The 104,155-nt window shown below is 44.3% G+C and overlaps 1 protein-coding gene and 1 long non-coding RNA gene across 3 annotated transcripts; one reads left to right on the top strand and one right to left on the bottom strand.

Moving 5' to 3' along the window:
- The first annotated feature begins 6,461 nt into the window (after window positions 1-6,461).
- LOC118395161 (V-type proton ATPase subunit H-like) lies at window positions 6,462-83,207 on the top strand. Of its 2 annotated transcripts, XM_052462701.1 has the most exons (14): window positions 6,462-6,628; window positions 7,113-7,259; window positions 21,077-21,176; window positions 28,483-28,572; window positions 34,567-34,680; window positions 35,093-35,197; window positions 36,303-36,359; window positions 44,314-44,411; window positions 60,139-60,331; window positions 70,551-70,729; window positions 71,477-71,602; window positions 73,530-73,631; window positions 77,960-78,073; window positions 82,744-83,207. In XM_052462701.1, exons 2-14 carry the CDS (start codon window positions 7,156-7,158, stop codon window positions 82,811-82,813), a joined length of 1,452 nt encoding a protein of 483 aa, XP_052318661.1. In that variant the 5' UTR covers window positions 6,462-6,628; window positions 7,113-7,155; the 3' UTR covers window positions 82,814-83,207. The 2 variants fall into 2 exon arrangements, with proteins under 2 accessions (XP_052318661.1, XP_052318660.1); XM_052462700.1 differs by lacking the exons at window positions 73,530-73,631; window positions 77,960-78,073; window positions 82,744-83,207 and having other exon boundaries at window positions 6,485-6,628; window positions 7,117-7,259; window positions 71,477-71,638.
- On the bottom strand, window positions 59,161-60,129 carry LOC127907469 (uncharacterized). Its single transcript, XR_008064452.1, has 3 exons — window positions 59,685-60,129; window positions 59,486-59,522; window positions 59,161-59,235 (listed from the first exon to the last, which is right to left on the bottom strand). It is a non-coding gene; the product is annotated as an uncharacterized LOC127907469 (long non-coding RNA).
- Window positions 83,208-104,155: the final 20,948 nt, after the last annotated feature.

Below are 104,155 nucleotides of genomic sequence, written 5' to 3'. Positions count from 1 at the left end.
TCAGACCGACCACAGCATCAGACCGACCACAGCGTCAGACCGACCACAGCGTCAGACCGACCACAGCGTCAGACCGACCACAGCGTCAGACCGACCACAGCGTCAGACCGACCACAGCGTCAGACCGACCACAGCGTCAGACCGACCACAGCGTCAGACCGACCACAGCGTCAGACCGACCACAGCGTCAGACCGACCACAGCGTCAGACCGACCACAGCGTCAGACCGACCACAGCGTCAGACCGACCACAGCGTCAGACCGACCACAGCATCAGACCGACCACAGCATCAGACCGACCACAGCATCAGACCGACCACAGCATCAGACCGACCACAGCATCAGACCGACCACATTTTACAGTGCAATGAAGCGTGCATGTGCGCAGATACAGATATACTTTGCGAGTGTTGCATTGCACCCGTCTGCATTATCCTAGGCTGATCTTGCTGCCGGTGTCATATCCGTGAGTCTCAGATGAAGCCGGCTCCATTGATACTAGAGGTCGACCGATTATGATTTTCAACGCCGATACCGGTTATTGGAGGACCAAAAAAAAACGATACCTGTTTCAGTTCCTCGCTCAGAACACGAGAACATATGAAAGCTGGTGGTTCCTTTTAACATGAGTCTCCAATATTCCCAGGTAAGAAGTTTTAGGTTGTAGTTATAGGAATTTTTTTTATTTAATTGTACCTTTATTTTACTAGGCAAGTCAGTTAAGAACAAATTCTTATTTTCAATGACGGCCTAGGAACAGTGGTTGAACTGCCTGTTCAGGGGCAGAACGACAGATTTGTACCTTGTCAGCTCGGGGGTTTGAATTTGCAACCTTTTGGTTACTAGTCCACCGCTCTAACCACTAGGCTACCCTGTTGGTTACAGTTTGAAGTAACCTTTTGGTTACTAGTCCACCGCTCTAACCACTAGGCTACCCTGTTGGTTACAGTTTGAAGTAACCTTTTGGTTACTAGTCCACCGCTCTAACCACTAGGCTACCCTGTTGGTTACAGTTTGAAGTAACCTTTCGGTTACTAGTCCACCGCTCTAACCACTAGGCTACGCTGCCCTAATTATGACACGGCGGCTATTTTCCTCTATACCATTTGTATTTCGTATACCTTTGACTATTAGATGTTCTTATAGGCACTTTTGTATTGCCACCCTAATCTCGGGAGTTGGTAGGCTTGAATTCATAAAGAGCTGCTGGCAAACGCAGGAAAGTGCTGTTTGAATGAATGCTTACGAGCCTGCTGCTGCCTATCACCCCTCAGACGGCTCTATCCAATATCAAATCATAGACTTAATTATAATATAATAACACACAGGAATACGAGCCGTAGGTCATTAATATGGTCAAATCCGGAAACTATCATTTAGAAAACAAAATGTTTATTCTTTCAGTGAAATACTGAACTGTTATGTATTTTATCGAACAGGTGGCATCCCTAACTCTCAGTATTGCTGTTACATTGCACAACCTTCATGTTATGTCAGAATAATGTAAAATTCTGGCAAATTAGTTCACAGTCCGCAACGAGCCAGGCAGCCCAAACTGTTGCATATACCCTGACTCTGCGTGCACTGAACACAAGAGAAGTGACACAATTTCCCTAGTTAATATTGCCTGCTACAATGAATTTATTTATTTTGAACTAAATATGCAGGTTTAAAAAAAAATGTTCTTCTGTGTATTGATTTAAGAAAGGCATTGCTGTTTGTGGTTAGGTATCTTTGTGCTTTTTTCACAAATGCGTGTTAAAGCATCACCCGTTTGGCTAAGTTGAAGTAGGCTGTGATTCGATAACAGGCACCGCATTTCAAGAACAATGTTGTCTTTGCTTTACTAACCACAGTAAGACATCTATGTCTCAAAATGTCTGAGTGACCTGCCTTTTTAAATGATACATTTTTTCCCTTTTCAGATTACACCGGCCCACTTTGGGTTGTTTGAAAGGAAATAATCTCCAAAATATCTTTATTTTTAAACAAGCCTCAGAAAGTTGGTTGAAATTTCAGTTTAATCCACCTGAAAAGACAGAACAAATAATACAACACATATTGTGGTAAAACTCAAATATACTAATTGATAAAAAAAAAAATGTATTTTTCAAATAAATTTATAAAAAGGGTATAATTTTTGTGAATGATATCATAAATAGGACTGGTGGAGTTATGTCACACATGCAGCTAACACAGACATATGGAGATATCTGCTCTACCCAAAATTACAACCAACTAATTGCAGCGTTACCACAAAAATGGAAGAGGCAAGTAGAAGGGGGAAAGTAAGGAACTTGTATGTCGGCAATGTTTTAAAGAACATAAATGGTGAAAGAAAAGTGTCATAAATAAAAACATATACCAATTTCATTTAAGGACTAAAAGACTGACAGCTGTGCCATATAAATTGCAAAATAGTTGGGAAGAGATTTTCGATGTACCCATTCCATGACACTTGGTTTATGAATTGATACGCAAAACAACACCGGATTCAAAACTTCACATTTCTATTTAAATTATTATACAAAATTATTGCAACCAATAGAATGTTATATACATGGGGGATACAATCTTCCCAGGTCTGCAGATTCTGCTGTGAGGAGGCAGAGTCATTAGATCATTTATTTTGGTATTGTTCATATGTAGCTCGTTTTCGGTCACAGGTCCAGGAATGGCTGAAGAATTGCAACATGTGCCTAGAACTAACAATACAGATACTGGGTGATCTGAAAAGCCATAGTCAGTCAATCAATAATATAATAATTATTTTAGCAAAATTTTTTATTTTTAATTTACAATCTGTAGAAGCTATGAGAATAGAAAGGTTCAGTACTTTTGTGAAGCATCACAGCACAGTTGAAAAATATATGGCAAGTAGAAATCCAAAATGGATGATGTTGAGAGATAGATGGGAGGGGTTGAATGGAGCTGAAGGGACTGGATGGTGTTGAGAGATAAATGGGAGGGGTTGAATGGAGCTGAAGGGACTGGATGGTGTTGAGAGACAGATGGGAGGGGTTGAATGGAGCTGAAGGGACTGGATGGTGTTGAGAGATAGATGGGAGGGGTTGAATGGAGCTGAAGGGTGGGACTGGATGGTGTTGAGAGATAGATGGGAGGGGTTGAATGGAGCTGAAGGGACTGGATGGTGTTGAGAGATAGATGGGAGGGGTTGAATGGAGCTGAAGGGTGGGACTGGATGGTGTTGAGAGATAGATGGGAGGGGTTGAGTGGAGCTGAAGGGACTGGATGGTGTTGAGAGATAGATGGGAGGGGTTGAGTGGAGCTGAAGGGACTGGATGGTGTTAAGAGATAGATGGGAGGGGTTGAATGGAGCTGAAGGGACTGGATGGTGTTGAGAGAGATGGGAGGGGTTGAATGGAGCTGAAGGGACTGGATGGTGTTAAGAGATAGATGGGAGGGGTTGAATGGAGCTGAAGGGACTGGATGGTGTTGAGAGAGATGGGAGGGGTTGAATGGAGCTGAAGGGACTGGATGGTGTTAAGAGATAGATGGGAGGGGTTGAATGGAGCTGAAGGGTGGGACTGGATGGTGTTAAGAGAGATGGGAGGGGTTGAATGGAGCTGAAGGGTGCGACTGGATGGTGTTAAGAGAGATGGGAGGGGTTGAATGGAGCTGAAGGGTGGGACTGGATGGTGTTAAGAGAGATGGGAGGGGTTGAATGGAGCTGAAGGGTGGGACTAATAACAAGATAACCAATGTAAAACATATGGGTCTGTAACATGTATATAGGTTCAGAAATGTTGCGAAATAGCATCAGAAATAGAGGAAGGACTAAGAACAAACAAGAGAGAACTATTGTAAAATTGATTGTCTGTAAAATGTGTATATAGGTATGTGTATGTACAGTATATATGTGTATGTGTATATACAGTGGGGCAAAAAGTATTTAGTCAGTATGTATAAACAGTGGGGAGAACAAGTATTTGATACAGTGCTGATCTTGCAGGTTTTCCTTCTTACAAAGCATGTAGAGGTCTGTAATTTTTATCATAGGTACACTTCAACTATGAGAGACGGAATCTAAAACAAGGCTGGCCCTTGGATCTTCACCCAGAGCTAACATTAATGATATGCATGTCAATCTCTCATGGCTCAAAGTGGAGGAGAGATTGACTTCACCATTTGTATTCAGGCCTCTTTAACTCAACAATGAGTGGTTTGCAATGAATCAGTGTTGAATGCACCAAGCTACTGGCACACAGCTCGGACACAAAAAGACATGCCACAAGAGGTCTCTTCACAATCCAAAAGTCCAGAACAGACTATGGGAGGCACACAGTACTACATAGAGCCATGACTACATGGAGCTCTATTCCACAGTACTACATAGAGCCATGACTACATGGAACTCTATTCCACAGTACTACATAGAGCCATGACTACATGGAACTCTATTCCACAGTACTACATAGAGCCATGACTACATGGAACTCTATTCCACAGTACTACATAGAGCCATGACTACATGGAACTCTATTCCACAGTACTACATAGAGCCATGACTACATGGAACTCTATTCCCCATCAGGTAACTGATGCGGCAGTAGAATCAGATTTAAAAACCAGATGAAAATACACCTTAAGGAACAGCGGGGACTGTGAACACACAGGTACAGACACACAAACGCTTGCATTCTACACACATACATTGAAATAGTGTTGTATGGTGGCATTATACATTTTGTATTGTAGATATGTAGTGGTGTAATAATGTTATGATGTACTGTTTTATCTGTAATGTAAGTGCCTTAATGTGTCTGGACCCCAGGAAGTGTAGCTGCTGCCTTGGCAGGAACTAATGGAGATTCATAATAAATACAAATGTACACATTTATGATTGCAATGTTGAGCATCCCCCAAAACGGAGACACCTGAAACCCCACCTCTTTAAGGAATACCTAGAAGTAATCCTTCTCACCCCCCTTAAAAGATTTAGATGCACTATTGTAAAGTGACTGTTCCACATTGTTGAGCATCCCCCAAAACACATACTTCCACCATCTTCTGCCTGCCTGTATCCAACATTTAATAGCTCCCCGCCCATTTTCTTGTTGTAAACAGGCAGTGTAGCTGCTTTTGCAGCAGCTTATGGGGATCCAACTAAAATACCACACCATTTTTTAAAAATAAAACGTATCGGTGCTCATCGGCCATTGGACATAAACATTACACAACAAGTTGAAAGGTGTGGAAGGAATCAGTGGTTAACTGCAAGCATTGCAAAGCATCACCAGCCTGCTATTCAGTGGAGAGGCTGTGTGGTCCCAAGTCTGGGTTTAAGGGTCTCTTTTCCAAGCTTAAAATTATAAACATTCAACATTGGCCATGCTGTCAATCCAGCATGATTTCTGCCGACCTGAAGATCACTGACGCCATCATGATTCAAAACAACTGGACACTTGGAACTAGGAAATCTGACTTCAAGACAACTGGGAACTCTAACAAAAAAAAACGAGCTCCACTGGGAAAATACGTTTTGAACAGTCATCCAATGTGCAATTACAAGCTGAAGATCTCTGACGTCAGAGTTCCCAGTTGTCTTGAAAGCACCATGAATCCAGAGAATGACAGACCACACCACCAGCTATTTGGAACTGTAGCTAGCTACATTAGCTTGATAGGTACAGTAATTAACATTTTTAAGCTCAACTTTAAGATTTTCACCGAGGACGTTGCCTCTCGAATCATCACTCTCTTCTTATTCTTCTCCTTATATTTTTTTTTATAACTGACAAGACTTCACTTTTCCACCATTAACCACACGATTCATCGACATGCTTCAATCACGACATGCTTCAATCACAACATGCTTCAATCACGACATGCTTCATCTCTTCAATATCACCCCTGTTGAGGGCTGCCCTGTTCCGAAGAGACACACATGACACTTCAAACTTATGAAATCGGTTAAGACACAACGCACGTTCCTTCTGATCCGCAGAGGCACACCAACAAAAAAGCCTGAATCTCGTGATCCTCACAGCCTTCACTTTACCCAGCACTCTCTCTACCAGTTTGGATAACTCATGGTTTCTTCCAGATTGGTAGTCTGCCCAGCTGCTCCTCATTTACAAACAGTACTACTAGATACGAAGGGTATCTCATCACTGTAAACTACTTTGCTCCGTTTTCCATTCTTTTTGACAATATTCCAATTCTCCTTGGTTCTATCGCCATTGTATTCAGAATACACTTCCATAATCCGCTTCTTTCTTTTCTTTCTTTTCTTTCTTTCTTTCTTTCTTTCTTTCTTTCTTTCTTTCTTTCTTTCTTTCTTTCTTTCTTTCTTTCTTTCTTTCTTTCTTTCTTTCTTTCTTTCTTTCTTTCTTTCTTACTCCTCATCACTCCCTTGCTTGGGGAAGGGACATTTATTACTCCCTACAATAGGTACACTGGGATGTGACGACGTAAAGCGTAATTGAAGCGACGTAAAGCGTCATTGAAGCGACGTAAAGCGTCATTGAAGGGCAGAGGACAGCTGACTGGATTTCAGAGCTTCCTGCTGACAGCATCACGTTGTAGTTGTTAGCGGAGAGATACTGATGGCCTTTTGATTTTAAAGCACAGAAATTAATGCTCTATTTGGCTTGTGTGTTTTAACGGTAGGAAAATTGTATTGGAATGTTTCTTTGAGATAGGTTCTGTATTGTGTGTGTTATCGTTAGAATATCTTGGCATTGATGCTAAATTAAGCTATCGTTAGCTTGCACCAGGGTATTGACATTAGCCAGTTAGCTGGCGAGACGACTCAAACGCATTCAGTAACAACACTCATTTCAGGATTTGTTGACAAGTGCTGTCGTTGTAACTAAATAATACACATGTGTGGTCAATAACGTTACTGCACCAACATGACATTGCATTACATTAGCCAAGTTAGCTACTGGGTAATGTTGCGTTAGCTAAAGCAGCTGATCTGGTTACAGAGTTGGTCACGAGCTCTCACCTGCAGAATTAGGTTATTATGAAAAATGAATGATGCAAAATCTCCTTATGTTTGTATGTATATATGTGTATCCCAATGACGTGTTGATGTATGACTGAGTATTATTTATCAATCAAACCCACCTGTCTCCTTCCTTCCAGGTAGTTATTCATTCTTGTCCAGGTATCCTACAGGTGTATCAGGATGGATATCCGCGGGGCGGTGGATGCTGCAGTGCCCACCAACATCATCGCTGCCAAGGCAGCTGAAGTCCGAGCCAACAAGGTCAACTGGCAGTCATACCTGCAGTAAGAACACCTTCGCCTTACTCCTCTTCCTCCACCCCTCTTCATGGCATTTTTTGAGCTCCCTCATATATTTGTTCATAGGGCACTATGCCTGTTCGCCCTTTAAAGCTGCAATGTGTAACGTTTTGGGTGACCTGACCTAAATTCACATAGAAATGTTTGTTATCGATCTGTCATTCTTATTGAAAGGAAGTCTCTAAGAAGCGGTAGATCTGTTCTGTGCGCTGTTTATATGCTTCCCGGTCTTAAGTTTAGTTTTTGCGTCTTTCGGTTTTGTACACCAGTTTCAAACACTTAAATCCAATATTTGGGGTTTTGGAAAATCTTTTTTTTTTTAGATGGTACAATGATTCTCTTCTCTAAAGTGCACCTTTAATTTTGTCATTTTCATGCTGGGCACTAGGCTTATTACTAGTCGAAAGGTTATTTTGGTATTTCTCTGGGCTGTGAGTCACAGTCTTGTGGATATGAGATATTCATGGCTGTCCATTCATAGCACTACACTGATTCTTCTAATCATGGTCTTTTAATAAGATGTTGAATCAGCTTGTATAGTGCTGGGACAAAAGGCCACTTCACTCTGCTCTTGTAGTATTTCCAGGGGTAATGCCAGTGTTGTCAGCTACTGTAAGCTGCTTCTGTAATTAGGAAGTACTGTTAGTGTTAAACAGAAGTCAAAAAGACAGACAGAAGTGAATCCCAGTGTCTTTATCTAAAGCAGAGCTAGGCCCATAACCCTGGGATTCACTGCTCCATCTAAAGCAGAGCTAGGCCCATAACACTGGGGTTCACTGCTCCATCTAAAGCAGAGCTAGGCCCATAACCCTGGGGTTCACTGCTCCATCTAAAGCAGAGCTAGGCCCATAACACTGGGGTTCACTGCTCCATCTAAAGCAGAGCTAGGCCCATAACCCTGGGGTTCACTGCTCCATCTAAAGCAGAGCTAGGCCCATAACCCTGGGGTTCACTGCTCCATCTAAAGCAGAGCTAGGCCCATAACCCTGGGATTCACTGCTCCATCTAAAGCAGAGCTAGGCCCATAACCCTGGGATTCACTGCTCCATCTAAAGCAGAGCTAGGCCCATAACACTGGGATTCACTGCTCCATCTAAAGCAGAGCTAGGCCCATAACACTGGGATTCACTGCTCAATCTAAAGCAGAGCTAGGCCCATAACCCTGGGATTCACTGCTCCATCTAAAGCAGAGCTAGGCCCATAACCCTGGGGCTCCATCTTCTGGGGTTCACTGCTCCATCTAAAGCAGAGCTAGGCCCATAACACTGGGGTTCACTGCTCCATCTGGGATTCACTGCTCCATCTAAAGCAGAGCTAGGCCCATAACACTGGGGTTCACTGCTCCATCTAAAGCAGAGCTAGGCCCATAACACTGGGATTCTAGTCTAATTATGTGTACCCCAGTAGATTATGCTTTTGCAGTGGCTAATGGGATCCTAATAAATACCAAATTAGATTTTTATTTGAATGTTCTCATTGTATGTCTAATGTGTATTTTAATAGTCATCAATCATACTGTGTATATCTTGTCTCAAAGGGGTCAAATGATTTCAGCAGAGGTCGGGGAAAAACTATGAATATCTATTATGTATATAATACAGGCCTATCAATTTGCATGTGTCTCAAGGTCATATGATTGGGGTCAGGTGACTTCAGGAGTGGATTACTGAATGAACATTTGTCGTTCAATAATCATGCTGTGTAGCCTATGTCTTATGGGCCAATCATTTAGCCAGATATTATGAGGATTATAAATATGTGAAGGAGTAAACTGTGAGCGTTGTCTGCGTAATCAAATATCATACAGCTCAGAACTCAAGGTACGACTCCAACACCGTCATTAAGTTTGCTGACGACACGACAGTGGTAGGCCTGATCACCGACAACGATGAGACCGCCTATAGGGAGGAGGTCAGAGACCTGGTGATAGGCCTGATCATTTGTAGTTCAATAAACTGTGTAGATGAGACAGTCAGATATTATGAGGGAGGAGGTCAGAGACCTGGCCGCTCAGTGGTGCCAGGACAACAACCTCTCCCTCAACGATGAGAGCCTATAGGGAGGAGGTCAGAGACCTGGCAGTGTGGTGCCAGGACAAGACCTCTAGGCCCTCAACGATGAGAGCCTATAGGGAGGAGGTCAGAGACCTGGTGATAGGCCTGATCACCGACAACGATGAGACCGCCTATAGGGAGGAGGTCAGAGACCTGGCCGTGTGGTGCCAGGACCACATCCTCTCCCTCGACGTGATAAAGACAAAGGAGATGATTATGGACTACAGAAAAAGGAGGGCAGAGCACGCCCCCATGCGGTAGTAGAGAGAACAGTCTATGACTGGGGTGACTGGAGTCTTTGACAATTTTCAGGGCCTTCCTCTGACACCTGCTGGTGTCGAGGTCCTCGATGGCAGGCATCTTAGCCCCAGTGATGTACTGGGCCGTACCCACTACCCTCTGAAGTGCCTTGCGGTCGTAGCCCAAGCAGTTGCCATACCAGGCAGTGATGCAACCAGTCAGAATGCTCTCAATGATGCAGCTGTAGAACCTTTTGTGGATCTGAGGACCCATGCCAAATCTTTTCAGTCTCCTGAGGGGGAATAGGTTTTGTCGTGCCGTCTTCACGACTGTCTTGGTGTGTTTGGACCATGATAGTTCATTTGTGATGTGGACACCAAGGAACTTGAAGCTCTCAACCTGCTCCACTACAGCCCCTGGGGTCTACTCAGGACTGATTTCTTCATCCCTCTCCCTCTGCCTGTCATCCCTCTGCCTGTCATCCCTCTGCCTGTCATCCCTCTGCCTGTCATCCCTCTGCCTGTCATCCCTCTGCCTGTCATCCCTCTGCCTGTCATCCCTCTGCCTGTCATCCCTCTGCCTGTCATCCCTCTGCCTGTCATCCCTCTCCCTCTGCCTGTCATCCCTCTGCCTGTCATCCCTCTGCCTGTCATCCCTCTGCCTGTCATCCCTCTCCCTCTGCCTGTCATCCCTCTCCCTCTGCCTGTCATCCCTCTCCCTCTGCCTGTCATCCCTCTGCCTTTCATCCCTCTGCCTGTCATCCCTCTCCCTCTGCCTGTCATCCCTCTCCCTCTGCCTTTCATCCCTCTGCCTGTCATCCCTCTGCCTTTCATCCCTCTGCCTGTCATCCCTCTCCCTCTGCATGTCATCCCTCTCCCTCTGCCTGTCATCCCTCTCCCTCTGCCTGTCATCCCTCTGCCTGTCATCCTCTCTCCCTCTGCCTGTCATCCCTCTCCCTCTGCCTGTCATCCCTCTCCCTCTGCCTGTCATCCCTCTCCCTCTGCCTTTCATCCCTCTCCCACTGCCTTTCGTCCCTCTCCCACTGCCTTTCGTCCCTCTCCCTCTGCCTTTCGTCCCTCTCCCTCTGCCTTTCATCCCTCTCCCTCTGCCTTTCATCCCTCTCCCTCTGCCTTTCATCCCTCTCCCTCTGCCTTTCATCCCTCTCCCTCTGCCTTTCATCCCTCTCCCTCTGCCTTTCATCCCTCTCCCTCTGCCTGTCATCCCTCTCCCTCTGCCTTCATCATCCCTCTGCCTTCATCCCATCCCTCTGCCTGTCATCCCTCTCCCTCTGCCTTTCATCCCTCTGCCTGTCATGCCTTTCTCCCTCTGCCTGTCATCCCTCTCCCTCTGCATGTCATCCCTCTCCCTCTGCCTGTCATCCCTCTCCCTCTGCCTGTCATCCCTCTGCCTGTCATCCCTCTCCCTCTGCCTGTCATCCCTCTCCCTCTGCCTGTCATCCCTCTCCCACTGCCTGTCATCCCTCTCCCACTGCCTTTCGTCCCTCTCCCACTGCCTTTCGTCCCTCTCCCACTGCCTTTCGTCCCTCTCCCACTGCCTTTCGTCCCTCTCCCTCTGCCTTTCGTCCCTCTCCCTCTGCCTTTCATCCCTCTCCCTCTGCCTTTCATCCCTCTCCCTCTGCCTTTCATCCCTCTCCCTCTGCCTTTCATCCCTCTCCCTCTGCCTGTCATCCCTCTCCCTCTGCCTGTCATCCCTCTCCCTCTGCCTTTCATCCCTCTCCCTCTGCCTTTCATCCCTCTGCCTTTCATCCCTCTGCCTTTCATCCCTCTGCCTTTCATCCCTCTGCCTTTCATCCCTCTGCCTTTCATCCCTCTGCCTTTCATCCCTCTGCCTTTCATCCCTCTGCCTTTCATCCCTCTGCCTTTCATCCCTCTGCCTGTCATCCCTCTGCCTGTCATCCCTCTGCCTGTCATCCCTCTCCCGCTCCCTTTCATCCCTCTCCCTCTGCCTGTCATCCCTCTCCCTCTGCCTGTCATCCCTCTCCCTCTGCCTGTCATCCCTCTCCCTCTGCCTGTCATCTCCCTCTGCCTGTCATCCCTCTGCCTGTCATCCCTCTGCCTGTCATCCCTCTGCCTTTCATCCCTCTGCCTGTCATCCCTCTGCCTTTCATCCCACTGGCTTTCATCCCACTGCCTTTCATCCCTCTCCCTCTGCCTGTCATCCCTCTCCCTTCCATCCCTCCCCCACTGCCTTTCATCCCTCTCCCTCTGCCTGTCATCCCTCTCCCTCTGCCTGTCATCCCTCTCCCTCTGCCTGTCATCCCTCTCCCTCTGCCTGTCATCCCTCTCCCTCTGCCTTTCATCCCTCTCCCTCTGCCTGTCATCCCTCTGCCTTTCATCCCTCTCCCTCTGCCTGTCATCCCTCTGCCTTTCATCCCTCTCCCTCTGCCTGTCACCCCTCTGCCTGTCACCCCTCTGCCTGTCACCCCTCTGCCTGTCACCCCTCTGCCTGTCACCCCTCTGCCTGTCACCCCTCTGCCTGTCACCCCTCTGCCTGTCACCCCTCTGCCTGTCACCCCTCTGCCTGTCACCCCTCTGCCTGTCACCCCTCTGCCTGTCACCCCTCTGCCTGTCACCCCTCTGCCTGTCACCCCTCTGCCTGTCACCCCTCTCCCTTTCACCCCTCTCCCTTTCATCCCTCTCCCTTTCATCCCTCTGCCTGTCATCCCTCTCCCTCTGCCTTTCATCCTCTCCCTCTGCCTTTCATCCCTCTCCCTCTGCCTTTCATCCCTCTCCCTCTGCCTTTCATCCCTCTCCCTCTGCCTTTCATCCCTCTCCCTCTGCCTTTCATCCCTCTCCCTCTGCCTGTCATCCCTCTGCCTGTCATCCCTCTGCCTGTCATCCCTCTGCCTGTCATCCTCTCCCTCTGCCTTTCATCCCTCTCCCACTGCCTGTCATCCCTCTCCCTCTGCCTTTCATCCCTCTCCCTCTGCCTTTCATCCCTCTCCCACTGCCTGTCATCCCTCTGCCTGTACACCCTCTCCCTCTGCCTTTCATCCCACTGCCTGTCATCCCTCTCCCTCTGCCTTTCATCCCACTGCCTGTCATCCCTCTCCCTCTGCCTTTCATCCCACTGCCTGTCATCCCTCTCCCTCTGCCTTTCATCGCACTGCCTGTCATCCCTCTCCCTCTGCCTGTCATCCCTCTCCCTCTGCCTGTCATCCCTCTCCCGCAAGAACTGGTCCCAAACCCGACTGCAGCCCTTCAGTGTTATTTTAGGCTTATGTGACGCAGCTCACTTTGCAGCCCCAACCCCAGCTATTTATCCAGCCTAGTCAGGAACAAAATGCACAAAAATATCCTAAGAAATAGGTAAAAAATAACAGATTCTCACCTGGCTCATTTATATTAGGCTACATTCAATTGTTTGGACATGATTTGAAAGGCACACACCTATCTACAGTATATAAGGTCCCACAGTGGACAGTGCATGTCAGAGCAAAAAACAAAACATGAGGTTGAAAGAAATTATCTTAGAGCACAGAGACAGGATTGTGTCGAAGCAGCAGATCTGGAGAAGGATACCAAAAAATGTCTGCAGCATTGAAGGTCCCAAAGAACACAGTGGTCTCCATCATTCTGCAGCATTGAAGGTCCCAAAGAACACAGTGGTCTCCATCATTCTGCAGCATTGAAGGTCCCCAAGAACACAGTGGCCTCCATCATTCTGCAGCATTGAAGGTCCCCAAGAACACAGTGGCCTCCATCATTCTGCAGCATTGAAGGTCCCCAAGAACACAGTGGCCTCCATCATTCTGCAGCATTGAAGGTCCCCAAGAACACAGTGGTCTCCATCATTCTGCAGCATTGAAGGTCCCCAAGAACACAGTGGCCTCCATCATTCTGCAGCATTGAAGGTCCCCAAGAACACAGTGGCCTCCATCATTCTGCAGCATTGAAGGTCCCCAAGAACACAGTGGCCTCCATCGTTCTGCAGCATTGAAGGTCCCCAAGAACACAGTGGCCTCCATCGTTCTGCAGCATTGAAGGTCCCTAAGAACACAGTGGCCTCCATCATTCTGCAGCATTGAAGGTCCCCAAGAACACAGTGGCCTCCATCATTCTGCAGCATTGAAGGTCCCCAAGAACACAGTGGCCTCCATCGTTCTGCAGCATTGAAGGTCCCCAAGAACACAGTGGCCTCCATCATTCTGCAACATTGAAGGTCCCCAAGAACACAGTGGCCTCCATCATTCTGCAGCATTGAAGGTCCCCAAGAACACAGTGGCCTCCATCATTCTGCAGCATTGAAGGTCCCTAAGAACACAGTGGCCTCCATCATTCTGCTTTTTGCCTACTTGAAACGCTCTAACCGCTAGGCTACCTGCGGCCATTTAATGGGCCTGCTTCTCCACCCATATAACCTAGTCTACAGGCCATTTAATGGGCCTGCTTCTCCACCCATATAACCTAGTCTGACAGGCCATTTAATGGGCCTGCTTCTCCACCCATAACCAGTCTACAGGCCATTTAATGGGCCTGCTTCTCCACCCGTATAACCTAGTCTACAGGCCATTTAATGGGCCTGCTTCTCCACCCGTATAACCAGTCTACAGGCCATTTAATGGGCCTGCTTCTCCACCCGTATAACCCAGTCTACAGGCCATTTAATGGGCCTCCCCACCCGTATAACTGGTCTACAGGCCATTTAATGGGCCTGCTTCTCCACCAGTATAACCAGTCTACAGGCCATTTAATGGGCCTGCTTCTCCACCCGTATAACCTAGTCTACAGGCCATTTAATGGGCCTGCTTCTCCACCCGTATAACCAGTCTACAGGCCATTTAATGGGCCTGCTTCTCCACCCGTATAACCTAGTCTACAGGCCATTTAATGGGCCTGCTTCTCCACCCGTATAACCTAGTCTACAGGCCATTTAATGGGCCTGCTTCTCCACCCGTAACTGCAGTCTACAGGCCATTTAATGGGCCTGCTTCTCCATCGTATAACCTAGTCTACAGGCCATTTAATGGGCCTGCTTCAAGAACCCGTATAACTCCAGTCTACAGGCCATTTAATGGGCCCCTCCACCCGTATAACCTAGTCTACAGGCCATTTAATGGGCCTGCTTCTCCACCCGTATCTAGTCTACAGGCCATTTAATGGGCCTGCTTCTCCACCCGTATAACCATCAGTCTACAGGCCATTTAATGGGCCCCAAGAACACAGTGGCCTCCATCAGTCTACAGGCCATTTAATGGGCCTGCTTCTCCACCCGTATAACCTAGTCTACAGGCCATTTAATGGGCCTGCTTCTCCACCCGTATAACCTAGTCTACAGGCCATTTAATGGGCCTGCTTCCCACCCGTATAACCTAGTCTACAGGCCATTTAATGGGCCTGCTTCTCCACCCGTATAACCTAGTCTACAGGCCATTTAATGGGCCTGCTTCTCCACCCAGCATAACCTAGTCTACAGGCCATTTAATGGGCCTCCTTCACCCGTATAACCTAGTCTACAGGCCATTTAATGGGCCTGCTTCTCCACCCGTATAACCTAGTCTACAGGCCATTTAATGGCCTCTTCTCCACCCGTATAATCTACAGGCCATTTAATGGGCCTGCTTCCCACCAAGAACAGTCTACAGGCCATTTAATGGGCCTGCTTCTCCACCCGATAACCAGTCTACAGGCCATTTAATGGGCCTGCATTTCTCCCCCGTATAACCTAGTCTACAGGCCATTTAATGGGCCTGCTTCTCCACCCGTATAATGCCTGCTTCTCCAGTCTACAGGCCATTTAATGGGCCTGCTTCTCCACCCGTATAAGAACAGGCCATTTAATGGGCCTGCTTCTCCACCCGTATAACCTAGTCTACAGGCCATTTAATGGGCCTGCTTCTCCACCCGTATAACCTCCATCAGTCTACAGGCCATTTAATGGGCCTCCCCACCCGAACCTAGTCTACAGGCCATTTAATGGGCCTCTTCTCCACCCGTATAACCTAGTCTACAGGCCATTTAATGGGCCTCCCCCGTATAACCTAGTCTACAGGCCATTTAATGGGCCTGCTTCTCCCCGTAGAACCTAGTCTACAGGCCATTTAATGGGCCTGCTTCTCACAGTCTACAGGCCATTTAATGGGCCTGCCCCGTATAACCTAGAACAGGCCATTTAATGGGCCTGCTTCTCCACCCGTATAACCAGTCTACAGGCCATTTAATGGGCCTGCTTCTCCACCCGAACCAGTCTACAGGCCATTTAATGGGGCTTCTGCCACCCGTATAACCAGTCTACAGGCCATTTAATGGGCCTGCTTCTCCACCCGTATAACCTAGTCTACAGGCCATTTAATGGGCCTGCTTCTCCACCCGTATAACCTAGTCTACAGGCCATTTAATGGGCCTGCTTCTCCACCAGAACTACAGGCCATTTAATGGGCCTGCTCTCCACCCGTATTCTGCAGTCTACAGGCCATTTAATGGGCCTGCTTCTCCACCCGTATTAACCTAGTCTACAGGCCATTTAAGTGGGCCTCTCCATCATAACTGCAGTCTACAGGCCATTTAATGGGCCTGCTTCTCCACCCGTATAAGAGTCTACAGGCCATTTAATGGGCCTGCTTCTCCATCCGTATAACCTAGTCTACAGGCCATTTAATGGGCCTGCTTCTCCACCCGTAAGAACAGGCCATTTAATGGGCCTGCCATCATTCTAGTCTACAGGCCATTTAATGGGCCTGCTTCTCCACCCGACAGGCCATTTAATGGGCCTGCTTCTCCACCCGTATCCAGTCTACAGGCCATTTAATGGGTCCACCCGTATAACCTAGTCTACAGGCCATTTAATGGGCCTGCCATCATATAACCTAGTCTACAGGCCATTTAATGGGCCTGCTTCTCCACCCGTATAACCTAGTCTACAGGCCATTTAATGGGCCTGCTTCTCCATCATATAACCTAGTCTACAGGCCATTTTGAAGCCTGCTTCTCCACCCGTATAAAGTCTACAGGCCATTTAATGGGCCTGCTTCTCCACCCGTATCAGTCTACAGGCCATTTAATGGGTCCTCCACCCGTAGAAGTCACAGGCCATTTAATGGGCCTGCTTCTCCACCCGTATAACCAGTCTGCAGCCATTTAATGGGCCTGCCCTCCACCCGTATAACCTAGTCTACAGGCCATTTAATGGGCCTGCTTCTCCACCCGTATAACCAGTCTACAGGCCATTTAATGGGCCTGCTTCTCCACCCGTATAACCTAGTCTACAGGCCATTTAATGGGCCTGCTTCTCCACCATTAACCTAGTCTACAGGCCATTTAATGGGCCTGCTTCTCCACCCGTATAAAGTCTACAGGCCATTTAATGGGCCTGCTTCTCCATCATTCTAGTCTACAGGCCATTTAATGGGCCTGCTTCTCCAAGTATAACCAGTCTACAGGCCATTTAATGGGCCTGCTTCTCCACCATATAACCTAGTCTACAGGCCATTTAATGGGCCTGCTTCTCCACCCATATAACCTAGTCTACAGGCCATGTAATGGGCCTGCTTCTCCATAACCTAGTCTGCAGGCCATGTAATGGGCCTCCCACCCGTATAACCTAGTCTACAGGCCATTTAATGGGCCTGCTTCTCCACCCGTATAACCTAGTCTACAGGCCATTTAATGGGCCTGCTTCTCCACCCGTATAACCTAGTCTACAGGCCATTTAATGGGCCTGCTTCTCCACCCGTATAACCTCAGTCTACAGGCCATTTAATGGGCCTGCTTCTCCACCCGTAAGTCTACAGGCCATTTAATGGGCCTGCTTCTCCACCCGTATAACCAGTCTACAGGCCATTTAATGGGCCTGCTTCTCCCACCCGTATAACCTAGTCTACAGGCCATTTAATGGACCTGCTTCTCCACCCATATAACCTAGTCTACAGGCCATTTAATGGGCCTGCTTCTCCACCCGTAAGTCTACAGGCCATTTAATGGGCCTGCTTCTCCACCCGTATAACCTAGTCTACCGGCCATTTAATGGGCCTGCTTCCCACCCGTATAACCTAGTCTACCGGCCATTTAATGGGCCTGCTTCTCCACCCGTATCAGTCTACAGGCCATTTAATGGGCCTGCTTCTCCACCCGTATAACCTAGTCTACAGGCCATTTAATGGGCCTGCTTCTCCACCCGTATAACCTAGTCTACAGGCCATTTAATGGGCCTGCTTCTCCACCCGTATAACCTAGTCTACAGGCCATTTAATGGGCCTGCTTCTCCACCCGTATAACCAGTCTACAGGCCATTTAATGGGCCTGCTTCTCCAAGAAGTCACAGGCCATTTAATGGGCCTGCTTCTCCACCCGTATAACCAGTCTACAGGCCATTTAATGGGCCTTCTTCTCCACCCGTATAACCTAGTCTACAGGCTATTGAAATGGACCACACATAGGCGCACTTGATCTGGCCCAACAGAGACGGAAGGAAGCCTACTCAATGTAAATCAGCAAGAATTAGGATTAATTAAATAATTTGTGAATATTGTGACTGAAGTGCTATTAATACAATGAGGAATAAGCTACAAAACGGAAATGATTTGAAAACCAACTTTGATAGGTCGGGACAATTTGCAGAACACAAATATTTTATCAATATTTCCAGTCAATGTCAGAGACTAGATTAGCCAATAATATTTAGGAAGTACATTTCCATGGAAAGACAACTACTTCTCTACCCATATGCCTGCAGGCTCCAGCATACAGCCTTTGAGACATTTGATCTGACACGCCCAACACGAGAGGAGCGATAGACTACTGAAGCTTTACTTCCCTATTAGACTTTGTGAATAGTGTAACTGACTGTTGTATAATTATCATGCTGTGTGTCTCAGACTGTTGTATAATTATCATGCTGTGTCTCTCAGACTGTTGTATAATTATCATGGTGTGTGTCTCATACTGTTGTATAATTATCATGCTGTGTGTCTCATAGACTGTTGTATAATTATCATGCTGTGTGTCTCATAGACTGTTGTATAATTATCATGCTGTGTCTCTGACTGTTGTATAATTATCATGCTGTGTGTCAGACTGTTGTATAATTATCATGCTGTGTGTCTCTGACTGTTGTATAATTATCATGCTGTGTGTCTCTGACTGTTGTATAATTATCATGCTGTGTGTCTCAGACTGTTGTATAATTATCATGCTGTGTGTCTCTGACTGTTGTATAATTATCATGCTGTGTGTCTCTGACTGTTGTATAATTATCATGCTGTGTGTCTCTGACTGTTGTATAATTATCATGCTGTGTGTCTCATAGACTGTTGTATAATTATCATGCTGTGTGTCTCATAGACTGTTGTATAATTATCATGCTGTGTGTCTCTGCTGTTGTATAATTATCATGCTGTGTGTCTCAGACTGTTGTATAATTATCATGCTGTGTGTCTCTGACTGTTGTATAATTATCATGCTGTGTGTCTCTGACTGTTGTATAATTATCATGCTGTGTGTCTCAGACTGTTGTGTAATTATCATGCTGTGTCTCATATACTGTTGTATAATTATCATGTTGTGTGTCTCTGACTGTTGTATAATTATCATGTTGTGTGTCTCTGACTGTTGTATAATTATCATGCTGTGTGTCTCAGACTGTTGTATAATTATCATGATGTGTGTCTCACAGACTGTTGTATAATTATCATGCTGTGTGTCTCTGACTGTTGTATAATTATCATGCTGTGTGTCTCAGACTGTTGTATAATTATCATGCTGTGTGTCTCTGACTGTTGTATAATTATCATGCTGTGTGTCTCAGACTGTTGTATAATTATCATGCTGTGTGTCTCTGACTGTTGTATAATTATCATGCTGTGTGTCTCATAGACTGTTGTATAATTATCATGCTGTGTGTCTCTGACTGTTGTATAATTATCATGCTGTGTGTCTCAGACTGTTGTATAATTATCATGCTGTGTGTCTCAGACTGTTGTGTAATTATCATGCTGTGTCTCATATACTGTTGTATAATTATCATGTTGTGTGTCTCTGACTGTTGTATAATTATCATGCTGTGTGTCTCTGACTGTTGTATAATTATCATGCTGTGTGTCTCACAGACTGTTGTATAATTATCATGCTGTGTGTCTCTGACTGTTGTATAATTATCATGCTGTGTGTCTCAGACTGTTGTATAATTATCATGCTGTGTGTCTCAGACTGTTGTATAATTATCATGCTGTGTGTCTCATAGACTGTTGTATAATTATCATGCTGTGTGTCTCATAGACTGTTGTATAATTATCATGCTGTGTGTCTCTGACTGTTGTATAATTATCATGCTGTGTGTCTCATAGACTGTTGTATAATTATCATGCTGTGTGTCTCATAGACTGTTGTATAATTATCATGCTGTGTGTCTCATAGACTGTTGTATAATTATCATGCTGTGTGTCTCTGACTGTTGTATAATTATCATGCTGTTTGTCTCATAGACTGTTGTATAATTATCATGCTGTGTGTCTCATAGACTGTTGTATAATTATCATGCTGTGTGTCTCATAGACTGTTGTATAATTATCATGCTGTGTGTCTCTGACTGTTGTATAATTATCATGCTGTGTGTCTCTGACTGTTGTATAATTATCATGCTGTGTGTCTCATAGACTGTTGTATAATTATCATGCTGTGTGTCTCATAGACTGTTGTATTTATCATGCTGTGTGTCTCTGACTGTTGTATAATTATCATGCTGTGTGTCTCTGACTGTTGTATAATTATCATGCTGTGTGTCTCATAGACTGTTGTATAATTATCATGCTGTGTGTCTCTGACTGTTGTATAATTATCATGCTGTGTGTCCTGACTGTTGTATAATTATCATGCTGTGTGTCTCTGACTGATGTATAATTATCATGCTGTGTGTCTCAGACTGTTGTATAATTATCATGCTGTGTGTCTCAGACTGTTGTATAATTATCATGCTGTGTGTCTCATAGACTGTTGTATAATTATCATGCTGTGTGTCTCTGACTGTTGTATAATTATCATGCTGTGTGTCTCTGACTGTTGTATAATTATCATGCTGTGTGTCTCTGACTGTTGTATAATTATCATGCTGTGTGTCTCATAGACTGTTGTATAATTATCATGCTGTGTGTCTCTGACTATTGTATAATTATCATGCTGTGGTCTCTGACTATTGTATAATTATCATGCTGTGTGTCTCTGACTGTTGTATAATTATCATGCTGTGTGTCTCATAGGTTGTATAATTATCATGCTGTGTGTCTCTGACTGTTGTATAATTATCATGCTGTGTGTCTCATACTGTTGTATAATTATCATGCTGTGTGTCTCAGACTGTTGTATAATTATCATGCTGTGTGTCTCAGACTGTTGTATAATTATCATGCTGTGTGTCTCATACTGTTGTTTAATTATCATGCTGTGTGTCTCTGACTGTTGTATAATTATCATGCTGTGTGTCTCATAGACTGTTGTGTAATTATCATGCTGTGTGTCTCATAGACTGTTGTTAATTATCATGCTGTGTGTCTCATAGGGGTCAGATGATCTCTGCCGAGGACTGTGAGTTCATTAAGAAGTTTGAAGTGGCTCATTCTGAGGAGAAACAGATCATCCTCACCAACGAAGGACAGCAGGTACAACACACACAATAAACCAGCTAGCTGTTACTGCACAGCTGCATTTACTGTAGCTTCAGATGAGGTTCTCCATGACTAGGGTTGGGCATTATCCAGATTTTCATACAGTCATATCTTTTATCGTCAAGTTGTGAATGATGTTTGCTACGACAAACAGTACCTGTAATGGAGAATTACATCTGTAGCTGTATGCATATCCTCCAAGATGGCTTTTCACATTAGCCGGTCTTCATTTAATGCATGACGTTTTCACAAGTATTCCTTGTGTGCTGTCTTCATGTGTACTGACCATCCTACCGATCCTCGACTTCGCGACGTCATTTACAAAATAGCCTCCAACACTCTACTCAGCGAACTGGATGCAGTCTATCACAGTGCCCTCCGTTTTGTCACCAAAGCCCCATATACACACACCACTGCGACCTGTATGATCTCGTCGGCTGGCCCTCCAGGTCATCTTCAAGTCTTTGCTAGGTAAAGCCCCGCCTTATCTCAGCTCGCTGGTTACCATGGCAACGCCCACCCGTAGCACGTGCTCCAGCAGGTATATTTACATTTACATTTAAGTCATTTAGCAGACGCTCTTATCCAGAGCGACTTACAAATTGGTGCATTCACCTTATGACATCCAGTGGAACAGCCACTTTACAATAGTGCATCTAAATCTTTTAAGGGGGGAGAGAAGGATTACTTATCCTATCCTAGGTATTCCTTAAAGAGGTGGGGTTTCAGGTGTCTCCGGAAGGTGGGATTGACTCCGCTGTCCTGGCGTCGTGAGGGAGTTTGTTCCACCATTGTGGGGCCAGTGCAGCGAACAGTTTTGACTGGGCTGAGCGGAACTGTACTTCCTCAGTGGTAGGGAGGCGAGCAGGCCAGAGGTGGATGAACGCAGTGCCCTTGTTTGGGTGTAGGGCCTGATCAGAGCCTGGAGGTACTGAGGTGCCGTTCCCTCACAGCTCCGTAGGCAAGCACCATGGTCTTGTAGCGGATGCAAGCTTCAACTGGAAGCCAGTGGAGAGAGCGGAGGAGCGGGGTGACGTGAGAGAACTTGGGAAGGTTGAACACCAGACGGGCTGCGGCGTTCTGGATAAGTTGTAGGGTTTAATGGCACAGGCAGGGAGCCCAGCCAACAGCGAGTCTGCAGTAATCCAGACGGGAGATGACAAGTGCCTGGATTAGGACCTGCGCCCGCTTCCTGTGTGAGGCAACTCAGCGGATGTTGTAGAGCATGAACCTACAGGAACGGGCCACCGCCTTGATGTTAGTTGAGAACGACAGGGTGTTGTCCAGATCACGCCAAGGTTCTTAGCGCTCTGGGAGGAGGACACAATGGAGTTGTCAACCGTGATGGCGAGATCATGGAACGGGCAGTTTCCCCCGGGAGGAAGACCAGCTCCGTCTTGAGGTTCAGCTTGAGGTGGTGATCCGTCATCCACACTGATATGTCTGCCAGACATGCAGAGATGCGATTCGCCACCTGGTCATCAGAAGGGGGAAAGGAGAAGATTAATTGTGTTTCTGCATAGCAATGATAGGAGAGACCATGTGAGGTTATGACAGACCCAAGTGACTTATGTTAGCGAGAATAGGAGAGGGCCTAGAACAGAGCCCTGGGGGACACCAGTGGTGAGAGCGCGTGGTGAGGAGACAGATTCTCGCCACGCCACCTGGTAGGAGCGACCTGTCAGGTAGGACGCAATAGCGTGCCGGAGATGCCCAACTCGGAGAGGGTGGAGAGGAGGATCTGATGGTTCACAGTATCGAAGGCAGCCGATAGGTCTAGAAGGATGAGAGCAGAGGAGAGAGAGTTAGCTTTAGCGGTGCGGAGCGCCCTCCGTGATGCAGAGAAGAGCAGTCTCAGTTGAATGACTAGTCTTGAAACCTGACTGATTTGGACCAAGAAGGTCATTCTGAGAGAGATAGTGGTAGAGCTGGCCAAGGACGGCACGTTCAAGAGTTTTGGAGAGAAAAGAAAGAAGGGATACTGGTCTGTAGTTGTTGACATCTGAGGGATCGAGTGTAGGTTTTTTTCAGAAGGGTGCAACTCTCGCTCTCTTGAGGAGCCAGCGGTCAGGGATGAGTTGATGAGCGAGGTGAGGTAAGGGAGAAGGTCTCCGGAAATGGTCTGGAGAAGAGAGGAGGGGATAGGTCAAGCGGGCAGGTTGTTGGGCGGCCGGCCGTACAAGACGCGAGATTTCATCTGGAGAGAGAGGGGAGAAAGAGGTCAGAGCACAGGGTAGGGCAGTGTGAGCAGAACCAGCGGTGTCGTTTGACTTAGCAAACGAGGATCGGATGTCGTCGACCTTCTTTTCAAAATGGTTGACGAAGTCATCTGCAGAGAGGGGGGAGGATTCAGGAGGGAGGAGAAGGTGGCAAAGAGCTTCCTAGGTTAGAGGCAGATGCTTGGAATTTGTCAACTGTGATGGCGAGATCATGGAACGGGAGGAAGAGCAGCTCCGTCTTCACTGGTCATCCCCAAAGCCAACTCCTCTTGGCCGCCTTTCCTTCCAGTTCTCTGCTGCCAATGACTGGAATGAATTGCAAAATCACTGAAGCTGGAGACTCATATCTCCCTCACTAACTTTAAGCATCAGCTGTCAGAGCAGCTTACAGATCACTGCACCTGTACACAGCCCATCTGTAAACAGCCCATCCAACTACCTCATCCCCATATTGTTTTTATTTACTTTTTTGCTCTTTTGCACACCGGTGTCTCTACTTGCACATCATCATCTGCTCATCTATCACTCCAGTGTTAATCTGCTCAATTGTAATTACTTCGCTACTATGGCCTATTTATTGCCTCACCTCAAGCCATTTTCACACACTGTACATATATTTTTCTATTGTGTTATTGAATGTACGTTTGTTTAAGTGTAACTCTGTGTCGTTTTGTCGCACTGCTATGCTTTATCTTGACCAGGTCGCAGTTGGAAATGACTGGCTTGCCTGGTTAAATAAAGGTGAAATAAATAGCATATTTAAAACCCAGCTTCTTCTTATATAATGTGTGTATAGTGTGTCTGTGGTGGTTTTTTGTTTCAGTGAATTCAGAAATTATTCAGAGCCATCAACTTTTTCCACGTTTTGTTACGTTATGTCCTCATTCTAAAATGGATAAAATTCATGTTTTTCCTCATTAATCTACACACCCCATAATGACAAAGCAGAAACAGGTTTTTAGACATTTTTGCAAATGTATTATAATAAAAAGCACACCAGAAGTATAAGACCCTTTGCTATGACACTCAAAATTGTGCTCAGGTGCATCCTGTTTCCATTAATCATCATTTAGATGTTTCTACGGCCATATTTCATGAACATGTCTAGACAATAGGGACCCATCCACTTAGCTAGATGTGGCTGGGGGTGATTACGGCATTTCCTTCACATGACCCATCAATTTAGAGTGTGTCAGGTAAGCTTTGTCTAATAATTATAATTGACACGTTCTGCTACTATGCAAGCAACCATTTCACTGTACTGTTGTCACCTTCACAGGACACAGGTGTTGTTTTATTTGATACAGTGTGTGTTTACCAGAGACGGTAATGTTGTGTGTTTACCAGAGACGGTAATGTTGTGTGTTTACCAGAGACGGTAATGTTGTGTGTTTACCAGAGACGGTAATGTTGTGTGTTTACCAGAGACGGTAATGTTGTGTGTGTTTACCAGAGACGGTAATGTTGTGTGTTTACCAGAGACGGTAATGTGTGTTTACCAGAGACGGTAATGTGTGTTTACCAGAGACGGTAATGTGTGTTTACCAGAGACGGTAATGTGTGTTTACCAGAGACGGTAATGTTGTGTGTTTACCAGAGACGGTAATGTTGTGTGTTTACCAGAGACGGTAATGTTGTGTGTTTACCAGAGACGGTAATGTTGTGTGTTTACCAGAGACGGTCATGTTGTGTGTTTACCAGAGACGGTCATGTTGTGTGTTTACCAGAGACGGTCATGTTGTGTGTTTACCAGAGACGGTCATGTTGTGTGTTTACCAGAGACGGTCATGTTGTGTGTTTACAGAGACGGTCATGTTGTGTGTTTACCAGAGACGGTCATGTTGTGTGTTTACCAGAGACGGTCATGTTGTGTGTTTACCAGAGACGGTCATGTTGTGTGTTTACCAGAGACGGTCATGTTGTGTGTTTACCAGAGACGGTAATGTTGTGTGTTTCTGAGACGGTAATGTTGTGTGTTTACCAGAGACGGTAATGTTGTGTGTTTACCAGAGACGGTAATGTTGTGTGTTTACCAGAGACGGTAATGTTGTGTGTTTACCAGAGACGGTAATGTTGTGTGTTTACCAGAGACGGTAATGTTGTGTGTTTACCAGAGACGGTAATGTTGTGTGTTTACCAGAGACGGTAATGTTGTGTGTTTACCAGAGACGGTAATGTTGTGTGTTTACCAGAGACGGTAATGTTGTGTGTTTACCAGAGACGGTAATGTTGTGTGTTTACCAGAGACGGTAATGTTGTGTGTTTACCAGAGACGGTAATGTTGTGTGTTTACCAGAGACGGTAATGTTGTGTGTTTACCAGAGACGGTAATGTTGTGTGTTTACCAGAGACGGTAATGTTGTGTGTTTACCAGAGACGGTAATGTTGTGTGTTTACCAGAGACGGTAATGTTGTGTGTTTACCAGAGACGGTAATGTTGTGTGTTTACCAGAGACTGTAATGTTGTGTGTTTACCAGAGACGGTAATGTGTGTTTACCAGAGACGGTAATGTGTGTTTACCAGAGACGGTAATGTGTGTTTACCAGAGACGGTCATGTTGTGTGTTTACCAGAGACGGTCATGTTGTGTGTTTACCAGAGACGGTCATGTTGTGTGTTTACCAGAGACGGTCATGTTGTGTGTTTACCAGAGACGGTAATGTTGTGTGACAGAGACGGTAATGTTGTGTGTTTACCAGAGACGGTCATGTTGTGTGTTTACCAGAGACGGTCATGTTGTGTGTTTACCAGAGACGGTCATGTTGTGTGTTTACCAGAGACGGTCATGTTGTGTGTTTACCAGAGACGGTCATGTTGTGTGTTTACCAGAGACGGTCATGTTGTGTGTTTACCAGAGACTGTCATGTTGTGTGTTTACCAGAGACTGTCATGTTGTGTGTTTACCAGAGACTGTAATGTTGTGTGTTTACCAGAGACTGTAATGTTGTGTGTTTACCAGAGACGGTAATGTTGTGTGTTTACCAGAGACGGTAATGTTGTGTGTTTACCAGAGACGGTAATGTTGTGTGTTTACCAGAGACGGTAATGTTGTGTGTTTACCAGAGACGGTAATGTTGTGTGTTTACCAGAGACGGTAATGTTTGTGTGTTTACCAGAGACGGTAATGTTGTGTGTTTACCAGAGACGGTAATGTTGTGTGTTTACCAGAGACGGTAATGTTGTGTGTTTACCAGAGACGGTAATGTTGTGTGTTTACCAGAGACGGTAATGTTGTGTGTTTACCAGAGACGGTAATGTTGTGTGTTTCAGAGACGGTAATGTTGTGTGTTTACCAGAGACGGTAATGTTGTGTGTTTACCAGAGACGGTAATGTTGTGTGTTTACCAGAGACGGTAATGTTGTGTGTTTACCAGAGACGGTAATGTTGTGTGTTTACCAGAGACGGTAATGTTGTGTGTTTACCAGAGACGGTAATGTGAAGAACAACATGACCAAAGTCAGTTTTTCCTTATTGTAGGCTACTACTTTTACCACTTTTAGTCTTGAAGTCTTTGGTTGTTTACTACACTACTCACTCTGTTTAGCACATGGTCTCACATGTGAATCCTCAGAGATGGGCGGTGCTAAGGCTTAAGAGGGTGTGAACGATGCTGAATGGGTGGGGCTAAAGCTTAAGAGGGTGTGAACGATGCTGAATGGGTGGGGCTAAAGCTTAAGAGGGTGTGAACGATGCTGAATGGGTGGGGCTAAAGCTTAAGAGGGTGTGAACGATGCTGAATGGGTGGGGCTAAAGCTTAAGAGGGTGTGAACGATGCTGAATGGGTGGGGCTAAAGCTTAAGAGGGTGTGAACGATGCTGAATGGGTGGGGCTAAAGCTTAAGAGGGTGGAACGATGCTGAATGGGTGGGGCTAGAATGCTGAATGGGTGGGGCTAAAGCTTAAGAGGGTGTGAACGATGCTGAATGGGTGGGGCTAAAGCTTAAGAGGGTGTGAATGATGCTGAATGGGTGGGGCTAAAGCTAAGAGGTGTGAATGATGCTGAATGGGTGGGGCTAAAGCTTAAGAGGGTGTGAATGATGCTGAATGGGTGGGCTAAAGCTAAAGCTAAGAGGGTGTGAATGATGCTGAATGGGTGGGGCTAAAGCTTAAGAGGGTGTGAATGATGCTGAATGGGTGGGGCTAAAGCTTAAGAGGGTGTGAATGATGCTGAATGGGTGGGGCTAAAGCTTAAGAGGGTGTGAATGATGCTGAATGGGTATAGACAAAGAGCTCTCCAGTAGGTACCAAAACATTCAAGGGCCATTTTATCAAATGGCATTACAAGTTTCTCAAATTTCAAAGCATAATTACATTCCCTTTTTTCTTAAACTGCATACCATTTTCTAGCTCATTTCATATTTGGCTACATAACATCGAGGCGGTCGGTCACATTTTGAGGGGCATGTCACCAGCGAAGTCATTTGTATCACTTCGCGTGTGAGATCCATTTAGCACAGGCAAGGCTGATTAGGCTTAGCCAGTCATTTATTTCTTAACCCAATGAGTCCCACCATAATGCCGGATCCCGACGGGTCCCTCGGCCGGGTCTTTTTACAAAAACGTCTGAGCTACAAACCTATTAAAAGCTATATATGAAAAGTGGAGACTCACGCACATGTACACGTTTTGCTCTATGAATCAAAATAAATATTTAACCTTTTATTTAACCAGATGGGCTAGTTGAGAACAAGTTCTCATTTACAACTGCGACCTGGCCAAGATAAAGCAGTTGTCACTGACTGGTTGGATATTAATTTCCCACTGAGAGAACAATGTCTGTACTTACAGCATATAAATAAATACAAAATGTATTTTGACATTTGGCAATAAAATAAAACATTGAACTATTTTGTGTTCTACTTGTTGGTTTTCCTGAAAAGAAAATGGTAAAATCCTTAATATAAGGATTTTACCATGGTGAGCGACTTCTTCAACCACATGTTTTGAGGGGGGTGGAAATAGTGAGCGATTAGCATCGTATATCACTGTTTTAATCACTTCATAATCAACGTAGAATGACGGTTGACATCTCCCAACCCTAGTATTTCTTTACGTAACGTGTATATATTGTGTATTTCCAGTGTGCCAAGACGTTCCTGAACCTGATGGCTCACATCTCTAAGGAGCAGACTGTCCAGTACATCCTCACTCTGATAGATGATACCCTGCAGGTAACACACGTGTTCACGCTTAGAGATACAAAGATACCGTAGAGACCTTTTCTGAATCATCCGTTTTTACTTCCTCCCTGAATCATCTGTTTTTACTTCCTCCCTGAATCATCCTGCGGTGGACAGATGTTACTGTTAGTTCTTCACTTTGGTCTGGGGATGTGAATGTAGAAGAACGGGTCCAAGAAGTTAATATAGAGACCAGTTCCGAATGGACCCGATAGACAACTAGACCCATTCCGTATAACCTGGTTGGGTCCAGACCCGGTCTGACTGAGGGAATCAGCAGAAAAGTAATTTAAGCTACTTTGTCAGCTCCGGTTAATAAAGTGCGAGAGGGAGAGTGGTGCCGCTCTAGGAGGGGGGGAGGGGCTATACTCTGAGGGAGAGTGGAGCCGCTCTAGGAGGGGGAGGGGCTATACTCTGAGGGAGAGTGGAGCCGCTCTAGGAGGGGGGGGAGGGGCTATACTCTGAGGGAGAGTGGAGCCGCTCTAGGGAGGGGGAGGGGCCATACTCTGAGGGGAGGGAGGGGGGGCATACTCTGAGGGAGAGTGGTGCCGCTCTAGGAGGGGGGAGGGGCCATACTCTGAGGGAGAGTGGAGCCGCTCTAGGAGGGGGGGAGTGGCCATACTCTGAGCTAGTGACATGGGGAGCCGCTCTAGGAGGGGGGGAGGGGCCATACTCTGAGCTAGTGACATGGGGAGCAGGGTGGAGCGAGACCGTAACCAACCAAGCAAACTCACACTGCAGTGGAGAAATGGCTTCCATAGCGAGTTTATTTATTATCAAATATGATTACGAAGTACTTGTCTTGACTGCATCAAACCGGGAGAAGCTAGTTAAGCTAGCTACCGTTAGCTAGCTAGGCTAACAGAGGCTGCAGTGCATGTTTTCTAATCCTACAGTTCCAGACAACAACAACAACAACTCCATTCAGAATATAAGGAGCAGCCTGCCTGTTGGCTCTTGGTTGTAGCCCATCCTTCTCCTTTAACTTTTAATTCCATCTTCCATTGATTAGATATCTCCTAACTTTTACCACACGGAGGCTCTATCACTGTCGCCTACTGCAGCTCTGACTCATGATTGGCCAACACCAAGCTACATGTGCCACTCCACTGTCATGAAAAGCAAGAGCTGCAGCATAAACATTTCTCTCTACTGCAGCAGTAGAGACCCATACCGAGACCTGTGACAATCATATCAGACCCATACCCGAGACCTGTGACAATCATATCAGACCCATACCAGAGACCTGTGACAATCATATCAGACCCCTACCAGAGACCTGTGACAATCATATCAGACCCATACCCGAGACCTGTGACAATCATATCAGACCCATACCAGAGACCTGTGACAATCATATCAGACCCATACCAGAGACCTGTGACAATCATATCAGACCCATACCTGAGACCTGTGACAATCATATCAGACCCATACCTGAGACCTGTGACAATCATATCAGACCCATACCAGAGACCTGTGACAATCATATCAGACCCATACCAGAGACCTGTGACAATCATATCAGACCCATACCAGAGACCTGTGACAATCTGAGATGACAATCAGACCCATACCAGACCTGTGACCTGTGACAGATCAATCATCAGACCCATACCAGAGACCTGTGACAATCATATCAGACCCATACCAGAGACCTGACAATCATCAGACCCAATGAGACCTGTGACAATCATCAGACCCATACCGAGACCTGTGACTCATATCAGACCCATACCAGAGACCTGTGACAATCATATCAGACCCATACCAGAGACCTGTGACAATCATATCAGACCCATACCCGAGACCTGTGACTCATATCAGACCCATACCAGAGACCTGTGACAATCATATCAGACCCATACCAGAGACCTGTGACAATCATATCAGACCCATACCCGAGACCTGTGACAATCATCAGACCCATACCAGAGACCTGTGACAATCATCAGACCCATACCAGAGACCTGTGACAATCATCAAACCCATACCAGAGACCTGTGACAATCATCAGACCCATACCAGAGACCTGTGACAATCATATCAGACCCATACCAGAGACCTGTGACAATCATATCAGACCCATACCGAGACCTGTGACAATCCTATCAGACCCATACCTGAGACCTGTGACAATCATATTAGACCCATACCAGAGACCTGTGACAATCATCAGACCCATACCAGAGACCTGTGACAATCATCAAACCCATACCTGAGACCTGTGACAATCATATTAGACCCATACCAGAGACCTCTGTGACAATCATATCAGACCCATACCAGAGACCTGTGACAATCATATCAGACCCATACCCGAGACCTGTGACAATCATATCAGACCCATACCAGAGACCTGTGACAATCATATCAGACCCATACCAGAGACCTGTGACAATCATATCAGACCCATACCAGAGACCTGTGACAATCATATCAGACCCATACCAGAGACCTGTGACAATCATATCAGACCCATACCAGAGACCTGTGACAATCATATCAGACCCAAACCTGAGACCTGTGACAATCATATCAGACCCAACTCAGACCTGTGACATCATTTAGTCGGGTCATGGATCTCATTTTGGGTGTTCTGGCGCAGGTGGATCTGTGATTTTTATTTTATTTTTTAAACTTTTTATTTATTTAACCTTTTATTTAACTGGTCAAGTCAGTTAAGAACAAATTCTTATTTACAATGACGGCCTAGGAACAGTGGGTTAATTTCCTTGTTCAGGGACAGAATGACTGAGTCTTACCTTGTCAGCTTGGGGATTCGATCTAGCAACATTTTGTTCACTGGCCCAATGCTCTAACCACTAGGCTACCTGCCTCTAACCACGAGGCTACCTGCCTAGTGAGGACCTCAATGTAGGGAAACAGACTTCTGTTAACCCTTTATACTCCTGGGAATTGCCCTATATGAATAAGGCTAAATGTAAATGTTGCTTACAAAAGAAATATGGAAAGCATATTCATGACCAGTTTGGAGATAATGGGAAAATTATTAGACTTTAGTTGAGGTCACAAGACTGAATCTCAACATTACACTAATTTTATGTTCATAGTACATTTACTGTACTTTCCATCACATTTGTTGATAACGAAATCTCAAAATACTCCAAATTTGAGGTAGGTGAAACATAAGACAAGGGTTTGAGTGAGAGGTCTCAAAGTGGCCACACCTTCAGTGTGCCCAGTTCATAAGTCATTTCAATGCATTATGACTCAAAGAAGAGTGTTCAAAACGTACCAGAGGGACAACTAGAGCTCATACCTAGCTGGGGGCCATACCAGAGGGAACTAGAGCTCCAACTCAGACCTGGGACCATTTAGGGGATGGACTATTTTGGGAGCTCTGGCGCTAGCTGGGGCCTTTTATTTAACTGGTCAACAGTTAAGAACTCTACAATAGCTTGGGGCCTTGTTGGGGAACTAGAGCTCTACCTCAGCTTGGGGGACTGCTGACTGGGGAACTAGGCTAGCTCTAACCACGAGGCTAGCTTGGGACCGTTGTAGGGAACAGAGCTCTAACCCTAGCTGGGGCCGTTGAATAAGGCTAAATGTAAAGTAGCTCTCCTAGCTGGGGACCTGTTTGGGAAACTCCTAGCTGGCTCTACTAGCTTGAGGTGCCGTTGGGGAACTAGAGCTCTCCTAGCTTTGGGTCCGTTGGGGAACTAGAGCTCTGAAACCTAGCTGGGGCCGTTGGGGAACTAGAGCTCTCAATGCTAGCTCAAAGGGTGTTCCGTTGGGGAACTAGAGCTCTCCTAGCTGGGGCCGTTGGGGAACTAGAGCTCTCCTAGCTTGGGGCCGTTGGGGAACTAGAGCTCTCCTAGCTTGGGGCCGTTGGGGAACTAGAGCTCTCCTAGCTTGGGATCGTTGGGGAACTAGAGCTCTCCTAGCTTGGGATCGTTGGGGAACTAGAGCTCTCCTAGCTTGGGACCGTTGGGGAACTAGAGCTCTCCTAGCTGGGACCGTTGGGGAACTAGAGCTCTCCTAGCTGGGACCGTTGGGGAACTAGAGCTCTCCTAGCTTGGGACCGTTGGGGAACTAGAGCTCTCCTAGCTTGGGACCGTTGGGGAACTAGAGCTCTCCTAGCTTGGGACCGTTGGGGAACTAGAGCTCTCCTAGCTTGGGACCGTTGGGGAACTAGAGCTCTCCTAGCTTGGGACCGTTGGGGAACTAGAGCTCTCCTAGCTTGGGACCGTTGGGGAACTAGAGCTCTCCTAGCTTGGGACCGTTGGGGAACTAGAGCTCTCCTAGCTGGGACCGTTGGGGAACTAGAGCTCTCCTAGCTGGGACCGTTGGGGAACTAGAGCTCTCCTAGCTTGGGACCGTTGGGGAACTAGAGCTCTCCTAGCTTGGGACCGTTGGGGAACTAGAGCTCTCCTAGCTTGGGACCGTTGGGGAACTAGAGCTCTCCTAGCTTGGGACCGTTGGGGAACTAGAGCTCTCCTAGCTTGGGACCGTTGGGGAACTAGAGCTCTCCTAGCTTGGGACCGTTGGGGAACTAGAGCTCTCCTAGCTTGGGACCGTTGGGGAACTAGAGCTCTCCTAGCTTGGGACCGTTGGGGAACTAGAGCTCTCCTAGCTTGGGACCGTTGGGGAACTAGAGCTCTCCTAGCTTGGGACCGTTGGGGAATAATAATAATAATAATATATGGCATTTAGCTGACGCTTTTATCCAAAGCGACTTACAGTCATGTGTGCATACATTCTACGTGTGGGTGGTCCCGGGAATCGAACCCACTACCCTGGCGTTACAAGCGCCATGCTCTACCAACTGAGCCACAGAAGGACTAGAGCTCTCCTAGCTTGGGACCGTTGGGGAACTAGAGCTCTCCTAGCTTGGGACCGTTGGGGAACTAGAGCTCTCCTAGCTTGGGACCGTTGGGGAACTAGAGCTCTCCTAGCTTGGGGCCGTTGGGGAACTAGAGCTCTCCTAGCTTGGGGCCGTTGGGGAACTAGAGCTCTCCTAGCTTGGGGCCGTTGGGGAACTAGAGCTCTCCTAGCTTGGGGCCGTTGGGGAACTAGAGCTCTCCTAGCTGGGGCCGTTGGGGAACTAGAGCTCTCCTAGCTGGGGCCGTTGGAACTAGAGCTCTCCTAGCTGGGGCCGTTGGGGAACTAGAGCTCTCCTAGCTTGGGGCCGTTGGGGAACTAGAGCTCTCCTAGCTTGGGGCCGTTGGGGAACTAGAGCTCTCCTAGCTTGGGGCCGTTGGGGAACTAGAGCTCTCCTAGCTTGGGACCGTTGGGGAACTAGAGCTCTCCTAGCTTGGGACCGTTGGGGAACTAGAGCTCTCCTAGCTTGGGACCGTTGGGGAACTAGAGCTCTCCTAGCTTGGGACCGTTGGGGAACTAGAGCTCTCCTAGCTTGGGACCGTTGGGGAACTAGAGCTCTCCTAGCTTGGGACCGTTGGGGAACTAGAGCTCTCCTAGCTTGGGACCGTTGGGGAACTAGAGCTCTCCTAGCTTGGGACCGTTGGGGAACTAGAGCTCTCCTAGCTTGGGGCCGTTGGGGAACTAGAGCTCTCCTAGCTTGGGACCGTTGGGGAACTAGAGCTCTCCTAGCTTGGGACCGTTGGGGAACTAGAGCTCTCCTAGCTTGGGACCGTTGGGGAACTAGAGCTCTCCTAGCTTGGGACCGTTGGGGAACTAGAGCTCTCCTAGCTTGGGACCGTTGGGGAACTAGAGCTCTCCTAGCTTGGGACCGTTGGGGAACTAGAGCTCTCCTAGCTTGGGACCGTTGGGGAACTAGAGCTCTCCTAGCTTGGGACCGTTGGGGAACTAGAGCTCTCCTAGCTTGGGGCCGTTGGGGAACTAGAGCTCTCCTAGCTGGGGCCGTTGGGGAACTATAGCTCTCCTAGCTTGGGACCGTTGGGGAACTAGAGCTCTCCTAGCTTGGGGCCGTTGGGGAACTGTTCTGTCGTGTTCCTTTAGAACCATCGGAGGTTACAACACTGTATTGTTATATTTCTGTAGGAGAATCACCAGAGGGTGAACATCTTCTTCGACTACTCCAAAAAGACCAAGAACACCGCCTGGTCCTACTTTCTGCCCATGCTCAATCGCCAGGACCTGTTCACCGTCCACATGGTTAGTATCACTACGCCACACACTACCCTACAGTTAGCACTGAGGGAGAGCTGGAGGAGAATAAGAGATGGAGTGGAGGGAGAAAGAGAGATGGCAGAGAGAAGCAAGAAAAGAAGAGGACAGAAAATTCTAATGCAGATTTATCATGTCTTCAGACCAGCAGGTTATTTCCATGTTGATTGGATTTCCATCTTGTGGCCTTTTTGTTATAAAATATTATAAATGGAAGGATAGTTTTGGTCTCTCTCTGGGAGAGATGCATTTATATATAGTGGAATGTCTAATGCATTAACATGACTGTGGAAATGGAATTTGAACAATAAGCCATACCATTAGCATTGAATAGTGAGTGACTTTAATACTGAGCCTGGCGCAGGCTGGGCTTTAGGGTCTGACTTGTAGTCTCTCCCAGGCGGCCAGGATCATCGCTAAGCTAGCAGCCTGGGGTCGTGACCTGATGGAGGGAAGTGACCTCAACTACTACTTCAACTGGATCAAGACCCAGCTCAGCTCCCAGGTATATGACCCTTCAACCCTCTGAACTAAAACCACATGTGCAGTGCCTTTGAAGTATTCAGACCACCCACAGGAGGTTGGTGGCACCTTCATTTGGGAGGATGGGCTCGTGGTTAAGGCTGGAGCAGAATTTGTGGGATGGTATCAATGACATAAAACATGGTTTCCATGCGTTTGATGCCTTTCCAGCTATTATGAGCTGTCTCAAATTACAGGCCTCTCTCATCTTTTTAAGTGGGAGAACTTGCACAATTGGTAGCTGACTAAATACTTTTTTGCCCCCTGTGTATATACACACACACACACACACACACACACACACACACACACACACACACACACAGTTGATGTTTCCATACACTTAGGTTGGAGTCATTAACTTGTTTTTCACGCCCCATCGTCACATGCCAGATATGTGTGGCATGTGTGTGAAAGATGGTGTGCATGCATGAGTACAGTCTAGTTCAAGTTTGAACATTCCAAAACAAGACCCCCCCCCCACACACACACACACACACACACACACACACACACACACACACACACACACACACACACACACACACACACACACACAGTTGATGTTTCCATACACTTAGGTTGGAGTCATTAACTTGTTTTTTCCCGGTTAGGACAATTGTAATTTTCCCAACAGACACATTACATTCACTTACAGTGCCTTTGCGAAAGTATTCGGCCCCCTTGAACTTTGCGACCTTTTGCCACATTTCAGGCTTCAAACATAAAGATATAAAACTCTATTTTTTTTGTGAAGAATCAACAACAAGTGGGACACAATCATGAAGTGGAACGACATTTATTGGATATTTCAAACTTTTTTTAACAAATCAAAAACTGGGCGTGCAAAATTATCCCGTTTTTGATTTGTTGAAAAAGTTTGAAATGTGTTCACGGAGTCCATGTGAGAGTCCGGGCCGATCTGAAATGGTCCACCCACACAGACCGTGTGGTGAAGAAGACACACACACACACACGCGCACGTGCACACGCGCACGCACACACGCACACACACACAGTACTTCATCCAGAGCCCAGTCATCTAAGCCAGCCACATGGCTCCTTGTCTGTGTTTTTTCTTCCATTAGAAGCTTCATGGTACAGGTCCAGATTCCTCAGGACAAGGCACTATATCCCCCAGTGAAGTGAGTATGACAGAGTGATGAAGACGATGATGATTCATCCTAACGCTGCTCTCTCTCTAATCCACTCTCTATTGGGCTCTTTGCTGTCTCTCTCTGCTGCTTGTGTTCTGTTATAATACTGTTACAATGGAGGTGTGGAGACAGCGAGGCGTATGTCGTCACTAATTCACAGGAGAGAATTATTATAATATATATTTTAATGCTTTTTTTATGCCTTCTGGAGCATGTGAACTTTTCATGTGCCTTACATTTACATTTAAGTCATTTAGCAGACGCTCTTATCCAGAGCGACTTACAAATTGGTGCATTCACCTTATGACATCCAGTAGAACAGTCACTTTACAATAGTGCATCTAAATCTTAAAGGGGGGTGAGAAGGATTACTTATCCTATCCTAGGTATTCCTTAAAGAGGTGGGGTTTCAGGTGTCTCCGGAAGGTGGTGATTGACTCCGCTGTCCTGGCGTCGTGAGGGAGTTTGTTCCACGATGTAGGGGGGCCAGAGCAGCGAACATTTTTGACTGGGCTGAGCGGGAACTGTACTTCCTCAGTGGTAGGGAGGCGAGCAGGCCAGAGGTGGATGAACGCAGTGCCCTTGTTTGGGTGTAGGGCCTGATCAGAGCCTGGAGGTACTGAGGTGCCGTTCCCCTCACAGCTCCGTAGGCAAGCACCATGGTCTTGTAGCGGATGCGAGCTTCAACTGGAAGCCAGTGGAGAGAGCGGAGGAGCGGGGTGACGTGAGAGAACTTGGGAAGGTTGAACACCAGACGGGCTGCGGCGTTCTGGATGAGTTGTAGGGGTTTAATGGCACAGGCAGGAGCCCAGCCAACAGCGAGTTGCAGTAATCCAGACGGGAGATGACAAGTGCCTGGATTAGGACCTGCGCCGCTTCCTGTGTGAGGCAGGGTCGTACTCTGCGGATGTTGTAGAGCATGAACCTACAGGAACGGGCCACCGCCTTGATGTTAGTTGAGAACGACAGGGTGTTGTCCAGGATCACGCCAAGGTTCTTAGCGCTCTGGGAGGAGGACACAATGGAGTTGTCAACCGTGATGGCGAGATCATGGAACGGGCAGTCCTTCCCCGGGAGGAAGAGCAGCTCCGTCTTGCCGAGGTTCAGCTCGAGGTGGTGATCCGTCATCCACATTGATATGTCTGCCAGACATGCAGAGATGCGATTCGCCACCTGGTCATCAGAAGGGGGAAAGGAGATTAATTGTGTGTCATCTGCATAGCAATGATAGGAGAGACCATGTGAGGTTATGACAGAGCCAAGTGACTTGGTGTATAGCGAGAATAGGAGAGGGCCTAGAACAGAGCCCTGGGGGACACCAGTGGTGAGAGCGCGTGGTGAGGAGACAGATTCTCGCCACGCCACCTGGTAGGAGCGACCTGTCAGGTAGGACGCAATCCAAGCGTGGGCCGTGCCGGAGATGCCCAACTCGGAGAGGGTGGAGAGGAGGATCTGATGGTTCACAGTATCGAAGGCAGCCGATAGGTCTAGAAGGATGAGAGCAGAAGAGCGAGAGTTAGCTTTAGCAGTGCGGAGCGCCTCCGTGATACAGAGAAGAGCAGTCTCAGTTGAATGACTAGTCTTGAAACCTGACTGATTTGGATCAAGAAGGTCATTCAGAGAGAGATAGCGGGAGAGCTGGCCAAGGACGGCACGTTCAAGAGTTTTGAAGAGAAAAGAAAGAAGGGATACTGGTCTGTAGTTGTTGACATCGGAGGGATCGAGTGTAGGTTTTTTCAGAAGGGGTGCAACTCTCGCTCTCTTGAAGACGGAAGGGACGTAGCCAGCGGTCAGGGATGAGTTGATGAGCGAGGTGAGGTAAGGGAGAAGGTTTCCGGAAATGGTCTGGAGAAGAGAGGAGGGGATAGGGTCAAGCGGGCAGGTTGTTGGGCGGCCGGCCGTCACAAGACGCGAGATTTCATCTGGAGAGAGAGGGGAGAAAGAGGTCAGAGCACAGGGTAGGGCAGTGTGAGCAGAACCAGCGGTGCCGTTTGACTTAGCAAACGAGGATCGGATGTCGTCGACCTTCTTTTCAAAATGGTTGACGAAGTCATCTGCAGAGAGGGAGGAGGGGGGAAGGGGAGGAGGATTCAGGAGGGAGGAGAAGGTGGCAAAGAGCTTCCTAGGGTTAGAGGCAGATGCTTGGAATTTAGAGTGGTAGAAAATGGCTTTAGCAGCAGAGACAGAGGAGGAAAATGTAGAGAGGAGGGAGTGAAAGGATGCCAGGTCCGCAGGGAGGCGAGTTTTCCTCCATTTCCGCTCGGCTGCCCGGAGCCCTGTTCTGTGAGCTCGCAATGAGTCGCCGAGCCACGGGGAGGACCGAGCCGGCCTGGAGGATAGGGGACATAGAGAGTCAAAGGATGCAGAAAGGGAGGAGAGGAGGGTTGAGGAGGCAGAATCAGGAGATAGGTTGGAGAAGGTTTGAGCAGAGGGAAGAGATGATAGGATGGAAGAGGAGAGAGTAGCGGGGGAGAGAGAGCGAAGGTTGGGACGGCGCGATACCATCCGAGTAGGGGCAGTGTTGGAGGTGTTGGATGAGAGCGAGAGGGAAAAGGATACAAGGTAGTGGTCGGAGACTTGGAGGGGAGTTGCAATGAGGTTAGTGGAAGAACAGCATCTAGTAAAGATGAGGTCGAGCGTATTGCCTGCCTTGTGAGTAGGGGGGGAAGGTGAGAGGGTGAGGTCAAAAGAGGAGAGGAGTGGAAAGAATGAGGCAGAGAGGAATGAGTCAAAGGTAGACGTGGGGAGGTTAAAGTCGCCCAGCACTGTGAGAGGTGAGCCGTCCTCAGGAAAGGAGCTTATCAAGGTATCAAGCTCATTGATGAACTCTCTGAGGGAACCTGGAGGGCGATAAATGATAAGGATGTTAAGCTTGAAAGGGCTGGTAACTGTGACAGCATGGAATTCAAAGGAGGCGATAGACAGATGGGTAAGGGGAGAAAGAGAGAATGACCACTTGGGAGAGATGAGGATCCCGGTGCCACCACCCCGCTGACCAGAAGCTCTCGGGGTGTGCGAGAACACGTGGGCGGACGAAGAGAGAGCAGTAGGAGTAGCAGTGTTGTCTGTGGTTATCCATGTTTCCGTCAGTGCCAAGAAGTCGAGGGACTGGAGGGAGGCATAGGCTGAGATGAACTCTGCCTTGTTGGCCGCAGATCGGCAGTTCCAGAGGCTACCGGAGACCTGGAACTCCACGTGGGTCGTGCGCGCTGGGACCACCAGATTAGGGTGGCCGCGGCCACGCGGTGTGGAGCGTTTGTATGGTCTGTGCAGAGAGGAGAGAACAGGGATAGACAGACACATAGTTGACAGGCTACAGAAGAGGCTACGCTAATGCAAAGGAGATTGGAATGACAAGTGGACTACACGTCTCGAATGTTCAGAAAGTTAAGCTTACGTAGCAAGAATCTTATTGACTAAAATGATTAAAATGATACAGTACTGCTGAAGTAGGCTAGCTGGCAGTGGCTGCGTTGTTGACACTACACTAATCAAGTCGTTCCGTTGAGTGTAATAGTTTCTGCAGTGCTGCTATTCGGGGGCTAGCTGGCTAGCTAGCAGTGTTGTTTACGTTACGTTGCGTTAAAAGAACGACAATAGCTGGCTAGCTAACCTAGAAAATCGCTCTAGACTACACAATTATCTTTGATACAAAGACGGCTATGTAGCTAGCTGTGTAGCTAGCTACGATCAAACAAGTCAAACCGTTGTACTGTAATGAAATGAAATGAAAATGTGATACTACCTTTGAATGCGACCGGGTTGTTGAGTCCTATTCGGTAGACGTTGGCTAGCTGTCGGCTTGCTGTTGGCTAGCTGTCGGCTTGCTGTTGGCTAGCTGTCGGCTTGCTGTTGGCTAGCTGTCGGCTTGCTGTTGGCTAGCTGTCGGCTTGCTGTTGGCTAGCTGTCGGCTTGCTGTTGGCTAGCTGTCGGCTTGCTGTCGGCTTGCTGTCGGCTTGCTGTCGGCTTGCTGTCGGCTAGCTGTCGGCTAGCTGTCGGCTAGCTGTCGGCTAGCTGTCGGCTAGCTGTTGGGTAGCTGTTGGCTAGCTAGCAGAGTCTCCTACGTTAAGGACGACAAACAGCTGGCTAGCTAACCTCGGTAAGTTAAGATAATCACTCTAAGACTACACACTCTAAACTACACAATTATCTTGGATACGAAGACAGCAAGACAGCTATGTAGCTAGCTAACACTAACACAAGTAACCATTTCACTGTAACGTTTACACCTTCTGTATCCTCTGCATATGACGAACAAACTTTGATTTTATTTTATATAGTGTGTTTACCAGAGACTGACATGGGAAGAACAACATGACGTGCACCAAAGTCAGATTTGGACATATCGGTAGGCCAACAAGACAGTGTCCAAGTTCTACAATTCTCTGGTAGAATGCCCTGTTTTTTATTTTGTCTCACTCACATTCGTAAGCTATTTTCTCTAATTAGCTCGCCATTAACTTGTGAACATTGATCTTGTTGAGTTTCTTTTCCAGTAATAATGTAATGAATACAAATTAGCTAAGACATTATTATTATATTACATTGTCAGCTATATGATGTGGTCATTATTTGAACTGGTTAGCCAGCTAATGTAAGGTTAGCTACCCATCTAACAAGCTAGAAACAAACCAAAACATTGTTGAGAAAGTTGCTTTTAGTTGCCTGGTTTGACATATACTAAATACATTTTAACCTGATGGGTTTATTGCTGTTAAAATACACCAGTTAAGCTATTGTGGACCACCAGGCTGCTGATGTCATGCAGCATGTCGCTTTTGTGTTTAAACGTTTTCATATTGACAACGACAAGTTTGATGGCCAATATCTAAATTGCACCTAACCTGGAATAGTACAGTATGGCCTTTCTCTTGCATTTCAAAGATGATAAAAAAAAAAAATCTTTGTTTTCTTCTACCAATTCTAATGTGTTATATTCTCTTGAATTTCACATTTCCAATAACTTCAATGTATTTCTTTTCAAATGGTATCAAGAATATGCATATCCTTGCTTCAGGTTATGAGCTACTGAAAATGGGGGGGAGGGAGGGTCAGTTCTTGAAGAGGTTTTAAAGAGATGTGTGGGGAAAAGGCTCAACACCCTGACCTTGCCTTACCCTTATCCTACTCCTCCTCTGTTCCTCTGGTGATGTAGAGGTTATTCCGGGCCCTGCAGTGCCTAGCTCCACTCCCATTCCTCAGGCGCTCTCATTTGTTGACTTCTGTAATCGTAAAAGCCTTGGTTTCTTGCATGTTAACATTAGAAGCCTCCTCCCTAAGTTTGTTTTATTCACTGCCTTGGCACACTCTGCCAACCCGGATGGCCTAGCTGTGTCTGAATCCTGGCTTAGGAAGATCACCAAAAACCCTGACATTTCCATCCCTAACTATAACATTTTCTGACAAGATAGAACTGCCAAAGGGGGTGGAGTTGCAATCTACTGCAGAGAGAGCCTACTACTGCTACTACTATTATTATTACTACTGCTGCTACTACTACTGCTACTACTATTATTATTATTACTACTTCTACATCTACTATTATTACTGCTATTATTACTACTAATAATTCTACTACTAAATCTGCAATTATTATTATTGTTACTACTACTACTATTATTTGTACTACTACATCTACTATTATTGCTGCTATTATTACTACTATTAATAATTCTACTACTAAATCTGCTACTACTATTATTATTATTATTATTATTACTACTACTAGTATTTGTACTACTACATCTACAATTATTGCTGCTATTAGTGCTGCTGCTATTATTACTACTATTAATAATTATACTACTTCTAAATCTGCTACTACTATTATTATTATTATTATTATTATTATTATTATTATTATTATTATTACTACTACTAGTACTTGTACTACTACATCTATTAGTGCTGCTGCTATTATTACTACTATTGCTGCTATTTCTACTGCTTCTGTTGCTCTCAGGATGTCTCCTCAGTTTCTCACTCCTTCCTGATCCTTTTTTAAAAACTTTTATGAAACGCCAATTAACAGATTAATTGGATCTATTTTCTCCTCAGCTTTCTTTGCACAGGTCCTTGAGGGGACACGTCCCTGTCTGTTCTGTAATGATACTCTCTTTGTCTAGCATGGTTCTGCATGGTGTTCGTGGTTGCAGATGCAGGTTACTGTTGAGCAGTTACTGTCAAGCACTGTGGCTGTTTTTGTTAAATGGGCTTATAAATAAAGATGGATTTGATTGGTGATGTTGAACATACCTGTTTCAGAATGGAAGAGCAGGTACAGTGGGGCAAAAAAGTATTTAGTCAGCCACCAACTGTGCAAGTTCTCCCACTTAAAAAGATGAGAGGCCTGTAATTTTCATCATAGGTACACTTCAACTATGACAGACAAATTGAGGGGGAAAAAAATCCAGAAAATCACATTGTAGGATTTTTTATGAATTTATTTGCAAATTATGGTGGAAAATAAGTATTTGGTCACCTACAAACAAGCAAGATTTCTGGATCTCACAGACCTGTAACTTCTTCTTTAAGAGGCTCCTCTGTCCTCCACTCGTTACCTGTATTAATGGCATCTGTTTTGAACTTGTTATCAGTATAAAAGACACCTGTCCACAACCTCAAACAGTCACACTCCAAACTTTACTATGGCCAAGACCAAAGAGCTGTCAAAGGACACCAGAAACAAAAATGTAGACCTGCACCAGGCTGGGAAGACTGAATCTGCAATAGGTAAGCAGCTTGGTTTGAAGAAATCAACTGTGGGAGCAATTATTAGGAAGTGGAAGACATACAAGACCACTGATAATCTCCCTCGATCTGGGGCTCCCACCCCGTGGGGTCAAAATGATCACAAGAACGGTGAGCAAAAATCCCAGAACCACACGTGAGGGACCTAGTGAATGACCTGCAGAGAGCTGGGACCAAAGTAACAAAGCCTACCATCAGTAACACACTACGCTACCAGGGACTCAAATCCTGCAGTGCCAGACGTGTTCCCCTGCTTAAGCCAGTACATGTCCAGGCCTGTCTGAAGTTTGCTAGAGAGCATTTGGATGATCCAGAAGAAGATTGGGAGAATGTCATATGGTCAGATGGAACCAAAATATAACTTTTTGGTAAACACTCAACTCGTCGTGTTTGGAGGACAAAGAAAGCTGAGTTGCATCCAAAGAACACCATACCTACTGTGAAGCATGGGGGTGGAAACATCATGCTTTGGGGCTGTTTTTCTGCAAAGGGACCAGGATGACTGATCCGTGTAAAGGAAAGAATGAATGGGGCCATGTATTGTGAGATTTTGAGTGAAAACCTCCTTCCATCAGCAAGGGCATTGAAGATGAAATGTGGCTGGCTCTTTCAGCATGACAATGATCCCAAACACACCGCCTGGGCAACAAAGGAGTGGCTTCGTAAGAAGCATTTCAATGTCCTGGAGTGGCCTAGCCAGTCTCCAGATCTCAACCCCATAGAAAATCTTTGGAGGGAGTTGAAAGTCCGTGTTGCCCAGCAACAACCCCAAAACATCACTATTCTAGAGGAGATCTGCATGGAGGAATGGGCCAAAATACCAGCAACAGTGTGTGAAAACCTTGTGAAGACTTACAGAAAACGTTTGACCTCTGTCATTGCCAACAAAGGGTATATAACAAAGTATTGAGAAACTTTTGTAGGTGACCAAATACTTATTTTCCACCATAATTTGCAAATAAATTCATTAAAAATCCTACAATGTGATTTTCTGGATTTTCTTTCTATTTTTTTCTGTCATAGTTGAAGTGTACCTATGATGAAAATTACAGGCCTCATCTTTTTAAGTGGGAGAACTTGCACAATTGGTGGCTGACTAATAATTTTTTTGCCCCACTGTATCTCCAAATCCCTGCCTGTGTTTCCCTGATCAGTCTTAATAAAAGTTTGTGTCTGTGTTCTCCCCCTGCAGAGCTCTCAGTATGTGCAGTGTGTAGCAGGCTGTCTCCAGCTGATGTTGAGGGTGAATGAGTACAGGTTTGCCTGGGTGGAGGCTGACGGGGTCAACTGGTGAGTCTCTGCATACTATTACCACATCTAATACTACTGGTCTCTGGATACTATTACTACATCTAATACTACTAGTCTCTGGATACTATTACTACATCTAATACTACTAGTCTCTGGATACTATTACTACATCTAATACTACTAGTCTCTGGATACTATTACCACATCTAATACTACTAGTCTCTGGATACTATTACTACATCTAATACTACTAGTCTCTGGATACTATTACTACATCTAATACTACTAGTCTCTGGATACTATTACCACATCTAATACTACTAGTCTCTGGATACTATTACTACATCTAATACTACTGGTCTCTGGATACTATTACTACATCTAATACTACTAGTCTCTGGATACTATTACTACATCTAATACTACTGGTCTCTGGATACTATTACTACATCTAATACTACTAGTCTCTGGATACTATTACTACATCTAATACTACTAGTCTCTGGATACTATTACTACATCTAATACTACTAGTCTCTGGATACTATTACACATCTAATACTACTAGTCTCTGGATACTATTACTACATCTAATACTACTAGTCTCTGGATACTATTACTACATCTAATACTACTAGTCTCTGGATACTATTACTACATCTAATACTACTAGTCTCTGGATACTATTACTACATCTAATACTACTAGTCTCTGGATACTATTACTACATCTAATACTACTAGTCTCTGGATACTATTACTACATCTAATACTACTAGTCTCTGGATACTATTACTACATCTAATACTACTAGTCTCTGGATACTATTACTACATCTAATACTACTAGTCTCTGGATACTATTACTACATCTAATACTACTAGTCTCTGGATACTATTACTACATCTAATACTACTACTATACTACTACATCTAATACTACTAGTCTCTGGATACTATTACTACATCTAATACTACTAGTCTCTGGATACTATTACTACATCTAATACTACTAGTCTCTGGATACTATTACTACATCTAATACTACTAGTCTCTGGATACTATTACCACATCTAATACTACTAGTCTCTGGATACTATTACTACATCTAATACTACTAGTCTCTGGATACTATTACTACATCTAATACTACTAGTCTCTGGATACTATTACCACATCTAATACTACTAGTCTCTGGATACTATTACTACATCTAATACTACTAGTCTCTGGATACTATTACCACATCTAATACTACTAGTCTCTGGATACTATTACCACATCTAATACTACTAGTCTCTGGATACTATTACCACATCTAATACTACTAGTCTCTGGATACTATTACTACATCTAATACTACTAGTCTCTGGATACTATTACTACATCTAATACTACTAGTCTCTGGATACTATTACTACATCTAATACTACTAGTCTCTGGATACTATTACTACATCTAATACTACTAGTCTCTGGATACTATTACTACATCTAATACTACTAGTCTCTGGATACTATTACTACATCTAATACTACTAGTCTCTGGATACTATTACCACATCTAATACTACTAGTCTCTGGATACTATTACTACATCTAATACTACTAGTCTCTGGATACTATACTATTAGTCTCTGGATACTATTACTACATCTAATACTACTGGTCTCTGGATACTATTACTACATCTAATACTACTAGTCTCTGGATACTATTACTACATCTAATACTACTAGTCTCTGGATACTATTACCACATCTAATACTACTAGTCTCTGGATACTATTACCTACATCTAATACTACTAGTCTCTGGATACTATACATCTAATACTACTAGTCTCTGGATACTATTACTATCTAATACTACTAGTCTCTGGATACTATTACTACATCTAATACCATCTAATACTACTAGTCTCTGGATACTATTACTACACATCTAATACTACTAGTCTCTGGATACTATTACTACATCTAATACTACTAGTCTCTGGATACTATTACTACATCTAATACTACTGGTCTCTGGATACTATTACTACATCTAATACTACTAGTCTCTGGATACTATTACTACATCTAATACTACTAGTCTCTGGATACTATTACCACATCTAATACTACTAGTCTCTGGATACTATTACTACATCTAATACTACTATCTACTACATCTAATACTACTAGTCTCTGGATACTATTACCACATCTAATACTACTAGTCTCTGGATACTATTACCACATCTAATACTACTAGTCTCTGGATACTATTACTACATCTAATACTACTAGTCTCTGGATACTATTACTACATCTAATACTACTAGTCTCTGGATACTATTACCACATCTAATACTACTAGTCTCTGGATACTATTACTACTAGTCTCTGGATACTATTACTACATCTAATACTACTAGTCTCTGGATACTATTACTACATCTAATACTACTAGTCTCTGGATACTATTACCACATCTAATACTACTAGTCTCTGGATACTATTACTACTAGTCTCATCTAATACTACTAGTCTCTGGATACTATTACCACATCTAATACTACTAGTCTCTGGATACTATTACTACATCTAATACTACTAGTCTCTGGATACTATTACCACATCTAATACTACTAGTCTCTGGATACTATTACTACATCTAATACTACTAGTCTCTGGATACTATTACCACATCTAATACTACTGGTCTCTGGATACTATTACTACATCTAATACTACTGGTCTCTGGATACTATTACTACATCTAATACTACTAGTCTCTGGATACTATTACTACATCTAATATACTAGTCTCTGGATACTACATCTAATACTACTAGTCTCTGGATACTATTACTACATCTAATACTACTAGTCTCTGGATACTATTACCACATCTAATACTACTAGTCTCTGGATACTATTACTACTACTAGTCTCTGGATACTATCTAATACTACTAGTCTCTGGATACTATTACTACATCTAATACTACTAGTCTCTGGATACTATTACTACATCTAATACTACTAGTCTCTGGATACTATTACTACATCTAATACTACTAGTCTCTGGATACTATTACTACATCTAATACTACTAGTCTCTGGATACTATTACTACATCTAATACTAGTCTCTGGATACTATTACTACATCTAATACTACTAGTCTCTGGATACTATTACTACATCTAATACTACTAGTCTCTGGATACTAATCTAATACTAGTCTCTGGATACTATTACTAATAGTCTCTGGATACTATTACTACATCTAATACTACTAGTCTCTGGATACTATTACTACATCTAATACTACTAGTCTCTGGATACTATTACTACATCTAATACTACTAGTCTCTGGATACTATTACTACATCTAATACTACTAGTCTCTGGATACTATTCTAATACTACTAGTCTCTAATACTACATCTACTAGTCTCTGGATACTATTACTACATCTAATACTACTAGTCTCTGGATACTATTACCACATCTAATACTACTAGTCTCTGGATACTATTACTACATCTAATACTACTAGTCTCTGGATACTATTACTACATCTAATACTACTAGTCTCTGGATACTATTACTACATCTAATACTACTAGTCTCTGGATACTATTACTACATCTAATACTACTAGTCTCTGATACTATACTATACTAGTCTCTGGATACTATTATACATCTAATACTACTAGTCTCTGGATACTATTACTACATCTAATACTACTAGTCTCTGGATACTATTACTACATCTAATACTACTAGTCTCTGGATACTATTACTACATCTAATACTACTAGTCTCTGGATACTATTACTACATCTAATACTACTAGTCTCTGGATACTATTACTACATCTAATACTACTAGTCTCTGGATACTATTACTACATCTAATACTACTAGTCTCTGGATACTATTACTACATCTAATACTAGTCTCTGGATACTACTACATCTAATACTACTAGTCTCTGGATACTATTACTACATCTAATACTACTAGTCTCTGGATACTATTACTACTATTACTACATCTATCTAATACTACTAGTCTCTGGATACTATTACTACATCTAATACTACTAGTCTCTGGATACTATTACTACATCTAATACTACTAGTCTCTGGATACTATTACTACATCTAATACTACTAGTCTCTGGATACTATTACTACATCTAATACTACTAGTCTCTGGATACTATTACTACATCTAATACTACTAGTCTCTGGATACTATTACTACATCTAATACTACTAGTCTCTGGATACTATTACTACATCTAATACTACTACTAGTCTCTGGATACTATTACTACATCTAATACTACTAGTCTCTGGATACTATTACTACATCTAATACTACTAGTCTCTGGATACTATTACTACATCTAATTACTAGTCTCTGGATACTATACATCTAATACTACTAGTCTCTGGATACTATTACTACATCTAATACTACTAGTCTCTGGATACTATTACTACATCTAATACTACTAGTCTCTGGATACTATTACTATCTAATACTACTAGTCTCTGGATACTATTATACTACTAGTCTCTGGATACTATTACCACATCTAATACTACTAGTCTCTGGATACTATTACTACATCTAATACTACTAGTCTCTGGATACTATTACTACATCTATACTACTAGTCTCTGGATCTACTACATCTAATACTACTAGTCTCTGGATACTATTACTACATCTAATACTACTAGTCTCTGGATACTATTACCACATCTAATACTACTAGTCTCTGGATACTATTACTACATCTAATACTACTAGTCTCTGGATACTATTACCACATCTAATACTACTAGTCTCTGGATACTATTACTACATCTAATACTACTAGTCTCTGGATACTATTACTACATCTAATATCTACTACTAGTCTCTGGATACTATTACTACATCTAATACTACTAGTCTCTGGATACTACTTAGTCTCTGGATACTATTACATCTAATACTACTAGTCTCTGGATACTATTACTACATCTAATACTACTAGTCTCTGGATACTATTACTACATCTAATACTACTAGTCTCTGGATACTATTACTACATCTAATACTACTAGTCTCTGGATACTATTACTACATCTTACTACTAGTCTCTGGATACTACATCTAATACTACTAGTCTCTGGATACTATTACTACATCTAATACTACTAGTCTCTGGATACTATTACTACATCTAATACTACTAGTCTCTGGATACTATTACTACATCTAATACTACTAGTCTCTGGATACTATTACTACATCTAATACTACTAGTCTCTGGATACTATTACCACATCTAATACTACTAGTCTCTGGATACTATTACTACATCTAATACTACTAGTCTCTGGATACCACATCTAATACTACTAGTCTCTGGATACTATTACCACATCTAATACTACTAGTCTCTGGATACTATTACTACATCTAATACTACTAGTCTCTGGATACTATTACTACATCTAATACTAGTCTCTGGATACTATTACTACATCTAATACTACTAGTCTCTGGATACTATTACTACATCTAATACTACTAGTCTCTGATACTATTACTACATCTAATATACTATTACTATTACTACATCTAATACTACTAGTCTCTGGATACTATTACTACATCTAATACTACTAGTCTCTGGATACTATTACTACATCTAATACTACTAGTCTCTGGATACTATTACTACATCTAATACTACTAGTCTCTGGATACTATTACTACATCTAATACTACTAGTCTCTGGATACTATTACTACATCTAATACTAGTCTCTGGATACTATTACCACATCTAATACTACTAGTCTCTGGATACTATTACTACATCTAATACTACTAGTCTCTGGATACTATTACTACATCTAATACTACTAGTCTCTGGATACTATTACTACATCTAATACTACTAGTCTCTGGATACTATTACCACATCTAATACTACTAGTCTCTGGATACATACATCTAATACTACTAGTCTCTGGATACTATTACTACATCTAATACTACTAGTCTCTGGATACTATTACTACATCTAATACTACTAGTCTCTGGATACTATTACTACATCTAATACTACTAGTCTCTGGATACTATTACTACATCTAATACTACTAGTCTCTGGATACTATTACTACATCTAATACTACTAGTCTCTGGATACTATTACTACATCTAATACTACTAGTCTCTGGATACTATTACCACATCTAATACTACTAGTCTCTGGATACTATTACTACATCTAATACTACTAGTCTCTTACTATTACATCTAATACTACTAGTCTCTGGATACTATTACTATTACTACTAGTCTCTAATTATCTAATACTACTAGTCTCTGGATACTATTACTACATCTAATACTACTAGTCTCTGGATACTATTACTACATCTAATACTACTAGTCTCTGGATACTATTACTACATCTAATACTACTAGTCTCTATACTATTACTACATCTAATACTACTAGTCTCTGGATACTATTACTACATCTAATACTACTAGTCTCTGGATACTATTACTACATCTAATACTACTAGTCTCTGGATACTATTACTACATCTAATACTACTAGTCTCTGGATACTATTATTACTACTAGTCTCTGGATACTATCTATACTATATCTACTAGTCTCTGGATACTATTACTACATCTAATACTACTAGTCTCTGGATACTATTACTACATCTAATACTACTAGTCTCTGGATACTATTACTACATCTAATACTACTAGTCTCTGGATACTATTATCTAATACTACTAGTCTCTGGATACTATTACTACTAATACTACTAGTCTCTGGATACTATTACTACATCTAATACTACTAGTCTCTGGATACTATTACTACATCTAATACTACTAGTCTCTGGATACTATTACTACATCTAATACTACTAGTCTCTGGATACTATTACTACATCTAATATACTATTACTACATCTAATACTACTAGTCTCTGGATACTATTACTACATCTAATACTACTAGTCTCTGGATACTATTACTACATCTAATACTACTAGTCTCTGGATACTATTACCACATCTAATACTACTGGTCTCTGGATACTATTATACTATTACTACATCTAATACTACTAGTCTCTGGATACTATTACTACATCTAATACTACTAGTCTCTGGATACTATTACTACATCTAATACTACTAGTCTCTGGATACTATTACTACATCTAATACTACTAGTCTCTGGATACTATTACTACATCTAATACTACTAGTCTCTGGATACTATTACTACATCTAATACTACTAGTCTCTGGATACTATTACTACATCTAATACTACTACTGGTCTCTGGATACTATTACTACATCTAATACTACTAGTCTCTGGACTACTAGTCTCTGGATACTATTACTACATCTAATACTACTAGTCTCTGGATACTATTATACTACTAGTCTCTGGATACTAATACTACTAGTCTCTGGATACTATTACCACATCTAATACTACTAGTCTCTGGATACTATTACTACATCTAATACTACTAGTCTCTGGATACTATTACTATTACATCTAATACTACTGGTCTCTAGGATACTATTACTACATCTAATACTACTAGTCTCTGGATACTATTACTACATCTAATACTACTAGTCTCTGGATACTATTACTACATCTAATACTACTAGTCTCTGGATACTATTACTACATCTAATACTACTAGTCTCTGGATACTATTACTACATCTAATACTACTAGTCTCTGGATACTATTACCACATCTAATACTACTAGTCTCTGGATACTATTACTACATCTAATACTACTAGTCTCTGGATACTATTACTACATCTAATACTACTAGTCTCTGGATACTATTACTACATCTAATACTACTAGTCTCTGGATACTATTACTACATCTAATACTACTAGTCTCTGGATACTATTACTACATCTAATACTACTAGTCTCTGGATACTATTACTACATCTAATACTACTAGTCTCTGGATACTATTACTACATCTAATACTACTAGTCTCTGGATACTATTACTACATCTAATACTACTAGTCTCTGGATACTATTACTACATCTAATACTACTAGTCTCTGGATACTATTACTACATCTAATACTACTAGTCTCTGGATACTATTATACATCTAATACTACTAGTCTCTGGATACTATTAATACTACTAGTCTCTGGATACTATTACTACATCTAATACTACTAGTCTCTGGATACTATTACTACATCTAATACTACTAGTCTCTGGATACTATTACTATTACTACATCTAATACTACTAGTCTCTTACTACATCTAATACTACTAGTCTCTGGATACTATTACTACATCTAATACTACTAGTCTCTGGATACTATTACTACATCTAATACTACTAGTCTCTGGATACTATTACTACATCTAATACTACTAGTCTCTGGATACTATTACTACATCTAATACTACTAGTCTCTGGATACTATTACCTACATCTAATACTACTAGTCTCTGGATACTATTTACATCTAATACTACTAGTCTCTGGATACTATTACTACATCTAATACTACTAGTCTCTGGATACTATTACTACATCTAATACTACTAGTCTCTGGATACTATTACTACATCTAATACTACTAGTCTCTGGATACTATTACTACATCTAATACTACTAGTCTCTGGATACTATTACTACATCTAATACTACTAGTCTCTGGATACTATTACCACATCTAATACTACTGGTCTCTGGATACTATTACCACATCTAATACTACTAGTCTCTGGATACTATTACTACATCTAATACTACTAGTCTCTGGATACTATTACTACATCTAATACTACTAGTCTCTGGATACTATTATATCTAATACTTAGTCTCTGGATACTATTACTACATATACTACTAGTCTCTGGATACTATTACTACATCTAATACTACTGGTCTCTGGATACTATTTACATCTAATACTACTAGTCTCTGGATACTATTATCTACTACTAGTCTCTGGATACTATTATACTATTACTGGATACTATTACATCTAATACTACTAGTCTCTGGATACTATTACCTACATCTAATACTACTGGTCTCTGGATACTATTATCCTACATCTAATACTACTAGTCTCTGGATACTATTACTACATCTAATACTACTAGTCTCTGGATACTATTACCACATCTAATACTACTAGTCTCTGGATACTATTACTACATCTAATACTACTAGTCTCTGGATACTATTACTACATCTAATACTACTAGTCTCTGGATACTATTACTACATCTAATACTACTAGTCTCTGGATACTATTACTACAGTCTCTGGATACTATTACTACACTACTACTAGTCTCTGGATACTATTACTACATCTAATACTACTAGTCTCTGGATACTATTACTACATCTAATACTACTAGTCTCTGGATACTATTATACATCTAATACTACTAGTCTCTGGATACTATTACTACATCTAATACTACTAGTCTCTGGATACTATTACTACATCTAATACTACTAGTCTCTGGATACTATTACTACATCTAATACTACTAGTCTCTGGATACTATTACTACATCTAATACTACTAGTCTCTGGATACTATTACCACATCTAATACTACTAGTCTCTGGATACTATTTACATCTAATACTAGTCTCTGGATACTATACTACATCTAATACTAGTCTCTGGATACTATTACTACATCTAATACTACTAGTCTCTGGATACTATTACTACATCTAATACTACTAGTCTCTGGATACTATTACTACATCTAATACTACTAGTCTCTGGATACTATTACTACATCTAATACTACTAGTCTCTGGATACTATTACTACATCTAATACTACTAGTCTCTGGATACTATTACTACATCTAATACTACTAGTCTCTGGATACTATTACTACATCTAATACTACTAGTCTCTGGATACTATTACTACATCTAATACTACTAGTCTCTGGATACTATTACATCTAATACTACTAGTCTCATACTATTATACATCTAATACTACTAGTCTCTGGATACTATTACTACATCATCTAATACTACTAGTCTCTGGATACTATTACTACATCTAATACTACTAGTCTCTGGATACTATTACCACATCTACTACTAGTCTCTGGATACTATTACTATTACATCTAATACTACTAGTCTCTGATACTATTACTACATCTAATACTACTAGTCTCTGGATACTATTACCACATCTAATACTACTAGTCTCTGGATACTATTACCACATCTAATACTACTAGTCTCTGGATACTATTACTAATACTACTAGTCTCTGGATACTATTACATCTAATACTACTAGTCTCTGGATACTATACTATACTAGTCTCTGGATACTATTACTACATCTAATACTACTAGTCTCTGGATACTATTACTACATCTAATACTACTAGTCTCTGGATACTATTACTACATCTAATACTACTAGTCTCTGGATACTATTACCACATCTAATACTACTAGTCTCTGGATACTATTACTACATCTAATACTACTAGTCTCTGGTACATTACTACATCTAATACTACTAGTCTCTGGATACTATTACTACATCTAATACTACTAGTCTCTGGATACTATTACTACATCTAATACTACTAGTCTCTGATACTATTATCTAATACTATCTAATACTACTGGTCTCTGGATACTATTACTACATCTAATACTACTAGTCTCTGGATACTATTACTATTACTAGTCTCATCTAATATCTAATACTAGTCTCTGGATACTATTACTACATCTAATACTACTAGTCTCTGGATACTATTACTACATCTAATACTACTAGTCTCTGGATACTATTACTACATCTAATACTACTAGTCTCTGGATACTATTACCACATCTAATACTACTAGTCTCTGGATACTATTACTACATCTAATACTACTAGTCTCTGGATACTATTACTACATCTAATACTACTAGTCTCTGGATACTATTACTACATCTAATACTACTAGTCTCTGGATACTATTACTACATCTAATACTACTAGTCTCTGGATACTATTACTATCTAATACTACTAGTCTCTGGATACTATTACTACACTACTACTAGTCTCTGGATACTATTACTACATCTAATACTACTAGTCTCTGGATACTATTACTACATCTAATACTACTATCTGGATACTATTACTAATACTACTAGTCTCTGGATACTATTACTACATCTAATACTACTAGTCTCTGGATACTATTACTACATCTATCTAATACTACTAGTCTCTGGATACTATTACTACATCTAATACTACTAGTCTCTGGATACTATTACTAATACTACTGGTCTCTGGATCTATCTAATACTACTAGTCTCTGGATACTATTACTACATCTAATACTACTAGTCTCTGGATACTATTACTACATCTAATACTACTAGTCTCTGGATACTATTACTACATCTAATACTACTAGTCTCTGGATACTATTACTACATCTAATACTACTAGTCTCTGGATACTATTACTACATCTAATACTACTAGTCTCTGGATACTATTACTACATCTAATACTACTAGTCTCTGGATACTATTACTACATCTAATACTACTGGATACTATTACTACATCTAATACTACTAGTCTCTGGATACTATTACTACATCTAATACTACTAGTCTCTGATACTATTACTACATCTAATACTACTAGTCTCTGGATACTATTACCACATCTAATACTACTAGTCTCTGGATACTATTACTACATCTAATACTACTAGTCTCTGGATACTATTACTACATCTAATACTACTAGTCTCTGGATACTATTACTACATCTAATACTACTAGTCTCTGGATACTATTACTACATCTAATACTACTAGTCTCTGGATACTATTTATCTAATACTACTATCTAATACTAGTCTCTGATACTACTAGTCTCTGGATACTATTACTACATCTAATACTACTAGTCTCTGGATACTATTACTACATCTAATACTACTAGTCTCTGGATACTATTACTACATCTAATACTACTAGTCTCTGGATACTATTACTACATCTAATACTACTAGTCTCTGGATACTATTACTACATCTAATACTACTAGTCTCTGGATACTATTACTACATCTAATACTACTAGTCTCTGGATACTACTTAGTCTCTGGATACTATCTAATACTACTAGTCTCTGGATACTATTACTACATCTAATACTACTAGTCTCTGGATACTATTACTACATCTAATACTACTAGTCTCTGGATACTATTACACATCTAATACTACTAGTCTCTGGATACTATTACTACATAATACTACTAGTCTCTGGATACTATTACTACATCTAATACTACTAGTCTCATACTATTACTACTACATCTATTATACTAATACTAGTCTCTGGATACTATTACTACATCTAATACTACTAGTCTCTGGATACTATTACTACATCTAATACTACTAGTCTCTGGATACTATTACCACATCTAATACTACTAGTCTCTGGATACTATTACTACATCTAATACTACTAGTCTCTGGATACTATTACTACATCTAATACTACTAGTCTCTGGATACTATTATCTAATACTACTAGTCTCTGGATACTACATCTAATACTACTGGTCTCTGGATACTATTACTACATCTAATACTACTAGTCTCTGGATACTATTACTACATCTAATACTACTAGTCTCTGGATACTATTACTACTATCTAATACTACTAGTCTCTGGATACTATTACTACATCTAATACTACTAGTCTCTGGATACTATTACTACATCTAATACTACTAGTCTCTGGATACTATTACTACATCTAATACTACTAGTCTCTGGATACTATTACTACATCTAATACTACTAGTCTCTGGATACTATTACTACATCTAATACTACTAGTCTCTGGATACTATTACTACATCTAATACTACTAGTCTCTGGATACTATACTATTACTACTAGTCTCATCTAATACTACTAGTCTCTGGATACTATTACTACATCTAATACTACTAGTCTCTGGATACTATTACTACATCTAATACTACTAGTCTCTGGATACTATTACTACATCTAATACTACTAGTCTCTGGATACTATTACTACATCTAATACTACTAGTCTCTGGATACTATTACTACATCTAATACTACTAGTCTCTGGATACTATTACCACATCTAATACTACTGGTCTCTGGATACTATTACTACATCTAATACTACTAGTCTCTGGATACTATTACCACATCTAATACTACTAGTCTCTGGATACTATTACTATATTTATTAACAAGTGTGGTTTCCTGTACCTCAAATCAAATGTATTTATAAAGCCCTTCGTACATCAGCTGATATCTCAAAGTGCTGTACAGAAACCCAGCCTAAAACCCCAAACAGCAAGCAATGCAGGTGTAGAAGCACGGTGGCTAGGAAAAACTCCCTAGAAAGGCCAAAACCTAGGAAGAAACCTAGAGAGGAACCAGGCTATGTGGGGTGGCCAGTCCTCTTCTGGCTGTGCCGGGTGGAGATTATAACAGAACATGGCCAAGATGTTCAAATGTTCATAAATGACCAGCATGGTCGAATAATAATAAGGCAGAACAGTTGAAACTGGAGCAGCAGCACGGCCAGGTGGACTGGGGACAGCAAGGAGTCATCATGTCAGGTAGTCCTGAGGCATGGTCCTAGGGCTCAGGTCCTCCGAGAGAAAGAGAGAATTTGAGAGAGCACACTTAAATTCACACAGGACACCGAATAGGACAGGAGAAGTACTCCAGATATAACAAACTGACCCTAGCCTCCCGACACATAAACTACTGCAGCATAAATACTGGAGGCTGAGACAGGAGGGGTCAGGAGACACTGTGGCCCCATCCGAGGACACCCCCAGACAGGGCCAAACAAATCCAGGCTGTATCACAACCGGTTGTGATTGGGAGTCCCATAGGGTGGCGCACAATTGGCCTAGCATTGTCCGGGTTTGGCCGTCATTATAAATAAGAATTTGTTCTTGCCTAGTTAATTAAAGGTTTAAAAAAATCTTTAGGAATCTGTGGCATGGCGTTGTGACAAAACTGCACATTTTAGTGACATATTGTCCCCAGCACAAGGTGCACCTGTGTAATGATCATGCTGTTTAATCAGCTTCTTGATATGCCACAACTGTCAGGTAGATGGATTATCTTGGCAAAGGAGAAATCCTATCAGAGATGTAAACAAATTTGTGCACAACATTTTTGAGAAATAATACTTTTTATTCATATGGAACATTTCTGGGATCTTTTATTTCAGCTCATGAAACATGGGACCAACAGTTTATATTTTTGTTCAGTATACTTCTGTTGTTACAATCATTGGATACTTCTATTATACTATCTGTTAGCATTACATCATTAGTGTGTTTGGGGTTGTCTGATGCTTTATGCTGCTTGACTACACTACAAGAGGAAGTTAGCCTAACCACTGCTGTTATCTGTAACTCAAGCCATAAACTCCATAACCAAAACCATGCAATAAAACCACGATGCACCATAAAACTGCTGTGATCGACAAGTGTGGTGTCCTGTACCACCTGACCCCTGACCCTGTTCTCTCTCCTCCCTCTAGCATTACTACCTGACCCTGTTCTCTCTCCTCCCTCTAGCATTACCCCCTGACCCTGTTCTCTCTCCTCCCTCTAGCATTACTACCTGACCCCTGACCCTGTTCTCTCTCCTCCCTCTAGCATTACTACCTGACCCCTGACCCTGTTCTCTCTCCTCCCTGTAGCATTACCCCCTGACCCTGTTCTCTCTCCTCCCTCTAGCATTACTACCTGACCCTGTTCTCTCTCCTCCCTCTAGCATTACTACCTGACCCCTGACCCTGTTCTCTCTCCTCCCTCTAGCATTACCACCTGACCCCTAACCCTGTTCTCTCTCCTCCCTCTAACATTACTACCTGACCCCTGACCCTGTTCTCTCTCCTCCCTCTAGCATTACTACCTGACCCCTGACCCTGTTCTTTCTCCTGCCTCTAGCATTACTACCTGACCCTGTTCTCTCTCCTCCCTCTAACATTACTACCTGACCCCTGACCCTGTTCTCTCTCCTGCCTCTAGCATTACTACCTGACCCTGTTCTCTCTCCTCCCTCTAGCATTACTACCTGACCTCTGACCCTGTTCTCTCTCCTCCCTGTAGCATTACCCCCTGACCCTGTTCTCTCTCCTCCCTGTAGCATTACCACCTGACCCCTGACCCTGTTCTCTCTCCTCCCTCTAGCATTACTACCTGACCCCTGACCCTGTTCTCTCTCCTCCCTCTAGCATTACTACCTGACCCCTGACCCTGTTCTCTCTCCTCCCTGTAGCATTACCCCCTGACCCTGTTCTCTCTCCTCCCTGTAGCATTACCACCTGACCCCTGACCCTGTTCTCTCTCCTCCCTCTAGCATTACTAGCTGACCCCTGACCCTGTTCTCTCTCCTCCCTCTAGCATTACTACCTGACCCCTGACCCTGTTCTCTCTCCTCCCTGTAGCATTACCCCCTGACCCTGTTCTCTCTCCTCCCTCTAACATTACTACCTGACCCCTGACCCTGTTCTCTCTCCTCCCTCTAGCATTACTACCTGACCCCTGACCCTGTTCTCTCTCCTCCCTGTAGCATTAACCCCTGACCCTGTTCTCTCTCCTCCCTCTAGCATCACGGCTGTGCTCAGTAACAAGTGTGGTTTCCAGCTGCAGTACCAGATGGGGTTTTGTGTGTGGCTGCTGGCCTTCAACTCTCAGCTCTGTGAGCAGCTACGCCGTTACAACGTGGTGCCGGCCCTGTCTGACATCCTGCAGGAGTCTGTCAAGGAGAAGGTCACGCGCATCATCCTGGCTGCCTTCAGGGTACGTACTGCTAGTTAGTTACGTTACCTGTTCAGCAGACTGCAATAGCATCGAATAGTCGCCGCGATATGCAACTGTTCAGGGATGTCAGGAACCAATACACGCAGTCAGTCAGGAAAGCAAAGGCCAGCTTCTTCAGACAGAAAATTGCATCCTGTAGCTCCAACTCCAAAAAGTTCTGGGACACTGTGAAGTCCATGGAGAACAAGAGCACCTCCTCCCAGCTGCCCACTGCACTGAGGCTATGTAACACGGTCACCACCGATAAATCCACGATTATCGAAAACTACTACAAGCATTTCTCAACGGCTGGCCATGCCTTCCGCCTGGCTACTCCAACCTCGGCCAACAGCTCCGCCCCCCCCCCGCAGCTACTCGCCCAAGCCTCTCCAGGTTCTCCTTTACCCAAATCCAGATAGCAGATGTTCTGAAAGAGCTGCAAATTCTGGCCCCGTACAAATCAGCTGGGCTTGACAATCTGGACCCTCTATTTCTGGAACTATCTGCCGCCATTGTCGCAACTCCTATGAGATCCCCAAGGATTGGAAAGCTGCCGCAGTCATCCCCATCTTCAAAGGGGGAGACACCCTGGACCCAAACTGTTACAGACCTATATCCATCCTGCCCTGCCTATCTAAGGTCTTCGAAAGCCAAGTCAACAAACAGGTCACTGACCATCTCGAATCCCACCGTACCTTCTCCGCTGTGCAATCTGGTTTCCGAGCCGGTCACGGGTGCACCTCAGCCACACTCAAGGTACTAAACGATATCATAACCGCCATCGATAAAAGACAGTACTGTGCAGCCGTCTTCATCGACCTTGCCAAGGCTTTCGAGTCTGTCAATCACAACATTCTTATCGGCAGACTCAGTAGCCTCGGTTTTTCAGATGACTGCCTCGTCTGGTTCACCAACTACTTTGCAGACAGAGTTCAGTGTGTCAAATAAAGTAAAGGTGTTCTCAACTAGCCTACCTGGTTAAATAAAGGTGTTCTCAACTAGCCTACCTGGTTAAATAAAGGTGTTCTCAACTAGCCTACCTGGTTAAATAAAGGTGTTCTCAACTAGCCTACCTGGTTAAATAAAGGTGTTCTCAACTAGCCTACCTGGTTAAATAAAGGTGTTCTCAACTAGCCTACCTGGTTAAATAAAGGTGTTCTCAACTAGCCTACCTGGTTAAATAAAGGTGTTCTCAACTAGCCTACCTGGTTAAATAAAGGTGTTCTCAACTAGCCTACCTGGTTAAATAAAGGTGTTCTCAACTAGCCTACCTGGTTAAATAAAGGTGTTCTCAACTAGCCTACCTGGTTAAATAAAGGTGTTCTCAACTAGCCTACCTGGTTAAATAAAGGTGTTCTCAACTAGCCTACCTGGTTAAATAAAGGTGAAATAAAAAAAGCAGCTACGCTTGTTTTAAATGATCTGTCAAAGGAATCTAAGCAATTGTACATAATGTTGATGCTACCGTCTCCTATGACCGAAAAGAGCTTCAGGATATCAGAACAGCGATTTACTAACCTCGAACTGGATGAAGATTTAATCTTTAATGAGTCTGACAGGAAGGATATAATGTTGTCCCCAATCAAGGCCCAAATCCCTGTCATCCACATGAAGGAGGAGATCATGTTGTCCCCAGACAAGGCCCAAATCCCTGTCATCCACATGAAGGAGGAGATCATGTTGTCCCCAGACAAGGCCCAAATCCCTGTCATCCACATGGAGGAGATCATGTTGTCCCCAGACAAGGCCCAAATCCCTGTCATCCACATGAAGGAGGAGATCATGTTGTCCCCAGACAAGGCCCAAATCCCTGTCATCCACATGAAGGAGGAGATCATGTTGTCCCCAGACAAGGCCCAAATCCCTGTCATCCACATGGAGGAGATCATGTTGTCCCCAGACAAGGCCCAAATCCCTGTCATCCACATGAAGGAGGAGATCATGTTGTCCCCAGACAAGGCCCAAATCCCTGTCATTCACATGAAGGAAATGCAAGGGGCGGAGGTCATGGTGCCTTGTGAGAATTTGTCGGTGAGTGGGTAACCCGCCTCTACCGTTCGTTCTATTAGCCAAAGTGTAATCACTGGAGAATAAACTGGAAGAGCTCCGTTCGAGACTATCCTATCAACGGGACATTTAACGGTAATATCTTAAGTTTCATGATTGAACGACGTCATAGATAATAACAGCTGGTTTTCCATCGGCAGGACAGACTAGCTACATCCAGGGGTGGGGGGTGTGTCTGTCAGTAACAGCTGGTGCGCAATGTCTAATATTAAGGTCATCTCGAGGCATTTGTGTTAATTATGGATCCCCATAACTCTTCCTGGGGTCCAGAAAAATTAAGGCAGTTTATACAATTTTAAAAACTTTACATTTCCCAGATTTCACAACACACTGTGTGCCCTCAGGCCCCTACTCCACCATTACTACATATCTACAGTACTGTGTGTGTAGTGTCTGTAGTGCGTATGTTATTGTGTGTGTGTAGTGTGTATGTTATTGTGTGTGTGTGTAGTGCGTATGTTATTGTGTGTGTGTGTAGTGTGTATGTTATTGTGTGTGTGTGTAGTGCGTATGTTATTGTGTGTGTGTGTGTAGTGTGTATGTTATTGTGTGTGTGTGTGTAGTGTGTATGTTATTGTGTGCGTGTGTAGTGTGTATGTTATTGTGTGCGTGTGTAGTGTGTATGTTATTGTGTGTGTGTATGTTATTGTGTGTGTGTGTAGTGTGTATGTTATTGTGTGCGTGTGTAGTGTGTATGTTATTGTGTGCGTGTGTAGTGCGTATGTTATTGTGTGTGTGTAGTGCGTATGTTATTGTGTGTGTAGTGTGTATGTTATTGTGTGTGTAGTGTGTATGTTATTGTGTGTAGTGTGTATGTTATTGTGTGCGTGTGTAGTGTGTATGTTATTGTGTGTGTGTATGTTATTGTGTGTGTGTGTAGTGTGTATGTTATTGTGTGTAGTGTGTGTGTATGTTATTGTGTGTGTGTGTAGTGTGTATGTTATTGTGTGTAGTGTGTATGTTATTGTGTGCGTGTGTAGTGTGTATGTTATTGTGTGTGTGTAGTGTGTATGTTATTGTGTGTGTAGTGTGTATGTTATTGTGTGTGTAGTGTGTATGTTATTGTGTGTGTATGTTATTGTGTGTGTAGTGTGTATGTTATTGTGTGTGTGTATGTTATTGTGTGTGTGTGTAGTGTGTATGTTATTGTGTGTAGTGTGTATGTTATTGTGTGCGTGTGTAGTGCGTATGTTATTGTGTGTGTGTGTGTAGTGCGTATGTTATTGTGTGTGTGTGTGTAGTGCGTATGTTATTGTGTGTGTGTAGTGTGTATGTTATTGTGTGTGTGTGTGTAGTGTGTATGTTATTGTGTGTGTGTGTGTAGTGTGTTTGTGTAGTGTGTATGTTATTGTGTGTGTGTGTGTAGTGTGTATGTTATGTGTGTGTGTGTGTAGTGTGTGTGTGTGTAGTGTGTATGTTATTGTGTGTGTGTGTGTAGTGCGTATGTTATTGTGTGTGTGTGTGTGTAGTGTGTATGTGTATTGTGTGTAGTGTGTATGTTATTGTGTGTGTGTGTAGTGTGTATGTTATTGTGTGTGTGTGTGTAGTGTGTATGTTATTGTGTGTGTGTGTAGTGTGTATGTTATTGTGTGTGTGTGTAGTGCGTATGTTATTGTGTGTGTGTAGTGCGTATGTTATTGTGTGTGTGTGTGTGTGTGTGTGTGTGTGTGTAGTGTGTATGTTATTGTGTGTGTGTAGTGTGTATGTTATTGTGTGTGTGTGTGTAGTGTGTATGTTATTGTGTGTGTGTGTAGTGTGTATGTTATTGTGTGTGTGTGTAGTGTGTATGTTATTGTGTGTGTGTGTGTAGTGTGTATGTTATTGTGTAGTGTGTATGTTATTGTGTGTGTGTGTAGTGTGTGTGTGTGTAGTGTGTATGTTAGTGTGTAGTGTGTGTGTGTAGTGTGTATGTTATTGTGTGTGTGTGTGTATGTTATTGTGTATGTTATTGTGTGTGTGTGTATGTTATTGTGTGTGTGTGTATGTTATTGTGTGTGTGTGTAGTGTGTATGTTATTGTGTGTGTGTGTAGTGTGTATGTTATTGTGTGTGTGTGTAGTGTGTATGTTATTGTGTGTGTGTGTATGTTATTGTGTGTGTGTGTAGTGTGTATGTTATTGTGTGTATGTGTAGTGTGTATGTTATTGTGTGCGTGTCTCTCTGCCCATGTTTGTGTTGCTTCAGTCCTTCGCTCTTCCATAAGGTGTGTATTTTATAGTAGTAGTCATGGCTCTGTGTAGTACTGTGGAATAGAGTTACATGTAGTCATGGCTCTATGTAGTACTGTGAAATAGAGTTCCATGTAGTCATGTCTCTGTGTAGTACTGTGGAATAGAGTTACATGTAGTCATGGCTCTGTGTAGTACTGTGGAATAGAGTTACATGTAGTCATGGCTCTATGTAGTACTGTGGAACAGAGTTCCATGTAGTCATGGCTCTATGTAGTACTGTGGAATAGAGTTCCATGTAGTCATGGCTCTATGTAGTACTGTGGAATAGAGTTCCATGTAGTCATGGCTCTATGTAGTACTGTGGAATAGAGTTCCATGTAGTCATGGCTCTATGTAGTACTGTGGAATAGAGTTCCATGTAGTCATGGCTCTATGTAGTACTGTGGAATAGAGTTCCATGTAGTCATGGCTCTATGTAGTACTGTGGAATAGAGTTCCATGTAGTCATGGCTCTATGTAGTACTGTGGAATAGAGTTCCATGTAGTCATGGCTCTATGTAGTACTGTGGAATAGAGTTCCATGTAGTCATGGCTCTATGTAGTACTGTGGAACAGAGTTCCATGTAGTACTGTGGAATAGAGTTCCATGTAGTCATGGCTCTATGTAGTACTGTGGAATAGAGTTCCATGTAGTCATGGCTCTATGTAGTACTGTGGAATAGAGTTCCATGTAGTCACGGCTCTATGTGGTACTGTGGAATAGAGTTCCATGTAGTCACGGCTCTATGTAGTACTGTGGAATAGAGTTCCATGTAGTCACGGCTCTATGTAGTACTGTGGAATAGAGTTCCATGTAGTCACGGCTCTATGTAGTACTGTGGAATAGAGTTCCATGTAGTCACGTCTCTATGTAGTACTGTGGAATAGAGTTCCATGTGGTCACGGCTCTATGTAGTACTGTGGAATAGAGTTCCATGTGGTCATGGCTCTATGTAGTACTGTGGCATAGAGTTCCATGTAGTCATGGCTCTATGTAGTACTGTGGAATAGAGTTCCATGTAGTCATGGCTCTATGTAGTACTGTGGAATAGAGTTCCATGTAGTCATGGCTCTATGTAGTACTGTGGAATAGAGTTCCATGTAGTCATGGCTCTATGTAGAACTGTGGAATAGAGTTCCATGTAGTCATAGCTCTATGTAGTACTGTGGAATATAGTTCCATGTAGACATGGCTCTATGTAGTACTGTGGAACAGAGTTCCATGTAGTCATGGCTCTATGTAGTACTGTGGAACAGAGTTCCATGTAGTCATGGCTCTATGTAGTACTGTGGAACAGAGTTCCATGTGGTCATGGCTCTATGTAGTACTGTGGAACAGAGTTCCATGTAGTCACGGCTCTATGTAGTACTGTGGAACAGAGTTCCATGTAGTACTGTGGAATAGAGTTCCATGTAGTCACGGCTCTATGTAGTACTGTGGAATAGAGTTCCATGTAGTCACGGCTCTATGTAGTACTGTGGAACAGAGTTCCATGTAGTACTGTGGAATAGAGTTCCATGTAGTCACGGCTCTATGTAGTACTGTGGAATAGAGTTCCATGTAGTCATGTCTCTATGTAGTACTGTGGAACAGAGTTCCATGTGGTCACGGCTCTATGTAGTACTGTGGAATAGAGTTCCATGTGGTCACGGCTCTATGTAGTACTGTGGAACAGAGTTCCATGTGGTCACGGCTCTATGTAGTACTGTGGAACAGAGTTCCATGTAGTCACGGCTCTATGTAGTACTGTGGAATAGAGTTCCATGTAGTCACGGCTCTATGTAGTACTGTGGAATAGAGTTCCATGTGGTCATGGCTCTATGTAGTACTGTGGAATAGAGTTCCATGTAGTCATGTCTCTATGTAGTACTGTGGAATAGAGTTCCATGTGATCACGGCTCTATGTAGTACTGTGGAATAGAGTTCCATGTGGTCACTGGCTCTATGTAGTACTGTGGAATAGAGTTCCATGTGGTCACTGGCTCTATGTAGTACTGTGGAATAGAGTTCCATGTAGTCATGGCTCTATGTAGTACTGTGGAATAGAGTTCCATGTAGTCATGTCTCTATGTAGTACTGTGGAATAGAGTTCCATGTGGTCACTGGCTCTATGTAGTACTGTGGAATAGAGTTCCAATAGAGATTGACATGCATATCATTAATGTTAGAGAGTCTGGGAACAACATTATCTCCTCCTTTTCTCACACATTGACCCGGTACAGGTACCCCCTGTATATAGCCTCCACATTGACCCGGTACAGGTATCCCCTGTATATAGCCTCCACATTGACCCGGTACAGGTATCCCCTGTATATAGCCTCCACATTGACCCGGTACAGGTACCCCCTGTATATAGCCACTTTATTGCTACCTTTTTCAATAATTTTTTACTATTTTCTTAACTCTTGAACGTGGCAGCTCGGAGCGGCGTGTAGCTGTGCAGTTTGAGCAGCGTGGTGGGAGCAGCGTGGTGGGAGCAGCGTGGTGGGAGCAGAGTGGTGGGAGCAGAGTGGTGGGAGCAGAGTGGTGGGAGCAGAGTGGTGGGAGCAGAGTGGTGGGAGCAGCGTGGTGGGAGGAGCAGCGTGGTGGGAGCAGAGTGGTGGGAGCAGCGTGGTGGGAGCAGCGTGGTGGGAGCAGAGTGGTGGGAGCAGAGTGGTGGGAGCAGAGTGGTGGGAGCAGAGTGGTGGGAGCAGCGTGGTGGGAGCAGAGTGGTGGGAGCAGAGTGGTGGGAGCAGAGTGGTGGGAGCAGAGTGGTGGGAGCAGCGTGGTGGGAGCAGCGTGGTGGGAGCAGCGTGGTGGGAGCAGCGTGGTGGGAGCAGAGTGGTGGGAGCAGCGTGGTGGGAGCAGTGTGGTGGGAGCAGTGTGGTGGGAGCAGCGTGGTGGGAGCAGCGTGGTGGGAGCAGCGTGGTGGGAGCAGCGTGGTGGGAGCAGCGTGGTGGGAGCAGCGTGGTGGGAGCAGAGTGGTGGGAGCAGTGTGGTGGGAGCAGCGTGGTGGGAGCAGTGTGGTGGGAGCAGCGTGGTGGGAGCAGCGTGGTGGGAGCAGCGTGGTGGGAGCAGAGTGGTGGGAGCAGAGTGGTGGGAGCAGCGTGGTGGGAGCAGCGTGGTGGGAGCAGCGTGGTGGGAGCAGCGTGGTGGGAGCAGCGTGGTGGGAGCAGAGTGGTGGGAGCAGCGTGGTGGGAGCAGCGTGGTGGGAGCAGAGTGGTGGGAGCAGCGTGGTGGGAGGAGAGTGGTGGGAGCAGCGTGGTGGGAGCAGCGTGGTGAGAGCAGCGTGGTGGGAGCAGAGTGGTGGGAGCAGAGTGGTGGGAGCAGAGTGGTGGGAGGAGAGTGGTGGGAGCAGAGTGGTGGGAGCAGAGTGGTGGAAGCAGAGTGGTGGGAGCAGCGTGGTGAGAGCAGCGTGGTGGGAGCAGAGTGGTGGGAGCAGAGTGGTGGGAGCAGAGTGGTGGGAGCAGAGTGGTGGGAGCAGAGTGGTGGGAGCAGTGTGGTGGGAGCAGCGTGGTGGGAGCAGTGTGGTGGGAGCAGTGTGGTGGGAGGAGCAGCGTGGTGGGAGGAGCAGTGTGGGAGCAGTGTGGTGGGAGCAGTGTGGTGGGAGCAGAGTGGTGGGAGCAGAGTGGTGGGAGCAGAGTGGTGGGAGCAGAGTGGTGGGAGCAGCGTGGTGGGAGCAGCAGTGGTGGGAGCAGCAGTGGTGGGAGCAGAGTGGTGGGAGCAGAGTGGTGGGAGCAGAGTGGTGGGAGCAGAGTGGTGGGAGCAGCGTGGTGGGAGCAGCGTGGTGGGAGCAGCGTGGTGGGAGCAGCGTGGTGGGAGCAGCGTGGTGGGAGCAGAGTGGTGGGAGCAGAGTGGTGGGAGCAGTGTGGTGGGAGCAGTGTGGTGGGAGGAGCAGCGTGGTGGGAGGAGCAGTGTGGGAGCAGAGTGGTGGGAGCAGAGTGGTGGGAGCAGAGTGGTGGGAGCAGAGTGGTGGGAGCAGCGTGGTGGGAGCAGCGTGGTGGGAGCAGCGTGGTGGGAGCAGCGTGGTGGGAGCAGAGTGGTGGGAGCAGAGTGGTGGGAGCAGAGTGGTGGGAGCAGAGTGGTGGGAGCAGCGTGGTGGGAGCAGCAGTGGTGGGAGCAGCGTGGTGGGAGCAGAGTGGTGGGAGCAGAGTGGTGGGAGCAGAGTGGTGGGAGCAGTGTGGTGGGAGCAGTGTGGTGGGAGCAGTGTGGTGGGAGCAGCGTGGAGTTTGTCGCTGTAGCAGTTTGAGTTGTGCATTCGGAAAATATTGCAATGCCTTGACTTTAAGCGGCAATCTAATTAGCATAATATAAAATTCCCCATAAATTCCCCATAAAAATCTGTCAGTTTAAGCTAGAGATCTGTTTTATTTCCTGACTGGCCGCCCCCAGGTGGTGAGGGTAGGCAACAACATCTCCTCCCCGCTGATCCTCAACACGGGGGCCCCACAAGGGTGCGTTCTGAGCCCTCTCCTGTACTCCCTGTTCACCCACGACTGCGTGGCCACGCACGCCTCCAACTCAATCATCAAGTTTGCGGACGACACAACAGTGGTAGGCTTGATTACCAACAACGACGAGACGGCCTACAGGGAGGAGGTGAGGGCCCTCGGAGTGTGGTGTCAGGAAAATAACCTCACACTCAACGTCAACAAAACTAAGGAGATGATTGTGGACTTCAGGAAACAGCAGAGGGAACACCCCCCTATCCACATCGATGGAACAGTAGTGGAGAGGGTAGCTAGTTTTAAGTTCCTCGGCATACACATCACAGACAAACTGAATTGGTCCACCCACACAGACAGCATCGTGAAGAAGGCGCAGCAGCGCCTATTCAACCTCAGGAGGCTGAAGAAATTCGGCTTGTCACCAAAAGCACTCACAAACTTCTACAGATGCACAATCGAGAGCATCCTGGCGGGCTGTATCACCGCCTGGTACGGCAACTGCTCCGCCCTCAACCGTAAGGCTCTCCAGAGGGTAGTGAGGACTGCACAACGCATCACCGGGGGCAAACTACCTGCCCTCCAGGACACCTACACCACCCGTTGTTACAGGAAGGCCATAAAGATCATCAAGGACATCAACCACCCGAACCACTGCCTGTTCACCCCGCTATCATCCAGAAGGCGAGGTCAGTACAGGTGCATCAAAGCTGGGACCGAGAGACTGAAAAACAGCTTCTATCTCAAGGCCATCAGACTGTTAAACAGCCACCACTAACAGTGAGTGGCTGCTGCCAACACACTGTCATTGACACTGACCCAACTCCAGCCATTTTAATAATGGGAATTGATGGGAATTATGTAAATATATCACTAGCCACTTTAAACAATGCTACCTTATATAATGTTACTTACCCTACATTATTCATCTCATATGCATATGTATATACTGTACTCTACATCATCGACTGCATCCTTATGTAATACATGTATCACTAGCCACTTTAACTATGCCACTTTGTTTACTTGTCTACACACTCATCTCATATGTATATACTGTACTCGATACCATCTACTGTATGCTGCTCTGTACCATCACTCATTCATATATCCTTATGTACATATTCCTTATCCCCTTACACTGTGTATAAGACAGTAGTTTTGGAAATGTTAGTTAGATTACTTGTTGGTTATCACTGCATTGTCGGAACTAGAAGCACAAGCATTTCGCTACACTCGCATTTAACATCTGCTAACCATGTGTATGTGACAAATAAAATTTGATTTGATTTGAATCCACCAAATCTGAAGGATTTGTTGCCGTAGAAATGTACCTGGCTAAAAGCTGTGCAACTTTCGTGGTACTTGTTATCCAGAGTCGAACTCTGGGTTGACCAAAGTTACCTTGCTATCTCCTCAAACCACGTACGTAGTAGAGGGTTCTGGAGAAATCGACTGAGTGGGAGACCCATCAGGATTATGCTCTGGCCATGATACATGTTAATATTATTATTCTAGAACCTGTTGGAGAAGTCAGCGGATAGGGAGACCCGTCAGGAGTATGCCCTGGCCATGATCCAGTGTAAGGTTCTGAAGCAGCTGGAGAATCTGGACCAGCAGAAGTATGACGATGAGGACATCACTGAAGACATCAAGTTCCTGCTGGAGAGTCTGGGAGAGAGCGTTCAGGACCTCAGGTAGGTTACTTCTGACCCCTAACCCTAACTTCTCCATGTCCGAACCTAGAGTCTGGGAGAGAGTGTCCAGGACCTGACAGGTAACGTTACTGCTAACCTCAGCTACACTAGCAGGCATTACTGTGCTGTTACTTGAACCTGGAGAAACTATGCGCTACGCTAGCAGGCATTACTGTGCTTTCACTTGAACCTGGAGAAACTAGGTGCTACGCTAGCAGGCATTACTGTGCTGTTACTTGAACCTTGAGAAACTAGGCACTACGCTAGCAGGCATTACTGTGCTGTTACTTGAACCTGGAGAAACTAGGCGCTACGCTAGCAGGCATTACTGTGCTATTACTTGAACCTGGAGAAACTAGGCGCTACGCTAGCAGGCGCTACGCTAGCAGGCATTACTGTGCTGTTACTTGAACCTGGAGAAACTAGGCGCTACGCTAGCAGGCATTACTGTGCTGTTACTTGAACCTGGAGAAACTAGGCGCTACGCTAGCAGGCATTACTGTGCTGTTACTTGAACCTGGAGAAACTAGGCGCTACGCTAGCAGAACTGTACAGATCTCTTAAACCACACTGGAACTGGACCCGTCCTGGAATACCCCTCAAATTGAACTCTCCAACAGGTCAACATCTCTCTATATTAAGGACTGTCGGGACTGAGGCTTGTTCTTCAACAAAGTTTATCTGCTAGTTTGTTTGTTGCTTGTTATTTAAGCTGGTTTTCTCTCACTCTCTATCACTCACACACAGTTCGTTTGATGAGTACAGCTCGGAGCTGAAGTCTGGTCGCCTGGAGTGGAGCCCAGTCCACAAATCAGAGAAGTTCTGGCGTGAGAACGCTGTTCGCCTCAACGAGAAGAACTACGAACTCCTCAAGTAAGCAAAGAACACTGCCTAGTGTGGATGTTAGGTAAGACACGGAGCACTACCTAGTGTGGATGTTAGGTAAGACACAGAGCACTGCCTAGTGTGGATGTTAGGTAAGACACAGAGCACTGCCTAGTGTGGATGTTAGGTAAGACACAGAGCACTACCTAGTGTGGATGTTAGGTAAGACACAGAGCACTACCTAGTGTGGATGTTAGGTAAGACACGGAGCACTGCCTAGTGTGGATGTTAGGTAAGACACGGAGCACTGCCTAGTGTGGATGTTAGGTAAGACACAGAGCACTACCTAGTGTGGATGTTAGGTAAGACACAGAGCACTACCTAGTGTGGATGTTAGGTAAGACACGGAGCACTGCCTAGTGTGGATGTTAGGTAAGACACAGAGCACTACCTAGTGTGGATGTTAGGTAAGACACAGAGCACTACCTAGTGTGGATGTTAGGTAAGACACGGAGCACTACCTAGTGTGGATGTTAGGTAAGACACAGAGCACTACCTAGTGTGGATGTTAGGTAAGACACAGAGCACTGCCTAGTGTGGATGTTAGGTAAGACACAGAGCACTACCTAGTGTGGATGTTAGGTAAGACACGGAGCACTACCTAGTGTGGATGTTAGGTAAGACACAGAGCACTACCTAGTGTGGATGTTAGGTAAGACACAGAGCACTGCCTAGTGTGGATGTTAGGTAAGACACAGAGCACTACCTAGTGTGGATGTTAAGTAAGACACAGAGCACTACCTAGTGTGGATGTTAGGTAAGACACAGAGCACTACCTAGTGTGGATGTTAGGTAAGACACAGAGCACTACCTAGTGTGGATGTTAGGTAAGACACAGAGCACTGCCTAGAGTGGATGTTAGGTAAGACACAGAGCACTACCTAGTGTGGATGTTAGGTAAGACACAGAGCACTACCTAGTGTGGATGTTAGGTAAGACACAGAGCACTACCTAGTGTGGATGTTAGGTAAGACACGGAGCACTACCTAGTGTGGATGTTCAGTAATGAGGTTGCATCCCAAATGGCACCCTAAGTGTAAATAAAATAACATAAGAATACAATCACTTATTAAAGGCCTGGCTAAAAAGGTTGGTGTTTAAATGTTATTTAAATAACCTCAATGGAGTCTGCATCTTTTACCTGACAGGGCAAGCTGTTCCGTTTGTTTTGTAATTGAGGGGCTTTACTAGAGAATGCTGTTTTGTAATTGAGGGGCTTTACTAGAGAATGCTGTTTTGTAATTGAGGGGCTTTACTAGAGAATGCTGTTTTGTAATTGAGGGGCTTTACTAGAGAATGCTGTTTTGTAATTGAGGGGCTTTACTAGAGAATGCTCCACACCCGTCTTGGTTTTGCATCTAGGTACTGTAGACAGACCAGCTCCTTAGCTGAGAGTGTCAGTGATTCTAATATTTTTGAAAGAAATGGTAGTTTATAAAGGTATCTGATGTTAGTGTGATGACGTTTCTAAAGTTCGGGTTAGTTAGGGTGATGAGGTATCTGATGTCAGGGTGTGTTATGTGTTCTCCCTCCTCAGGATCCTTACTCGGCTGCTGGAGGTATCTGATGTCAGGGTGTGTTATGTGTTCTCCCTCCTCAGGATCCTTACTCGGCTGCTGGAGGTATCTGATGTCAGGGTGTGTTATGTGTTCTCCCTCCTCAGGATCCTTACTCGGCTGCTGGAGGTATCTGATGTCAGGGTGTGTTATGTGTTCTCCCTCCTCAGGATCCTTACTCGGCTGCTGGAGGTATCTGATGTCAGGGTGTGTTATGTGTTCTCCCTCCTCAGGATCCTTACTCGGCTGCTGGAGGTATCTGATGTCAGGGTGTGTTATGTGTTCTCCCTCCTCAGGATCCTTACTCGGCTGCTGGAGGTATCTGATGTCAGGGTGTGTTATGTGTTCTCCCTCCTCAGGATCCTTACTCGGCTGTTGGAGGTATCTGATGACCCTCAGGTTATTGCTGTAGCTGCTCATGATGTTGGAGAATATGTCAGACACTACCCTCGGGGAAAACGGTAAGGACACACAGTATACACTGAGTGAACAATACATTATGAACACCTGCTCTTTCCATGACATAGACTGAACAGGTGACATCTATAATCCCTTATTGATGTCACCTGTTAAATCCACTTCAATCAGTGTAGATGAAGGGGAGGAGACCAGTTAAAGGATGATTTTTAAACCTTGAGACATGGATTGTGTCTGTGTGCCATTCAGAGGGGTAATGGACAAGACAACATATTGAAAGGCCTTAGAACGGGGTATGGTAGTAGCTGCCTTAGAACGGGGTATGGTTGTAGCTGCCTTAGAACGGGGTATGGTTGTAGCTGCCTTAGAACGGGGTATGGTAGTAGCTGCCTTAGAACGGGGTATGGTTGTAGCTGCCTTAGAACGGGGTATGGTTGTAGCTGCCTTAGAACAGGGTATGGTAGTAGCTGCCTTAGAACGGGGTATGGTTGTAGCTGCCTTAGAACGGGGTATGGTTGTAGCTGCCTTAGAACATGGTATGGTAGTAGCTGCCTTAGAACGGGGTATGGTAGTAGCTGCCTTAGAACATGGTATGGTTGTAGCTGCCTTAGAACAGGTTATGGTAGTAGCTGCCTTAGAACGGGGTATGGTTGTAGCTGCCTTAGAACATGGTATGGTAGTAGCTGCCTTAGAACGGGGTATGGTTGTAGCTGCCTTAGAACGGGGTATGGTAGTAGATGCCTTAGAACGGGGTATGGTTGTAGCTGCCTTAGAACGGGGTATGGTTGTAGCTGCCTTAGAAGCTGCCTTAGGGGTATGGTTGTAGCTGCCTTAGAACGGGGGGTATGGTAGTAGCTGCCTTAGAACGGGGTATGGTTGTAGCTGCCTTAGAACGGGGTATGGTTGTAGCTGCCTTAGAACGGGGTATGGTAGTAGCTGCCTTAGAACGGGGTATGGTTGTAGCTGCCTTAGAACGGGGTATGGTTGTAGCTGCCTTAGAACGGGGTATGGTAGTAGCTACCTTAGAACGGGGTATGGTAGTAGCTGCCTTAGAACGGGGTATGGTTGTAGCTGCTTTAGAACGGGGTATGGTTGTAGCTGCCTTAGAACGGGGTATGGTTGTAGCTGCCTTAGAACGGGGTATGGTTGTAGCTGCCTTAGAACGGGGTATGGTTGTAGCTGCCTTAGAACGGGGTATGGTAGTAGCTGCCTTAGAACGGGGTATGGTAGTAGCTGCCTTAGAACGGGGTATGGTTGTAGCTGCCTTAGAACGGGGTATGGTTGTAGCTGCCTTAGAACGGGGTATGGTTGTAGCTGCCTTAGAATGGGGGTATGGTTGTAGCTGCCTTAGAACGGGGTATGGTTGTAGCTGCCTTAGAACGGGGTATGGTTGTAGCTGCCTTAGAACGGGGTATGGTGTAGCTGCCTTAGAACGGGGTATGGTTGTAGCTGCCTTAGAACGGGGTATGGTTGTAGCTGCCTTAGAACGGGGTATGGTTGTAGCTGCCTTAGAACGGGTATGGTAGTAGCTGCCTTAGAACGGGTATGGGTATGGTTGTAGCTGCCTTAGAACGGGGTATGGTTGGGGTATGGTTGTAGCTGCCTTAGAACGGGGTATGGTTGTAGCTGCCTTAGATGGTTGTAGCTGCCTTAGGGGTATGGTTGTAGCTGCCTTAGAACGGGGGTATGGGGGTATGGTTGTAGCTGCCTTAGAACGGGGTATGGTTGTAGCTGCCTTAGAACGGGGTATGGTTGTAGCTGCCTTAGAACGGGGTATGGTTGTAGCTGCCTTAGAACGGGGTATGGTACGGGGTAGCTGCCTTAGAACGGGGTATGGTAGTAGCTGCCTCAGAACGGGGTATGGTAGTAGCTGCCTTAGAACGGGGTATGGGTAGCTGCCTTAGAACGGGGTAGTAGCTGCCTTAGAAGCTGCCTTAGAACGGGTATGGTAGTAGCTGCCTTAGAACGGGGTATGGTTGTAGCTGCCTTAGAACGGGGTATGGTTGTAGCTGGCCTTAGAACGGGGTATGGTTGTAGCTGCCTTAGAACGGGTATGGTTGTAGCTGCCTTAACGGGGTATGGTTGTAGCTGCCTTAGAACGGGGTATGGTTGTAGCTGCCTTAGAACGGGGTATGGTTGTAGCTGCCTTAGAACGGGGTATGGTTGTAGCTGCCTTAGAACGGGGTATGGTTGTAGCTGCCTTAGAACGGGGTATGGTTGTAGCTGCCTTAGAACGGGGTATGGTTGTAGCTGCCTTAGAACGGGGTATGGTTGTAGCTGCCTTAGAACGGGGTATGGTTGTAGCTGCCTTAGAACGGGGTATGGTTGTAGCTGCCTTAGAACGGGGTATGGTTGTAGCTGCCTTAGAACGGGGTATGGTTGTAGCTGCCTTAGAACGGGGTATGGTTGTAGCTGCCTTAGAACGGGGTATGGTTGTAGCTGCCTTAGAACGGGGTATGGTTGTAGCTGCCTTAGAACGGGGTATGGTAGTAGCTGCCTAGAACGGGGTAGTAGCTGCCTTAGAACGGGGTATGGTAGTAGCTGCCTTAGAACGGGTATGGTAGTAGCTGCCTTAGAACGGGGTATGGTAGTAGTAGGTAGTAGCCTTAGAACGGGGTATGGTAGTAGCTGCCTTAGAACGGGGTATGGTAGTAGCTGCCTTAGAACGGGGTATGGTTGTAGCTGCCTTAGAACGGGGTATGGTTGTAGCTGCCTTAGAACGGGGTATGGTTGTAGCTGCCTTAGAACGGGGTATGGTTGTAGCTGCCTTAGAACGGGGTATGGTTGTAGCTGCCTTAGGGGTATGGTTGTAGCTGCCTTAGAACGGGGTAGCTGCCTTGGTATGGTTGTAGCTGCCTTAGAACGGGGTATGGTTGTAGCTGCCTTAGAACGGGGTATGGTGTAGCTGCCTTAGAACGGGGTATGGTTGTAGCTGCCTTAGAACGGGGTATGGTTGTAGCTGCCTTAGAACGGGTATGGTAGTATAGAACGGGTATTGTAGCTGCCTTAGAACGGGGGTATGGTTGTAGCTGCCTTAGAACGGGGGGGTATGGTTAGTAGCTGCCTTAGAACGGGGTATGGTTGTAGCTGCCTTAGAACGGGGTATGGTTGTAGCTGCCTTAGAACGGGGTATGGTTGTAGCTGCCTTAGAACGGGGTATGGTTGTAGCTGCCTTAGAACGGGGTATGGTTGTAGCTGCCTTAGAACGGGTATGGTAGTATAGAACGGGTATGGTTGTAGCTGCCTTAGAACGGGGATGGTTGTACTTAGGGGTATGGTTGTAGCTGCCTTAGAACGGGGTATGGTTGTAGCTGCCTTAGAACGGGGTATGGTTGTAGCTGCCTTAGAACGGGGTATGGTTGTAGCTGCCTTAGAACGGGGTATGGTTGTAGCTGCCTTAGAACGGGGTATGGTTGTAGCTGCCTTAGAACGGGGTATGGTTGTAGAACTGCCTTAGAACGGGGTATGGTTGTAGCTGCCTTAGAACGGGGTATGGTTGTAGCTGCCTTAGAACGGGTATGGTTGTAGCTGCCTTAGAACGGGGTATGGTTGTAGCTGCCTTAGAACGGGGTATGGTTGGGTATGGTTGTAGCTGCCTTAGAACGGGGTATGGTTGTAGCTGCCTTAGAACGGGGTATGGTTGTAGCTGCCTTAGAACGGGGTATGGTTGTAGCTGCCTTAGAACGGGGTATGGTAGTAGCTGCCTTAGAACGGGGTATGGTTGTAGCTGCCTTAGAACGGGGTATGGTTGTAGCTGCCTTAGAACGGGGTATGGTTGTAGCTGCCTTAGAACGGGGTATGGTTGTAGCTGCCTTAGAACGGGGTATGGTTGTAGCTGCCTTAGAACGGGGTATGGTAGTAGCTGCCTTATGGTTGTACGGGGTATGGTAGTAGCTGCCTTAGAACGGGGTATGGTAGTAGCTGCCTTAGAACGGGGTATGGTAGTAGATGCCTTAGAACGGGGTATGGTTGTAGCTGCCTTAGAACGGGGTATGGTTGTAGCTGCCTTAGAACGGGGTATGGTTGTAGCTGCCTTAGAACGGGGTATGGTAGTAGCTGCCTTAGAACGGGGTATGGTAGTAGATGCCTTAGAACGGGGTATGGTAGTAGATGCCTTAGAACGGGGTATGGTAGTAGCTGCCTTAGAACGGGGTATGGTTGTAGCTGCCTTAGAACGGGGTATGGTAGTAGCTGCCAGGCGCACCGGTTTGTGTCAAGAACTGCAACGCTGCTGTTTTTTTTACACTCAACAGTTTCCTGCATATATCAATAAATGGTCCATCATCCGAAGGACATCCAGCCAACTTGACACAACTGTGGGAATGTTTTGTCCACTCGGTGTTTATATAACCCGTGTTTATCTCTGTGTCAGGGTGATAGAGCAGCTTGGAGGTAAACAGCTGGTGATGAACCACATGCACCATGACGATCAGCTGGTCCGCTACAACGCCCTGCTGGCCGTGCAGAAACTCATGGTCCACAACTGGTACGTACTACTACTATACTACTAGCTACTAGTTTAAACTCATGGTCCACAACCGGTACGTACTACTACTACTAGGTACTAGTTTAAACTCATGGTCCCCAACTGGTACGTACTTCTACTACTACTACTAGCTACTAGTTTAAACTCATGGTCCACAACCGGTACGTACTACTACTACTAGCTACTAGTTTAAACTCATGGTCCCCAACCGGTACGTACTACTACTACTAGGTACTAGTTTAAACTCATGGTCCACAACTGGTACGTACTATACTACTAGGTACTAGTTTAAACTCATGGTCCCCAACTGGTACGTACTACTACTACTAGGTACTAGTTTAAACTCATGGTCCCCAACCGGTACGTACTACTACTAGGTACTAGTTTAAACTCATGGTCCCCAACCGGTACGTACTACTACTACTACTACTAGGTACTAGTTTAAACTCATGGTCCACAACTGGTACGTACTACAACTACTACTAGCTACTAGTTTAAACTCATGGTCCACAACTGGTATGTACTACTACTACTAGGTACTAGTTTAAACTCATGGTCCCCAACTGGTACGTACTACTACTACTACTACGTACTAGTTTAAACTCATGGTCCACAACTGGTACGTACTACAACTATATTACTGCTAGGTACTAGTTTAAACTCATGGTCCCCAACTGGTACGTACGACTAGGTACTAGTTTAAACTCATGGTCCCCAACTGGTACGTACGACTAGGTACTAGTTTAAACTCATGGTCCCCAACTGGTACGTACTACTACTACTAGGTACTAGTTTAAACTCATGGTCCCCAACTGGTACGTACTACTAGGTACTAGTTTAAACTCATGGTCCCCAACTGGTACGTACTACTACTACTAGGTACTAGTTTAAACTCATGGTCCCCAACTGGTACGTACTACTACTACTACTACTAGGTACTAGTTTAAACTCATGGTCCCCAACTGGTACGTACTACTACTACTAGGTACTAGTTTAAACTCATGGTCCCCAACTGGTACGTACTACTACTACTAGGTACTAGTTTAAACTCATGGTCCCCAACTGGTACGTACTACTACTACTAGGTACTAGTTTAAACTCATGGTCCCCAACTGGTACGTAATACTACTAGGTACTAGTTTAAACTCATGGTCCCCAACTGGTACGTACTACTACTAGGTACTAGTTTAAACTCATGGTCCCCAACTGGTACGTACTACTACTACTACTACTACTAGGTACTAGTTTAAACTCATGGTCCCCAACTGGTACGTACTACTACTACTAGGTACTAGTTTAAACTCATGGTCCCCAACTGGTACGTACTACTACTACTAGGTACTAGTTTAAACTCATGGTCCCCAACTGGTACGTACTACTACTACTAGGTACTAGTTTAAACTCATGGTCCCCAACTGGTACGTAATACTACTAGGTACTAGTTTAAACTCATGGTCCCCAACTGGTACGTACTACTACTACTAGGTACTAGTTTAAACTCATGGTCCCCAACTGGTACGTACTACTACTACTACTACTACTAGGTACTAGTTTAAACTCATGGTCCCCAACTGGTACGTACTACTACTAGGTACTAGTTTAAACTCATGGTCCCCAACTGGTACGTACTACTACTACTACTAGGTACTAGTTTAAACTCATGGTCCCCAACTGGTACGTACTACTACTAGGTACTAGTTTAAACTCATGGTCCCCAACTGGTACGTACTACTACTACTAGGTACTAGTTTAAACTCATGGTCCCCAACTGGTACGTACTACTACTACTAGGTACTAGTTTAAACTCATGGTCCCCAACTGGTACGTACTTCTACTACTACTACTAGGTACTAGTTTAAACTCATGGTCCACAACTGGTACGTACTACTACTACTAGGTACTAGTTTAAACTCATGGTCCACAACTGGTATGTACTACTACTACTAGGTACTAGTTTAAACTCATGGTCCCCAACTGGTACGTACTACTACTACTACTACGTACTAGTTTAAACTCATGGTCCCCAACTGGTACGTACTACTACTACTACTACTAGGTACTAGTTTAAACTCATGGTCCCCAACTGGTACGTACTACTACTACTAGGTACTAGTTTAAACTCATGGTCCACAACTGGTACGTATGGTCTTCAACTGTTTGTTATTCTACTTTATTTAACTAGGCACGTCAGATAAGAACAAATTCTTATTTACAATGACTGCCTACCCAGGCCGACGCTGGGCCAATTGTGCGCCGACCTATAGGACTCCCAATCACGGCCGGGTGTGATACAGCCTGGATTCGAACCAGTTACTGTAGTGACGCCTCTTGCACTGAGATGCAGTACCGTAGACCCCTGTTCCACCTGGGAGCTAATACTATAAAGTCTTAGTCAATAACTGGTACATACTATATTAATACTATACATTTATAGTCAACTGGCAGCTTCATTAAATAGTACCCGCAAAACACCAGTCAACGTCAACAGTGAAGAGGTGACTCCGGGATGCTGGCCTTCTAGGCAGAGTTGCAATGAAAAAGCCATATCTCAGACTGGCCAATAAAAAGAAAAGATTAAGATGAGCAAAAGAACAGACACTGGACACTTTTCTTTGCAACCCTGCCTAGAAGGCCAGCATCCCGGAGTCGCCTCTTCACTGTTGACGTTGACACTGGACAGAGGAACTCTGCCTAGAAGGCCAGCATCCCGGGGACCGCCTCTTCACTGTTGACGTTGAGACTGGACAGAGGAACTCTGCCTAGAAGGCCAGCATCCTGGAGTCGCCTCTTCACTGTTGACGTTGAGACTGGACAGAGGAACTCGCCTCTTCACAGATTTTCAGAAATTGTACCAAATTCAGAAACAATAAAAAAGATTACTTATTTACATAAGTATTCAGACCCTTTGCTATGAGACTAGAAATTGAGCTCAGGTGTATCCTGTTTCCATTGATCACCCTTGAGATGTTTCTACAACATTTTTGGTGTCCAGCTGTGGTAAATTCAATTGATTAGACAAGATTTGGAAAGGCACACACCTGTCTATATAAGGTCACACAGTTGACCGTGCATGTCAGAGCAAAAACCAAGCCATGAGGTTCCGAGACAGGATTGTGTCGAGGCACAGATCTGGGGAAGGGTACCAAAACAAAAAACATTTCTGCAGCATTGAAGGTCCCCAAGAACAGTGGCCTCCATTTTTAAATGGAAGAAGTTTGGAACCACCAAGACTCTTCCTAGAGCTGGCCACCCGGCCAAACTGAGCAGTCGAGGGAGAAGGACCTTGGTCAGGGAGTTAACCAAGAACCAAATGGTCATTCTGACAGAGCTCCAGCGTTCCTCTGTGGAGATGGGAGAACCTTCAAGAAGGACAACCATCTCTGCAGTACTCCACCAATCAGTCCTTTATAGAAGAGTGGCCAGACGGAAGCCACTCCTCAGTAAAAGGCACATGGCAGCCCGCTTGGAGTTTGCCAAAAGCCACCTAAAGACTCTCAGACCATAAGAAACAAGATTCTCTGGTCTGATGAAACCAAGATTGAACTCTGGCCTGAATGCCAAGCGTCACATCTGGAGGAAACCTGGTACCATCCCTACGGTGAAGCATGGTGGTGGCAGCATCATGCTGTGGGGATGTTATTCAGCGGCAGGGACTGGGAGACTAGTCAGGATCGAGGGAAAGATAAACGGAGCAAAGTACAGAGAGATCCTTGATGAAATCTGCTCAGGACCTCAGACTGGGGGGGTAGGTTCACCTTCCAACAGGACAACGACCCTAAGCAAAAAGCCAAGATAGGAGTGGCTTCGGGACAAGTCTCTGAATGTCCTTGAGTGGCCCAGCCAGAGCCCAGCATTGAACCCGGTCTAACGTCTCTGGAGAGACATTAAAATAGCTGTGCAGCGACACTCCCTATCCAACCTGACAAAGCTTGAGAGGATCTGCAGAGAAGAATGGGAGAAACTCTCCAAATACAGGTGTGCCAAGCTTGTAGCATCATACCCAAGAAGACTTGAAGGTATAATGGCTGCCAAAGGTTGTTCAACAAAGTACTGAGTAAAGGGTCTGAACTTATGTAAACGTAATATTTCAGTTTTTTAAATTTTATATATAAATTAGCAAAAATGTTTAAAACATTTTTTTTAAGTGTTTTGTCATTATGGGGTATTGTGTGTAGATTGAGGGGGGAAAACTATAATACATTTTTTAATATGGCTGTAACCGAACAAAATGTGGAAAAAGTGAAGGGGTCTGAACTTTTCCGAAGGCAATGTAGTTTAGTAGAAACCCTCCCTCTCCCCTGTTTCAGGGTGGGCCTGTTGAGTGCCGAAAACAAGGGGTTAAATACACTACATGACCAACAGTATGTGGACACCTGCTCGTCGAACATCTCATTCCAAAATCAAAAGCATTAACATAGAGTTGGTCCCCCCCTTTGACGATATAACAGCCTCCACTCTTCTGGGAAGTCTTTCCACTAGATGTTGGAACATTACTGCTGGGACTTGCTTCCATTCAGCCACAAGCATTAGTGTAGTCAGGCACTGATGTTGGGTGATTAGGCCTGGCTCGCAGTCGGTGTTCCAATTAATTCCAAAACTGTTTGATGGGGTTGAGGCCAAGGATGGTAGATTCTGGATTATTGATGATATACTCCTCCTCTCCTCTACAGGGAGTATCTGGGGAAGCAGCTCCAGTCGTCTGACCAGCAGCAGCAACCGGCTGTGGCCACCAGGAGCTGATCTCCTAACTCCTGACCCCTGCATGGAACCCACTCTGTGTCTGGGTTTGCATACATGTACTGGGGTATACATGCATACCAGTGTATGTGTGGCTGAGTGTGTGTATCTATGTACATCATCCAATGAAATTACCTGGATCAACTGTCCAGTTTATGTCAGGAGTTGATGTGTAAAAGGTGTCTTTTCCTACCTGTCAATTCTCCTCCACTCTGGCTGTATGTTGTTTTCCTGGTCATGCTACAGTATATTATGGCATGTGTCCTCACACCTATGTGATGTAAAGGTGATTTAAATAGCACTTTGTGTTGTGATCAATTTGAAATGGTTGAAGTTATTTGTGTCGTGTTGTAAAACGTTGTGAGTATGCATTCCAATAAAACTAATCTAGAGGGTCTGTTGGGCTGTGTTTCTTTGCAGGTTCTTGACTGCTGTCATCTCTCATAACTGTAAGGTAAAGTCCCTCAGGTAGTTTAAGATGCATTTTGAAAAACATGTCAGATTGAGAGACCGACCACAAGTCCAGCATTGGACCCTGGATCTTCTGTTGCCTCTCACAGGAGAAGAGTTGTTGGAATAGAAAACTAAGACCTCCGCTGTGTTTGTGCACCAGGGATACAGCTGTAGAGTTGTAATATTTATGTATTTGTTCCCCGCTCCACACAGACATAAACACACCAGTACAGTTGATTCAGCTGCGGGATCGGGGCACCACCAGTACACAGCTTGCTCAGGAATGGCAGCAAGCAGGTGTGAGTGCATCTGCACGCACCGTGAGGCGAAGACTTTTGGAGGATGGCCTGGTGTCAAGAAGGGCAGCAAAGAAGCCACTTCTCTTGGAAAAACATCAGGGACAGACTGATATTCTGCAAAAGGTACAGGGATTGGACTGCTGAGGACTGGGGTAAAGTCATTTTCTCTGATGAATCCCCTTTCCGATTGTTTGGGGCATCCTGAAAAAAGCTTGTCCGGAGAAGACATGGTGAGCGCTACCATCAGTCCTGTGTCATGCCAACAGTAAAGCATCCTGAGACCATTCATGTGTGGGGTTGCTTCTCAGCCAAGGGAGTGGGCTCACTCACAATTTTGCCTAAGAACACAGCCATGAATAAAGAATGGTACCAACACATCCTCCGAGAGCAACTTCTCCCAACCATCCAGGAACAGTTTGGTGATGAACAATGCCTTTTCAGCATGATGGAGCACCTTGCCATAAGGCAAAAGTGCTAACTAAGTGGCTCGGGGAACAAAACATCGATATTTTGGGTCCATGGCCAGGAAACTCCCCAGACCTTAATCCCATTGAGAACTTGTGGTCAATCCTCAAGAGGAGGGTGGACAAACAACAGAAGTTAATTGACAGCATGCCAGGGCAGATTGCAGAGGTCTTGAAAAAGAAGGGTCAACACTGCAAATATTGACTCTTTGCATCATGAAAGCCTTTGACACTTGTGAAAATGCTTGTAATTATACTTCAGTATTCCATAGTAACATCTGACAAAAATATCTAAAGACACTGAGGCAGCAAACTTTGAACTTTGAAATATTTGTGTCATTCTCAAAAGTGTTGGCCATGACTGTATATAGCCTCGTTCTGGTTATTTGGTCTATATTTTCATAACTCTTTCTTGAATGGCACTGGTAAGTGCTTGTAATAAGCATTTCACGGTGAGGATATGAATTAAATATTCTGGAGACTTTTGTATGACAAATAAACGTAACATTTAGTTTCACCAAGAAAACATAAATGGCTCAGATTGACAGATTCTGTACAGGGACATTCTACAATAAAACAATTCAAATTGAATGAAAGAGATTCTGGTGAATATACTCAGTTGTAGATACATTAATCTTTGAAAAATTACAAATGGTAATAGGCCTACATTAATATGAATAATGGAATGCCCTTTAAACAGGAAATGACATGTATATCTGCGTTTAACCCGACTGTAAAATGACTGTGTTTGAAGCTGAGAGTCCTTCAGTGTGACATTAGAACAGAGCTGCAGCTGTCCCATGCAGCCATGAGCTGAGCAGCAGCTGTTGTCCTGGGTTAGAGCTGCCTGACTGACTGCTACTGAGGGCTATCTCTACCCTTCCCCCCCACTCCCACACACACACACACAAGTATCAAAGATATCAGAAAGTTTCTAGTATTGTTTCCTATTACCGACAAGCACCTCTGGAAATAAGATTGGTGATCACACACCACAGAACTGCTGCCCCTTAAAGCTACACAGAGCTAACAATCTCCTGGCTCAGGGTGGAGGAGAGATTGACTGCATCACTACTTGTCTTTGTGAGAGGTATTGACATGATGAAAGCACTGAGCTGTCTGTTTTAAACTACTAACACACAGCTCAGACACCCATATATACCCCACAAGACATGCCACCAGAGGTCTGTTTAAACTACTAACACACAGCTCAGACACCCATATATACCCCACAAGACATGCCACCAGAGGTCTGTTTAAACTACTAACACACAGCTCAGACACCCATACATACCCCACAAGACATGTCACCAGAGGTCTGTTTAAACTACTAACACACAGCTCAGACACCCATCCATACCCCACAAGACATGCCACCAGAGGTCTGTTTAAACTACTAGCACACAGCTCAGACACCCATATATACCCCACAAGACGTGCCACCAGAGGTCTGTTTAAACTACTAACACACAGCTCAGACACCCATACATACCCCACAAGACACGCCACCAGAGGTCTGTTTAAACTACTAACACACAGCTCAGACACCCATATATACCCCACAAGACATGTCACCAGAGGTCTGTTTAAACTACTAACACACAGCTCAGACACCCATACATACCCCACAAGACATGTCACCAGAGGTCTGTTTAAACTACTAACACACAGCTCAGACACCCATATATACCCCACAAGACATGCCACCAGAGGTCTGTTTAAACTACTAACACACAGCTCAGACACCCATATATACCCCACAAGACATGCCACCAGAGGTCTGTTTAAACTACTAACACACAGCTCAGACACCCATATATACCCCACAAGACATGTCACCAGAGGTCTGTTTAAACTACTAACACACAGCTCAGACACCCATACATACCCCACAAGACATGCCACCAGAGGTCTGTTTAAACTACTAACACACAGCTCAGACACCCATATATACCCCACAAGACATGTCACCAGAGGTCTGTTTAAACTACTAACACACAGCTCAGACACCCATACATACCCCACAAGACATGTCACCAGAGGTCTGTTTAAACTACTAACACACAGCTCAGACACCCATACATACCCCACAAGACATGTCACCAGAGGTCTGTTTAAACTACTAACACACAGCTCAGACACCCATATATACCCCACAAGACATGTCACCAGAGGTCTGTTTAAACTACTAACACACAGCTCAGACACCCATATATACCCCACAAGACATGCCACTGTTCTTTTACATATAGATTTGTGTGTATTGTTGTGAATTGTTAGATATTACTGTACTGTTGGAGCGAGGAACACAATCATTTTCTATACACAGTCCCCAAGTCCAGAACAGACAATGGGAGGCACACAGTACTACATAGAGCCATGACTACATGGAACTCTATTCCACAGTACTACATAGAGCCATGACTACATGGAACTCTATTCCACAGTACTACATAGAGCCATGACTACATGGAACTCTATTCCACAGTACTACATAGAGCCATGACTACATGGAACTCTATTCCACAGTACTACATAGAGCCATGACTACATGGAACTCTATTTCACAGTACTACATAGAGCCATGACTACATGGAACTCTATTCCACAGTACTACATAGAGCCATGACTACATGGAACTCTATTCCACAGTACTACATAGAGCCATGACTACAAGGAACTCTATTCCACAGTACTACATAGAGCCATGACTACATGGATCTCGATTCCACAGTACTACATAGAGCCATGACTACATGGAACTCTATTCCACAGTACTACATAGAGCCATGACTACATGGAACTCTATTCCACAGTACTACATAGAGACATGACTACATGGAACTCTATTCCACAGTACTACATAGAGCCATGACTACATGGAACTCTATACTCTATTCCACAGTACTACATAGAGCCATGACTACATGGAACTCTATTCCACAGTACTACATAGAGCCATGACTACATGGAACTCTATTCCACAGTACTACATAGAGCCATGACTACATGGAACTCTATTCCACAGTACTACATAGAGCCATGACTACATGGAACTCTATTCCACAGTACTACATAGAGCCATGACTACATGGAACTCTATTCCACAGTACTACATAGAGCCATGACTACAAGGAACTCTATTCCACAGTACTAGATAGAGCCATGACTACATGGAACTCTATTCCACAGTACTAGATAGAGCCATGACTACAAGGAACTCTATTCCACAGTACTACATAGAGCCATGACTACATGGAACTCTATTCCACAGTACTACATAGAGCCATGACTACATGGAACTCTATTCCACAGTACTACATAGAGCCATGTCTACATGGAACTCTATTCCACAGTACTACATAGAGCCATGTCTACATGGAACTCTATTCCACAGTACTACATAGAGCCATGACTACATGGAACTCTATTCCACAGTACTACATAGAGCCATGACTACATGGAACTCTATTCCACAGTACTACATAGAGCCATGACTACATGGAACTCTATTCCACAGTACTACATAGAGCCATGACTACATGGAACTCTATTCCACAGTACTACATAGAGCCATGACTACAAGGAACTCTATTCCACAGTACTACATAGAGCCATGACTACATGGAACTCTATTCCACAGTACTACATAGAGCCATGACTACATGGAACTCTATTCCACAGTACTACATAGAGCCATGACTACATGGAACTCTATTCCACAGTACTACATAGAGCCATGACTACAAGGAACTCTATTCCACAGTACTACATAGAGCCATGACTACAAGGAACTCTATTCCACAGTACTACATAGAGCCATGACTACATGGAACTCTATTCCACAGTACTACATAGAGCCATGACTACATGGAACTCTATTCCACAGTTTGGACAGATGAATGTGGTACCTTCAGGCATTTGGAAATTGCTACCAAGAATGAACCAGACTTGTGGAGGTCTACAAAAAATGTGAGGTCCTGGCTGATTTCTCATGATTTTTCCATGATGTCAAGCAAAGAGGCACTGAGTTTAAAAGGTAGGCCTTGAAATACATCCACAGGTACACCTCCAATTGACTCAAATGATGTCAATCAGCCTATCGGAAGCTTCTAAAGCCATGACATCATTTTCAGGAAGCTGTTTTTTCCAAGCTGTTTAAAGGAACAGTTAACTTAGTGTATGTAAACTTCTGACCCACTGGAATTGTGATACGGTGAATTATAAGTGAAATAATCTGTCTGGAAACAAATGTTGGAAAAATTATGTGTCATGCATAAAGTAGATGTCCTAACCGACTTGCCAAAACTATAGTTTGTTAACCAGAAATTTGTAGAGTGGTTGAAAATGGAGTTTGAATGACTCCAACCTAAGTGTATGTAAACTTTCAACTTTCTCCATAGCCACCCTACACCGCCCAGTGGCTTTACATAGCCCCCCCACACCGCCCAGTGGCTTTACATAGCCCCCCCTACACCGCCCAGTGGCTTTACATTGCCCCCCCTACACCGCCCAGCGGCTCTCAATAGCCCCCGTACACTGCCCAGCGGCTCTCCATAGCCCCCTACACCGCCCAGTGGCTTTACATAGCCCCCTACACAGCCCCCCCTACACCGCCCAGCGGCTTTACATAGCCCCCCTACACCGCCAAGTGGCTCTCCATAGCCCCCCCTACACCGCCCAGTGGCTTTACATAGCCCCCCTACACCGCCAAGTGGCTCTCCATAGCCCCCCCTACACCGCCCAGCGGCTCTCCATAGCCCCCCTTCACCGCCCTGTGGCTTTGCATTGCCCCCCCTACACCCCCCAGTTGCTCTCAACAGCCGCCCTAACCCGCCCAGCGGCTCTCCATAGCCCCCCTTCACCGCCCAGTGGCTTTACATAGCCCCCCTACACCCCCCAGTGGCTCTCAACAGCCACCCTACCCCGCCCAGCGGCTCTCCATAGCCCCCCTTCACCGCCCAGCGGCTTTGCATTGCCCCCCCTACACCGCCCAGTGGCTTTACATAGCCCCCCCTACACCACCCAGTGGCTCTCAATAGCCCCTCTACACCGCCCAGTTTCTTTGCATTGCCCCCCCTACACCGCCCAGTGGCTTTACATAGCCCCCCCTACACCGCCCAGTGGCTTTACATAGCCCCCTCTACACTGCCCAGTGGCTTTACATAGCCCCCCGTACACCACCCAGTGGCTCTCAATAGCCCCTCTACACCGCCCAGTGGCTTTGCATTGCCCCCCCTACACCGCCCAGTGGCTTTACATAGCCCCCCCTACACCGCCCAGTGGCTTTACATAGCCCCCCCTACACCACCCAGTGGCTCTCAATAGCCCCTCTACACCGCCCAGTGGCTTTACATAGCCCCCTCTACACCGCCCAGTGGCTTTACATAGCCCCCCCTACACCGCCCAGTGGCTTTACATAGCCCCCCCTACACCGCCCAGTGGCTTTACATAGCACCCCCTACACCGCCCAGTGGCTCTCAATAGCCCCCCTACACCGCCCAGTGGCTTTACATAGCACCCCCTACACAACGCAGTAGCTCTCAATAGCCCCTCTACACCGCCCAGTGGCTTTACATAGCCCCCTCTACACCGCCCAGTGGCTTTACATAGCCCCCTACACCGCCCAGTGGCTTTACATAGCACCCCCTACACCGCCCAGTGGCTCTCAATAGCCCCCCTACACCGCCCAGTGGCTTTACATAGCCCCCCTACACCGCCCAGTGGTTTTACATAGCCCCCTACACCGCCCAGTGGCTTTACATAGCCCCCCCTACACCGCCCAGTGGCTTTACATAGCCCCCCTACACCGCCCAGTGGCTTTACATAGCCCCCCCTACACCGCCCAGTGGCTTTACATAGCCCCCCCTACACCGCCCAGTGGCTTTACATAGCCCCCCTACACCGCCCAGTGGCTTTACATAGCCCCCCCTACACCGCCCAGTGGCTTTACATAGCCCCCTACCCCACCCAGTGGCTTTACATAGCCCCCCCTACACCGCCCAGTGGCTTTACATAGCCCCCCATACACCGCCCAGTGGCTTTACATAGCCCCCCCTACACCGCCCAGTGGCTTTACATAGCCCCCCCTACACCGCCCAGTGGCTTTACATAGCCCCCCCTACACCGCCCAGTGGCTTTACATAGCCTCCTACACCACCCAGTGGCTTTACATAGCCCCCCTACACCGCCCAGTGGCTTTACATAGCCCCCCTACACCGCCCAGTGGCTTTACATAGCCCCCTACACCGCCCAGTGGCTTTACATAGCCCCCATACACCGCCCAGTGGCTTTACATAGCCCCCTACACCGCCCAGTGGCTTTACATAGCCCCCTACACCGCCCAGTGGCTTTACATAGCCCCCTACACCGCCCAGTGGCTTAACATAGCCCCCTACACCGCCCAGTGGCTTTACATAGCCCCCTACACCGCCCAGTGGCTCTCAATAGCCCCCTACACCGCCCAGTGGCTTTACATAGCCCCCTACACCGCCCAGTGGCTTTACATAGCCCCCCTACACCGCCCAGTGGCTTTACATAGCCCCCTACACCGCCCAGTGGCTTTACTTTAGCCCCCTACACCGCCCAGTGGCTTTACATAGCCCCCCCTACACCGCCCAGTGGCTTTACATAGCCCCCTGAAACACCGCCCAGTGGCTTTACATAGCCCCTACACCGCCCAGTGGCTTTACATAGCCCCCCCTACACCGCCCAGTGGCTTTACATAGCCCCCCTACACCGCCCAGTGGCTTTACATAGCCCCCCCTACACCGCCCAGTGGCTTTACATAGCCCCCCCTACACCGCCCAGTGGCTTTACATAGCCCCCCTACACCGCCCAGTGGCTTTACAGCTTGTGGGCACCGCTTGTCACCGTTATAGTGCAATTAATGTATTGGTTTGCTGGCATGCATCTAAAATATTTTTTTTTAGTTTGCCCCACCAAGATTTACATGCTAAATTTGCCTCTGGTTATTTTAAATGTCTTGCTATTTTTATATAGGGACATAAAACAAACTGGGGGGGCTCAAGTTTCAACTTTAGCCCCTGTCGTGTTGCCAGGCAGAGCTGTTTTATCCAGACACACATCCTGTGCTTTTTCATTTGGCGCATAGGGCATACAGACACAGCGGCCACGGCGCATACTCTCATATGGGCCAAGACTGTTACTTTTGTAACTGAATGAAAAAAATGTAACAATGTGATTTAACCGATTGAAGTTGGAAAATAGATGGCAAAATGCAGAATGGTGTTCAATGCCTGTAAACAGCTTGTGGTGCTGTTTACACGCAGCTCAGTGATATGTAACAACACCATCGGATCAACATTATCGGACCAACATTATTGGATCAACACCCCATCGGATCAACACCATCGGATCAACACTATCGGATCAACACTTTCGGATCAACACTATTGGATCAACACCCCATTGGATCAACACCATCGGATCAACACTATCGGATCAACACCCCATTGGATCAACACTATCGGATCAACACCCCATTGGATCAACACTATTGGATCAACATTATCGGATCAACACTATCGGATCAACATTATTGGATCAACACCCATCGGATCAACACCATTGGATCAACACTATTGGACCAACACCATTGGATCAACACTATTGGATCAACACCATTGGATCAACACCATTGGATCAACACCCCATTGGATCAACACCACTGGATCAACACCCCATTGGATCAACACCCCATCGGATCAACACCATCGGATCAACACTATTGGATCAACACTATTGGATCAACACCCCATCGGATCAACACCATTGGATCAACACTATTGGATCAACACTATTGGATCAACATTATCGGATCAACACTATTGGATCAACATTATCGGATCAACACTATCGGATCAACATTATTGGATCAACACCATTGGATCAACACTATTGGATCAACATTATCGGATCAACACTATCGGATCAACATTATCGGATCAACACAATCGGATCAACACTATTGGATCAACATTATGGATCAACACTATTGGATCAACACTATTGGATCAACACTATTGGATCAACACCCCATTGGATCAACACCATTGGATCAACACCATTGGATCAACACCACTGGATCAACACCCCATTGGATCAACACCCCATCGGATCAACACCATCGGATCAACACTATTGGATCAACACCATTGGATCAACACCATTGGATCAACACCCCATTGGATCAACACCATTGGATCAACACCCCATTGGATCAACACCATTGGATCAACACCATTGGATCAACACCACTGGATCAACACCCCATTGGATCAACACCCCATTGGATCAACACCCCATTGGATCAACACCTATCGGATCAACACTATCGGATCAACATTATCGGATCAACACCATCGGATCAACACTATTGGATCAACACTATCGGATCAACACCCCATTGGATCAACACTATTGGATCAACATTATTGGATCAACACCATCGGATCAACACCCCATTGGATCAACACCGTCGGATCAACACTATTGGATCAACACTATCGGATCAACACTATCGGATCAACACTATCGGATCAACACCGTCGGATCAACACCATTGGATCAACACCATTGGATCAACACTATTGGATCAACACCATTGGATCAACACTATCGGATCAACACTATCGGATCAACACCGTCGGATCAACACCATTGGATCAACACTATCGGATCAACACCGTCGGATCAACACCATTGGATCAACACTATCGGATCAACACTATTGGATCAACACCGTCGGATCAACACTATTGGATCAACACCGTCGGATCAACACTATTGGATCAACATCATTGGATCAACACCCCATTGGATCAACACCCCATTGGATCAACACCCCATTGGATCAACACCATTGGATCAACACCATTGGATCAACACTATTGGATCAACACCATTGGATCAACACCCCATTGGATCAACACCCCATTGGATCAACACCCCATTCAATCAACACCCCATTGGATCAACATTATTGGATCAACACCATTGGATCAACACCCCATTGGATCAACACCCCATTGGATCAACACCCCATTGGATCAACACCATTGGATCAACACTATCGGATCAACACTATTGGATCAACACTATTGGATCAACACCATTGGATCAACATTATCGGATCAACACCCCATTGGATCAACACCATTGGATCAACACTATCGGATCAACACTATTGGATCAACACCCCATTGGATCAACACTATTGGATCAACACTATTGGATCAACACTATCGGATCAACACCATTGGATCAACACTATCGGATCAACACCCCATTGGATCAACACTATTGGATCAACACCCCATTGGATCAACACCATTGGATCAACACTATCGGATCAACACCATCGGATCAACACCCCATTGGATCAACACTATCGGATCAACACCATTGGATCAACACTATCGGATCAACACTATCGGATCAACACCCCATTGGATCAACACTATCGGATCAACACCATTGGATCAACACTATCGGATCAACACCCCATTGGATCAACACCATTGGATCAACACCCCATTGGATCAACACCATTGGATCAACACTATCGGATCAACACCATTGGATCAACACTATTGGATCAACACTATCGGATCAACACCAATGGATCAACATTATTGGATCAACACCAATGGATCAACACTATCGGATCAACACTATTGGATCAACACCATTGGATCAACATTATTGGATCAACACTATTGGATCAACACTATTGGATCAACACCATTGGATCAACACCATTGGATCAACATTATTGGATCAACATTATCGGATCAACACCATCGGATCAACACCATTGGATCAACACCCCATTGGATCAACACCCCATTGGATCAACACCATTGAATCAACACTATTGGATCAACACTATTGGATCAACACCCCATTGGATCAACACCATTGGATCAACATTATTGGATCAACACTATTGGATCAACACTATTGGATCAACACTATTGGATCAACACCATTGGATCAACACCCCATTGGATCAACACCATTGGATCAACACTATTGGATCAACATTATCGGATCAACACCCCATCGGATCAACACTATTGGATCAACATTATCGGATCAACACTATTGGATCAACATTATCGGATCAACACTATTGGATCAACATTATCGGATCAACACCCCATCGGATCAACACTATTGGATCAACATTATCGGATCAACACCCCATTGGATCAACATTATCGGATCAACACTATTGGATCAACACTATCGGATCAACACCATCGGATCAACACTATTGGATCAACACTATCGGATCAACACCCCATTGGATCAACACTATTGGATCAACACTATCGGATCAACACTATTGGATCAACACTATCGGATCAACACCATCGGATCAACACTATTGGATCAACACTATCGGATCAACACTATTGGATCAACACTATTGGATCAACACTATCGGATCAACACTATTGGATCAACACTATCGGATCAACACTATCGGATCAACACCCCATTGGATCAACACTATTGGATCAACACTATCGGATCAACACTATTGGATCAACACCCCATTGGATCAACACTATTGGATCAACACCATCGGATCAACACTATTGGATCAACACTATTGGATCAACACTATCGGATCAACACCATCGGATCAACACTATTGGATCAACACTATTGGATCAACACCATTGGATCAACACTATTGGATCAACATTATCGGATCAACACCCCATCGGATCAACACTATTGGATCAACATTATCGGATCAACACTATTGGATCAACATTATCGGATCAACACTATTGGATCAACATTATCGGATCAACACCCCATCGGATCAACACTATTGGATCAACACTATCGGATCAACACCCCATTGGATCAACACTATTGGATCAACACCATCGGATCAACATTATCGGATCAACACCATCGGATCAACACTATTGGATCAACACTATTGGATCAACAACCCATTGGATCAACACTATTGGATCAAAATTATCGGATCAACACCATCGGATCAACACTATTGGATCAACACTATCGGATCAACACCCCATTGGATCAACACTATTGGATCAACATTATTGGATCAACATTATCGGATCAACACTATTGGATCAACATTATTGGATCAACATTATCGGATCAACACCATCGGATCAACACTATTGGATCAACACCATCGGATCAACACTATTGGATCAACACCATTGGATCAACACTATTGGATCAACACTATTGGATCAACACCATCGGATCAACACTATCGGATCAACACCATTGGATCAACACTATTGGATCAACATTATTGGATCAACATTATCTGATCAACACTATTGGATCAACATTATTGGATCAACATTATTGGATCAACACCCCATTGGATCAACATTATTGGATCAACACTAGTGGATCAACACTATTGGATCAACACTATTGGATCAACACCATTGGATCAACACTATTGGATCAACACCATTGGATCAACATTATCGGATCAACACCATCGGATCAACACCATTGGATCAACACCCCATTGGATCAACACCCCATTGGATCAACACCATTGAATCAACATTATTGGATCAACACTATTGGATCAACACCCCATTGGATCAACACCCCATTGGATCAACATTATTGGATCAACACCCCATTGGATCAACATTATTGGATCAACACTATTGGATCAACACTATTGGATCAACACTATTGGATCAACACCATTGGATCAACACCCCATTGGATCAACACCATTGGATCAACACCCCATTGGATCAACACTATTGGATCAACATTATCGGATCAACACCCCATCGGATCAACACTATTGGATCAACATTATCGGATCAACACTATTGGATCAACATTATCGGATCAACACTATTGGATCAACATTATCGGATCAACACCCCATCGGATCAACACTATTGGATCAACATTATCGGATCAACACCCAATTGGATCAACATTATCGGATCAACACTATTGGATCAACACTATCGGATCAACACCATCGGATCAACACTATTGGATCAACACTATCGGATCAACACCCCATTGGATCAACACTATTGGATCAACACTATCGGATCAACACTATCGGATCAACACTATTGGATCAACACTATCGGATCAACACCATCGGATCAACACTATTGGATCAACACTATCGGATCAACACCCCATTGGATCAACACTATCGGATCAACACTTTCGGATCAACACTATTGGATCAACACCCCATTGGATCAACACCATCGGATCAACACTATCGGATCAACACCCCATTGGATCAACACTATCGGATCAACACCCCATTGGATCAACACTATTGGATCAACACTATCGGATCAACACCCCATTGGATCAACACTATTGGATCAACACCATCGGATCAACATTATCGGATCAACACCATCGGATCAACACTATTGGATCAACACTATTGGATCAACACCCCATTGGATCAACACTATTGGATCAACATTATCGGATCAACACCATCGGATCAACACTATTGGATCAACACTATCGGATCAACACCCCATTGGATCAACACCCCATTGGATCAACACCATTGGATCAACACCCCATTGGATCAACACTATTGGATCAACATTATCGGATCAACACCCCATCGGATCAACACTATTGGATCAACATTATCGGATCAACACTATTGGATCAACATTATCGGATCAACACTATTGGATCAACATTATCGGATCAACACCCCATCGGATCAACACTATTGGATCAACATTATCGGATCAACACCCAATTGGATCAACATTATCGGATCAACACTATTGGATCAACACTATCGGATCAACACCATCGGATCAACACCATCGGATCAACACTATTGGATCAACACTATCGGATCAACACCCCATTGGATCAACACTATTGGATCAACACTATCGGATCAACACTATCGGATCAACACTATTGGATCAACACTATCGGATCAACACCATCGGATCAACACTATTGGATCAACACTATTGGATCAACACTATTGGATCAACATTATTGGATCAACACCATCGGATCAACACTTTTGGATCAACACTATCGGATCAACACTATCGGATCAACACTATCGGATCAACACCCCATTGGATCAACACTATCGGATCAACACCCCATTGGATCAACACTATTGGATCAACACTATCGGATCAACACCCCATTGGATCAACACTATTGGATCAACACCATCGGATCAACATTATCGGATCAACACCATCGGATCAACACTATTGGATCAACACTATTGGATCAACACCATTGGATCAACACTATTGGATCAACACTATTGGATCAACATTATCGGATCAACACCATCGGATCAACACTATTGGATCAACACTATCGGATCAACACCCCATTGGATCAACACTATTGGATCAACATTATTGGATCAACATTATCGGATCAACACTATCGGATCAACATTATTGGATCAACATTATCGGATCAACACCATCGGATCAACACTATTGGATCAACACCATCGGATCAACACTATTGGATCAACACCATTGGATCAACACTATTGGATCAACACTATTGGATCAACACCATCGGATCAACACTATCGGATCAACACCATTGGATCAACACTATTGGATCAACATTATTGGATCAACATTATCTGATCAACACTATTGGATCAACATTATTGGATCAACATTATCGGATCAACACCATCGGATCAACACCATTGGATCAACACCATCGGATCAACACTATTGGATCAACACTATTGGATCAACACCATTGGATCAACACCATTGGATCAACACTATCGGATCAACACTATCGGATCAACACTATTGGATCAACACCATTGGATCAACACTATTGGATCAACACCACTGGATCAACACTATCGGATCAACACTATTGGATCAACACCATTGGATCAACACTATTGGATCAACACTATCGGATCAACACTATTGGATCAACACTATCGGATCAACACTATTGGATCAACACTATTGGATCAACACCATCGAACATTAAAACCTTTAAGGCACAGGTTGCTAGTTCCTTTACCATACTCTGGAATTCGTATCTTCACACGGCCAAAACAATGTTCCCTCAAAACAATATTAGGCACTGAGAACTGTATGCTGAGCGCAAACTTGAATGTTGTGTACATTCTGTGCAACTTCCAGCGCACATTTACTGTCAATACGGAGGCTGTAACCACTTTATGTTAGTTCAGGCTGCTGTGGCTATTTGATCATAATGTAGGTCTAACAGAGTGGCCTACCATTAAAAACAGTGGATAAAATGCATCCCATAATATTTTAACATGGAAATAGGTTTTTTCAATGTTTATTTATTTAGATTGTTAACCTTTATTTAACTAGGCAAGTCAGTTAAGGACAAATGTCTTATTTACAATGACGGCCTACCAAAAGGACTCCTGCGGGGACAAGGGCCTGGGATTAAAAATCTATTCAATAAAAATATAGGTCAAAACACACATCACGACAAGAGAGACAACACTACACCTCATAAAGAGAGACCTAAGACAACAACACTACACTACATAAAGAGAGACAACACTACACTACATAAAGAGAGACAACACTACACTACATAAAGAGAGACAACACTACACTACATAAAGAGAGACAACACTACACTACATAAAGAGGGACCTAAGACAACAACACTACACTACATAAAGAGAGACCTAAGACAACAACACTACACTACATAAAGAGAGACAACACTACACTACATAAAGAGAGACCTAAGACAACAACACTACACTACATAAAGAGAGACCTAAGACAACAGCACTACACTACATAAAGAGAGACAACACTACACTACATAAAGAGAGACCTAAGACAACAACACTACACTACATAAAGAGAGACCTAAGACAACAACACTACACTACATAAAGAGAGACAACACTACACTACATAAAGAGGGACCTATAAGACAACAACACTACACTACATAAAGAGAGACCTAAGACAACAACACTACACTACATAAAGAGAGACAACACTACACTACATAAAGAGGGACCTATAAGACAACAGCATAGCATGGTAGCAACACAACATGGCAGCAGCACATGGTAGTTGTACAAAACATGGTACAAACATAAATGGGCACAGACAACAGCACAAAGGGCAAGAAGGTTAGAGACAACAATACATCATGCGACGCAGCCACAACTGTCAGTTGTGAGGGTCCATGATTGAGTCTTTGAATGAAGAGATTGAGATAAAACTGTCCAGTTTGAGTGTTTGTTGCAGCTCGTTCCAGTCGCTAGCTCTGATTGCCGAATGGTAAAGAACATCTAGCCACTGAAGAGTACCCTTACTTGCTGATCTATAAAATAAATGTCTCCGTAATCTAGCATGGGTAGGAGGGTCATCTGAATCAGGGTTAGTTTGGCAGCTGGGGTGAAAGAGGAGAGATTACGATAGAGGAAACCAAGTCTAGATTTAACTTTAGCCTGCAGCTTTGATATGTGCTGAGAGAAGGACAGTGTACCATCTAGCCATACTCCCAAGTACTTGTATGAGGTGACTACCTCAAGCTCTAAACCCTCAGAGGTAGTCATCACACCTGTGGGGAGAGGGACATTCTTCTTACCAAACCACAGGACCTTTGTTTTGGAGGTGTTCAGAACAAGGTTAAGGGCAGAGAAATCTTGTTAGACACTAAGAAAGCTTTGTTGTAGAGAATTTAACACAAAATCCGGGGAGTGGCCAGCAGAAGACTGTATCATCTGCATAATAATGGATGGGAGAGCTATGTTGATGATTTAAATTGATAAGCGTGTTGGGCCTAGGATCGAGCCTTGGGGTACATTCCATGAGATAAAAAAAACAACATAAAGGGCTTGACATTCACCTGTTTAGCCACTTGTCCATCAGACAAGGATGTGACTGAATGTGTTGTTTGATGCAAGAAACCACTTTTAGAAAATTAAAATTCATTATTATTCCCGTACAATTATTACATAGAATCAGACAAATTATGCAACGCTCTGCCTATTGGCTACTTGGCTTATTCAAGCCTTTCTGAAAATACAACACCGCCCCTTTAAGACATCAAACAGCTCTTTACCTGACTGGCTTTTCAAAGAGTGCTAGAAAAGTCCATGTTTTGAGCTCTTGTAAGGAAGCAAAACCACTGGCCCATTTTAATAATAATAATCAGTAACTAGCTAACTACTAGGATAGGAACTAAATGTCACATGGCTACACGCGGCTCTCTTCGATCTCAACACAAGTGAGTTACTCATGGCCGCTCATGATCCATATTTAGCCTATTTGTAATGGGCTATTTGCATACTGCAGCTCTGAATCCTGTTCCAATATGTTGTGCCTACAACAAAATCTCTTGCACAGTTCCATTTGTTTCGGTATGTTGCTTTGAAAGTGTCTCGTCGCGCACAAGCGACTAACCAAGGTTGCCAGGTGCACGGTGTTTCGCGCTGTGTTAAGAAGCAGTGCGGCTTGGTTGGGTTGTGTATCGGAGGACGCATGACTTTCAACCTTTGTCTCTCCCGAGCCCGTACGGGAGTTGTAGCGATGAGACAAAATAGTAGCTACTACAACAATTGGATACCATGAAATTGGGGAGAAAAAGGGGTAAAAAAATAAATAAAATAAAAAAATCACTTTCTGAGTCAAAATGCCCAGATCTACCGCATTATTTAACATGACTTAAAAAACGTAAACCTATGCAACATTAACCAATTCAAAACAGCCCTGTAGCAATGAGGTTTGAGCAGTAAGCTGTGGACCCAATACATTATCACAGCATACTGGCTTTGCTTGAATTTACCTGCCAATGCATTGTTGTTTGGGCCAGTAAAAAAATAAAAAAAGATATTTCAAAATTTGAGGTAGGCTATATGATCATACCGGTAATAGATCCGTTGTTGTATTACTTGAGGCACAGCTGAGTGAGCATATATTTAAATAATACAGTATGCTTTGTATCTTAGGGAGAAAGCAGCAGACTGAGGGTCCGCCTCAACATCCCTCTGCTCTGCCACTGACCTAAAAGGGACACCGTTTTATTGGTCAACTCGAGTATTGGTCTCATGCACAAATTAATGTTGTTACTCCTATGAACAGAAAAAGTGAAATATTCCTCGATATCAAAAAAAGACCCAAGCCGCTAATAATAACAACACAAGCCTATAGGTGCACTCTCCTACTGATTCATTCCTATAGGTACACTCTCCTACTCATTCATTCCTATAGGTGCACTCTCCTACTCATTCATTCCTATAGGTACACTCTCCTACTCATTCATTCCTATAGGTGCACTCTCCTACTCATTCATTCCTATAGGTACACTCTCCTACTCATTCATTCCTATAGGTGCACTCTCCTACTCATTCATTCCTATAGGTGCACTCTCCTACTCATTCATTCCTATAGGTACACTCTCCTACTCATTCATTCCTATAGGTACACTCTCCTACTCATTCATTCCTATAGGTGCACTCTCCTACTCATTCATTCCTATAGGTGCACTCTCCTACTCATTCATTCCTATAGGTACACTCTCCTACTCATTCATTCCTATAGGTGCACTCTCCTACTCATTCATTCCTATAGGTACACTCTCCTACTGATTCATTCCTATAGGTACTCTCCTACTCATTCATTCCTATAGGTACACTCTCCTACTCATTCATTCCTATAGGTACACTCTCCTACTCATTCATTCCGATAGGTACACTCTCCTACTCATTCATTCCTATAGATACACACTCCTACTCATTCATTCCTATAGGTACACTCTCCTACTCATTCATTCCGATAGGTACACTCTCCTACTCATTCATTCCGATAGGTACACTCTCCAACTCATTCCGATAGGTACACTCTCCAACTCATTCATTCCTATAGATTCACTCTCCTACTCATTCATTCCGATAGGTACACTCTCCTACTCATTCATTCCTATAGGTACACTCTCCTACTGATTAATTCCTATAGGTGCACTCTCCTACTCATTCATTCCTATAGGTGCACTCTCCTACTCATTCATTCCTATAGGTACACTCTCCTACTCATTCATTCCTATAGGTGCACTCTCCTACTCATTCATTCCTATAGGTACACTCTCCTACTGATTCATTTCGATAGGTACACTCTCCTATTCATTCATTCCTATAGGTACACTCTCCTACTCATTCATTCCTATAGGTGCACTCTCCTACTCATTCATTCCTATAGGTACACTCTCCTACTGATTCATTCCGATAGGTACACTCTCCTATTCATTCATTCCTATAGGTACACTCTCCTACTCATTCATTCCTATAGGTACAGTCTCCAACTCATTCATTACTGCTGCAGTGCTTGTTGTAGTGCTGAGTGGAAATAGGGAGAACGCACATTGTCTGGCTAATAAAAGTGTTGAATACAAAGTGCTGACAGGACTGAGTGAGAACGTAAACATAAATCAGTCATAAAAACAGCAGCTCTTTGCTGTATTTGTTGACACTCTCTCTAATCATGGTTTTATACGTTTTGAAATCTCACAGTATACATTTTGCTGTAGCTTTGTTTAATGCCTGCTACATTACTACAGATGCAGTAATCTGAGCCATCCGATTGGCCAGCGGTAGATTTATCGTGCAATTGATTTGCTCTCAAGCTCCGCCCATAAGGCACATTTTGTACCTTGAGACAAATTAATTGTTCAAAATGGCAAAAAATCGGGTGCACCTTCCGACAACAGCCGAGACAAATAAACTACCGACAACAGCCGAGACAAATAAACTACCGACAACAGCCGAGACAAATAAACTACCGACAACAGCCGAGACAAATAAACTACCGACAACAGCCGAGACAAATAAACTACCGACAACAGCCGAGACAAATAAACTACCGACAACAGCCGAGACAAATAAACTACCGACAACAGCCGAGACAAATAAACTACCGACAACAGCCGAGACAAATAAACTACCGACAACAGCCGAGACAAATAAACTACCGACAACAGCCGAGACAAATAAACTACCGACAACAGCCGAGACAAATAAACTACCGACAACAGCCGAGACAAATAAACTACCGACAACAGCCGAGTCAAATAAACTACCGACAACAGCCGAGAAAAATAAACTACCGACAACAGCCGAGACAAATAAACTACCGACAACAGCCGAGACAAATAAACTACCGACAACAGCCGAGACAAATAAACTACCGACAACAGCCGAGACAAATAAACTACCGACAACAGCCGAGACAAATAAAATACCGACAACAGCCGAGACAAATAAACTACAAATAGGAACACAAGGTTTTATCATTGTTTTTTTTTTACAGAAATAATTGAATTGGCAATCGACTAGGAATGCCTTTCGCAAATGACCGGTTGGTGACCGGTTGGTGACCGGTTGGTGACCACTGCTCTAAAGAATTGAGTGAAGTTCGATCTCATGCTTCTCTCTGTGCATTGATATTTCTGCACAGCATTCCTGGGGGAGCTGCACGGCAGTCTCGGGTCTAGAGGGAACATTGATCATCATCCTCAATAACTTCAAGCGAAGACAGAGGGTCAACCTGATGAACCAAACTACTCAGTAATCTCCTCCATGAAGACTGGGGGTCAGTATGATGAACCAAACTACTCAGTAATCTCCTCCATGGAGACTGGGGGTCAGCCTGATGAACCAAACTACTCAGTAATCTCCTCCATGAAGACTGGGGGTCAGTATGATGAACCAAACTACTCAGTAATCTCCTCCATGAAGACTGGGGATTAGCCTGATGAACCAAACTACTCAGTAATCTCCATGGAGACTGGGGATCAGTATGATGAACCAAACTACTCAGTATATAGCCCAACTCTCACACACTCACATGCACACATACATTCACTGATACATGTATAATTAGCAGGTTTTGTTATCTCTTTGAACAATCCTTTTTTATTTTTGTACTTCTATTGCTATTTTGTGGTGTGGTTTTTCTACAAGCCCCTGACCTTTCAACCACACCTGCATAACGTGTATGTTTTAGTTTGTATCTGTATTATTTGTCAATTGTTTTCTTTGGTGAAAATAA

This window comes from Oncorhynchus keta, chromosome 15 (assembly GCF_023373465.1).
Source record: "Oncorhynchus keta strain PuntledgeMale-10-30-2019 chromosome 15, Oket_V2, whole genome shotgun sequence".
Lineage (NCBI taxonomy): Eukaryota > Metazoa > Chordata > Actinopteri > Salmoniformes > Salmonidae > Oncorhynchus > Oncorhynchus keta.
Note: the sequence above shows the minus strand (reverse complement) of the source record. Positions and strands in the feature narration are given on the sequence as shown.

Bases quoted from the DNA above. Each gene is read 5' to 3' on its own strand.
- LOC118395161 (XM_052462701.1), top strand. From the start codon at position 7,156: ATGGATATCCGCGGGGCGGTGGATGCTGCAGTGCCCACCAACATCATC. The intron at 28,573-34,566 runs GTAACACACGTG...ATATTTCTGTAG, and splicing joins TGATAGATGATACCCTGCAG to GAGAATCACCAGAGGGTGAA. The intron at 44,412-60,138 runs GTGAGTCTCTGC...TCCTCCCTCTAG, and splicing joins GAGGCTGACGGGGTCAACTG to CATCACGGCTGTGCTCAGTA.